Genomic DNA, 121,896 nt, shown 5'->3' with positions numbered 1-121,896 from the left:
AGCCAGCGGCCTATGCTGCAGCCATAGCAACACCAGATCCCAGCGGCATCTGCAACCTACACCACAGTTCATGGCAATGCTGGGTCCTTAACCCACCGAGTGAGGCCAGGGATGGAACTGCATCTTCATGGATGCTAGTCAGATTCATTACCACTGAGCCACGACAGGAACTCCAAGAAATTGAATTTTAAATTTCACTTTATTTAAACTTAAATATTAGTAGCCAGTGGCTATGTTTTTGACCAGCACAGTTCTAGAACGTCAGCTTTTGGTCCCCTTTCTCTGTGACAAGCAGCACCAAGCAGTGGTGAAGCATATAGGCTCTATAGTTTCTGGAGTCAGATTCTCTGATTGTAAAATCAGCTCTGCCACTTACTAGCTGTGTGACCTTGGGAGAGCGAATGAACCGCTCTGTTCCTTAATGCCCCACCGATGAAAACACTGAAACAGATGAAAAACGTGAAAACACCACCTGCTTCCTAGGTAGTGGTGAGGGCAATTGGCCTTTCGGCTGGGCATTTTATGGTTATGTGATTGTCTACTTACCTTCGGATAAGCCCTGGGTTAGGAGATGGAAACTGTGAGAGATGGGGGCTAGACTGTCCTCAAAGGGCTGAGTGGGAGGGTCCCTCAGTGTCCCCTTTCCACACTCTGGGCCAGTTGTGGCTCCTGAGCACCCCCAGAAAGGTGGGCGTAGGGGTTCTCGGAGGAGAGCTGGGAGAACCAGATCTAGAGACGAGTTAATCAAAAAGGCAGAGAGTCCTCAGGGTTGAGGTGCGTCTCGGATGGGGCATGGGACGGGGCTTGGGACCCCTCCCATCCCCGAGGGCCTGGGGATGGGTGGGCGTGGCTAAACCCGGCGTGCTGGGGGCCAGAGGGGCCGGGGTAGGCGGGGGAGAGACGGGTCGGGTCGCGGGAGAGGTACAGAGTAGGATGACGTCATGTTGTCCTGGGGTGGGGTCAGAGCAGAGGGAGCTGAAGCTTGGCCGCCACACCGCACACCCGGGGTGGGAAGTGGGCGCCATTCCTGTCGTATACTGTGGGAATGGCGCCCCCTGGAGTTTATGCCGCGCAGCGTCCTGTCTGTGCATGCCTGTGATTATCCCACTCCACATTTCCTGGCCCTCCCCGCTCCCCCTCTTCCAGTTTACAGGGATCAAAAAGAAGTGATCACTAAAGGGAAAGAATTTGCTGGGGAACTTACATTGAAAAGGATCTGGAAGAATCACGGGCCCTGTCCTCCGGCCTGGCCCCGGGGAGGGGGGGGCTCTCCACTCGCATAGCCTCAGCTTCACTCCCCTCCTCCCCTCCCTCTTTCTCCTCACATCCCTGCCTGTCTTTTCAAGCTTGAGAACATTTGATCCCGCTTCCGAAGAGCTGTCCTGGAGAAGGTGAGAGAGACCAGCTCAGCGAAACTTGATGCCTTTCCCTGGCGTCCTGGTGGCAGATGCCAGAGGACAGAGCCACCCTCAGCCTGGTGAGCCCCCAAGCTCACCTGACTCACACCTCCCATCCTCGAAAGCATCCCAGATTGCGGCAGCAGCGGAGGGTCACGTCCCCTGCCATTTGTGGACAGGATGACGTTCCCAGGATGTTTTGCCCCTCGCTTGCCTACTTCCCCTAGAATTTCCTTCCGGGTGGCCTGGGTACGACTCAAACATTCTTCCTGTACATTCACTATTTCTGCCTGTCCCCAGTCTGCACAATGTCTGGGTAATTTGGGCCTCCCTTATCCTGATAATTCGGCCCTTGCCCAGAGTCAGCCAGGGGAACCAACTCGGTTCATTTTAAGGAGCTGACAGGGCGCAGCTACCACATACTCAGTCCTGCACTGGGGGCTGGGAGTGAGCCGAAAACTGCCCTTGAGCTCACAGCATAGGTGGAAACAGCACACCTCATAGATGCCACTCACAGGCTGGGGTAGGAGGCGACATTCACGAGACTTGAGGAACAGGTGGTGCCTCCAGAGAGGAACTGACCTCCAGCTACTCTGCCGCCCCCTTAGCCAGGTGTGTCACCCCAGGGAGGCCAATGGAGTGAGGCTGGGATGGGGCTTCTGACCGGTGGGGCCTGGCCCCAGAGAGAGTGTGTTCTCCTCCTAGTGCGTATTGACCGCAGGCCAGCTTCACAGACTCACATTCAAACTGGGCCCAGGCCCAGAGAGAGAGCTGCACTGGGAGAAATAGCCAAATGCTGCCCTTGGGCTTGGCTAAAACTTGGAAGGGTGCAAGACAACCAGGCTGAGGGGATGAAACAAACTTGCTGGAAGAGCCAAGAAGTCAGAGTGACCACCCCCTGATGTCCTTGTTCCTGGTCCCATTGGCATTTACCCTGGCCATGGATACTTTATTGCAGTTAAAAGTGTCTGTTCCTGTGTCTATATCCTGGCTCCTTTTTCTTCTTTTCAGAGCTGCAGCTGCCAGCCCACACCACAGCCACAGCAACAGGGGATCCAAGCCTCTTCTGCAGCCTACACCACAGTTCACTCTAACACTGGCTCCATAAGCCACTGAGGGAAGCCAGGGATGGATCCCACATCCTCATGTATACTGGTCAGAGTCCTTACCACTGAGCCACAACCGGAACTCTCTGGCTCCTTTTGCACACCATGATCTATGAACTTGTAGTAGCAGTCTCCCAACTCCAGGTGGGGAGCCTGAGGGCAGGACTGTGTCTCCCCTCAGATGGGGGCGGGGGGTGGGGGGGTGGCTCCCCGAGGGTGAGGGCTGCACTGTGTCTCCTCACAGGTGGGGGCTCCCTGAGGGCAGGGCTGTGTCTCTCCTCAGCCTGGGGCTCTCTGAGGAGAGGTCTCTGTCTCCCCTTTAGACCAGGGGCTCCCTGAGCATCTTTACTTGTTGGGTGTCTCCAGCAGGATGCTCAGTATTTTGTAAGCACAATGCCTGGCTTAATAAATATTAAAAAAAATTTTTTTTAATTAAAAAAAAATTTTTAGGAGTTTCCGTCGTGGCTCAGTGGTTAACGAACCTGACCAGGAACCATGAGGTTGGGGGTTCGATCCCTGGCCTCGCTCATTGGGTTAAGGATCCGGCATTGCCGTGAGCTGTGGTGTAGGTCACAGACGCAGCTCAGATCCTGCATTGCTGTGGCTGTGGCATAGGCCGGCAGCTACAGCTCTGATTCGACCCCTAGCCTTGGAACTTCCATGTGCCACAGGTGCAGCCCTAAAAAGACAAGAAAAAAAAAATTTTTTTTTTAGGGTCGTGCCCTGGCTAGGGGTTGAATCAGAGCCATAACTTCCAGCCTATGCCACAGCCACAGCAGTGCCAGATCTGAGCTATACCTGTGACTTAAAACACCGCAGCTTGTGGCAACTCCGGATCCTTGACCCAGTGAGCAAGGCCAGTGATGGAACACACATCCTTATGGATACTAGTTGGGTTCTTAACCCGCTGAGCCACTACTGGAACTCCAATAAATATCCATAAAATTAGCAAATAAATAGTCAAGAGACCCTGTCTTCTCCAGGCCATTTACACCCTCCCCAGACCCCTCAGTGGGGAAGCAGAGCTGGGTAAATCAGTGCTCCTTACACCTCTTCAGAATGGAAAGACCATATGTTTTCAAGCAGGTGTTAAAACCAAATTACTTTTGATTCACTGAACTGTCAGCTCAAAAAAGGTAAACAAAACCTCCCCTGTTCTAACATTGGTGTGGACAAAGGCTGCTCAGGACAGCCCAGGTGACCCTCACTTGGGAAACGGTAGCATCCAGGTCTCTGACACAGCTCACAAGGCTTTGGGGTCTGGGCACATCTGCTCATTGTGGAAACTAGAATCTCGACCGCAGAGAGGGAAGACCTCACAGCAAGGCAGGGCCGGTGGTGACACAGTGGCCAGAAAGGGGGGAGGGACTCCTGTCTCTTTTGTGTCCCTCAATCCTTTTGTTCTAGGACTGGTGTGTTCTGTAATTGTTAAGCCAGTCAGTGGCTGTCTCTTTGCCTCCCTTTTCACATCCGTAAAACAGGACAGGGCCACGTGTCGTAACTTATCTCACTTTTTTTTTTTTTTTTTTGTCTTTTGTCTTTTTTGTTGATGTTGTTGTTGTTGCTATTTCTTGGGCCGCTCCCGCGGCATATGGAGGTTCCCAGGCTAGGGGTTGAATCGGAGCTGTAGCCACTGGCCTACGCCAGAGCCACAGCAACTTGGGATCCGAGCCACGTCTGCAACCTACACCACAGCTCATGGCAACGCCGATCGTTAACCCACTGAGCAAGGGCAGGGACCGAACCCGCAACCTCATGGTTCCTAGTCGGATTCGTTAACCACTGCGCCACGACGGGAACTCCCTTATCTCACATTTTAAGGACGGAACAGGATAGTGGATGTGGAATTCCTTGGAAAATTCAAGTGTGAGTGCACCCTTGGAGAGGGTTGCAAAATAATTGATAAGAGAATCCAAATAAATTGGCTTTTCAAAAGTGATTGTGGTTTCTGGTCTCACAATCTAGCCCCATAATTTTCATTGGTCAGCTTATATGACAACCATTTTTATGACCCACTAAGTGCCAGGCCCTATGCCATGCGCAGGGGATGCTGTGGCACCCCCTTCAATCAACTCCTTACATAGGGCCAAAGTAGGCTCACTAAAAGAAAGTCAGATCCTGTCCCTCCTTTGTTCATAACCCTGCCAGAGCTCCCTGGCTAAAACTCAACATCCTGCAATGAACGCATAACCCAAATGACCTGCTCCCTTAACCCCTCTGATCTCAGCTCCTACTACGCCCTCCTCACCTACTCAGCCGCAGCCACAGGGCCTTTGTGCTTGCTCCCCCGTCTCCCTTCATGCTCTTCCCCCAGATATTGGGTTTGATCCCTCTCCTCTTTAAGGTTATGACTCAAATGGCAATGAGATCTTCTCTGGACACCCTCTCTAACATTTCCGCCCTCAGATTTCCTACTCCTCCTCTGAGTTTTAATATTTTCCTTACTATCCAAATACTATGTGTAGACTGTATTGGCTGTCTCTTCACTAGAATGTTACCTCCACAAGAGCAAGGGTTCCCGTCTGTTTCGTTCACGTTGAATCTGCAGTGCCTAGGGTAGTGCCTGGCACATGGCAGGAGCTCATTAAATATTTCTTAATGAATAAATGGTGAACATATGGACAGAGTCCCTGCTCTGAATTCTGCATTCTACGAGCAGAGAGCCTGCCAGGGGTATGGGATGAGGGGGGGAGTGGAAGGGGGCTACAGGCCCTGGTAAGCGACAGAAGTCTCTACAGCCCCTCCTTTCCAAGGGTGTCATTGTGGGATGGCAATATTACTAGTCTCCAGCAGCACGATTTATAACGGGAGTTAACTGCTTACTAATTAGCAGCTGGAACCATTAATTGGCTATTTGTTAGAGCCGGAATTAATAAACTGGTCTTTTAGTGGGGTCATAAGTCTCCCTGTTCCTCACCCCTCCCAGCCAGCCTTCCCTACCTGACCAGGAGGTGTCCTGCTCCTAGACTGAATCGATTCCTCCTGCTGCATGATTTCACACACAATTCCCCTTGCCGGGCGCGGACGCCATCCTCGCGAAGACTCTTCCTCTCTCTCCCTCTTTCCTCTTCCAGGCTCCGACTTGCTGGAGGCCAGTGAATGGAGGAAGAGGCAGAAGGTGATGGGGGAGATTTCTGGTAACACATGCTCACAACCAAAGCCCGAAGCTGCGCTGCTTGGCCAGGGTCTGGGGCTCCTGGTTCTCTGGCCTCTTATACACCCCTAGTTAGTAGCTAGCTACTTAGTCCTCCTGGAGCCCACAGGCTGGGCTTTCTCTAGGGAAAAATAATGAGGTCTTTCTTAGAATATCATGGGTGGAACCCAAGAGGTGGCAGTTAGGGGCTGACCACTGAGTCTCTAGGCAGTCCAGCCTCAGTCTGACCCTGTGCCCAGTGGCCCATTTCATGGAAGCCTCAGGTCCTGTGGCCTAGTTCTCGTGCCCTGCCCCCCAAGAGCCCAGTTTGGGGACCAGAGAATTGTTCTCTATGCCAGAAGAGACTAGGAACACCTCTTATGAAAACATTTACTAAATGCCTAGGCCCTTACAGCTCTTCTGTATGCAACAGTGGGAAAGAGCAAGTCCTTAGAGCCCACTTCGGCCACTTGGAAGCTGCATGAAACACTAAATCTTTCTGTTATTCTATGAGAATAACAGTCCATCACCCATAGTTGTTATGAGAATGAAATAGTTAATACATGTGAAGGGCTTAGAACAGCCTGGCATGTGGTGTCAGCTATTACTATTATTACTCGCTTCTCTCGATCAGCCTGTGAAATAGGGATTATATTCACTTTACAGCTGGAGACACTGAAGCCTAGAGAGGTTAGGACTGGAGCTCAGGGCTCAGGGCTCCCAAGCCTAGCGCTCTTTTCCTTCTCCTTTGTCAGACCCAGAGCTCTCTCAGAGACAGCAGGCAGGGCACACCTAGGGGAGGGAGGAGATGACAATTTACAGGCGCAGGCAAACAGGCTGTCAAGGTATTTACACTGCATACAATTAGCTGCAGAGTATTCACAAGTGGATTAGCTGCAGCAAATGTTCAACCCCATCTTGGCTAGAATTTGGTCCTCTGCTCCTCCCTCCCCTCTATTACTCCCTCATCAGGAGTCTTCTCTCTCCTCCAGGCTAGAGTAGGTGTTCAGAGACTGCAGCTGAGTCAGTTGGGTTCCTTGTCTACTAGTGATGCACCCCCAAAGCAAAAGAGGAGCAATTAACTTCTATTTGGTGTTGGACAAGCTAACTGAAAAACAGACATGGATACGTGCTCATTCAACTCAACATGAGCAAAGCCGAGGAGAGTGGAAATTGCTGTGATCACTCCCCGAGAGCTTCCTGGAGGAGGTGATGGTTTTCAAATAATGGGCAGAAGATAACAATAAAAGAAGCTGCTCATCATCACACCCTCGATTGCTGTCATTTCCTTCTCAGACTAGGAAGGGGAGGCTCTGTATCTCTGCAGGGCAGAAGGTGGATTTGTCTCTTTGGGGGGCGGGTAGTGGGGCGTAGACAGTGTTGCAGGCTTATGTACAGAGAAACGAGACACCAAGGCTTTTTACCAGGAAGCACATTGAAGGTATCCTAGGTCCGTGGTATGATGGGGATCATTCGATCATTTTAACAAATCTTTGGCTGGCATCTGCTGGGTGCCCAGCACTAAATTGTGTTTGGTTCCCTTTGGACCCACAGGAAAGGAAGGAGAGAATAAAAAGGAGGGAATGGAGGAGGTACAATCAAGAAGAAGTTGGCTGGAGAACAAGATTCTTCAAATGATCTCGGACTTCCTGAGACAGAAAGGAAGGTGAGGAGGTGTCACCTGGAGACACGTCCCCCCCACGCCCCCACCCCTGCCTGGAATTCCTCCTGACACCTCACACTCCTGCTGCCCCACCCGAGAAGTTGGGGGCACGTGCTCCTGTGAGGGGCAGCCCCTGGAAGGACAGGAGAAGAGGGACCCAGCAGGAAATGGGCCTAGGAAAGGGATGGCATATTTTTATTATTTGAATTTTTGTTTTGATTTACAAACTGAAACGTTGTCTTTTCGGTGTCCATTCTTTTGAGTTTGGACAGATGCGTAGAGTCGTGGACCACCATCACACCCAGGAGATTAAACAGTTCCGGGGGTGGGGGGAGGGTTGGTAATCTCCCGGCTTGTTAGCTGCTGCGGTTTTCCGCGCTCCCAGGGGCCGCCCTAATACAATCCTGGCGCACACGCCGAGATAAATAACGGCGACAGGTGGAGCAGGTGAGATTAGCCAGACCGGGGTAGGGGGAAGCGATCGGAGGTGCGGGGGAGGCCGCCCGCTCTGCTTCCTAGCCTTTGCCTCTCCCCGCCGGCGTTCGGGAACAGCGCTCTTCCCACCCCTGCTCCCAGAGGGCCGGGTGGAGGTAGCGGAGTCCGGGAGCGCGAGACCTCGCGGCTGGAGCCGGCCCCTGGCTTGGCTGCTGAAAGAGAGGGCGCCTCTGGGGCGCTTGGGCGCGCTTGAGGTCCTGAGGGGAGGCAGGATGGGGAGAGGGACGAGCTGGGGAGAATGGGGTGGTGGCCTGGGGAGCTCTGGCTACGGGGTCCTGCCGACAAACCTGTTGGCAACCTGTGGGCAGAGGCACGGGCAGGAGGAGCTCTGATCTCGCCCTCTCAGCCCCCGGCTACTCCAGCTGCTCCGGCGAGGGCCCCCACGCCTGACGCGGGGAGAGGCCTCGGCTGTCTGGAAAGGGGCGGGGCTCGGCCGGGGGCGGAGGGACTCCCGGGCGGAGCAGACAGCCCTGCAGACCCACAGCAGGCGACCAGCTCGCGCGCCTGCAGGACCCCGAGCACTGCTGGCGCCCCGGCCTTTCCCTTCGACCCTCGCTTCAGTTCCCCTCCCCCACCCCCCGCGGCAAAGTGCGAAACATTTACAAAGTGTGCAGTGCCCCGCAGGCTAGGCTAGAGTCCCCGGAGCGAACGTCCGCGTCTGCCTAGCTAGCGTACTGGGATCAGTGCACCCGGTCCGGGTGAGCAAGGGCGGGCGAAGAGCGAGTGTGTGAGCGCGCTGCAGAGCCCGCGCCAAAACCCTTGTCCCTTCGCCACTGTCCTCTGGATGGATGGATCCATTTCTGCTTTCTGACATTTTCCTGCTGGGGGTGGGGTGGGGGCGGAGAGAGAGAAGGGGGGAGGAGAGGGAGAGAATGAGAGAGAGAGAGAGAGAGGAGAGAGAGAGAGAGAGAGAGAGAGAGAGAAAGAAAGAGAAAGGCAGTCTGCTTCCCCCAGCCCTGTTTTGTTTTCTCTAATTGGTCCTGGGGGAGGCGAGGAAATTGGACAGAGGCTGGGCCGGGCGAGCTGGGCTGCCTTTAATTGGCTCCTTTTTTTAACTGGAGGGGAATCAAACAGGAGAGCGAGCGACAAAGGGTGGGAGAGCGAGAGACCGAACGAGGAGACGCGAGGAGGAGGGAGGAGAGAGGGAGGCGTGTGGGGCGGGGTGGGGGGAGAGCGCGGAATGAAAAGCTCGGAGGAGGGGGAAAGCAGCACAGCGGAGCCCAAGTTGCCGAGCGAGCGGAGTGCTCCCGCGGCCCGGAGCCTAGCGGCCGCCGCGCCCGGGAGCCCGGCCCGGCCCCGCCTGCTCTGGGCCCCCGCTGGCGGAGGCCGCCGGGCGGGGGCGGGGACGATCAACTTGGGGCGCGGCGCAGCCCGGTTTTCCCGAGAGCGCGAGCCCGGGAGAGCCTCGGGCCGCGTCCAGACGGCGGGAGCGGAGCGCGACGAGCGGAGGAGGCGAGCGGCTCCCGCGCCGCAGCCCCGGCCTCGGCGAGAGCGCGAATATTTTTCAAACGACTCAAACTTTCCTTCTTTCCCCGCGTTCTGGGGTCTCTCTTGAATGGAATTGCTCTCCTGAGTCCCGCGGGGCGCCAGGGCGCGATCGCTCCCCGAGGTTCCTCGGTGGCTGGGCTAACTTCGCGGACTCGGGACCCGTGGCTCTAGCCCCTCGGCGGAGCCCAGCCCTTCTCCCGTGCTCAGGAGGGCCAAAGCCGGGGCTTTTTGCCTCCGAGAGGACGCCCAACCCAGCCCCCTTGGGTCAGGCCGTTGAGCCCCCAGCACCAGCCGCAGGACTGGAGACAGCGGATTAACCCGAGAGGAGCCCGGGCCTCCCCGCCCCCGTTCCGCTGAGGGTCGTCCCCTGGGCGGGGAAACGACAAGTTTGTCAGTCGTCGGTGGCCTGTTGGATCCAAGAGCCTCCGCCTCTGCAGAGGGGTCCCTGGCGCCCAGAACACCGAGCAGACACTCCTGGAACCCGGGGAGGCTCGGCAGCCGGGCTCCGTGGGCTGGGGCGCTGGCTGCTGCGCCGGGCGCGCGGAGGCACCCGGGGCCGGCCAGCGCCCCCTGCGTCCCCACGCGGGCAGCGGCCCCGCCAGAGGAGAAACCCGGCTCGCCGCCACCGCCGCCTCCTTAGTCTCCCGGTCTCCATCGCTGGGGCCGCCTACTCCGTCGCCTCTCCGGGAACGGGAGACGCAAGGGGCATCGCGGGGCCCCGGCGGATGCGCCCCCCGGCGCCTCTCGGGCTGCGCCGCCTCGCGGGGATGAAGCACCGGCCGTGAAGATGGAGGTGACCTGCCTTCTACTTCTGGCGCTAATCCCCTTTCACTGCCGGGCACAAGGAGTCTACGGTAAGAGCCCGCGTGCCGCTCCAGGCCGGCTTAGCACCGCGCGGAAACTTTGCAAGAGGCGCAAAGCGCGCGCCGCCGGGGTTTGGTGGGTACCCCGGCTCAGACTCTGGAGTGGATGCCGGGGTCTCCGCCCTTTTCCAGAGCTCGAGGAGATGGAGCTAGCTGCTCCAGAGCACCGAGACGGGTCGTATGGTCTGGCGTGAAGCCGGGGATGCCAGGGGAGGTGGTACCCACTTTCCAAACGCTGCCAATGGCAGGAATGACTCGGAACCCTTGAGTGCACCCAGCTGGCTCGGGAGACCCTGACGGATCGCACACCGGCGGCTGGGGAAGGGACTTGCACTAAAACCTCATCCTCCCCTGGCTCGGCCTCTGGTGTGGAAGCCGAGCGAGGCACGATCCAGAGTTGCGCGCGGCTTGCAGGCGAGCTGGCTGCCAGCACCGCGGCCGAGCGGCGGGCTCGCCTTCCCCGCTTCCTCTGGGCTTCGCTTCTTTCACTCGGTTCCAGACAGCCCGAGCGGATGCAGGCATTCCCTAGATTGGGCTCCTAAGACCCCAGAATCCCTTTTCGGACCACTCCTGAGCCAGTTAGTTAGGTCTTTCTGTTGCCGGTTAGTGGCCACAAAACCCCAGCCCCACCTTCATTCTTGCTGCGCGCACGCAGGCATTCAGCCACGGTCCCCAGGAAAAGCAAACACTGCACGCACCCATCCAGCTACGTGTCCGAACTCTGCCTCCTACCACGCAGCTTTGCTCCCGCGTCCCCACACCTCGCTCTCAGGCGCCAAGAGGACTCCGGTTACCCCTTCTCCCTTCTCTCTCGTGGCTTTTGCCGAGGAAAGATCCTGCAAGTCGGCATCATCCCCTCAGGATCATGTGGCCTCAACCCTCTCAGGGACCCTCCCTCTGAATTCTGGCAGCCAGCAATGCCCTGACCCACAGCGCAAAGTCTTGGGGCTTAGTGGCCCTTACTTTACTTTCTCCTCACTGCAGCATGGTCTGTGTAGGTCACTTTTTTGGTGATGAGTGGCTCAAGTGGGGGAAGAATCTCTTTCCCTCTTTCTCTAGGTCGAGGGCCTAATCACTTGCCTTTAGATCAGGAGAGGGTTTGACCTATTGTGTTGGGGGGCAAAGGCACAGGCACTGCCTGCTCAGCTGCCAGCCTCAAGTGCAGATGCTAAATGCTTCTTTCTCGGGGTGCTTGTTCTGTTTCTTTGAGCTTGGAAAGAGGGAGGGGGTACCATGGAGGGTGTCTGGGAAGTGACCTCCTCCTGGTCCTACTCAGCTTGCTGGCTGGGGCTTAATTCCCTGGGGAGGCTGGCCCAGGCTTCTGGCCAAACTCTGCTTCTTAATTAGTTTGTGTGTTTCTTCCTGCCTGGTCCTTTACATAGACCAGAAAGGGCTGAAAGGAGGAAGAAAGCAGCAGGGACTGAGAGAGGCCAGGTTGTGGCATGGAGGCCAATGAGCCGGTCCCAGAGGCCTCGGCCTCCCCAGGGTGGGGGAAGATGTCTGAGCGCCCTGGGAGGGTTCTCTTTCTCCTTTCTCCTCAAGGTTTCCCAGCAGCTTCACTGCCTCCTTAAGAGGTGGCCTAAGGAGGGACCCTTTGCCTTCTTACCACACCCTGGGGCTCTGGAGAGTGATGGGAGCCTTCTCTGTTTGCTGCCGTCTTCCAGCCCGCTCCTCCCTCCGAGTGCCCTTGGGCAGATCTGGCAGGCCCATCTCCTGTCCAGCTCTCTCCTCCAGCGTCTTCAACCTTCTCCAGGGCAGCTTGGGACCCATCTTGAAGAAGCTCCTCTGAGCCTGGCCTGGAAACCCCAGCAAAGAGGGCAGGAGGTGGGACAGTGGTCTCTGTGGACCCTGAATTAGAGTGCTTTGGGGCCAGGATTGAGCCCCTGGCTTCTGTGTCCCTCTTTCTCTGTGTTTTCTCCACGGCCTCATGTGCCTGGGACCCAGCTGCTCTCACTCAGGACAAATCAAGGTGGGCTGGGTGCTCCCAGGCCAACCTGGGCTGCTTAGGTGACATTCTTCCCACTTGCCCTTTGAGAGCATGGAGCCTCAGGAGAATTGCTTGGTGAAAAGTCTTAATCGAGGTGGATGGAGAGAGTGGAACATTAAGGACGAGGAGGAGGATGGCCAGAGGCTGCTGAGTTCTTTGTGATCCTAGAAGCTTTGGCCAGGAATTGCAGAGAGGAGAACCCCTGTATCCTTGGGTCTGGGTTAAGAAATAGTATGGAGAGCCAGATCTTTTGCTCCCTACCCCCCAAAGCAGATGAAGCAGCTTGGGAGAGTAGAGTGTAGGGGTGAGGGGTGGTCACTCATGTCTGTCACTGTGTGTCAGCAGCCAGCATGGTGCCTGGCACACAGCGGAAGCTGGGCAAATATTTGTTGCGTGAATACAGGGCCACTGCTGGGGGGAAGTTGAAGTGCTTCTTGAAATTCTTTCTCCCCTAGAAGTCTGTCTAGGATGGTTTTCAGCAGGGTAGCCAGGTCTCTTTGAGAGCCTCTGCTTAGGGAGAGTCATGGTGCCCTAGGCTGGCAGCTGTAGGGGACCTCAGCTGCCCTGGTGGTGAGGAAGGAGGCAGAATGTTATAATCAAGGCACAGAAGAGAAAAAGTGTGTCCGGGGAAGGGGACCCCAGCATCTTCCCATCCTGTGTGGCTGAGGGAGGGGCAGATGAACATGAAAGCTGAATTGAGGAGAGGGAGGAAGATCAGGCCTGGGCTGTGGGTCTCTGCTGAGGTTGGTAGGAGGCAGGTGCCTGGAGCCTTATGCCCGGCTTCCCTGCGTGTCCTCTTGTCGTCTCTGAGGTCCGTTGTTGACAATAGAGCTAGGGAGGTACTCTCAGTCTGGTCAGGTGGCTTTGCTCTTCTTTGGGACACAGATGCTACAGCAGCTGAGTACTGGACCAGATGGTCCATTTGGAACCGGTCCCCTCTTCGCTCCTGCCTCCCAATCTCCTTACCCGGTTTGTTGTGCTCCGGGGTGGATCCTGTAATCTGCTTTCTGGCAAATCAGGGGTTAGGGAGTGGGTGGGCTGGCCCCAGAAGCCTAGTTCTTTGACAAAGGCAGTAGCCAGGTGATGGAGGAGGAGTATCCTGTGTGTGAATTGCATCAGAGAGCACCCGCTACTCCATCCTGGCTTCCTCGCCTCCTCCCATAGCTGCTGGACTTCCAGCCAGGGGTAGATCAGCGGGACTCCTCTCCCTTACAAAAACACAATAAACCCCTGGATTATTTAATATGCAGGAGTGGGAATTGACATTATCCTTAAGACAGGTTGTTTGCAACTTACTGGTGGAAGTCAAAATATTTCACCAAAGGTGTCATCAGAAACTACTATCCTATGCTAATTTTTGTGGGAACATGAAGACAGATGTTGAATAATTTGACAAGAGCAACATAGCTTACAGAATTATCACCAAGTCAGGTTTTTTTTTTTTTCTTCCCCTCCTCTGAGGGGTGCGGAGAGGGAATTTCAGGAAGTGTGTCTCCCAATGCCATTTTCTGGGTGCTGATCTGGTATGGGCCCTCAGGGTTTTTCACTACAGTTTCCATCCCATGCCTTGAAACTGGCTGTCCCCTGGAAAAGGAAGTCATGCCATCAGAAAGCTCTGGTCCCCCAGGGCAAACAGAGGCTTGGGGTTTTCTAAATGCCCTCAAGAAGGTCCATGCCTCTCTCTCTTCGCTGCCCGAGGGAGAGAGAGGGCCTCATGTCCACAAATCCAGGCTGTTTTGTTTCCTTTTTCTCTGCACTCCCACCCCTCCAAGTTGAAGTTGACCCCTGAGCCAGTCTGAGGTCTCCCCAGGCTGGATGTCAAGATCCATATGATGGTCAGGATCCTATCCTGCAGGCTGGAAATCTGTGCTTCCTGCTTACGAGGGGACTCTGCGGGGTGTGGGTGGGGTGCTCGGGAGAATTTTACTAGCCAGGAAAGCACCTTTGAGGGGCAGGCTGGGGACATGCCAAGGGGCCTAATTGTAATTGGCCAGGCCTGGTTGTGAGCTGCTGGGGCCAGGGTGGCAAAGCCTCATCTAGAGCCTGGTGTTAGCTCTGCTTTGCTGGAACATGGAGGGATGGGCGGGGGGGCTCCATAGGGAGAATGGAGGGAGCTAATCACAGCCGCCAAGGCCCGGCAAATGAATGATGCAGGAAATCAATACCTGGGGGCGGGAGTGGAAATCCGGGCAGTGGTAGCAGCCACGGCTTCTCCGGCTGCCCAGGAGGCCCAGGCGGGCCTGGGAGGAGTGAGACAGAGGCGGGAGTGTGAGGACCTCCTCTCCCCCACCGCCCCCCTCCCCTTCATCTGCCTTGCTCTCGCTGGCTCTTACCTTTCATCGCCTTGTGGGTGGGCTCAGGCAGGTTGGGCCAGGAGATGCCCCACCTGGCAAAAACAGCAGACCTGGGAAGTAGAGCCTTGGGATTCTCAGTCCTGGAAGAGCCCTCCCCATCTGACCTGCCTCTGGACACCTGAGCCTGACCAGGCCCCAGGTGCTGGGCTGTGCCTGGGGCCCCTGCCCTGTGCAGCTGGCACTGCCACTCCAGATGTGGCCAGCAGGGGGAGGGCTTGGCCACCACATTGCTTCTTGCCTTTCCTGGGCTCCCTTGGCCTCAAGCCTCTCAGTAGGATGAGAGTTATTCTAACTTCTTAGCCTTAGGGCCTTCTGAAGCTCCAGGTCTCCCTTCAGCTCCTGTGTCCCCACCCCAAGGGTCCCCAGTGGTTTTGACCTGTGGCCAAAGCCCCTCTTCCTGCACCCCAGGCTGGAGGAGAGCTCTTTGGTGGGGCCCAGGAGGGTTGGCCCCTGGCCCGGTGGCACTGAGTGCAGAGCAGGGGCTGGTGCCTTGGCAGAGCTGTGAACCTGGTGTGGCTCCTCATCTGCATCTTCCTCCCCACAGTCAGAAGGCCTTGTTTTGCAGGCACCCATCTGCGGGTGGCTGGCACTAGGTATTATGGGGCCCCTATTGCATGTAAATGCTGGTATGGAAGGCAAGAGTGATGCTTAATTCAAAGGAATGAATCTTTTTTCCATAAGCAATGAAATCTCCCTTTTCCACAAGTCTATGAGCAACACGTGTTCTTTGCAAAAACAATCAGAGAAAACATATATGTATAAGGAAGAAGGTAAAACTCACTTGACATCTCACTGTGCGTTCAGTGTTGAGTCTTCAGGCATCTTTTTGTGCAAAGAGGAACGAACTTTTTAGGGAGGCTCGTGGGTTAAGTCAACAGCATCTTACAGGTGTGTAAATGCCATGTGCCTTGCCAGGCATTTTCATGCCTCTACCTCTTGCGATTCTGTCACATTCTGAGAGGTCAGAACGTCAGGTCCTATTGTCCCTATTTAACAGATAATGAAACCAAGTTTCTCAGAGTTAAGCGACTTGCTCAGGGTTACACAGCTGGTGAGAAGTGGCTGGGAGCCTCGATCCCAGTGGATCTTTGGATGGGGGGGTAGGAAAACAATATGGTGTCCCTCTCCCGATTCATTGAGTGTTTACTGAGTAGCTCCACTGAGCAAGGCCCTGTTCTGAGCATTGACAGGGCTCCTGAGATAAATAAGACGGAGGCTGTGCCCTCAAGGAGAAGGAGAGGGAGGGAATCGGATACAAGATGGTGGTTCCGAAGATCTTGATAAATGCCATGTGACAAGGGCAGATAAAGGACTGTGGGAATTCAGAGGTGGGGAAGTGACTCCCAAGGCCTTGGGAGGGGGGATTGAATCAGCCTTGACAAGTGCAAGTAAGGACTGAGAAGAGCATCCCAGGTGGGGGGCTCGTTCTGGTAAAGGCACGGAGGATATAGAACTCAGGTATGTAGGGGGAGTGATGAGTCATTCATTGGGGCTTGAGCGTGAGTTCAAAGGGAATGGGGGCCGTTAGAGTTGGAACAGTAAAGAAATAATAATAAACATTGCTGATCTTTACGGCCAGACTGATATCATGTCTTTTTAATCCTTCCCACAATCCCTTAAGAGCGAGTCACTGGGCAGCCCATTTTATGGGTGAGTAAACTGAGGGCTCAGAAGGACACAGTTACTTGAACAAGTGGCAGAGCTGGGCTTGAACCCAGATTTGCTGACTATAAAGCCCATGCTTGGAGGTGGGTAGGCTGGAATCTTGGGTTGGAGATGATGTTGAGAGGGTCCCAAGCACGGAGATGGGATGATGTGAGCCCAGGTAGTTCATATTAGGCCCAGGGCAGCCATGCAGCTTTGTATTTGAGGAGGTTGTGGTCAGGAGGAGGGAGACTGGTAGGGAGATTCCACTGGAGAAGCTGTAGTGAGAGCTTGAGTGGAGGCGGTTGGGGAGGGGGGCGGCTGTGGGAACAGAGAGGAGGGAGTGGGTACCAGCACTGCAGCCAATCGACAAACATATGAATGAAGGCTCTGTATGGGGCACTTGAGATATTTGGTGAGAATGACATGCTCTTTTGCAAACTGAGGAGAGGCAGGCAGCAAACAAGTCAGTGAATAAGTATATAATGCATTCTATGGTGATGAGTTCTATTTAAAAAAAAAAAGGGCAAATCGGCTAAGGGGACAAAGTGTGGGAGACTGTGATTCAAATTCATGTATATATAGTTGGGGGTAGGGGTGGTCCTTGAGTTGGTGCCCCCAGAGCAGAGACCTGAAGATTCCCAAGGGAGGAAGGAGGAAGCCCTGTGGATATTGGCAGAAAGTGTGCTCCTGGCAGGAGAATAGCCAGTGCAAAGGCCCTGGGGTAGGAACAAGCCGGACTCTTTCGTAACAATGAGGACTCCAGTGTGGCTGGAGCAGAGTGAGCCATGGGAACCAGAGTAGGAGGCTGGATTTGAGAGTTAATGGGGGCAGATTGTTTTCTGCCTTGAAGGCTATGTAAGGACTCTGGATTTTATTCTGAGAGGTGGGGGCCCTGGAAGGGTTTTGAACAGGGGAGGGACATGAACTGACACCTTTTTAATAGAATCCCTCTGGCTGCCATGTAGAGAATAGACTGTGGGAGGTTGGATCTGGGGGCGGGAGTGGGGAGGATCCAGGCAGACACTGTTACAAAAGGCAAGAAGTGAGACTGTGCAATCACTAGGTCCCTGTTTCAGAGCTCAGGGGAGGGATAGAAACTGACAATGGCTCTGAAGTTTGGTGTTGGGAGGCTTGGCACACAAAGGCCATGAGGGGAAGCAAAGGTCTTGGGAAGTCCGGCAGGTCTGGGCAGGGGAGTGAAGTAGTTAAATGCCTAGCCTTCCCGGTAAGAAACCGGGTCTGAACTCTAGCTCTGCCCTGCACCTGCTGTGAGAGCCTGAGGCGTTAACTACTTGCCTGGGAGGCCCTGAGCCCTGTGCCTGGCCCTCAGCAAAGCCTCGAAGCATAGTTTTATTCAAATGATAATGTGGCGTTCCAGTTGTGGTTCAGAGGTACCGAAGCCAACTAGTATCCATGAGGATGCAGGTTCGATCCCTGGCCTCCATCAGTGGGTTAGGTATCCGGCCTTGCCATGAGCTGTGGTGTAGGTCACAGACTCAGTGTGGGACGCCGGCGGTTGCCGTGGCTGTGGTGTAGACCAGCAGCTGCAGCTCCAATTTGACTCCTAGCCTGGAAACATCCATATGCTGAGGGTGCGGCCCTACAAAGAAGAAAAATAAAGGCAATGCCCGTGCGGTTTTGAATTTGGTGTGGTGGGATGTTCGGGAGAGATGCTGACGGAGCATATGTACATGAAGGGTGCTCGGGAGAGAGACTGGTCTTAGAGATAGATTTGCACATCGGGATTTATGTGCCCAGAACGATGTGGGTTGAGGCCACGAGGTGGAATAGAATGTCCAGGGAAGAGAAAGGAGAGCGAGAGAGGAGACCGGGCTGAGACCAGTGCCCTGGGGGTAGCAGGAGAAAGAGGAGACAGGGCAGGTGTCTGCATGGGGTAGTGGGACACCCTAGAGAGGACAGGGACCAGAGAACCAGGGGAGGGACGGAGTCCATGGGACAAAGGGCCATCTGAGGTGGGGGAGGAGGTGGAGGAAGGGCCATGTGGGGCCTGGGGGCCTGTGGGGAGGCAGCTGCGGCACAGAGCGGGGCTCCTCCAGACCCAGTGGGGTCCTCGCGGGATTTTGGGAAAACACTGATTCAGCGGGTCTGGGGCTGAGCAGAGCTTCAGCGTTTCTAACAGACTCCTGGGCGATGCCGATGCTGCTGGCCCGTGGATGGCGCTTCGAACAGCAAGGGCAGACAGGAAAGAGGCTAGGCCTCGAATGGGAAGCCTAGGGCTTCGGGGCCTGCGGGCCACTGGCTGCCTCTGAGGGACGCTGACCCAGGAGCCTCACCTCTCTGAGCCTCAGTTTCCTTGCTGGGAAGGCTGCTTCAGGCACACCCACCTCTCAGGTGACAGAGGAGCCAGGGCGATAGCTCTTTGTCCCTCTAAGGCAGACTATGGGGACTCTGTTTCACTGAGGGGTGGCAGGCAAATGGCTGGGAACCCGGCTAGCTGTGGGAAGCTGGGGCCGCAGGGGCGGGTGACCTCTGGGGTGGGGGTGATGTGGGGGGCAGGAGGGTGCTGTTTAGCCAGCTTTGGAGAGTCTGCCCCGGGCTCTCGGTTCTTTTCACATGAGATATGATTATCTGGAGGGTTGGAAGCCATGCAGAGAAGTGGTTCTCACCGCGGGCTGCATGTCAGAACCACCTGGAGAGATTTCTCGACAGCAGCTGCCTGGCTCCGCCCCCCAACCTCCTGAACCAGATGCTCTGCAGGTGGCACCGAGGCAACTGTGGTCGGAAGAGCTCTCCAGTTGATTCTCAGGCACAACTGATGTAGATACTGCATCTGAACGCATTAAGCCCAGACAGAAGCCTTTCCCCAGGGTCTTTCTGAGGCCACTTCTGGGTTTTCCAGGTCACTGCCCAAGCTTTGTTTCAACCGTGCTCATCTGGACCCTGGGGTCTTGAAAAACACTGCTTATTATTTTTTTTTCAGTTATGAGTAAGGGGACTTCTTAGTGTAGTAGTTCTAACTGGGAAGGGTTACAAGTTTGAGAGAGTGGCCTCTCTCACTCTGCTTCTAGCCAGAGAATTTCTAGTCCTGAACTTAGAGAGGCCAAAAGAAACTGCTCCAGAAATGTTGTTTTCATTGATTTTCAATACATAAATTCTGTTACCTTTTTGAAATGTGGTCCTTTTGTTTACTCTCTTCTCTTTTTTTGGTTTGGAGAAAAATGAAAATTTCAAAGCTGGACCACATGGTAGCAATTTAGTGTTAACCAAGCCAATACGTAGTGAGTAGCTGCTGATGGTCTGGAAGGGTGGTGGGTGATGTGGCTGCAGAGGTGAAGGACACCTGCCCCCCAGGGGCTCGCAGTGGAGTGGCGGAATGTCGTTTTTTTCCAGCATCCTCATTTTCTAGATGAAGAAGCTGAGGCTCAGCTTGAATGACTTGGTCAAGGTCCTGCCATGAGCAGGTGGTGGAGTTCGGACTTGAACTCAAGCCCACCCAATGCCATATCTGGTGTCTACCTACTGCCCAGGTTGGGAGTTCCCGAGGGCAGTGTCTGTTTTGTTGTTGTTGTTGTTGTTGTTGTTCTCCAGACTGTGCTGTGAAGGATGGGTTGCTGATGGAAGCAGCATGAGGCCCCTCAGTCCTATATCAGTTAGGAATCACATTCTGTTGCCAGAACCCAAGACCTGACTATAGCATCTCAAACAAATTCAAGTGACTTTTTAAAGTCTAGATGTAGGTAATCCACGGCTGCTATGGTGACTTCTTGGTCATTAGAGATCCAGACCTCTCTCATCTTGTTCTGATCTCCTTACATTGGTGCTTCTCAAATCTTTCGGCATGTTAGAATTACCTGGGAGTGTTTAAAAATCTCAATGCTGAGACTCTACTTCAAACCACTGCATGCCATGGCCAAAAAAATCTCAGTGCCTAGGTCATACGTCATACCAACTCAATCAGAATGTCTGGGAGTGAGAACCAGACATCAACATTAAAAAAAAAAAAAAAAATCCCAGAGTACCCATCATGGCACAGTGGTTAACGAATCTGACTAGGAACCACGAGGTTGTAGGTTCGATCCATGGCCTTACTCAGTGGGTTAAGGATCTGGCATTGCCATGAGCTATGGTGCAGGTCGCAGACGCAGCTCAGAACCTGCGTTGCTATGGCTCTGGCATAGGCCAGCGGCAACAGCTCCAATTAGACCCCTAGCCTGGGAACCTTCATATGCTGCAGGAGCGGCCCTAGAAAAGACAAAAAAAAAAAAAAAAAAAGAAAAGAAAAAGAAAAAAATCCCCAGGTGATTAAGAAATCCCCAGGTGCAGCAAAACTCAGGAACCCTTCCTTAAGGCATTTTGCCTCAAATCACCAAAGGGCTGCAGGGGCTCAGCCATCATGGCACATTCCAGGCAGAAAGAAGGGAGGAACATTGAAAGGCTGAGTCATTTACCAGTTGAGTCAGCTTTTCCAGAAGCTCCTTCCCAGTGTGTCTGTGTACATCATATTGGCCATCCTTAGATGTAGATTGGCTGAGAAACAATAGCCTTTTCTATGGACACATTCTCACTCAAGAGAATATCAGGGTTCATTTAGAAAGAAGGGGAGGATGGATGTTGGGTCGGTAGCGAGCGGTCTTTCCCGCAAATCCCCACCTCAGGATCAGCTGGTGTTTCTTGAAATGAGAGGATTTAGAGGGATGTCAGCAGTTGCTCTTCTCCCAAGCTCTCCCTACCCTGCCAGCCTCGCTCAGGTGAGGGGAGGCTGTGGCTGCTCTGAGGATGCCAGGGGAGAACCTCAGAGAAGACTGAGGCCCAGAGCAGGGGAGAGGGGTCCAGCTTCCCACCTGCTGGGTCCCCTGTTGCCTCTTCCCCACCCCAACACGCTGTCCATTCCCACTGCCATGAGCTTGTTCATTTCCACTGGTTGGTACCTCTCTCCACTAACAGGTAGCTCCTCTCAGTTCCAGCCTCAGGAGAGCTCTGTGGATGCTCCTGATTTGGGGGAACAGAAACTGAGCTACTCTGCTAGGAGCCACGGGCCAGAGAGTGATTGACCTCATCTTTCTGCCTCGCAGCAGGCCCACAACCATGTAAGCCCAGGCAACCCCACCGCTGTTTGCTCAGTGTCTGGTCCTTCATTGGGAAGTTCTTCTCATTGTCTGACCTTATTTCAAGTTGCTATAACATTACCTCTTACCAGGAAGATTTAGGAGCTGAGGTCTCTGAGTTGAACTTGAATACCTCCTTGACCCTGAGACTTCCCTTAGGTGATTCTTAGGAAACTCTTCATGAAGGCACTTTCCCCGTCTCTGTGAGGGACACTGGGAGGCTACAAGTGGGGAGGGAGCTGGAGTCTGGTGGCCTCATCTCTCTGGGTTTAGTTTCGGTGTTCCAGCAAAATCAGGGGACCCTTGAGGAGGCAGTTTATCTCCAGCAAAATACACAAGCCCACAAGGCAAGCTGAAGGTCTGTGCTGTCAGACTTGGCTTTACTCTCCTCTCTGGAATAAAGCCACATGCTAGACACAGAGAAGGCCAGGAGAATAGAGGTTGAGGCTGTGGCAAGAAGTAAGCTTAGTTGCTGACCATTGGCCTTAAGTGGCCCAGAGGCAGATCTTTGAGATTCCGGGCAGGAAGAGACTGAGACCAGAGAAAGTAAGTGGCTTGTCAAGGTCACACAGCAATTAAGTGCCAAGGCTGAAGTTAAGAGTCATGTTAAGGGACATTCCAGATGGAGCCTTCTCATTCTCCTCTATGACCCGGTAGGCTCAGGAGAAGCCAGGCCTGTCTGCATGGCATTTATAAGCTCATTTCATGCCCACATCTCTATAATGCTCCCCTCCTCCCCGTGAACTCTATTTCTTATTCCCATTGCGTTGGGACTGCAGGATCTGAGGTTCACTCTGGATCCAGGACTCGTGGTTAGATGTCAGAATCCTTCCGTGCAATGTCAGGGAGGCCCTGGGAGGCCTCCCTGTGGGTGAGGAGGCAGCCAGCTTGGCAGTACGAAGGAGAGCTTGCGACCAGTCTCCTCCAAGTCCTACATCTCTGTCACATGGATTAAGTTCCAGCTTAAAGTTATTATTCAGGTGAGCTGACAGAAACATGGGCACGGTTTCCAGAAGTTGGCTCTGGGACTATCTACCATCCCTCAAGGCATTTTCCTGGGGTTGGTTGATCAGATGAATTGGATCTTGAGGTGCTGGGATTCAGGCAAGGAGGTTGCCAAGGAAGTGAAGGGTGGAGGTAAGGGATCATGGTAAGATATTCGAGCGTGTGTGTGTGTGTGTGTGTGTGTGTAAGGTTGTTAGACAATATGAGGGCCCTGGGCTGTGGCCAAGTAAGATTTTTAATGATGGACACCTTGATGATCAAAATTGGCTTGGACTCACAATCTTGGCTTGAGTTTCCCAGAAGCAGATCCTGAGATAAGGAGCCAAGGGTGGGCAGTTTATTTGGAACGTGAATCCAGGAAGCTCTGGGAGGGGAATAGGGTGAAGAGACAGGGAAGCGAAAGAACCAATAGAAGGTTCCTTTTTAAGCCAGTCACCACCATGTTCCCTGGGGACCTCTGGGACATTGTAAAGCACACTTCAGAGTTACCCCACCATGGGGATGTGGGGGTTGGGGCATGTATACACTATGTCTCATCTGTCACTGGTTGAGGGCTGCCCCAGGGGGTGTTAATTTCCTGGTACTCAGCCCTCCACACACACAGGCAGCACACACAGGAGCACACACAGGCAGCGCGAGCTCTAGGGGCCAGAGCCAGCTTCAGGCAGAGAGAGGAAGGTGCTGGCAGGTATGCCCTGAAGTGGTTGGGGGGTAGGGAGGGAGTAGGGGGCACCGCCAGCCTGTACTACCTCCTGCCTGAGCCATCGGTCTTGCTTTTTCAGATCCAGCCTGCTCTGCTGGACTCTTTGTTCTTAGGTCTTGTCTTCTGAAATGCGTGTATGAATCAGCCCTGATTCCAGGCTGAAAACTCTCCCCTGCAGCCACCAGCCCTGTGAGCTGCTCATTTGCCTCCTTGGATTCTGGGATTGGAGCCCCAGCACATCCATTTCCCCAAGATCCTCTCCTGAGAGGATCCAGGGAGGCCTCACAGCTGGGAAGGGCAGGGTTGGGGGTCACTGAGGACAACTCCGAGTCTCCAGGTCCTTTGGACATTGCATGAGAGGCACGAACGTTAGCTCCCTACCTGCTGAATTCAAAACTAAGAAAGAGATGGGGACAAGCTCTGAGAGCAGAAGATCGCCCCTTCTCTCTGCAGGCAGGATTCTCTGCAGGTAACGAGGTCTGTTGCATTCTGTCCCTTCCTTCTCCTGTGGGCCATGATCAGGCCAGCCTGCCTCCCTGAAGATCCCTGTGCCTTCTGGGTCAGGATCAGAACAGCACCTCCCTCCTGTTGTGAATTTCTGTCTTTTCACTACCAACTGGGACCTGAGATTAATTAATTAAGTAAATATTTACTGAGCACCTCCTATGCTCCTGACACTGTTCTAGTTCCTAAGGAGTCAGCCTAGAGCAAGACAAAGAGATGGTCTAGAATCACAGGCTTGTGGAATCAGAGCCTGGAGGGATCTTAGGGCAAAACAAATCATTTGACAGAAGAGAAATCTGAGGTAGAAAGAGGCCACACAGCAAAGAAGGAGCCCAGCTTGGAATCCTGGAAGGTCAGAGGTAACAGGCCTGGGGGTCCCCTGGCCCCTGGCTGCTCAGTTTAAGAGGCAGAAACCAGTGGTCAGATGGGAGTTCCCTTGAGGCACAGTGGGTTGAAGATCCAGCATCGTCACTGCAGTGGCTTAGGTCGCTGCTGTGACATGGGTTTGGTCCCTGGCCTGGGAACTTCCATATGCTGTGGGCACAACCAAGGACCACACCAACCTCTACCTGCCAGTGAACACACCTTCTCTCTCACATCTATCTTCCAAGTCAGATCTGGGCTTTAGGTTACTGAAGGGAGTGTGTGTGTGTGTGTGGTGTTTATGCACACGTGCATACATGTGGCTTCACGTGCCAAGGCCAGCAGGCAGGAGACATGAGAGGCTTTCTCTAGATCAAACCACCCCACCTTCTGGGGCATTCAAGAGGCTGCAGCGAGTTCTCCCCGTCCCTCCTGCTTCTCCCCGGCTCCCCTGCAGCCATGGCCCCAGGCATTGCCCACTGGTACAGCGGGAGGGCTCCACACCAAGGGATGCCCTTATGTGCCTGAAGCAGCTTGACACCGACACCGGCCTGGCTCACTCCCTCGCTTTCACAGGAGCTGAGGGAGCAGGGGGCTCTGAGGCTGCCCAGGCTGAGTGTGGGCTGCTTCCCCCCCTGGCCAGTCTCCTCCCCTCATTTCCTTGGAGCTGAGGCCAGTGAAGGCTGTAGCTCCTCCAGGCCCCCCTGCAGGATTATAGAACCAGGCTGAGGGGTGAAAGGAGTGATTGGTGGGGAGCCCTGGCTGCTGGTGGAGATCATTGTGTGTGTGTGTGTGTGTGTGTGTGTGTGTGTGCGCGTGTGCACGCACAGAACCAGTGACATGAGATAAACTGCTCTCACCAGGCTCCTCAACAGGAGCTGAATACATTGCCCAAGCCCTCCCTGCCCTGGGCACAGACGCTTCATCAGTACTTTTCGTGCACTCATAGATACACGTGGGCGTGTGTGTGCTGAAGGTGTGGGTGCGTGTGACAATGCACACAGACCGTGTGTTTACGTGCAGGGAGTCATGTGTGTATGTGGCGGGGGACTGCAGACCTCCTTGGGGACTTCTCGGGTCCACCTTTATCCCACTGCTCCTCCGGGAAGCCCCTGGTCGTCCTTGCCTTGTTTCCCAGCTGGGGGCAGGAACGGGCATCCAGCACTTAGGACCATCACCCGAGCGCTTCTGTCCAGCCTGGGTTATAGCTGCCCCCGCCCCCTCTAGGAGACCTGAAGTGGGGGCAGGGACAGGCCGAGGCTGGCCTGAAGCTCCTGGCTAATTTTCCCGGCCTCCATCGATCCAGCAGCTTCTCCTGAGTCTATTAGCAGTCGGCGAGTGAAAATATCCCCCATCGCAAGCCCTGACCTGAGACAGGGAGGAATCCATAGCAATTTGTTCAAACAGAGGAAAGCGTTTCCCTCTGATTTGTATTCCAATTTATTCCAGGCAGGAAAGGGGTCAGGGTGGGGGGATGAGCCCTGGCACGGCCAGAGCTGGGCCCAGGCCACCCCCTCTGCCCCCCATGCCAGTCCGGGTGGCAGCTGGTGCTCCCCATGGTTCCTGGGGTGGGGGTGAGGAAGGGAGGGTGGGCCCCAGCCGGGGGACGGGAAGAGAGACCCGCCAGCCTTCCCAGCAGGCCCCGCTTGGCTGGAGAGCTCAGTTGTGGGTTTGGTTTTTACAAAATACAAAGCCGCCCGCTTGGAGCCTCTCTTCCCAGGCACTGGGGTCTGTGCCAGGCGTGCGCTCACCCGCTGTGCCCGTGCCAGGGTGGGGGCTGGGCTGGGCGCACGGACACAGTGGCCCCAGCTGGGCTGAGTGGCTGGGATGCTTCTTCTCCCGAAGTCCTGCCCAGCCAGCCTCGGAGGAACAGAGCTGCTCAGGCTCGGAGGGGCACTGGCACCTTGGAAAGGCCCCTTGCAGGGCAGAGGGGCCCTCAGAGGGATCCCTGAGCACATCTGCGGTGTTCATGCCTCACTCCAGGTCTGAGCAAATTGGAGTTCACGCTTGTCCTAACCAGGAAGTCTCTCGAGCACCTATGATAACAAGGGCCCTGGCTGACATGTATTAAGTACCAGCCACTTGCTGGGCACTGTGCTAACGCCGCCAAGCCCCCAGCTTTTGCAGGGCCCAGGCTTCTTCCTGCACCTCACTTTCCCGCATCTTCTGCATGCTTCCGTCACCTCCTGCACCCACCTCTGCTCAGTGTTTCTCAGTTTCTCCTGGGAGTCCCTTCTCTCTTCCCACTTGAGGGTGGCCCTAGTGATCGAGGGGCTCAGGATGGGTGCCTCTGCAGCCCCCCTTTTCCAGAGGGACTTCACAAACAGGCTAGCTGCCTTTCTTCTGGGTCACTCCTCTCTGCCCCACCTCGCCTTCCCCGCCCCGCCAAGGGCCCCAGCCTCTGCAGAAGTGGCTCCATGGCAACCAGAGAGGAGGATTCTGGGAAGGGTCAGCCAAGTGGTCCTGCAGCTCCCCCACCCCAGGCCCCTGCCCTCCACCATTTCCATTCCCTCCTGCCTCAGCGCCCCCAGGGAGCAGAGTAACTGGAGAAGTTCTTCACACTGAGGTGTCAATGACTAGCAGCTCTGAGGTCAGCTGTCGCACATGACTGCCAGGCTCCATGACACCGCCAAGGTCTAATTTCAGAAGCAAGCAACTAAATATATCAGAGTCCATGAATAGTCATCTTTCTCACTCAGGCGGGAGTGTAGGGAGGCAGCGTGGCCTGAAGGCTCGGATCAGAGGCTTCTGAAATAGATCAGGGTTCGAGTCCTGCCTCAGCTGCTCTTTGGTTGTGTAATCTGGGCAGGTTGTACTCTGTGCCTGAGTTTCCCCAGGCACAAGATGGTGATAATAATAGCACCTTCCTTGGAGTTCCCATGGTGGCTCAGCGGTAACGAACCTGACTAGTATCCATGAGGATGCTGATTCCATCAACACCAGATCCTTAGTGAGGCGCAGGAAGAAGCCTGGGCCCTGCAAAAGCGGGGGGCTTGGTGGCGTTAGCACACTGCCTAGCGAGTAGCTGGTACTTAATACATGTCAGCCAGGGCCCTTGTTATCATAGGTGCTCAAGAGAGACTTCCTGCTTAGGACAAGCGTGAGCTCCAACTTGCTCAGGAGGTTAAGGATCTAGCGTTGCTGTGAGCTGTGATATAGGTCGCAGATGAGGCTCAGATCCCGCATTGCTGTGGCTGTGGTGTAGGCCGGCAGCTGCAGCTCCAATTTGACCCCTAGCCTGGTAACTTCCATATGCTACAGGTATGGCCCTAAAAAGAAAAAAAAAAAACCAGCGCCTTCCTCAGGGGGCTGTGGCAAGGCACCACTCAGTGGGTTAAGGATCTGATGTTGCCCTGAGCGTCAGTGTACATTGCAAACGGCTTGGTTCTGGTATTGCTGTAGCTGTGGTGTAGGCTGGCAGCTGAAGTTATGGTTTGACTCCTGGCCTGGGAACTTTCATATGCCTAGGGTGCAGCCCTAAAAAAAAAGTTCCCTTTGAGCTATTTTACCAGTTGGGAGATAGGTGTGTTTTGCACCCAGCCCTTTACTGCTCCTCCCGTCGCTGCCCGTTCCAGAACTCACCTTCCTCCTAAGAGGCAACTCCCCCTCCTCTGTCCTCAGCCCCTAGGAGCCTCCTAATGGCAATGATTTTTCTGTCCCTTGCTGTGATTGAACTCTGGGCCAATTGGCCTCCCCCATCTACAGGTCCTTCACTTTTTCTCCCCTAGCCTACTGGGTTTCAAGTCATTTACAGGTTGTGCAGAGGCTCAGCATTATAATCAGATCCTACGGTGCATGCCACTTATGTGGTTTCTAAAATTTTAGCCAAAAAAGGTGAGAAATCCTTCAATGATGGAGAAAAAAAAATAATGAGAATACTTAAGGTGGGGGGGGCAGGTATTACATTTCCATTTCCTGGTTTATAAATATACCGGATGGTAAAGAAAATATGTTCTCCAACTTTATGCCTCCAGAATTGACTCTTGAAAAAAAAAAGGATTGTTCATCCCTTTCAGGAATTTAACGTGCTTTCCCTCCCAGGGGTGTTCTCCTTTCAGAAGGGACACAGAAGGAGAATGAACAGGAGTTCCTGTCGTGGTGCAGTGGTTAACCAATCTGACTAGGAACCATGAAGTTGCGGGTTCGATCCCTGGCCTTGCTTGGTGGGTTAAGGATCCGGCGGTGCCGTGAGCTGTGGTGTAGGTCACACATGCGGCTTGGATCCCGCATTGCTATGGCTCTGGCGTAGACCGGTGGCTACAGCTCCTATTAGACCCCTAGCCTGGGAACCTCCATATGCCGCGGGAGCGGCCCAAGAAATAGCAACAACAAAAAGACAAAAAAAAAAAAAAAAGAGCTGAAGGAAGCAACAACGGTGTGAGCTCTGGACGTCTGGGGAAGAGCAGTCCAGCAGAGGGAGCTGCAAGTGCAAAGGTCCTGAGGTGGAAGTAGGCTTGGCCTGCTTGAAGGGCCACAGGAAAGCAGCACGGCTACAGCCCAACCGGAGGTGGGGATGGCAGCAGATGCAAGGCATGGCAGGCGGTTGAGAAAAGCTATGCCTTTGACTTGAAGTGGGATGGGAGCCACAGTAGGATTTTGAGCGGAGGAGGATTGAGAGCTGACTTATTGTTGTAGGGATCCCTCTGGCTGCTTGTGGAGAACAGACTGTACCAAACAAGGGAGGAAGCAGGGTAGACCTCCGGATGGAGGCTGCGGTAAAGATCCAGGCCGGAGACGGTGGTGGTGGCTAGGACCAGGTTGGTGTTGCAGGAGTCAGATTAGGAATCAGTTCCGAAGGTCGAGCTGGTAGATTGGGCATGGGGTGTGGAGGAGAGAGGTCGGAGGTGAATCCCCGGTTTCTGGCTAATGGTGTGTTTTCACTGATGGCGGGTGAGGAATGGCTCTCAGGCACTGGGGACGTTGAGGGGCAGTACGTGCCACCCTCCCGAGGTCAGGGGTCGTCGAGAGAGGCAGAACGCTAATGCCCCTTGCATCTCTGCTCCCAGGTTTGTTTGGGTTTTCTTTTGGCTTTACCTGAGGCATGTGGAAGTTCCCAGGCCAGGGATCAAACCTGCACCATAACAGTAACCCGGCTGTAGCAGGGACAACACCTGATCCTTAACCCTCTTGGCTGCCAGGGAACTTTGCTCCCTGGTTTTTAACCCTTCAGAGTTCATTCTCCTCCCACCTTCTGAGCTGGGGTGAAGGTCCAGCCTGGAAGAACTGGACGAGGGCTGCTTTAAGAGCTTTCAAGCAGGAGTTCCCGTTGTGGCACAGTGGTTAATGAATCTGACTAGGAACCATGAGGTTCTGGGTTCAATCCCTGGCCTTGCTCAGTGGGTTAAGGATCTGGTGTTACCGTGAGCTGTGGTGTATGTTTCAGACGTGGCTCGGATCCCACGTTGCTGTGGCTCTGGCATGGGCTGGCCGCTACAGCTCTGATTAGACCCCTAGGCTGGGAACCTCCATATGCCACGGGAGCGGCCCTAGAAAAGGCAAAAAAGACCAAAAAAAAAAAAAAAAAAAAAGAGGTTTCAAGCAGTCAAAGAGTTCCCGCTATGGTGCATCAGAATCAGCAGCATCTCCAGAGCACTCAGACACAGGTTCAGTCCCCGGCCTAGCACTGTGGGTTAAGGATCCAGCATTGCTGCAGCTGGTGGGCATAGGCTACAACTGCAGCTCAGATCTCATCCCTAGCCTGCGAACTCCATATGCTGTGGCGCCACCAAAAAAGGGGAAAAAAAGAGAGAGATTTCAAGCAGTCAGATTATGACACCTATAATTCCACCTCATGGCTGGGCGGAAGGATGCCCAGGATCCCAGAGTGGCCTGGGCTGAGGGACCAGATGTTGCCTCACCAGACTGGTGACAGTTGGCTCTGCAGGAACACCATCCTCCCTCCCCTGCCCTTCTGTCCTGGGGTCTGAGGCCCCACCTGCTCTCAAGCCACAAGATTGATTTTGCTTTCAGGGTTGTTATTGTTATTATTATCCACTTAAACAACCTCATAGGAAAAAAAAAGGAACCCAGTGACCATCAAACATTCACCATTCATTCGAAATTCCCAGCCCATACTTGTCAATATATTTTTACATAGTGGTAAACAGTGGTCCGTTCTGCTTTCTCGGCCGACTTTATCTCCTACACACGTCTCCAGGTATTGACTGAGCCCTCAGACCTGTCAGTTTAATGGCGTAGGGCACCCCCTGCATCGACACACTGGAGTTTGGTCACCATTTCTTCAGTGCTGGGCTTTTGGGCCGATGCCAATTTCTTTTTCTTCTAAATAGCTCTGCCGTGAATATCCTTATGTGAATTACTTTTTCCTTTTAAATTATTTCCTTGGGGCCTATTCCCCAAAGTGAGATTGCCTCATAGGTCATAGGATAGGAACAGTTTTATGGTTCTCATTTTGCACTGCCAGGCTGTGCTACAAAAAGTTTGAGCTCGACTTGTGCCCAGCCCAGCACAATGGATTTTATCATTTTAATTTATTTTCACTGGTTTAATAGGTGCATTATGGCCTGCTTCCAGTTTTCACTTCCTGAAGCCATGTTGGGGTCTTTCCACACCTAATAACTAGACCTCATCTATCCAGACCTTTGCAGTTTACATGGCGCTTTCTGATATGTCATCTCACTTAATAAGATGAGCCTAATATTATTGGCCTCTGTTTTAAATGGTGAAATGGGGGTTTAGTTAAGAGCCGGAGCAGAGCCTCTGGTCAGTTCTTGCAGGTTGGGTTGGAAAGAACTCCCACCCAGCTGCCACCATCCTACTCTTCTCTGAGTGCCTGGGGTCCCCAGAGGGACACGTCAGCCCTGACCCAGTGCCTCAGCCCCCCTTGTCCCTTTTGGCTCCTGCAGCCAGGTCTGTACCAAGTCACAGACTGTGCCCTGTGCGTCAGGCTTGGGTCTCAGCTCCTGGGAGTGGGGGGAAGTCACTGGGCTTTTGGGTCAGGGGGGACTTGGGGGTTCTTTGCTTTAGCAAAGCCACTGCTCCCTCTATTTCCTGGCCCAGGGAAGGCCCAGGCTCTGCATTCTGGGTCAGGGGCCCAGCCCTGGCACTGTGTCTCAGGTCCCACCCAGGATGCACCCCACTGTTGGTGTTGGTCACGGGCACACTGGAGCCCTGGTGACTAAGCCTCAAGCTCCAATGAACAGGGTCACTCAGGAGCCAGTCAGGCTCCACACTGGAAGCTGCAACTCTCAGACTAGGGGGACCTTCTCACGGTGGACACACCCTGAGATATGAGTTTGGTTTTATTCTCTTCCCTTCTAACTATCCTTCTAGAGCTTCTACTGGGCAGCATGTGCTGTGCTTGGTGGATTCCATTCTTTTTTTATTTAATATGCCCAGTAGGGAACATTCTTATGCCCATCTTACTGGTGGGAAACTGAGGCTGTAGATTGAGGTAAATGATTTGCCCCACATTTTCGCAACACCGAATGAGAACCCCTACTCCTCCCGTGGGCTCACACACACTTAATAGGTGTGCTTTGTCAGGCGGAAGATTGGTCATGTCTGGAATTTGGCCCACTGCCAGGCCCAGGGCCAAGTGAGGTCTTCAGGACTGACAGAGCTTGGTGGGTGGGTAGCAGGACCCAGACAGAATATTTTTACATGAGAAACCCCACGTCCATGGGCCCCACATCCCTGGGCCAGGCAGGCTCAGATCCCAGGTTCCAGAAACTGTTCTCTGCCCCGATAGATCGTAGCCTCTGTCTCCTGCCATGGTCCAGGATGTTCTCCTAGGGAGACCTTTCCTGCTAGTCACAGCCTCTTTCAGTCCACATGGAGGTTTGCTCTCTCAGGTTTACGGTTCTTGGCATCCCCCCAAAGTAGACCTCTTCATTCAGGTGTATGCTTTCTTCTTGCAGGTTGAAACAGGTTCCCAAAGGAAACCAGGTTCCCAGGTTCCTGGTCTATATGGTCCAATGAAAAGGGGACTGAGACGTCTTGAGCACTTATTAGATACTAGTCATCAGGCCACGTACCCGATGCGCATTATCTCATTGAATCCCCACAACCCAGAAGTTATTTCCACAAGAGCTGAGATGTCCCCATTTTGCAGATGAGAGACTGAGGCTTCGAGAAGTTAAGTAATTTGTCCAAGGTCACACAGTCATTGAAGGAGAGACAGAGCCCTCTCTCCTGCCCCTCATAGCACTCCCCTGGGCAACCCCTCAGACTGGCGTTTACAGCCTTGGCTCAGGAGTGCCCAGCTTGGGGCATGGGCTTTTCTGCTCTTTCTTCCCTGAGGGTCCCACCTGCACTGGTTAGAGCTGCCCCAGGTCACGTCATGTGTTGAGAGTTTTGATCCCTGTGTTCTGGGGCCCACCGAGGAGAAAGTCCCTTTATAGTTTCCCTGGGGACCTCAGAGTCCCCATTTAGAGGGCTCTCCCAGTAGCCTGTCTTGACCTCCCAGAGTTCATCAATCATGTTCAGATTAGACTTCCACTGATACGCAGTGACAGTACTATGAGCATAACTGGGCACTCTCAACACCTGTGTGCCTTCTGGTGGGGCCCGGATGTAGATGCAGTGATGCCAACCCAAATATTCCCAGAGACAGGGGCACAGATGGACTGGCCACCACTTTCATCAGAGGAGTGCCAGGTTCTGCCAGCAGCATCAGGCTCAGCAAACAGTATCAGCTCCTGAACATGGACCCAGGCTTTACCCACAGTAACAGACTTCGAGCAGTCCCAGGCCTGCCCCTGACTACGGGAGCAGAGCTTGTTTTCATGCTCATTGTGGTGATGGGCTGGCAGCCTGTGCCCTGGCCTTTCAACTGCGGCTGCTCTCCGCAGTCAGTAACAGGACTCTTGGACCCGGAGGTCAGAGATACATATACTCGGGTTGGGGAAAGATTTTTGCAGCCAAAGGGGTGGTTGGCTGAATGTGGACTTGGTTTTGATGAGCAAAAAAGGCTAATGCTGAGAGCAGACTTTCACACAGTGTGCAGCGGGCGCAGAGGAGGGTTCTTTAGGGCTGCGCCTGATCTGGCTCTGCGTCCCAGAGCAGAGGGCCGGACGGTTCACACAATAGGTGCGCAGGAAGCGTCACAGAAGGGATCCCTGGATCACTGGCACGTTAACCGGTGATGGTGTGTGTGCTCTTTGAAGGGCGGGGAGGCCAGGGAGCAAGAGGGAAGATGCAGGGGGAACCATCCTGGACTGAGGTCAAGGTCTAATGCCCCTGAGAAGGTGACCGAGGCAGACACGGCAGGATGTGCTGGTCCTTCCCCCAGAACCCCCCGCCCTCCCCACCCCACACCCCCGCCCCCGCCCCGCCAGGTGACTGGCATTACAGTGGGGCCAGGGGAGATGGCACAGGGTTGGGGACGCTGTTTCAAACCGGTTCCCCAGCATGGAGTTGGAGTCTCCCCGCCCCATTCCAGCGCTCCTGAGAAGCCACCTACTCCCCTGCCCCCTCCCTCCTGCCCTGGCCAGCGACCTGAACAGAGAACTGGCTTCAGCCAGCTCTGCTCTCTATGGGAGAGCAGTGGTGGGGGCGGGGGGGCAGAGTGAACCTCCACCGTGGAGAGCACAGAGCACAGGGTTAATTTTCCCCAGAGGCCCATGTTCTATGGCCGATGGTCTGTAAGAGAGGCGGTATCACCACCCCTGGCAGACGGAGGCTCAGGCGGAGCCAGCCACGCACCTGCCCCCAGAGCCTCCTTCAGACCCCGGCCGCCATTCTCTGAGCAGCTAATTAAAAGAGAAAAGGCTGTTAATATTTCAGCACTGTTAACTCTGCTAAATTATTAAGTGTCCATTTGCATTACATACAAAAAAGGATCGATAAACATGTGGGTACCAAGAGCTGTAGAATGGGGGAGGGATGATTTCTAAGGATGTTGCACGGGACAGACCCAACCAGCCACTCAGAGACTGTATCCTGCACCCTGAGCCCCCATGTCCTCAGCTCTGTGCCAGGTACTTGGAAACCAGGAATGCATGGGGACTTTGCACAAAAGTCAGGGGGTCAGGACTCCAAACCAACAAGGCGTCATTGGGCAAGTTACTTAAACTTGCTGAGTCTCAGCTTCCTCATCTGATGAATGGGAACAGAAATAGGTTTGTTATGAGTAATAAATAATAGATAAAACAATACTCAATACAATGCTGGCACAGAGTAAATTTTTATTATTATATTGTGTTAAAATTATGTTATCGTTATATTATGGTGATAAGGGGGAGACCCGAGATACAACTCCAGCTAACAGTAATCCCTCATTGCCTCCTTTCTCCTCTCAGAAGGTCTTTATAGGCATCATTCCTTTTTTTTTTTTTTTTTTTTCTTTTTGGCCACCCCATGGCTTGGGGTTCCTGGGCCAGGGATCAGATCCAAGCTGCTGTTGCGACCTACACAGAAGCTGTGGCAATGCTGGATCCTTAATCCACTGTGCTGGACCAGGGATTGATCCTGTGTCCCAGTGCTGCAGAGACCCCACCAGTCCCATTTCACAACAGCGAAACTCCTACAGGCATTATTCTTATCCCTGCTCTTCTAAAACTACACCCTTCCCTAGTGTGGAGCCTGGGGACCATAGCTCTTTATACCCCCAGCACCAAGCTCAGCACCTCACACTCACAAGGATTTGTTGAATGGCTATCTGATGGAAGCCAGGACCAGAACACAGATTCTGTTTTCATACTGCCCAGCCCAGAGCACTTAGCGATGCTTTCAGGAAGTGGTTGGGGTTGTGGCACTTGCCCTGCTGTCTGGTAACTGGGAAGATAGAACTGACTTTAGGAGAGAAACTCAGAGTTCCTGTTGTGGCGCAGTGGAAACGATTCTGACTAGGAACCATGAGGTGGCAGGTTCGATCCCTGACAGCTCAGTGGGTTAAGGATCTGGCATTGCTGTGAGCTGTAGTGCAGGTTGCAGACGCGCTCAGATCCTGCATTGCTGTGGCTGTGGTGTAGGCTGGCTGCTGTAGCTCTGCTTCGATCCCTAGCCTGGGAACCTCCATATGCTGTGGGTACGGCCCTGAAAAGCAAAAAAAAAAAAAAAAAGAGAGAGAGAGAAACTCTGCCGCTCCTCCTTCTTTTCTCTCCTTGCCCACCCCTCATCCTGCTCTGTTTGGAAATTTCCTCAGCCTGCAGACACACTTCCTCAGAAAGAGTCAGGAGCCAGAAGCAGGATACCAGCTCCCGCTTGGCCGTGATTAACCTTTTAAAATGGGAGGGGAGGAAAGTTGCTGGGGCTTTTAATCCAGGCTTTCCATTCCCTTGCCCTCTGCCTGCCTTTTTCGGCCCCAGGTCCTACTGCCGCATCCTTGTACCCTTAGCCAGCCCCTCCCCCAGCCACCCCCCACTGGCAGGTGGGGAGAAAATCCTCAGACGGGGATGGGGATCCTTGAGGAAATTCCCCTTTGAGGTTCCTGTGAGAATTCGCTTCAGAAACCGGGGTGGGGGGGAGGCAAGTTGGAATTTGCCTGAACATGAGTCCTTGAGAGTTTGTGGCTTCCTCACTGGGCCTCCTGGGTGCTGGCTGTCCCCACCCCCACCTACAATTTTAGGGATACACACTTTTCAAGGAAAAAAGGAGTGAGCTGATAGGCTAGAAGCACTCTGCCAGGAACTGGCCACCTCCGCCGAGCCGTCCTCCTTAGCATGCTGCCCCGAGGGCGACATCACTCATGCCACTTGGCTCTTGTCAGCCAAGGGGTTGGATGGGTCCTGGTTACTCTACTCCACAGCCCTCGTACTCTATGAAGAAAGGGCTTTATGTCAAATGTATTTGGAAAGCACTAGAATAAACCAAGTTACATGGGTGTGTTTATGGCAGAACTTTTCAGGACTTTATTTTTTAATTTTTTTTTTTTTTTTTTTTTTCATTTTAGGGCCGCATTTGCGGCATATGGAAGTTCCCAGGCTAGGGGTCGAGTCAGAGCTACAGCTGCCAGCCTATACCACAGCCACTACCAGGCCAGATCCTAGCCATCTGTGACCTACACCACAGCTCATGGCATCACCGGATCCTTAACCCACTGAGCGAGGCCAGGGATCAAACCCACATCCTCATGGATACTAGTCAGGTTCTTAACCTGCTGAGCCACAATGGGAACTCCATCAGAGCCTTTAATTGTACAGTCTTGTGTGCTGAGACTCTGAGAAGGAGAGAAGATTTAGCATCCTTTTAGTGGTAGACTGTCTGTGAGCACTTTGTGGCACAGGTTGGGAGACGTGTTTTCCTTTTCCATCTGTTGATAGAGCTCTGGAGAGTGAAATTGCAAAGGTCTCAGGGACCAGAAGCGGGGAAACATGCTGGGTTCCCAAATCCTGTCCCATTTTCTATCCATCATGTGGGGTCAAGCAGAGATGGACAAATCCAGCCGTGCCTCTGAAATTCCCGGGGAGCTTTTGTTACAAAGACGACCTGAGGAGTCAGGGCTGGGAGGTGCTGCATGGGCCTGGGAATCTGCATTTAAACAGGCTCCTCTGGAGACACAAGTCCTTGGAGGACAGTGAGCTGAGTTCCAGGCCAGTGGGCAGAGGCTTGGGTTTCAGCCCCTGCTCTGCTGCTGTCCTATGTCCATAAGTGACTTAGACAGGGTATGTCCTTCTCCAGGCCCTGGTTTCCTTCTCTGCCAAAGGAGGCTAACTCGGACATCCCCTTTCTGCCTCCCAGAACTGAGGCAAGGGGTTGGGAAGTATACAGTGGACCCCAGGATGGTCAGGCCTCACCATCTCTGGCTGATAAGGCAGCATCCTTTCATGTGAAGGCCTTGCGGCCCCTGGGAAGGTGGGTTTTGGGAGATGCGCGGGACCACATATAGAATAATAACACTGGCTTAGGTGGCCTGCCGTGTACCAGACAGCCTTCAACACTTTACTTGAGTTTACTTATTTATTCCTCTTTACAACCCCATCCTACAAATGAGCTTAAATAACTTGCTGAAAGTCACAAAGGAACTTTCTGAAAGTCAAGTGTGAGATACTTGAGCTCAGAAGGGGCTCCATCCTTCCCCTCTGGTTTTCCTATTCCCCTGAAGCCCTGCACAGCCCTCAGTGTGAATTTTGTACAAGTTCATGAAACATCCCTAACGGTTTCCCATCTGCTTTGAGTGTCTCCCCCCGGGGTGTCACGAGGGCCACAGAGGGTGATCTCCTGTCCCCATCTCTTCCTCCTATTTAATCATTTCAGGAACTTGTCATTTACTGTCACACCACATACTGTTTGGCTGGCTGTTTGACATGTATGGCACTCAACCCTCACACCGCATTGGCCCTGGCAGAAGGCATTATTGTTCCTATTTTACCAATGAAGACACTGAGGCTCAGAGAGGTTAAGTCACTTGCCCAGTGTCACTCAGCTAGCGGGGAGCAGAGCCAGAAATTAGGCCCAGATTATCTGTTCTTTCCATCTGTCTCCAGCAGAGCCCTCCTCTGCCCACTGTTCCTTTTGTCACATCCCCCTGCTTTAGGGTCGTCTTAGCACTTACCATGCTCTGCAACCATCCTCTCCCCAACAGTGCTCTTTCAGAGCTGGTCCTTGTTTGCTTTAGTGACAGCCTCCCTAGCATCCAGCACAGCGGCTGGCCTGAAGCATTTGTTTGATAGACTGAATGAAGGGATTATGGGTGCCTCTTGACTCAGGCCCTGGTCTGGTTGCCTTTGGAATCAGAAGATGCTGTCGCTGGAGTGCCTTCCTGGAGTGTGTGGAGCAAGAAGCTGAGGTTCCATGGGACAGAAGCCCCTCGGGGGCCTGTGACTCCATGGGCTCTCTGTGGGCTTAGGGTCAGAGAAACGCAGTTGTAGCCATTCCAGGGATGAGCAGAGTGAGGGACGCTGATGCACGTTAATGCACCTCGGTGGGTGACAGGCAAATTGGAGTGCCGAGGCCGTGGGGGCCTGGGTGCTTTGCATCTAGCCTGTACTTGCTCCGGAAGGCAAATCTCCACTGGGAAGAAGTCAGCCATTCTTCGGAAGCAGCTTCGGAAGGACTCAGCGTGAAGGGAGCGGGTCATTGTTATGTTCAGTGTCAATAGGGGAACCTGGATAACCTCCACGAACAATGGCCTCAAAGCGTCGTGGATGCTCTTTTTTTATCTAATTGAAGTATAACAATTTTAAGTAAAATTGTTAAGCAAATAACTGATGCATTTTGACACATTCCACCGGCTCTATAACCACCGCTCAGATTAAGACGTGGGAACATTTCCATCCCGCTAGATGGGATCCCACCTCCTCTCTGGAAACTTGTGCTCTTTCCAGTAAGTAATCCTTCACTTCCACCCACGGATAACCACTCTTTTGAGCTTTGTTACTATCAGATGGGTTTTTCAATCAGTTCTGAATTTCAGATATATGAAATTATACACTATTTCCTCTTGTATGTCTGAGTCCATTCAGTCAAATTGTGCTTCGAGATTCAACAGTGTGGAAGTTCCCATTGTGGCTCAGGGGGTTAAGAACCTGACATAGTGTCCATGAGGATGCAGGTTCAATCCCTGGCCTCACTCAGTGGGTTGAGGATCTGGCATTGCCTTGAGTTGCGATGGAGCTCACAGATATGGCTCGGATCTGGTGTTCCCGTGGCTGTGGTGTAGACCTGCAGCTGCAGCTCCGTCCAACCCCTAGCCCAGGGACTTCCGTATGCCCAGGTACGGCTGTAAAAAGAAGAAAAAAAAAGATTCAACAGTGTGGTTTTGTCTATCAGTAGTTCCTTTTCCCCTTGTTGTGTGATATTCCATTGTATGATTATATCAGAATTTAATTACCCTTGCTGCTCTTGATGGACATGTGGGTTTTTTCTTGGTTTTAGATGTGATGAGTAAAAGCTACTACAGATACTCTTGGGCCCATTGTTTGGTTATCATAAGCACTAACTCTAGTGCTTGGGCACCTACCTAGGAGTGGAATTCCTGCATCATACATACAATTGTTTAACCTAAGTAGGTGCTGTCAAAAATCTCTTTCAGGGAGTTTCTGTCATGGCGCAGTGGTTAACAAATCTGACTAGGAACCATGAGGTGCGGGTTTGATCCCTGGCCTCCCTCAGTGGTTAAGGATCCGGCGTTGCCGTGAGCTGTGGTGTAGGTTTCAGACGTGACTCGGATCCCGTGCGTCTCTTTAGGTGGCTACCTTTGAGTTTTTTTTTTTTTTTTTTTTTTTTTTTTTTTTTTTTTTTTTTTTTTTTTTTTTTTTTTTTTTTTTTTGGCTGCTCAGCTATGATTCCCAGCTGGGAATCATATGCCATGGAGCAGCCAAGAAATGGCAAAAAGACAAAATCTCTTTCAGAGTTGTTCTACCATTTTAGAGTTGGATTGTCTTAATAGTTAATGTTATTAAAGGGAGTTGGATAATCTTAATGATGTCATCATCCATGATGTCAGTTCAGCGTCTCTAATGAGGAGGCACACCTGTCAGGTGGCCAGAGGCCTGGCATATGCTGGCCGGGCCCTGTCTTTTCTGGTTTGTGCTGGCCAGGCCCTGAGAAAGTCCAGCTCTCCAGCTCTCTTTCAGTATTCCTTATCAGTCACCAGAACGCCTGTCATTACAACACTGTCTGGCTACTGGCAAGCCACAGTGTCCAAGATTACAGCTTATCTTCCAGTAGAACCTGTTAAATCAATGTCTTCCTTGTTGAGAGGCACCCCAGGCCTCTTGCAGACATGCATGCAACCTCCCGCTCTTATCAGCAGCTGGCATGCGCATCATGCATTGGCAGGTTGTTTCCTGATGAGATTTCCCGGGGACCTTGGCCATGGATGGCTATCTCTTCCAATACATTTTCATTGCAGGGATTGACAGGTTCAGACCCATTCCCCAGATTCTAGGGTGCATCTGATACAAGGACTATCAGTAGTTCATTTTTCCCTTGTTGTAAGATTATAAGATTCATAGGAAGTCTGAGTTGAAAAAGCCCTTAGCAGTTATCCAATCTACTCCCCTTATACAGGTAGGGACACTGAGGCCCATGAGGTCTGACTTGCCCAAGGTCACACGATTGTCTCCTGATAACTAGCCTAGGTTCATTTGCAGCCAGACTGGACACTAGACTTTGGGTTGGCGGCACCTGCCACCCTTCGTGGAACTTGCTGCTGTTTGCAGAGTCTCATGGTTAAACATGGCCTACATCACTCCCAGAGGCTGCCTCACAAGCTGCTTGACCTGCAGCCAGGCTGCCTCTGTGGACCCACCCCTGTAATTAGTCCATGACTGTCCCATCGGCGCTGGTTGGAGAGACTCTCCTGAGGTGCTACTTCTGGCAACAGTGGAACACAACAGAATTCTACTAAGCACGTCTCATTTGTCCTGTGTTATCATCGCATCCACCCTTATGTGTACTCAGGCTTGGTAGCATTCTCTCCATCTTAGAGATGAGAAAATGAAGAGCCAAAGATATAGTGGTTTACCCTGGGCCATATAGAATATAAGACTGCCCTGTCACCCTGCAGGAAGCCCCCTATTCATTGAGGCATAGTTCTTCCAGGTTCTTCCCCTGTTCACTGAGGCTGTATCTTCCAACGAGCCTTCTGTGATTCTTCCTCCAAAAGATAGTTACGAGTCTCTCCTCTGACCTCTATATCTTTCTTAAGATGCTTAGCAATTTCACTATGGGATATTCCTATCAATTCATTCATCCATTGAACATTCACTGGGTACTCGCTATATTCAGGGTCTTATGTTGGGGATACCAAGGTGAAGTTCATGGTCAGGTAGGTAGAAGGACAAGACTAGACTCCTGAATTTGGTAGACACACATGCTGATGATTCATTGTGGTTCTGGGGTGGGGATGATGGATATAGGAAGAGAAGATGTAGTCAGTCATGGAGTGCTTCCTGGAGGAAGTCACACATTTTATGCACAGGTTTTATCTCACTGCTGGATTAGCTCTTCCCCTTCTACTCCCTTCATCCTCAACTGTGAGCAGACAGATTTGAACTTGGGGGCCTTGCCCTCCTTCCCAGAGCCCACATACTTGTGGGCTGGAGGCTGGTTCGCCTTTAGGACAATGAGGCTAGACACTGAAGGAGGGCTCTGAATTGTTTTGGTTCAATCGTTTTCCCTTTGGGTCCCCTGCCCACCTCCTCACTCTGGTCCCCCAGCCCTGGGCACTGTGAAAGAGGCCCGGGAGGAGCCAAAGTTTGGCAAGAGCTTCCAGGCCCTCGCTGAGAACTTCCGGCCTTTGGAGAGGAGGTTGGCATAGGTCCAGGGAGCAACGAGGGGAACGTAACCTGCCTTTGGGTGAGGGGAGTGTGCGTTCTTTGGGGCTGCGGGATATCGCAGGTTCTCTAAAAGCACAGCCTGGGATGATTTATGAGGGTGAGCTCAGGCAAGTGATTTGCTGAGACAGTGCTCTCAGGACAGACTGTAAGTGGACAAGGAAATAGCCAGGTGAAAATGCCTTAGATCCTGTCCCTTCCCCAGGGTGGCGGTGGGGAGCTCTGGAGCACAAACAGCATCACGGTCACTCCTCCTTGAGGCAAGGGGATTGGGCTTTTGCACTGTGTCCATCAGTCACTGGGGATGGGGGAGTGGTACCAGGGAAGGGGTAACCTCCTAGGTATGGAGCTGGCCCAGCCATCCCTGAGGTAGGTGAGCTCTGTGCACCTAGCAGCTGCCAGAGCAGCTGGGAACAGAGACTGCCGGCACGGGAGCAGGCTGGAGCACCAGAAGCCTCTGCGACGGGGGCTGCGACTGGTGCTCACTGAGGGATAAGCAGGCTGTACAGAGTACAAAGCCCCTCACCATCCTCGGCTCTTCCAAGAGCACTGGTCTCTTGCCAGGCTGGTCGGGTGGGGAGGAATTGATCCTTTCCCGAGTCCCTGGCCCTTCTGGGTCTGGCCTGGGGCCCTGGGCTCAATGGGATCAGACCTCTGATGGGCCTGGGAGCTCTGGGCTGACCCCTCCCCCTGACCCACTCAGGAGGGAGCCCTAGACCCCTCTGGCCTTGGTGCCTCTTCTCTAAACCTCCCCCTCTCCCGCCAGCTCCAGCCCAGGCTCAAATCGTACACGCAGGCCAGGCGTGTGTGGTGAAAGAGGACAACATCAGCGAGCGCGTCTACACCATCCGGGAGGGGGACACCCTGGTGCTGCAGTGCCTGGTCACCGGGCACCCTCGGCCCCAGGTAAGCCCCCACCCTGGCCTGATGGCCCCCTCCCACCCTCACCTCGTCATTCCCCACCATCCCCTCTTCTGGGATCGGAAGAGGCAGCGAGAGCCAGGGTGTGGAGGTGAACGGGGTCAAGTCAGCAGAAGACAGGAGCCTGGGGCTGGGGGGGGGCTGGAAAATAACTCTGCAGGGCTTGAGGCTGTGGGCGTATCCACCTGAAAGCACTGACAGATGAGGGGAAAGACTAAATGTCGCTTGTTCACCTCCACTCTGTCCCTGTATCAGCCGAGCAGACGTCCCCTCAGATATGCCTTCAGCCGTGTGCCCAGCACTGTGCTAGGTCCTTTCTCCAGTGTTTTCTCTTGCTGTGAGGGAGGCATTAGGGCCCCCATTTGAAGTGGAGGAAATCGAGGCTCAGTGAGGTTAGCAAAACTCTTGTGAGGGCAGTAGCAGAATTTTGAATCCAGAACCCGTGTTCTCAGTAGCTTTGCAGTGTATCCATCTTTGGGTTGGGGACCCCAGGAGTTACTAACCACAGTCTCTGCCTCAGGAGGCTTCTAGTAGGCAAGCCTCATACTTTTAGGGGCTCAAAACTATTAGAAAGTAACAGAAGAGGGGTATCTGGAAAAGCCAGGTGCATTTTGTCCCAGACTAAGTGGGAGGTTCAGGCAAGTGGCTGGTTATCACTGAGAGCTGACGGGAAGAGGCAGGAGGATGGGCTGGAAGGATGGGGGGAACTTGCTTGAGCTGCTGTGACCTTTAAAAGCAGCAGAAAGGGTTTTGATTGGATCCTAGGAAGCACAGTGATAGAAAAATCCTTTGGGGAAGATATCTTTGGCAACAGGGACAGTTTTAGTAGGTTTGGCCTTGAGACAAGCAGATGGACAAGGAAACCCCTAAAGACTTTCAATCTGAAACTATCATCATCACCCGCTCCTTCTTAAAGTTGTGTTTAGAAGGGAAAACAATGCCTCCAGTCTTCAGGCTGGTGTTTGTATAGGTGTAAATTTAGGGATGGTCCTCCTATAGCCAGGGAGGCAGCCGAGTCCCCTCTCCCTAAGGCTGCCCTGGCCCCTTGTGTGTCCGCCAGTGCATTGCATATAAGAGTCCTTTGTGGCTGTGGCTGTGTGGATATGCACCCATTTTCTATTTCTATTTGTAGTTTCATTGTTCTTCCTGCTGCCTAGGCTCAAACCCTTGGGCTCTTAATTGACTTGGCACCACATATTCCCCACATCTAGCCAGCCTCTGAGGCCTTTCTTTTTATGTCTCTTACCTGCATCTCCTTCTATCCTTCAGTCCTGTCCTTGGACCACTGCAGCAGCCTCTAACTGGCCTCCCATTCTCCTATGTCGCCCCCTCCAATTCATTCCTGCACCCTGCTCCCAGAATCCTCCTCCTCAGACCTGCTACATCATGTCACTCCCCTGCTCAGAAACCTATGAAGGCTCCACATTACCTGAGAGACCCAAGTGAAGCCTCCTGGGGGTGGAACTGAAGACCTCCCTCTGTCCAGCCTTTCCAATCTGATCTCCCACTGCCATTCTCCTCACATCCTATCTTCAGTTGAACCTCTCCAAATACACCCTAGTCCTTCTTGCTTTAGCCACTGCTGTTTACCTTCCTGAAATGCCTTCTAGTGCCTTCTTTGCTCATTTCATTACAATAAGTATCTATTGAGCACCTGCTATGTGCCAAGCGCTGTGATGAGTCCTGAGGATATAGCTGCAGTTCCTGCTGTAATGGAGTCTAGGGTGGAGCAAGTATCATGTCATAGCCCACTTTGTGGGCAGATGAGGGAATGAGTGGGCATGGAATTCCCTACTTCAAATTAATGGCAAGAAAGAAGAAATCTCTGAGGCCAAGATGAAGGAGGAATCTATAGTAATGGCAGTGAGCAGAAGCTGAAGACATGGCCTGTGGAGGGACTTAACTGCATACTCACCTCTGGGTAGTAATACCACTCACCTAGTAGTATTAATACATACTGGGGGAGGGGGTATGATGCCCATCTATGGCTGGAACTGGAACTGGATTTTCTACCTAAATCTGGAAGAGTGACACCTATGAACAGGGACCAGAAGATCTCTGTCCCACAACCCCGAGTCATAGCAGGAAGCAGACTTTCTGCTTCAGGGTGTGGGTGCAAACAGAGTCACCTATGAGAGAATAACCCTAGTCCAGTCTGTGTCTTGCACTGTCCAAGTGGTGAGGAAGCTTGAAGCTCAGAAACTAATATAAAAACTGGTTGGAACCTGTGATTCCATATATCTTGGGCATAGGCAACCATAAAGCTACACCACAGACAGGCCTGTCATGGCCCAAGTGAGGCTTTTGTGGAAGATGATTCCTACTGAGTACAAGCCCGTGGAGTGAAACTTTATTTATTCATTTCTTTCTTTATCTTTTTTTTTGTATGACCCAGCAGCACATGGAATTCCCTGACCAGGGATCAGATCTGAGCCTTAGTTGCAACCTAAGCTACAACTGCAGCAATGTTGGATCCTTAACCCACTATGTGGGGCTGGGGATCAAACCTGCGTCCCAGTAGTCCCAAGATTCCACTGATCCCATTGCACCACAGTGGGAACTCCTGGAGTGGAATTTTAAAACATATCTAAAAATACAGTGTCAGGAGAACCAGTCCATAGACCCAAACAGTTAAACACTTGACATCTGAGGTAACAGGTAATAGATCAATCTGAAAAGATCTTTAAAATAAATATATTTAAAATGTTTAAAGAGAGAATAGGAGTAGAATCCACAGGATAGGAGATTATAAAATCTAATCAGTTAATATATGAAAAAAGCAAATAGAAATCCTAGAAATAAAAATAATATAGACTTTAGAAAAGTTTGACCTCAATACTGTAGAAATAGCTAAAGAGAAAATTGGTGAATTGGATAATAGATCTGAGGAAATCAGCTACAGTGTACTCTGGAGAAGACAAAAGGATGGAAAATGTGAAAAGGAAATTGGGAAACATGTAGGATAGAAAGAGAAGCTACGACATAAAATAAGGCATTCTAGAAGGCATAGAGAAAACTGAGAGGAGGCAAGATTTAAAGAGATAAAGGCTGAGAATTTTGTAGCACTAAAGAATGATACAAACCCTCAGATGGATAAAATGACCAAGTCCTAAGCAGTTTGTAAACAAATCCTATCATAGTGAAACTGTAAAATGTCAAATATGAAAAGAAAAAATGTTTTCATGGTCTTGTTCTTTCTCCAAAGCACCCCCAACTTACATCTGAATTGCCTGAAACTGCATGTAGATTTTCCCACATTTTATAACCCCTGGGCCCATGAGGCTTGAGTTGGGGGTGGTGAGGGGATAAGGGTAATACTAAGGCCTGCAGTGGCCTCTCCCTGCAGGAGAAGATTGCCCTTTCACCCAGTTCTCTCAGCTTTGCAGTTTTTATGACCTGTGGCCTGACATATTCACCAGGATCAGCGGCCTTGCCCTATCTCGGTAATGGGCAGTCCTCCCCAATTTTCAAAATGGAAGCTTCCCTACTTTATTCCTCAGTTCTTAAGAGTTAATAATCTGGAACTAATCAGTTTTTCTGAAACCTCTAGTACTTTGAGTAGTAGCTCAAGTTTCTTATTTGATCCTTGATATCTTCCCATATTTGAAGGTATTGTTAATAATAACAGAAATGTGTTGAGTGACTAATATGTATCGGGTACCACACTTGGGTGTTTTGCATACCTTCTTCCTAAGCTTCACAATGACTCTGAAAAGTGGGTTTTATGCTATATTATTGTTTTATTTATTTATTTATTTATTTATTTATTTTTAGAGCTGCATGTGTGGCATATGGAAGTTCTCAGGCTAAGGGTCAAACTGGAGCTGCAGCTGTTGGCCTACAACACAGCCACAGCAACACAGGATCCAAGATGCCTCTGCAACCTACACTACAGCTCATGGCAATGCCAGAGACTTAACCCACTGAGTGAGGCCAGGGATTGAACCTGTATCCTCATGGATACTAGTCAGGTTCATTATCGCTGAGCCATGACGGAACTCCTATGTAATTGTAGTTATCTATGGCTGCATAACAATTGCTCCAAAATTTAGGGGCTTAAAACACCAAACACTTATTGTCTCACAGTTCCTGTAGGACAGGAATCCTGGAGCAGCTTAAGGGCTGCTCTGGCTCGGGGTCTCTCAGGAGGCTGCAGAAATTGGAGGACTCTCTGGAGCCCAAGGGTCCACTTCTGAGCTAACTTCCATGGCTGTTGGCTTGAGGCTTCTTTTCTGCCCTGGCGGGTCTCTCCACAGGGCTGTTCATGACATGACAGCTGGCTTTCTCCAGAGCAAGTGATCCAGGAGAGTGAGCTAGATGGAAATCAAAGTCTTTTAGAACCTGATCTTGGAAGTGACACATTATCACTCTTTCCAAATTCTATTGGTCACCCACACCATCCCTGCTACAAAATGAGAGGGAGCTACAGAAAGGTGTGAATACCAGGAGGCAGGGACCATGGGGGGGCAGTGGTGGAGGAGGCTGGCTGCTACACAGACCTCTTTCACAGATGAGAAATCTGAAGCTAGATGCGTAACCTACCCAAGGCCATTAAGCTAATAAGTGGAATAACACCAACAACAAAATTAATCAAGTTCTTAGTCTCCCAGACACTAATTATATGGTCTCTTAATTTCCCAGTAAGCCTAGGAAATGAGTAATATTCCCATTTCACAGATGAGGAAAGGCAGGCAGGAGAGGTTGGGTCACTTGCCCACAAACCCACGCTAACAGCTGCACATACTATCTTTTTAAAAAGCCTCCTCCATCTGATCCCAGTTTCCCCAGGCTTCTCTCTGAGAGGTCCCACCTCCAGTGTGCATTCCCAGGAGGCTGTTTGCCTTCGTTCCCGAGGCCTGTGTATGCCCCACATGTGCTCGTGGCAAAGGATGGGGTGGGCGCAGAGCCCCCTCCCTCACTGCCTGGTCTGACTCTGCCCGGCCCGGGCTGGCCCAGGTGCGTTGGACCAAGACTGCGGGCAGTGCATCAGACAAGTTCCAGGAGACGTCGGTGTTCAACGAGACGCTGCGCATTGAGCGCATCGCGCGCACGCAGGGCGGCCGCTACTACTGCAAGGCTGAGAATGGCGTGGGTGTGCCCGCCATCAAGTCCATCCGGGTGGACGTGCAGTGTGAGTCGCGGGACCCCTTCTTCACCCCCGGGCTAGGGGCCTGCTCCTAGGGGCTCAGGCTGGGAAGGAGGCATGGGGAGGAGGGTGGAGAAGTGGCACCTCAGTGGAAAACAACTGTAGAGACTTTTTCTCTTCCGGGTCAGAGAAAGGCCTCTCTGTGGTTCAACCCCATACCACTCACACAGTCCCATCTGTAATCCCGTATGGACCTTGCAGCATCCCTGTAAAGTGGTCAGGGGAGGCAGGACAGGGTGGCGTGTACCCATTCCACAGATGCAGAAACTGAGACTAAAGGCTTCTGATGTGCTCACTGCATAGATCTCTTGACTATGGTCCAGTGCTCTTTCTTTAGCTCCTCATGTCTCTGCTTTTGTCCCAGGGCAGCTCTGAGACTTCCCTCCCCCAATATCTGCAGGACCAGGTACTCCTCAGTCCTTGCTTCTGGGTGAATGGGAAGCCCCCCAGCCCCTGCCTGCCCTCGTGGATATCCCCTTGACCTCTGAGAGGCTACATCTCTGTTTGCCACCCACCTCTGTGCCCATCCAGGCTGACCTAAGTACCCAGAAGCTGTAGGGCCAGGCCCAACAGCCTCCATCTGAGTCCAGTTTCCCCAGGCTCCTCACTGAGAGGTCCCACCTCCAGTGCCCATGCCCAAGAGGCTGTTTGCCTTAGTTCCCGAGGCCACCACTGCCACTTAATATCAACAGTGAACTTACCCATTAAATTCCCCTCCCCTGCCTGCTAATTGGGACCCGATAAAGTGGTGAGCGGTTGAACCACAGGACCTCTCTTCTGTCCCCCATCAGCCACCAAGGGCCTGCCCAACCTGGGGCTGAGGGTCGTTTCTCAAGTTATTGTGGCTGGAAGGGGCTGGCAGGCATGACCGGGCCTCACCACCGCCCTGCCTCTACCCATGGCCTTGGCTGTGGCTACTGTCCTTGTGAGCTGCAGGAGGACAGACTGATCGGAAGTTAGAATGTGGAATGTTGGTACCTTTGATTTACAACCCTGGCTGCACATTAGAATCTCTAGGGGATCTTTTAAAAACATATATTAATGTCTGAATCTTACTTCCAGAGATTCTGATTTAATCGATTGGAAGTAGAGCCCTGACATCAGAATTTTTTTCTTAAACTTTTTTTTAAATTGAGAATTAAACTACACCCAATAGAGTACACTACTTCCATGTACATTTCAATGAATACTTACATATATATGTACATGTGTAAACACCATCCAGGTGATGAGGGTTCCTCAGAAAGGGCCCTAGAAATTTCCTTCATGCGCCCTCTCAATCAATAATCTCCTTAGAGGCGGTCACTCTTCTGACTTCTGCTCGATCAGTGAGCTCTGCCAGGCATCCGATTAAAAGAAAATCTCTGTGAATCTGTGGTGTAAACAGGAGTGAGAACCACCAATCTAGTCCAGTCAACCGGTGAGGAAGTGGGTCCAGAGAGAGAAGGGACTTGGGCAGGTCACTCTACAAATTTAACAGCTAACCTGGGATTTGAACCAGGGTTTCCTGATTTCCAGTCTGCAACTGCTTCCTCCATCCCAAGATAGGAGGGTGACACTAGACACTCCCTCTCATGCAGGTCCCTGGGGAGGGATAGCTGAGAAGCCAACAGGTCCAATCCCCTGCTTCTGACAGGACGCTCAAAGTTGCAGGACTGGGAGAGCAGCAGGCTCTCTAGAAGCATCCCATGAGGGTGGCTTAACTTTCCCTGAGGGCTGTCAGGGGCCCAAGCCCCCCACCTTGGGGGGGGGGTCCCCCAGCTCTGACTCCACTGGGGCGGTGCCCTCGCAGACCTGGATGAGCCCGTGCTGACGGTGCACCAGACCGTGAGCGATGTTCGAGGCAACTTCTACCAGGAGAAGACGGTGTTCCTGCGCTGCACTGTCAACTCCAACCCACCTGCCCGCTTCATCTGGAAGCGGGGCTCCGACACCCTGTCTCACAGCCAGGACAACGGGGTGGACATCTACGAGCCCCTCTACACCCAGGTCAGGACGGGCGGCAGTCTCCTCGCGGCTCACCCGGGGAGGAGGGGGCGGGGGCTGCCTGACGCTGACGACTTCTTCTGACGGCAGAAGCGTGCGTTCTGATTGGCAGACCCAGTGGGGCCCGGAGGTCACGGAGCGACTCGGAGGGCAGGAGAGTCCTCAAAGCTACACGTCCTCTGACAACATTGCTGATTAGGAAAGGCACCCCCTAGGGGCAGGCAGGCCTGGTCTTGGGAACCCACGGGCAGGCCCAACAAGAATTGGAGTAGAGAGATGACCCACTTCCTTCGGGTCTCCTACAGCCCCAGGAGATGGCAATGGAGCCATCTTACCAGGAGGGCCTTCAGAGGCGGCTTTCCTCGGTGACTGTCAGAACTCCGCCTGTGGCCGTGGCCGGTGGGGCCAGCCCTCTGTTTTTGTGGATTGGAAGACAGAGCAGGATTCCCTCAATCTTCCATTTCCCAGAATGGGGAAACTGAGGCCTGGTCCTGGCCCTGGCCTGGGGGTGGGTGGTAAAAGGGCACCCTCGGACTCATGGCAGCCCAGGTGTGGGGAGTGTGGCACCCACCCCAGGCTGTCTCCCTGGGGATCAATGGCGTGGAGGTTGGGAAAGATAGGAAGTAGAGTGGGAATTTGCTTTAGCCTCGGGTGCTTGTTGAATGTGTGTGAGACCCCTGGAGACCGAAGCCGACCCCTCACCCCACTGGTCCAATGCTGCCCAGGGGGAGACCAAGGTCCTGAAGCTGAAGAACCTGCGGCCCCAGGACTATGCCAGCTACACCTGCCAGGTGTCTGTACGCAACGTGTGCGGCATCCCGGACAAGGCTGTCACCTTCCGGCTCACCAACACCACGGGTACAGGCACTCCCCTCACCCCCATCCTCTTGCCCACCTAGGCTGAGCCCCCAACCAGGAGATGGTGCCCAGCCCACACAGGACTCTGGGGACATCACCATGAGTGCCTGCCTTCCTTCCTCCTGCCTCCTCTCTTCTTCCTCGAAGGCCTTTCCTGGCCCCACAGTTTCCCTCCCACTTCTCCTCCAAATCCTGCCTCACGGTCCCCTAAGACCCCTTCTTGTCCTCCTAGCACCACCAGCCCTGAAGCTGTCTGTGAATGAAACTCTGGTGGTGAACCCCGGGGAGAATGTGACCGTACAGTGTCTGCTGACAGGCGGTGACCCCCTGCCCCAGCTGCAGTGGTCTCATGGACCAGGCCCGCTGCCTCTGGGTGCCCTGGCCCAGGGTGGCACCCTCAGCATCCCTTCAGTGCAGGCCCGCGACTCTGGCTACTACAATTGCACAGCCACCAACAATGTGGGCAACCCAGCCAAGAAGACTGTCAACCTCCTGGTGCGATGTACGTGGCTCCGGAAGGGCGGGAGGGGACTCGGGAAGCAGACAGGGTTCCTGTCCCTCAGAAACTGACATGGGAAAGGGGCCTGTCTGCTTTTCCTCCGTAGGGAAGATAGGGCAGAGGAGGATGATTCCAGGCACTTTGATTTCCCTGCAATTCAGGTATCTGCCAGCAGATGGAAGGACTAAAATTTGTATCAAGTTTTATTTACAGTTTAGCAATTTACATTTTCAAATATAACCTCACCAAGCCAAGAAGTAGGAAGGGTTGGTGTTGATTATCTACATTTTTTTTTTTAAGATTGGGAAACTGAGGCTACAAAAAGCTAATTGCAAACATTCCATTCTCTAAGAGAAATTTTCAGTCTTTCCCCCTGTACTGTGGTTTCTATGTGATTAATAGAATTAAAGTGAAAATGACACACATTTCCACATGCCTTGTATGTAAATATTTATTAGCAAAGCATTTTAGTGAGAATGAAGATAATTACTAAATGTAAAAATGATTAAAACTTGGAGCACAATCTAAAGAAGCTCAAATGCTTTCCTTACTACACTTCAGCCTCAGTAATTATCATTAGCTGCTTGATAAGATCTTGATTTTGCTACTCTGCTTTAAGGAGAAAACTCTAAATTAGTCTGCTTGTGCAGCTTTAGGTTGTTGTTTTTAAATTTTTTTTTTAAGTGTTTGTGAAGATCCAGGCTTGTTTCCAGCACTTTAGCACTTGAAAGTAAAGTATAGCTTCTGTTAAATTCAACTGAGAATCTTCTGATGAAATAAATACTCTTCTTTGTTCATTTCTCACTGACCAGCCTTCTCCCTAACTCTCCTCACAAAAAGAAGCTAGCTCTCTATGACTTTTTACTTAATTCTGATTAAATAGCGAGAAAGATAATAGTCAAACTGTGGTTATCTAATGACTGCTTTTTCCTTTGATGGTACTTTTTCCATGAGAAGATTGTTTTTCTCCTCCCGATTTCATTTGGCCTTTAAAACTTGGATTGGTAAGATTGTGATTTGCATCAAATACTTGTGGTCACCCTTCAGGGTGATACACAGCCTGCTTTGCTCAGACCAGGTCTGATTTATGGCTGTTGTACCAGAGTCTTGTCTAATGAGCACCTAATGTTCTAATGCTTGGCATACATCAAACAATATTCAGATTTTTTAAAGAGGCCAAATCATTTTCTTTCTCAACTTTGTATTTTTATGTAATTGCATGTAAAATGATTGTTTGTCTTTTTTATTTTTTAAATAACACAGACTTGTTGCCAAGAGCTAAACAGCAAGAAAGGGAAGTTAAAAATGTCCCCTCAGTCCCACTCTCTAGACAGAACCACTGTCACATTCTGGTGCTTCCTTCCAAAATTTGTGTTTTTTATATTCTGGGCTTAACACAACAATAAAAAAATAAAGCAGCATCATAGTTAAGAGTACAGGCTCTGAGTGTGAATTCAAAGTTGGCTATTTACTTCTTTGGGCAAGTGAATTAAACTCTCTGAGTCTCGGTCCCCGCTGTAAAACAGCAACACTAAAGTGCCTCCATCAAAGATTGTGGGATGAGCTAAATGAGGAAACCCACATAAAGGGCTTAGAACAGGGCCTCTCAGAGTGTGTGTTCTGTCGACAGTGGCTATATCGATTACTCAACCCACTCTCCTACAGAGAGCTTTTTTTGAACTTTTTGAAACACATTGAGCAAGCACAACAATTTCTAGGCAGAGAAAAGTGTAGCTTTCTCCTGGGAATTGAGGGGTGGGATATAGTCCTTGCCACTTGGAGGAGAGAAGCTGTGTCTGAATGGGGGGTGGGATATAGAAGCTTGGCTTTGAGTTAGCCTCAGCCACCCTTCCGTCCCCATCCACCCACAGCCATGAAGAACGCCACGTTCCAGATCACTCCAGATGTGATCAAAGAGAGCGAGAACATACAGCTGGGCCAGGACCTGAAGCTGTCATGCCATGTGGATGCAGTGCCCCAGGAGAAGGTGACCTACCAATGGTTCAAGAATGGCAAGCCAGCACGCATGTCCAAGAGGCTGCTGGTGACCCGCAATGACCCCGAGTTGCCCGCCGTCACCAGCAGCCTGGAGCTCATTGACCTACACTTCAGCGACTATGGCACCTACCTTTGTGTGGCTTCCTTCCCGGGGGCACCTGTGCCTGACCTGAGCGTCGAGGTCAACATCTCCTCTGAGACAGGTGAGCAACTGGAGGGTGGCAACAGGGAGGTGTGAGGGGCCTGGAGAGGCCCACCAGGGAGGTGGGGGCAGCAGCTTGGGAAAGGGAGGCCACAGTGAGGAGGATACTGGTTGTTCATTGCATTTACCAAACACCTGTTATATGCCAGGCACTGTGCTCGGCTCTGGAGTAAAGTGGTGGGCAAAATAAGCTCTGCTCTCCTTGAACTTGGTGGCAAATATTTTTCAGATCATCCCACAAATAACTGCAAACTGTGATGCATGAGAGTCAGGAAAGAGTTTCCTAAGATAGCAGGTTTGAGCTGAGATCTGAGGGAGGGGCAGGATTTTAATAGGCAAAGAAGGGCAAGGGAGGGTGGAAGAGAAAGGCAGGCCAAGGAATTAGCATGTGCAAAGACACTGGGGCAGGAAAGTACACAGACCATTTTGAGCACTGAAAGGAGAGTGTGGCTGGGAGAATGCAGTGAGCTGAGAATGGAGAGGTTGGCGGGGGCCAGATTTTGCAGAGGATTGAGGTCTTTCTTCCATTAATAATAATAATGATGCAGTAATGACCAATGTTTACTGAGTGTTTACTATGTGTTCTGATGATTTTATATTTATCTCATTCACCTTCATGACTTACCTTATGGGATAGATGGTTCATCTTCAGTTTTTAGAGATGAGGAAACTTAGGCTCAGAAGTTGAAGACTCTTACCTAAGGTAACACTTCAATAAGTGGTGGAGCTGGGATTGGAAGCCAGGCAGTCTGACTTTAGAGCCTGCTCTCAGCTTCCCCTGAAGGGTTTACCCTTTGAAAAAGATAAGCATTGGGAAGGAATGATTTTGGAAAGGGTTTCTAGAATTTCATCTCCAGCCCCTAGGACCTTGTACTGGGTTGCTGGCTGACTTTTGGCTAAACCTCTTCACCTGTCTGGGCCTCAGTCTCTCCTCTGTGAGGCCTTGAACCAGGTAGCCTTGGAGGCCCTTCCTATCCTGACATCTAAAAGGAGGAGGTCGGGTGAAGCTGGAAGCATCAGGAAAGGCTTCCAGTAGGAGACGCCCTGAGCTGGCTTTGGGAGTGGACTAGGCCTCCACAGATTCCTCAAATCCATTTTGCAAATCTCTGTGTCATGTCCTGGATGAGGAGCTGGGGACCCAGCCATGAACACCACAGCCCCATCCTCGGAGCTCACTGTCTGGCCAGGGAGATAGACCTGCTCTTAAGTGTCAGGTAAGGTGCAGGAAAAGGAAGGACAAATCTCAGATATGACTCAAAAGCTAAAGGTGGGGTCTGCAGAGCATCGTGGAGACACGAGAGGTGTACCAGACCACCTGGGGGCGTCAGGAGGGACTTCTCGGAGGAGCCACATTCCATGTGAGCATCTGCCAGCTGGGGGGACAAGCCCAGGAGAAGAAGGGCAAGGTGTATGAGACTTGCTGTGTCCAGGAAGTATGTTCATTACAAGTGGATCCCACGGCTTGAACACAGGATGGGGGAGGGAAGATGAGACTGGGAGTTGGCAGAGGCCAGAGCATGAGGGCCGTGGAGTTTGAGCTTTCACCTGAGGGCAGTCGGCCTCAGAATGGGGGACAGACCTTTAGCCTGTGGAGGCACAGAAGGGCTGGGAGCCAGGATGTTTTAGAAACAGGGAAATCGATGGGGTACAGGGCCATTTCTTTCTTCTGCTCATAAGCCTAATGCCTGGGGTGTGAAAGCTTTTAAAGTACCTGTGGAAATGGTTCAGACTTGGAAAAATAAATTAATTGGCTCCCAAATACAAAGAGAAAGCTGAAGAATTAAAGCCAATAAATGTATAAATGTTTACAGAGTATAAATTACCCTAACCAGGAGTTCCTATTGTGGCACAGTGGAAACAAATCCAACTAGTATCCATGAGGATGCGGGTTCGATTTCTGGCCTCGCTCAGTGGGTCGGGGATCCTGTGTTGCTGTGGCTGTGGAGGCTGGCAGCTGTAGCTCTGATTCAACCCCTAGCCTGGGAACCTCCTGGTGCCATGGGTGTGGCCCTAAAAAGAAAAAAAAAATTATGCTAACTAGATAACTGGACCTCAGCTTGCCTTGTAGACTTACTTACAATCTGATTTAATATAGACATTTTAATTTGTTTGGTGTATATGGGATGAGACCCATAGAAGTCTTTAAAAGACCCCCATTTGGACGATGTGTTGGGTTGGACTACGTTTGGCTGTGGATAACAGAAAAACCCTAAATAATAGTGGCTTTGAATGAGATAGATGTGTATTTATTCTTCATGTAAAAGTCCAGGCTGGAATAGTGACTCTGCTCCACCAAGTCCTTAGAGCTCCAGGCTCCCAATTCTGTTATCCTTAGCATGTGCCACCTGGTCCACCATGGCACTGCCAGCTGCAGCCATCAATCTGCATTCCAGCCTGCAGGAAGGTGGAAAAGAAGAGAGGTACCGCCTCTCCCTTTAAAGACCCATACCCCTTTGGCCAGAATATAGTCACATGGCCACAGCTAGCCATAAAGCAGTCTGGAAATACAGTCTTTATTCTGGCTGTGTGCCCTGCTAAAGCCCAGATATTCTATCACCTGGGAAGAAAGGTCAAGGATGTTGAGGGAAAGGCTATCAAGGTGTGATAATACTCCAGAAAGAGGAGTTCCCGTCGTGGCTCAGTGGTTAACAAATCCAACTAGGAACCACGAGGTTGCAGGTTTGATCCCTGGCATTGCTCAGTGGGTTGAGGATCCTGCGTTGCTATGAGCTGTGGTGTGGGTCGCAGACGTGGCTCGGATCCCAAGTTGCTGTGGCTCTGGTGTAGGCCATTGGCTATAGCTCCGATTTGACCCCTAGCCTGGGAACCTCCACATGACCCGGGAGTGGCCCTAGAAAATGGAAAAAGACAAAAACAAAAAAACAAAACAAAAAAAACACTCCAGAAAGAGAAGATGTAGGCTTTAACTAGAGTAGGGCCAGTGGGCAGGAGAGGGAGGACTAGGGGAGAAGATATTTAGAACTATTTAAAAAGTGGAACCCCCCACAAATAAAGATGGGAGTCCCCCAAACTTAGTAATGTTGGGATAAGGGGATAGAAAATTTGCCCTGGAGGACTTCACTCTTTCTGAGTTGGGAGACCTCGAGGTGTAGACTCAGGAAGGGTTGAGGATTTGGGGAGGGGAGTTTTGCTTTGGAGACACTTGGGGATCTGTGGACCCTCTGAGAAGAGGAAGGGAGGCTCCTGGGGGGAGGAGGGAGGGATCAGAAGCCCCAGAGCAGAGGCGGGTCGTGGCGAGGGGTGGGTAGCTCTAACCTGGCTCTTACCTCTTCCCTGCCCCGTAGTGCCACCCACCATCAGCGTGCCCAAGGGCAGAGCGGTGGTGACCGTGCGCGAGGGCTCGCCGGCCGAGCTGCAGTGCGAGGTTCGAGGCAAGCCGCGGCCGCCGGTGCTGTGGTCCCGCGTGGACAAGGAGGCTGCATTGTTGCCCTCCGGGCTGCCCCTGGAGGAGACCTCGGACGGGAAGCTGCGGCTGGAGCGCGTGAGCCGAGACATGAGTGGGACCTACCGCTGCCAGACAGCTCGCTATAATGGTTTCAACGTGCGCCCCCGCGAGGCCCAGGTGCAGCTGAACGTGCAGTGTGAGTCCCAGCCGACCACCCCCCGAGCTGTCCCTCCGGGTTCCAGTCTGGCCTGCCGCCTCTTCCGCCCTTCACCCACCCTGTCCAACCAAACCCCTCTGCTTACTGCTGATACCCCTAAACCCTCCTTGACCCCCGCGCTCTAAGACGTGGAGGTCCATGACCCTTGCTGCCCCGTCTTCGTTCCCAAGGACCAGTGAGCAAAGAAATAACTGATTTTGACAAATGGAAATGGGAGTTGGAAGGTGGAAGGACCCTCAAGGGAACGATCTGATAGCATAATGACGGGAGTTAATTCACCACGCGCCAAGCACTAGTCTAAGAGCGTGTTAACGCAGCAACTCATCTAGCCCTCCACAGCCCTGTGGGTAGATTCTGTTACTACTCGGTTTTTTGCAAATAGGGAGACCGAGTCACACAGATGTTAAGTAACTTGCTTAAGATCACAGCTAGTTGGAGGTAGAGCTGGGATTTGAACCTAAGCCATGTAGCTTTGGGGTTTCTTGCTCTAAATCCCGACATTATGCTGCTTTTCATTATCTGGATGCTGAGGCGACCATTTTGAGGCCAGGGCAGGAGGTTATGGCAGGGAAGGAGTAGGTATCTGCAGATCGGAGAGGTATGAGCATGGCTATTGTGTGAGTATGTTGGCAATGTGTATCCGCCCAGAGACCCTTCCGGGCTGGGGGGAGGAAGGGCGGCGTGGGAGTAAGGGCCAGTGCATCGGTTTCCCATGGGGCCGCTCCTCAAACACCACTCGATGGGGAGAGGCCCCGCTGACCGCCACCCCCGCCCCCTAGTCCCGCCAGAGGTGGAGCCCGGTTCCCAGGATGTGCGCCAGGCGCTGGGCCGGCCAGTGCTCCTGCGCTGCTCGCTGCTTCGAGGCAGCCCTCAGCGCATCGCCTCGGCTGTATGGCGCTTCAAAGGGCAGCTGTTGCCTCCGCCGCCTGCCATTCCCATCGCCGCCGAGGCCCCCGACCACTCCGAGCTGCGCCTCGACGCGGTCACCCGCGACAGCAGTGGCAGCTACGAGTGCAGCGTCTCCAACGACGTGGGCTCTGCTGTCTGCCTGTTCCAGGTCTCGGGTGAGCGTCGCGTCGGTCCTGACCCATCTAGCCCCGCCCACCCGGGGCCAGGCTCCGCCCCAACTCCTGCCCTGACCCTTTCCGGCCCACCTGCGCCAAGGTTAGGCCCCTGCCTTTCCAGAACCCGCCCATGCCAGTTCTGAACCCCGCCCATGCCTCTGGGATCTAACCAGGACCTCCTCTTACAGCCCTGCCCCACCCCCCGCCCACTCTAGGTCTAGGTTTTCGCTTTTCAAGGCCCACCTAGATCTGGCCTAAGCTTCGCCTGTTTTAGCTCAGCCTAATTCCCGGCCCTGACAGCCCCGCCCGGTCAAGCCTTCCCAAGGCCTAGGCTTTACCCGCTCTAGCCCTAGGAGCGCCACACTTACGCCCCGCCTACAGGGGGCATAGGCTCCACCCCTGCCAGCCGTATCCAATCCCAGCTCTCTGTTTCCACCTGCTCCAGACTCGGACTTTCCCTGCAGCTGGGTCCACATCAGGTTCGACCCGCCACCTCCAGCTCTAGCTCAGCCGTCACATTCAAGCATCTCCTCTTTCATCCTTGGCCTTTGAGGCTGCAGATAGGGAATCTTCTCTTTTCCCTGCAGGCCAGTTTGAGGGGCCTGAGCTGTAGTTTAGAGGAGGGAAGGCCCCCTCAACAGCTTCTTTGGATCAGCGTGGGTGACATCGGTCAAGCCAGCACACATTTCCTGAGTTGTTGCACTAGAGGTTCAGGCCTCTCCGTGCCCAGAAATCCCTTTCAACCCCATCTCTTCAAGTCATTTCAATGGGCTCTTTAGGGCTGGAGACGGGTGTGGGTGGGTCAGAAGGGAGTGGAGGTCGTGGTGAGGGCGAAGGGGGACGGAAGGGGGCTGATGGGTTACCAACGTACCCCCCTCTCTTCCTCCCTTGGGGAGAGCCGGTTCCCTGTCAGCTAGTGGCAGCACTCTAGAGGGGAGCTCCAGGTGTGCCTGTCCCCCATTTCACCACACCCCAGCGGCCCCAGCTGATTGGGTGCCTCTTTAGCTCTTGTTTGGATCTCCTCACTCAACAGTGCGGGGCTGGGACCACAGGCCCCTGGCCACTTCCCCAACCCCTCTGCACCCCACCCAGCCCTGCCAGCCAGAGGCCCCTGTGACATTTCCCACCTCCTTCCCCTCTCCCCTGTTCTCCCACACTTTCCCTGTCTCCCCACTTCTGGCCCCCCTCTCTCTCCTCTTCTTTCTGCCTCAATATCCTTGACTCTTCTTGGTCTCCTCGCCCCAATGCTCCTTCCCTGCGTCTTTTCTAATATCCCTTCTCCGTGTCCTCCCAAATTTCTCTTTTCTGTCTTTTCCTTGGCCTTTCTGCTCATTCTCACCAAACCACCTCTGGAATTCCCAATCTCCCTTTCCTGCACCTCCCACCTTCCCTCCTGTCCCACCCTCATTCCCCCAATCTCCTCCTCTCCCACCATCTCCTCTCCTCACGATATTCCTTCTTTTTGTCTCCCCCACCCTCCCACTGTTCCACCCATCCCCTTCTGTCTCCCTGTCCCTTGCCTCCTCTCTCTGTGTCTCTCCCCATCCCCCACGCTTCACGGCCCCATGCCCCCCTCCCCGCCCTCTCAGCCAAAGCCTACAGCCCGGAGTTTTACTTCGACACCCCCAACCCCACCCGCAGCCACAAGCTGTCTAAGAATTACTCGTACGTGCTGCAGTGGACCCAGAGGGAGCCCGATGCTGTTGATCCTGTGCTCAACTACAGACTCAGTGTCCGCCAGGTGGGCCAAGGGGGACAGGGGCCCAGGTGCAGGCTGGCCCTGGGAATGCTCATCAAGCCAGGGGAAGGGGTTGGAGATGCATTGACCCTCCTGTGGATTCCTCTTCAGAGCCAGAGAGAAAGTGTTCTGGACAGAGCAGCAGGAGCTGGGAGGCTCTAGGGACCTGTCCCTTCTGGACCCATGCTCCAGGCACGGCCCTGAGAACTGGGCAAGGGTCTGCTGGGTTCATGTAGGGGAAGCGGGGCAGAGCCAATTTTCCTCACGAAACACAGGATCTGTTCTTATATCAGCAGCTTAAAGCATGAGCTTAAGTCTCATGCACAGGGTCTCTCGAGTGCAAGGCCAGAGCCACTGTGCTGGTCTCATGTCCAGTCTAATTCCATGTGGTTCTGCCCAGCCCAAGGGGTTGTTGGGTGGAGGGTAAGAATGTGACTCTGGGGCAGACTGCCTGAGCTGAAATTCAGTTCTGTATCATCTTGGGCAAACTACATCTCTTTGGCCTCAGTTTCCTCATCTGTAAAATGGAGGTAATTACAATATTCCCCCTGTTAGGATCCTTATTTTAAAGATTAAATGAATCAGTAAATGCAAAGCAGTTATGACAGTGCCTGGCACACATTCGTGTTTCAGGATGTGTTGCTGTCACTTATTAAGACAGTCCTGGGCGGTAGGCATGGAGCAGGGAGATTGCACTTTCTTATAGGTGAGGAAACTGAGGGCCTGGTGCCTTGTCCTTTGCTGTTTCTGCTCTCCATTGCTGCCCCCCAGCGTCACACGAGGGCCCAGCTGGTGCTTGGGTGGAGGGCGTGGCCTGCTGGGCATCTGGGAACTCCCTGTTTCTGCAGTTGAATCAGCACAACGCCATGGTGAAGGCCATCCCGGTGCGGCGTGTGGAGAAGGGGCAGCTGCTGGAGTACATCCTGACCGACCTCCGTGTGCCCCACAGCTACGAGGTCCGCCTCACGCCCTACACCACTTTTGGGGCCGGAGATATGGCCTCCCGTATCATCCACTACACGGAGCGTAGGTGGTGGTGGCGGTGGTGTTGGGGAGGGTGGGCCCATCTCATACCCAGGGGACCCCTCCCCACTCCCCGCATAGTTCCTGAGCTTGGGGTTCCCCAACGTGCAGTGTCCTGCTCTATCACTGCACGCCAGACACCTCTGGCCCCCAGTCCACCTGTCCCCTGGTCCTAAGCCCAGGCACCCTCGGTACCTTGATTCTGACTTGGTTTTCCTGCTTTTGCCTTTTCAGCCATCAACTCTCCCAACCTGTCAGGTGAGACACCCCTGCCCACTTCCCTTTCCTTTTAAGGACACACTGGTCCCCCTGGTGGGAGGAACAGACCCAGAGATACTGAGAGAGAAAAGAGTGTGGAGGCTGGCAATTTGCAGGAGAAGCAGAAATGAGCAGGGCTGGTCTTGGAGACTTTTGCATCTGGGATTTCTTCTGGGGCCCATAGGCTTGAAGAGAAGGTAGAGGTGGGGGACACTTCTCACCCAGGGCCTTTTGTCCGCACTTGGCACCATTCACTGTCCCTAGAAGAAGAATGGAAAGACCAGGCTAATCCACATTCTCTGTTCCCTGGAACAGGGGTCCATAATCTGGGATCCGTGGACCACCCCCAAAGGATCGAGGGTGGGGAGTCCATGAAACTGGAACCTGGAAGGGCACACAATTACTTCTTTATCCCCCTAACTTCTAGCAGAAATTTACCATTTCTTTCAATGATGAACGTAGGCAACAAACCGCATGTCCTTCAAAGATGAGTGTAGGCCCGAGGCGTAATCACTACTTGTGACTTTGTCATCAGTGGAAATCCGATGTTGTCCCATCACCTAAAGTTGTGCTGCTGTCTCTAAATATCATTTCCATTCATTAGTACTTCAAAACTACAATAGTTAGACTTAACCCTGGATCTTATGATTTAATTAGATAATAAAGGAGCCCATTATATCACAAATTTGTTTTTTAAATATTTTGACATCTGTGCTGTTTCACTATAATTGATTTCCTTTGTAATCCTCTTTTCATCTTATGCATGTAAATAATTTTTCTGAAATGGGGTCCTTAATTTCACTAGACACCAGAAGGGTTTGTGGCACAAAAAAGGTTAAGCAGTTCTATTCCGGGAACAAGTTTCCCAGGGGTCCCATTGCCTAGTTTCGAAGCCCTGGAATCCTGGGCCCACTGCCTGTATGCTTGGGAGCTGGTTGAGGGGTGGCCAGGAGGCAATGTTGGACTAGGGGTCCCGAGGAGGCTGACCCTCTTTGTCTCCCTCCCTTTCCACCCTGCCCTGAATGCAGACAACACCTGCCACTTTGAGGATGAGAAGATCTGTGGCTACACCCAGGACCTGACAGACAACTTTGACTGGACCCGGCAGAACGCCCTCACCCAGAACCCCAAACGCTCCCCCAACACAGGTCCCCCCACTGACATAAGTGGCACCCCTGAGGGTGAGGACATAGCTCGCCTCTAGGAATAAAGAACAGCTTCAGGGAGGGGTCTAGTTGTGGGGAGCCCCAGTTTGTGGGGGAGACACAGCCCCACCCTGAGGGAACCCCAATCTGAGGAGGAGACACAGCCCTGTCCTAAGAGAGCTCCATCTGAGGGGAGAGCGACTGCTCTGTCCTGATAGAGGACTAGGAAAAAGAAAAACTGTAGCAGAGCTAAGAATCCATGAATGCTGGCCCCGGCTCCTGTGCTCTGCTGTGAGCAGGGATGACAGGGTGGGATACTATGAGCCATGTGGGATTCAGACAGCTGATACTGAGGCAGAAAAGGAAGTAGGTGGAAAGAGCCTGGGAGGGGTGAGGAGGAGGTTGTTGGCACCTCTTCACCTTCGTTGCAGGCTACTACATGTTCATTGAGACATCAAGGCCTCGGGAGTTGGGGGACCGTGCGAGGTTGGTGAGTCCCCTGTACAACGCCAGTGCCAAGTTCTACTGCGTCTCCTTCTTTTACCACATGTACGGGAAACACATTGGTGAGTTGAGGGACCAGGTAATCTGCCCAAGCGTGTGCTGGGTCTGGGCGGGGAGGGGCCCATAGGACACGGGCACTGGCCCCCATAAGGCCTGGGCTTCCCAGCTTGGCTGAATCGCAGATCCTTGAAGGGAGCGTGAGCAGAATCTGGTCAAGGGGGCAGTCCAGAGCCAGCTTGACTGAGGTTCTGAGATGATGAAGTCTTCCTGAGCCTGCAAAGAAAATGGCTCCAACAGGATGAGGTGGAAGTCGTTGTGGGGTTGGAGAAATAAGCTAAGAGGTTGCATGTATGGTGCCTGCCAGGTGACGTCCTAGGAGCTCTGCATCTGGGGTCTCATCAGCCCTTGCAATCACCACGTGAGGGAGGCATTACCTTATAGACCAGAGAGGTTAAGCATTTGCTCAAGACCTCACAGCAACCCAAGTCTGTCTGATTCTCTCAAGCCCTAAACACAGGGTTGGAAGGGCGCTGCTTTGTGAGAGTGAGAGGAAGTACAACTTCCTAAGCATGACCTTGAACCTGAGGAGTACCTTCTGGGGAGAGAGGGCACTGGCAGGAGTGTCACATTAGTCTGTGAACTCATCAGTTCAGCCATTGCTTCCAGAACTCCTGCTCTGTGCCCGGCATCAGGTGTGGCAGTGAACAGGATGGACAAATGCCTCATCCTCCTGGCACCGACCATCAAGTAGGAGAGACAGACATTAAATAACGAATTGCACCAGGAAGGGTTTAGTGGCCCCTGTGATGTGTGTCTGCAGCAGAAGGACAGGGCCCAAGACAGCTGGCGACAGGGAGACTTGACCAACTTTGCGGACCAGGTTATGAAAGACTCTACTGAGGAAGTGACATTTTTAATTTTATTATTTCTTTGTTTGTTAGTTTGTTTACATATTTATGGGAAAGGCAATGTATTTTGCCTTTTTTTTTTTTTCTTTTCTTTTCTAGGGCCGCACCCTTGGCATATGGAGATTCCCAGGCTAGGGGTCTAATTGAAGCTGTGGCCACCGGCCTATGCCAGAGCCACAGCAACGCGGGATCTGAGCCTCATCTGCAACCTACACCACAGTTCATGGCAACGCCAGATCCTTAACCCACTGAGCAAGGCCAGGGATTGAACCCGCAACCTCATGGTTCCTAGTCGGATTCGTTAACCACTGAGCCACGACGGGAACACCATGCAACGTATTTTGCATTTACCTTGAGATAACCTCTAACCCCAACACTCTGGGAAAGCCCTTGTTCAGTCCTGATGACCGTCACAGAAGGTTCTTCATCGGGCACTCGAAAGTTGAGAATAGATAGGAATTGATGGAGACTTTCCCTCAGGAGTCAAATAGAAGAGAAGATGTGAATTCCAGTAACGGCCACATAGCAGAACAGGGAGTGGTCTGGGAGCGGGGAACTGTAGCTTAAGGACTCAGAGTTCACAGGAAGCATGGAGGGGCCCCAACTCAAGCCTGGGAAGACTTCCTGGAGGAGGTGACTTTTCAGAGAGGCCTTGAAGCATGAGAAGCATTTGACCGAGGGAACATAGTCGGGGAGAGCATCTCAAGCAATCAAAGTGGCCCAGGGCCCCCAGAATCTGGGAAGCTGGAGTACATCTAGGCTGCAGCATGTAGCTCGGTGTGTCTTCGGAGGTGACAAGGAAGATAGGGGAGAAGGTCATGAGCAGGCACCCTTAAGGCCCTGGCTGGCCCTGCAACAGGCTGTCAGGAAGCAGGGAGACCTTAGAGATGGAGGGGTGATCAGGGAAGGGGCAGAAATATAATTTTTGTTCGAGCAGTGGAAAGTTGGGGGTATCCCCATTAGGGTCCATGGAGCAGGGCGGTGGAGGCGAAGGTAAAGGTTCGGGGATTGATGCCAAAAGTGGGGGGATAGGAACAGGGGTAAGAGCTCCAGGAAGGGGAAGAGAGGGAGGGCTCCTCGGGGCTGGGGGCAAGCTCAAAAGGCAATGGAGCTTGGGCCCTGCCTAAGCCAGTGTGGCGACTCCCTGCCCACTGGGTGCCAGTTGCAGTCTGCTCCGGGCCCCATCTGCTGGGAAGGGTCCCCCACATGCCTTGAGTCTTTGGTGTGCTCCTCCCCTGGGCCTGGGTCTGCTGCTGGGGGCGCTGGGTGTTTCTTGCTGCCCTGGTCCCTTCTCTCCCCCCCCCCCTCCCTGGCAGCTCTGGGCACCAGCTGTCCCCAGACCTTGTGATTCACTGGCTCTCCCTGGTCCAGGCCAACTCCTTTTATCTCAGGCAGGTAACATTTGGTTGCTCTCCCCAAGCAGGGATCTGTCTATCTGGTGTCACAGATGGTGTGGCTTTGTCTGGGGCAGCTCCATGGAAATACCAGCCACCAGGTGCCATCTAAGATTGATTCCCCTTCCCTCCGAGCCAGGTCTTTCCTGTCACAGGGGGCTCGAGGTGGGCTGGAAGAACAGGCGAGGAGGCATGAGATTGCCTGGGTGCCCTTAGTTGCGGCTTGTTCCCCTCCTTCTCTTCCATTGCCCCTCAGGACCTCTGCAATTCTAGGCCCCTGGGTCTGTGGGCAAAGGGTCTCAGCATCTCTAGGCTAATACCTTCAAAATTTCACATTTTACCACAGCTATATAGTATATACACTAATACCTTTTTTTTCTTTTTAGGGCCACAGGTGCAGCATATGGAGGTTCCCAGCCCAGGGGTCAAATCGGACCTGCAGCTGCCAGCCTACACCACAGCTCAGGGCAATCCTTAACCCACCGAGCAGGGCCAGGGATTGAACCTGCATCCTCATGTATACTAGTCAAGTTCATTTCCACTGAGGCACAATGGGAAGGTCCCATATACTAATATCTTTCTTTCTTTTTTTTTCTTTTTTCTTTCTTTTTTTTTTTTTTTTTCTTTTCAGGGCCACACCCCTGGCATATGGAGATTCCCAGACTAGGAGTCAAATTGGAGCTATAGCCACTTGCCTACACCACAGCCACAGCAATGTGGGATCTGAGCCTCGTCTGCAACCGACACCACAGCTCACAGCAACGCCAGATGCCTAACCCACTGAGAGAGGCCAGGGATCAAACCCACAACCTCATGGATGCTCGTTGGGTTCCCTAACCACTGAGCCACGAGAGGAACTCCCTAGTATCTTTTTTTTTTTTTTTGTCTTTTGTCCTTTTCTAGGGCCACACCCATGGCATATGGAGGTTCCGAAGCTAGGGGTCTAATCGGATCCATAGCTGCCGGCCTATGCCAGAACCACAGCAATGCCAGATCCTGAGCTGTGTCTGTAACCTACAGTTCACGGATTCTTAACCCACTGAGCGAGGCCAGGGATCAAACCTGAATCTTGTGGTGCCTAGTTGGATTTGATTCTGCTGCATCACACACAATGGGAACTCCCCTAGTATCTTTTAAAAAATCAACTTTCTCTTTTTTTCTTAGCTTTGTCTTAAGCATCAGTATTATAGAAATCATGGGTGTGCATACCTTTATTCTTAAAACGTAAGTATTGGAGTTCCTGTTGTGGCTCAGTGAGTTAAGAACCTTACTAGTATCCATGAAGATACAGGTTTGATCCCTGGCTTCGGTCAGTGGGTTAAGGATCCTGCATTGCTGTGGCTGTGGTGTAGGCCAGCAGCTGCAGCTCTGATTTGACCCCTGGCCCAGAAGCTTCCATATGCTGCAGGTGTAGCCCTAAAAAAAAATAAATAACCTGACATAGTGTCTGTGAGGAATCAGGTTTGATCCCTGGCCTCACTCTGTAGGTCAAGGATCCAGTGTTGCTGCATGCTGCATCATAGTTGCAGATGCATCTTGGGAATTTCCAAATGCAGCAGGTGTGGTTGTTAAAAAAATAAAGTATTAACTTTTTACTGAGATATAATTTACATTATATTAGTTTCATATGTTCAACATAATGATTCGACCTTTGTATATGTGGCAAAATGATCACCATAATAAATCTAGCTGGAGTTCCGGTCATGGTGCAGCAGAAATGAACCAACTAGGAACCATGCCGGTATAGGCCAACAGCTGCAGCTCCAGTTGGACCACTAGCCTGGGAATCTCCATATGCTGTGGGTGTGGCCCTAAAAAGCAAAACAAAACAAAACAAAACAGCAAAAAACTAGCTAGCATCCATCACCAGAATGGATGTTTATGAGAATTTTTTGGTTTATTCTCTTAGCAGCTTTCAACTATGCAGCGTGGTATTACTAACTATGGTCACCGTGCTGCACATGACATCCATCCTCAGGACTTATTTATTTTATAACTGGATGTTTGTACCTTTTGCCTCCCATCACTCATTTTGCCCATCTGCCACCCTCCAAATACTAAAATTGTAACGTCCCTTCCTGTGCCTCCAAAAGCCATCCCTCATCACCAAGTGTGTGCATTGCATGCTTTGGGAGTCCCATTATGTGTCCAGACATGGGCCCCACTGCTGTGTGTGTGTGTGTGTGTGTGTGTGTGTGTGTGTGTGTGTGTGTGTGTTGGGGTAGGGAGATTAGCTGATTAAGAAGGAAGGGAAGAGATAAAAGAAAATTTGCAAATTGTTCTGATGAATAGAAGTCCCTCTCTTTCCCATGCTGTGGTCCTCTCAGGCATAACAGGACACTGAACCCGTCTGCGATGGGGAGAAGGCCCCGTCCACTGGGGACAGTGCTGCGGGCAGCAGTAGGGAGTCAGGCCTGGTGAAGGGGGAACGGTGAGGGCGCCCTCTCACTGCCCCCTCTCCTTGCACCCACCACAGGTTCCCTCAACCTCCTGGTGCGGTCCCGGAACAAAGGGGCCCTGGACACGCATGCTTGGTCCCTCAGTGGCAATAAGGGCAACGTGTGGCAGCAGGCGCACGTGCCCATTAACCCCAGCGGGCCCTTCCAGGTGAGTCTACCAAGTCCAGTGCCCCTCCCAGCTCTGCCAGCGCTGGGCCTGATGCTTGCTCCTGGGAGCTGAGGAGGAGAGCGTGCAGGGGTGGAGGGCCCTCCGGGCAGACAGGGGCTGGGAGATAGGGGCCTCCAGTGCAGAACCTCCCTCATCCCTGCTCCTTCCTCTCTGACCCCACCCCAGATTATTTTTGAGGGGGTTCGAGGCTCGGGCTACCTGGGGGACATCGCCATTGATGACGTCACACTGAAGAAGGGAGAGTGTCCCAGGAAGCAGATGGATCCCAATAAAGGTGCAGGATGGGAAGAGAGTTGGGGGCACTGAGTCGGGGAGGAGCTGGGTGGGTGGGCACCTGTGTCAGGGGAGGTGCTGGTGTCCGAATGGGATTTCAGAGTGGCTGGGTGCCGGTGGGGTCCTATGTCGGTGACTGTGGGGACAGACGCCGGTGTGCTTGGTACCCACACCCTGGCTCAGGTCTGGGCCACATGGAGCACAGTGAGGGGGACAATAAGTTGTTCACAGTGGCAGCGTCTGTGTCTGGATAGGTCTGTGTGTGTGTGGTGGGTGGGGGTCAAGGTATGAACGTGAACCCTTCCCCTCCCCCACTGGGGGCCGGATGATTCTCATAGGAGCAGCTTGCGGTGCCCGCGTGCTCACGTACCAGGCCAGGTTCAAGCCACTGTGTGTGCACCGTCCCCTTTGTTCCTCGTGACAGCCCTCTGGGGTGGCCTTTACTATTAGACTCATCTTACAAATGAGGAAGCTGAGGCACTGAAGTCGAGCCAATTGTTCTGTGTCTGAGTGACCCGTGGGGCCGGGATTGGGGCCGAGCAGGTGGAATAAACCGGTGTGTCTGTGGCCACCAAGGGTGGTGGCCATCTCCAGGCCCCCCAGGGAGAGGGGGCAGGGGAATGACCCTCCCACGTCTGCCTGCCTGCACCTCCCTGGCCCCGCCCAGCTGACAGGAGCTCCTGCCCGACTCCCTTCTCTCTCCCGACACAGTGGTGGTGATGCCGGGCAGTGGAGCCCCCTGCCAGCCCCGCCCGCAACTCTGGGGGTCCATGGCCATCTTCCTCTTGGTGTGGCAAAGATGATGAGAGCTTCCTGGCTCCCCGCCCCGCCCCCGGCACACCAAAGTGTCCGCATCGTACCAAAGACTGACCCCCCGCCAGCCGGGGTGCCAAGGGGCAGGGTTGCCTGCCAGGGAGGGGGCCTGAATTGGCTGCGAGGACGTGCAGATCACAAGGACAGAGGCCCCGCACCGAGGCCCCGGAGACGGTCGTTCGACACATGCGCACACACACACACCCACACTCACACACAGAGATATATTAAAGCACAAGTTTCTATCCGACCTGCCAGCACCTTCTTTACTGCAGAGACAGGGGACTCGCCTGAATGGCATCTGCCACCCCAGGGACCTCGGCGCCATGTAGGCCTTGTCCTGGCTGCACCGGTGGTGTGTTTCTGACCCTCCTCTGTCCCTGACTCAAGCCTGAGCTCAGCCCAGCGGCTTTACCAGGAAGAGCCAGAAGGGGAGCAGACACGGGAGCCCTGCCCTTGGCTGGACTCTGGGACTCCCTGGGATGGGGGAGGCCAGGGTCAGAGGGCGCCTGACTCTGTGAACTCTGTGGCTGTCCCCTGCAGGGGACAAGGGAGATGAGGCACCAGCTGCACACAACTCTGTGCCCAGAGTGAAGCCAGAAGCTGGAGGGCCCAGCTTCACTCAGATCCCCTGAACCATCCCTGGGATGTCATATTCCCCCTCACTGTGCCCCCTTCAAAGGGACCCGGTGCAGGGTCTTGCGCCTGGGCAGTGTGAAGACTGACCTCGTCCCCCCCTGCCCATCCCACTGCGCCCCATCCTACAAGCTGCTGGATTCCTGAGAGCACAGTCCCCACCCTGGCTGGCCCAACCTCAGTCCCCAGCTGCATCTCTGAGGAGCCAAGGGGCCAAGGGGGCAGCCAGGCCATTTTCTGGGGTGAGGCTTGACTTGGAGAGGAGCAGAGAAGTCCTGCTTTTGTGATTTCCTGCCCCCCTGTTGGTCTTTGACTTTAGGAGTAGAGCAGAGCCTCGCCGTGACAGGGCGCTCTGCGTGGGGCTTCGGGGGCTGCCCTGTCCTCCACCGCAAAGTGCTAACTAGTTGGCTCTTCCCGCCCCCGCCCAGGCTCATGGAACGAGGATGGGTGTGTAGAGCTGAGGGTGGCGTGGGGGGCAGTGGCTGGTCACCATGCTCCCTGGGAGCTGAGCCATGTGGCCCAAGCAGGGAGAGAAAGGGCTCTGTGCCCTTAGGTCCTGGATTGGGAGCCCATGACAGGACCTAGACCTCCTCCTCGCCATCACCCCTGAGCTCCTTCCCCGCCGTCCACAGGGGAGAGGGGGCCCAGCCCCTTCCAGGATGAGTCGTCACATGTGTGTGCAGGTGGCCATGTGTCTGTGCGTGTGTGTATGTGTGAGCATATGTGTGGCCCAACTATTGCCTGTGTACATCTCTGGCAGGAGTGTGTGCCAATATGCCTCTGCGTGTGCAGTTATACATACGTGGGGCACTCTGTGAGTGCCTGTGGTCAGCGTGTGTGCCCGTCCTCCCAAGTGACATGAATGACTGTGCAGTGCCAGCAAGTTTACCACTTCAGCCAGGTTCTCTAGTCTCAAGCCACCCTCCACCACCTGAATTTCACCCTTATGGGTGAGCTTACAGAGGACCCTGTGGAAAGGCCAGCACCTTTGGTGGGAGTGTCACAAGGCTCCTCCTGGAGCATCTGATGGGGACAGCTGCAGAGAAGAGCCAGCACTGCAATGCCGGGAGGCCGGCAGGAAACCAAAGCAAACGCTGCCCATCTCGGCTCTGCCAGGCCTGTGTTATCATCATCACCAACAGCTGGTGGGTGACCAGGCCAGGGCTGGAGGGGGCCGCTTGATACCCGACCAGTGCCGCTGCTGTCCCGGCCCAGCCAAGGCCTCTGTCTGAAATGAGCGGCTCCAGGTTCCCAGTATGTGCTTCCATCTGCAGGTCCTGTTCCTTAACTGCCCCATCTGTGCAGCGTCTGTTTGCCCCAACTAGACTGTGAGCTCCTCCTCTGAGCCTTCCAGCCCTCTCCCTCACCCCTTCCCAACCTCGCACCCGGCGCCAGTGGGCCTGTTAGGGAAATCACTCAGCGGGCCTCACCCAGCAGAATGGATGATGTGGGTCCGTGGTTCCCAGCCAGGCTGCAGAGTAGAACTACTAGAGAGTCTTTTCAAGAGCACCAAGGCTTGGGGCCCTCCCTAGGAGTTCCAGTTTAATTGCGCTGGAGCGCAGCCTGGCGTCAGAGGTGTTTAAAGCTCTGGAGAGCAGGAACCACCAGCCTATCACCTGCCAGGTTTGTCCTCCGTGCCCTCGCTGGGGCGGGCGCTGGGGACCGGGGGCTCCGAGTGCCCCGTGCCTACTGCCCTGAGATGGCCTCGGAGTACATCTGTACCCTGCTTTGGCTGCTCCGTGATGGGGACCCTGTCTCCCTTGTTCACCTCCACATCTGCAGAGCTGGGCACAGAAAAGGGACTTGGATGTCAGCTGAACCGAGCCGAGCATTCTCGGCCCCTGAGCTCCTGGTCTGTTTGGAGAGAGGTGATATGGTCACAGAGAGTGCCGGGCAGGGAAACAACAGGGAACATTGCCAGAGAGACGTTGAGGTGAACCGACTTGAGGGTGGCTTGACCTGGGCTGACGAGGTGTCTGAGTGAGCCACTGAGGTCCTTGTCCTCACTTGTGTCTGTGCGTGCCGGCAGGCCTGCAGGGGTGTGGGTGTCATTGTGTGCTGACAGCAGTGTGTGGTGTGAGCGTCGAGGGGTGTGCTATCCTCTGTGAGTGGGTGTGTGTGTGTGTGGAGGGGGGTGGAGGCCTGCAAGGAATGAGTTTTTGGGTGCCCGTGGGTGATTTGTGAGACAGTGTCTGTGTGTCTGTGTGTGCCTGGGAGTCAGTGTCACCTGTGCCGTGTGTGTCTTTGTGTCGGTAGGTGGCCCATGAGGACCCCCAGCCCAAGGGAGACCATACTGGCTGGATCCAGTGCTTCTCCCCAAGGGCAGTCTCGCCCTCTGGGTTAGGGTGGCTGAGGCATTTTGTGGCCTTAAAACAGGGAGCCCAGGGTTAGCCCTCAGGTCCTCCACTCCTGTCGCCTCCAGGTTGGTGTCTGGGGGACAAAGAGATGCCTAGGGCCAGGTTCTGTGTAGGTAGATGAGGAGGCTCAGCTTGGCTGTCCTGCCCCCGGGACCACAGGCAGCCCCTTCCACCTCTGCCCTCTGGACTGGGGGGTGCTGACTGCTCGTTCTCATTCACTCCCCTTTCCCATGCTCCGCGAAAGCCCTGACTCAGGCTGCCGGTGCTTGGATTGGCCTCAGAGGTCAGAACGTCTCATGGTGCCAATGAGAGTGAAGCAGAGGGGCGAGGGGGATGGGGGCGACTGGCCAGGTCAGTCATGTAGCCAGTGAAGGTAGGGCCAGCCCTGGCAGCCAGCTACCACAGCCCTGGCCCCTGGCCCTGGGGTCTCCTGCCAGGAAGCAAGGAGGAGCTTGGTCAAACCGCACCGTCCTCGGTCCTGGTATGGATGTTACAGATGTTGCTGCACCTGTCCCCCCCCCCCAAAGGTACTGTCTCCCTGCCTCCACTTCTGGCCTGACATCCCAGGCACAGCCCCTCCTGCCCCAGGTCACAGAGCTGAAGGCTGCCACCCTTCACCCACACTGGCTGTAGCTGCTGCCCCTCCCCCAGGTGCCCCAGGAAAGGGGCTCTGGGTCCCCTCCTCTCTGTCCTCACTGGCACCTGGCCTGGGAATGAGGTCGGGGTGTCGTGGTATCCTCATCCTGTTGACCTCCCGCTAAGGGCCAGGGGAGCAGGGGCTAATCCTTGTGTTTTCCTCTCTCTGGACAGTGCAAGGGGGTTGCGGGGGGGGAAGGGGGCAGGAATGAGGTGGGTGAGTGTGCCCTGGAGGGGCACTGGTTCTTCCCGGTTCCAAAGGGAGTATAGCAGTCCCCCCCCCCCGTTGAGTCTGTGCATTTGAGAGGCTGTCGTGTGTGTACATATGAGAGTGTGTGTGTGAAAGAGAGGGTGTATGTGTGTGTGAGAGGGAGAGTTGTGTGAGGGTGTGTGTATGTGTGAGGGTGTGTGTTGGGGCAGAAGGACCACTCTTTCCTGGGGACCCCTTAACCCTTAGAGCTGGCAGGGACCTCGGAGACCATCTAATCCAGCGCCCCCACTGCACAGGTGAGAAAGCTGAGGTCCTGAGAGCTAGCACTTGCCCACCACTGCCCCCTCTCCTCATGTCACCTGCATACATCTCCCAGGGCCCCACTGGGAATGCCCTCCCTCCTGGTGCCCCTCCCCACCAGCCACTTACATAATCAGCATCTCAGCCCAACTCTGCTGGCCCCTCTGCCCCGTGTCCCCAAGCATCCTTCCTGCCCCAGGGTAGCCAGTTCACCAAGGCCTTTATCCCCATCCCAGGACAAGGGGCAGGGGAAGGAGGGGACCGGTCCAGCCCTGAGGCCTCAAAGACTTGGGAGAAAGCCAACCCCTCCGTGCCCAGACCCACCCCACCACCAAGGTAAAAGCACAACAGGAGACCCTCACTAATGGGTGAAACGGATTGGGGTTGTTTTGGTCACACGACCCCATCCTCACCCCTTTGCCTTGCTCTCTGTCTCCACTCTGTTCCCCTTTCATCCCCACACCCCCTAGATGTAACCTCTAGTTGCGGACGCAGTTGTTTCAATCAATAAAGCTGCAGTGTTCTAGAGCTCCGGGTCAGGCTGCGTGTGTCGGCGGTGGGTGGGCAGGTGGGCAGGCAGGCCAGGCCTGGAGTGGGTGTGGGTGAGAATCTGGGGGGTACCCGAGGCCCCTGGAGGGAGCCCCTTTTTCCCTTTGGACTTGATATCATGGATCCTGCTCTGTGGCCTGGACAGGGAGGACCTGCAGCCTGGGCTCCGACCCAGCGCACCCAGGTGCCCTTGTTCATTTGTTTCTCGACAAATACCAGCTGAATACCGTCTCCGTGGAAACTCCTATTCAGTGGGGGAGACGGACTCTAAGGTCACGATTACCCTGGAAAATGTATTCTTATGAACACAGTTAGCGCTGGGAAGGAAACTGGCTGTAGAAAAGGTAAGACGAGGAGTTCCCGTCGTGGCGAAGCGGAAACGAATCCGACTAGGAACCATGAGGTTGTGGGTTCGATCCCTGGCCTCACTCAGTGGGTTAAGTATCCGGCGTTGCCATGAGCTGTAGTGTAGGTCACAGTTGCTGTAACTATGGTGTGGGCTGGCAGCTGCACCTCTGATTAGACCCCCTAGCCTGAAACCTTCATATGCTGCGGGTGCAGCTCTAAAAAAAAAAAAAAAGTATGATTGGGATTAGCATTTGGGGGCTGAGGGAGCCTTCCAAGCAGAGAAAAGAGTATGCCCGGCCGGAGTTCCCGTCGTGGCGCAGTGGTTAACGAATCCGACTAGGAACCATGAGGTTGCGGGTTCGATCCCTGCCCTTGCTCAGTGGGTTAACGACCGGCGTTGCCGTGAGCTGCAGTGTAGGTTGCAGATGCGGCTCGGATCCCACGTTGCTGTGGCCCTGGCATAGGCCAGTGGCTACAGCTCTGATTCAACCCCTAGCCTGGGAACCTCCATATGCCGCGGGAGCGGCCCAAGAAATAGCAACAACAACAAAAAGACAAAAGACAAAAAAAAAAAAAAAAAAAAAAAAGAGTATGCACGGCCTAAGAAGGGTGAAAAAACTTAGGTTTGAGAGGTCCCTGGTGGCTCAGCGGGTCAAGGATCTGGCATTTTCATTGCTGTAGCTGGGTTGCCACTGTGGTGCAGATTCAGTCCCTGGCCTGGGAACTTCCTCATGCCATGGTCATGGCCCAAAACAACAGCAGTAAAAAACAAAACAAACAAAAACTTAGAAGTCTCAAGAAGAAGAAGGAAGACAAAGGAGGAATAAAGTTGATTTGATGCCTGTGCCAGCTCTGCCGTTTCCCCCTGGCACCCAGCCTCACCATCCCTCCTATTCACTCCTACTCCACTCCCCTAATCTCCGTGTTCCTGTCCTGGCCTGTAAACCCCACTCTGAGCCCTGCTTGGGGCTGCCCCTCTTATTCACCACCAGTTAGCTGCCCAGTCGCCCCCAAATCATTTTGTGCCAACCTTTCCCCTTTTCCAGACCTCTCAGAATCCTAGAATTTCAAAGCTGGGATGTCCCGAAAGTCACTTATTGCAATCATCTACTCCTGTGCTTCCTTGGGAGAAGTAGGCTTGCCAAGATCATGGGGACAGGCAGTGATGGGGAAAATTCACTCTCCCATCAAGGCTTATGAAGTGACCCCAAATCAAGGGCACGTGTGTCATGATATGAACTACAGGAGGGCAGGCAAATGACGGGAGGAGGGTTCTTTGTGTTACTCGGGAGTAATAGGTAGGTAGAGCATAGAGTTTCCTTTCAATGCTTCAGACAGGGGAACTGAGGCTCCGAAAGGTGATGAGACTGGAGGCTCCACACCCCACTTTTATCAGTTCACACCTTGGGTAACTTCTTGCTGCCACACTTCGATTTCTCTTCTAGTGCTTGGAACCCACCGCTGCTTTAGGTTGGCCCATTGGGTACAAGGAAGAGAGACTCACTCAAGCTCACACAAGCTCACAAGCACTATTTGAGACTCTACGTAGGGAAGGGGGAAGAGACCAGAAAGCCAAATGGGGATGGATTTCTTGAACCAGATGGTCTTCTGGATTCATGGTAGTTTTAGGGGTTTATGGCTCTGCGCCTCCTCATCTGGCAGAGTAAAGACGGTGGCCAAGCCTTTGTTATCCTACCAATAGAGAGAGGGACTCTAATTCCCTACCCGTGGAATCTGGATTGGTCCTAGTGACTTGTCTGGCCAACAGAATGTGACCTTCTGAGTTGAAGACACCTTGCAGCTTTAGCTCAGTTCTCTTGGAATGTTCTCTCTAGGAACCCTGAACCTCCATGTAGGATGTTCAACTCCCCTGAGACTGACATGCTGGAGAGGCCATGTGAGGGGCTCCCTTTGCCCATCCCACTGAGCCCAGACTTCCAGGCATCCCCCATAAAGCACCAGACATAAGAGTGAAGCTGCCTTGGACTCTCTAGACCAGCCCATCCATAAGCTGAACACCTCTGCAGATCCCGCAGGACACAGAAATTTTGCTCAGCCCAGCTTGTCCAAATTCCTAACCCATGAAGTCATGGGGTATAATAAAATAATTGTTGTTTTAAGTCCCTGAGGTTAGGGGTAGTTTATTACAACAGCAATCGATAACCACTCTGGCATGATTCAGCCACTTCCCGGCATTTGCTTCGTGCCCACACAGTTCTGTCCTGACTCATAGTGTCTGCTCCTTCATGACTTCCACTTCCCAGGCTAGTTTTAAGTCTCCCTCACCACCTTCCAGAGACAACTCCCAGCATTCACTGACTTAGCTTCTTTAAAGGAAGAGCCCATTGGACGGGCCCACTATTTTGTGCCCTGTCATACGTACATCCCTGGGAAACTTGTGGATTGGTTGCCCCTTGGGTTAAGGGCCACCCCTGATCCAGTCAGCTGGGTTGGAAGAAGAGGTCATGAATAGAAAACATGGCAGCCTGGAGGCCAACCCTTCTAGAGAGACTAGGGGTGGACCCACCTCAGAGGGGCAGGGGGCTGACAGGCTCTGTACAGCTACTTCCTTAGTTCTTCCTTCTTTCACTCCTTTAATGATGATCTATTCCCAGGGGCACCGTCGTGCAGTGTGTGCACTGTGAAGGTGACCCCAACTAAGGGCAGGTCTCAATGCAAATTACACAGGTAGGTCAGGTAACTTCCAGGAACAGAGTCTTGTGTTAGGCGCGTATCGTGACTTAGAGATTTTCGTGTTGACAGATGAGGAACGGTGCCGTGGGTACCCAAGCTCATACAAGGGGAAGAACTTGCAGATGAAACTAGATTTTTGACTTTGGGGAGGGTGTGCTCCTGTCAGTCAGGTCCTCTCCTCCTCCTCCCCGCTTTGGGATTCTTCTGCTTTCCTCACCAGCCCATCCCCGGAGCTGGGAGAAGCAGGACCCTTCCCGTGGGGCCCTCTACATCAGATGGAAACTGTTCCTGGTCCTGATTTCCTATTTCTAGCTGCCTGACCTTTTTGCATATGTCCTTTGTGGAAAGCGACTAGAACACCTTTCTGGAAAGAGGTTGGGTATAAATAAAGCCAAGAAAAAAGTCGAAACTCTTCTCCTTGAATTCAGCCCGACTCCAGGTGGAGGCCTCCCCCAATACTGCTGCTGCTTTTTTTTTTTTTTTTTTTTTTTTTTTGCTTTTTAGGGCTGCACCTGCAGCTCCACACTGCTTCTTGCACTCCCTGCTCCCCAATTCATCTTTCCTGGGCATGCAGCCCCCTCAGCAGCCAGCCTGTCTCCCTGCTCCCAGGTCAACATGGCAGGCACCCCTCACCTCCCCCTGCAACAATGCAAATCCTACCCTCACTCCATCACCCTGTCTCTCTAGGAGTTTTCGTCTTTAAAAATGTTTTGTTTTGTTTGCTTTTTAGGGCCGCACCTGTGGCATATGGAAGTTCCCAGGCTAGGGGTTGAATTAGAGCTACTGCTGCCGGCCTACACCACAGCCACAGCAATGCCAGCTTGGAGCTGCCTCTGCAATCTACACCGAAGCTCACAGCAACACAGGGTCCTTGACCCCCTGAGTGGGAGCAGGGATCGAACCTTTGTCCTCATACTAGTCAGGTTCATTTCCACTGAACCGCAACAGAAACTCCTTTACAAATGTTTCGAGTTCCCCATTTCTCTCAGGCCTCTTGAGGCCAGTCAAAGCTCAGCCAAATGGACCCAGCACTCTGCAAGGCCTCATTCCATCAACACGTGCTGCCCTAAGAAGAGCCTCGCTGGGAGTCCCCACTGCATCGCAAGGGGATCGGCAGCATCTCTGGAGCACCTGGCCACAGGTTTGATCCCCAGCCTGGCACAGTGGGTTAAAAGATCTGGCGTTGCCTCAGCTGCAGTGTTGGTCACAGCTGTGGCTTAGATCTGATCCCTGGCCCGGGAACTCCAAAGGGAAAATAAATTTTAAAAAGTTGTGTTTAAAAAAAAAGAAGACAAAAAGACAAAAAAATAAAAAAATAAAAAAAAAAAAAAAAAAAGAAGAAGCAGGAGAACCCGTCATGGCTCAGTGGTTAACAAATCTGACTAGGAACCATGAGGTTGCGGGTTCGGTCCCTGCCCTTGCTCAGTGGGTTAACAATCCGGCGTTGCCATGAACTGTGGTGTAGGTCGCAGACGCGGCTCGGATCTGGCGTGGCTGTGGCTCTGATGTAGGCCAGTGGCTACAGCTCCTATTTGACCCCGAGCCTGGGAACCTCCATATGCCGCGAGAGCGGCCCTAGAAATGGCCAAAAAAAAAAAAAAGCCAAAAAAAAGAAGAAGAAGAAGAGCCCCACTCTCAGTGCCCCCCTCCCCGCAGGACACCCAACTTTGAGGGGGTGAGAAGTAGAGTAAAACATGAGTCAGAGCGGCTGAGAGTGCCAAACATCCACACAGTGGGAGTCGCTGCTGCCATTTAGAGGTGTCTATAATATATTGCTGAGAGAGAAAGACAGATTAGAAAAGAGCATGCCTATTACTCTGGCATTTTTTAATATAAAAATATCTGTGCGTATTTGTGCATGTGTGTGCATTTCTTTTTAAGTCCAGAAGAATATTCACTGGGTTATCTGTCCTTATCTCAGTGGTGGAATTTCAGATGCTTCTGACTCCCATCTTTAGACTTTCTTTCTGTATTGTCTGAATACTTTTACATGAACACGTATTATTTTTAATAACCAGGGGAGGAAAATCTATTTTCTCGAGAAAAGAAAAGCCAGAAGTCATCAAGGACTATAGATTAGAAATAAAGGTCACTTTCTGTTCTTAGCATTATTTTTATAGCTATATATCACAGAGATTGGGAAAGGACTTTGAACTTAGGCCTTGAAATCTTTTCCTGCTGATTTATTCAAATAAAAACACTCAGACGAGCGGGAAGAAAGGGAGAAGAATTGGATTGCGTTAATGGGGGATGAGGAGGTGGGGGTGTTAAGCCACGTCTTGACTAAGAAAAATCCCACGGAGAAAGAAGATGCTACTTCCAGAAACAAACAAGCCCCGTGCCTGTGAGTGTGTGTGTGGGTGCTGGCCCGGGGTGAGCGCACGTGCGTGCCCTCTTTTGGACGTTGGCATTGGCAGCCCTGTGCAGTGCTGGCCTCTCCCTTCCCCTCAGGAAGGAAGGGCCATTTACTGAGGCCTCCCTCCAGCTAAGGTGAGCCCGAGGGCAAAGACGCCCATGGGGAGAGGAGTGGGAGCGTTGGTCTGTGTGGCCTGGGCAGGGCCCGGAGGGGACAGACAAGAACTTCCCAGACCCCTTCCCCACCCAGAAGGCAGAAGACCCCTCAGAAAGTCTCAGACCCTTGACTGGAAGCATCCGGGCCTCTGCTGATCTCTGCCTCCAGACTAGGCTCAGCCAAGGGGCCCTGGCTCCACGGGAGAGACGGAGAGAGAGGGGCTGAGGAAAGGCAGAGTGAGAGCTGGGATGGAAAGAGCACTGTGATGAGGGACAGGCCTCCAGGTGGACCCCAATTCTGACTTACCACCTCAAATAAGCCAGCCCCATATGGGCCTCTGTTTCCCTGTAGTTTGGAGGAGGGGTGGGGAGGTTTGAACTTGAAGGGTCTTCCAGCGCTGGGATGGAATGAGATGAGGGGTTGGGTGCTCTTGAACCACGCAGAGAAAGAGGGCTCCCCCAAATTAAGGCAACTCCAGCGACATAGCCCTGTTCTCTCTGTGGCACTAGCATCTGTCTCTGTCACCCTCCCCAACACCGGGGAGCCCCATTTCCCAGGCCCACCCCCAATCCCTGAATCAAGCCCCACTCCTGCCAAGATGCAGGCAGGAGTCCTGTGGGGTGCTCATGGGTGTGGGCGGAGCGGATGCAACGGCTGCACAGGGCGAGGTGGGTGGCAGGGCTCCAGGCTCAGTGCCCAGGTGTGGGCAGCCTGCGGAGCAGCGGTGGCAAGAGATGAGCAAGCCCTGCAGGGATCTGTCCTGAAGCAGAGGGGTCTTATCAGGTGGGAGTGGGGGTGAGCAGGGGGCTCGCTACAGGGCTGAGCCAAGGACAGAGGAGGGAAGAGGGACGGTCCTCAGGGAGGTGGCTACCGGGTGGCAGGTGGCTGCAGGTGGACCTGAGGGGTTGGGGATGACAGTTACTAGGATGAGGGGAGGAAGTCCTCCCTCCATGGCTCCCTAGAGGCATCAGACAAGACTTCTTCAGCCAGGCCTTTCTACCCCGGAGGTGGGAGCAGCCGAGTAAATCCAGGGATTTCCAAGGAGGTCAGTGGCCAGCCCTGGACATCCTCTGCTGGAGCGAGGTGGATGTGGCTGGGTTGTAGGGCTGGCCCTGGGTCTCAGAGACGTGCATTCACATCTTTACCCGGTTCCAGAAATGGGGACACAATGGGGTGTAAGGAAGGTGGAAATCCCCCACTTCCCCTTCCCCTAAGATGGGAATTTGAGGTCCTTTTCTTTGGCTGAAATGTGAGAAGCCAAAAAGATTCTGGATGGGTCAGTCCCCATTCGCCCCAACTCTGCAGGATGTTCTGCTGTGGGGACCTTGGCAGGAGGCATTCTGTAACTTCTGACCTGTGGCGCAGAGAGGCTGGGGTAGGGGGACGGGAGTCCTGGTCTCCGTCCCTCCATCCAGATCCCCTGTCTCTGAGGGAAGGGAGTGGGCCTGGCTCTGAGGAAATGGACCCCCGCCTCCTCCATGGACCTTAACGGTCCCCTGCCCCTGACACGTCTGTGATGTCAGGGCCTGCCTGGCACAGGGCCACACCTTTAGAGGCCTCCACGCATCTCTCCTCTTGCCTTTCCCTCGCCTCCCTGTCACCATGGGAACAGCCTCCAGGGCTGGCAGGGCTGCCTCCAGACTCGAGCAGGACCCTCTTGGCTGCTGAGAATTGAGTTGGTTTGGAGATGTGGCCGAGGGTTTCAGCACTGAAGAGAACCTCTGGTCACTCCCTCCAGTGGCTGGCCAGTCTTCCCTGCAATGTTGCCTCCACCCTTGCTCCAGATGTGCCAGTGACCAGGAGCTCAGCTCTTTACAGGCAGGTCACTCTCCCTTGGCCAGCGGTTGTCCCCTAACCCCCTCTGCATCCTGTGTGAGGTGGAGGGAAGGCTGTGGCAGAATGGGGGTGAAGGCTCTGCCTCCACTCAGCATTCCAGAATGGCCTGGGGAAGCCTGAGCACTCTCCCTTGAGTCACTCCACAGAGGTCATGGCTCTGCCCTGAGAAATGGTGTGATGCCCAATGCGAGGGGTAGACACTGAGGTCCCAGCATCTAGGTTTTGGTCCTGGACTTTCTTTTGTTCCTGTTTCTGGGCCTCAATCTTCTTCCCTATAAAATGAACGCATTTAGGAGTTCCCTTCATGGCTCAGCGGTTAATGAACCCTACTAGGATCCAGGAGGATGCGGGTTCAATCCCTGGCCTCACTCGTGGGTTAAGGATTAGGCGTTGCCGGGAGCTGAGGTGTAGGTCGCAGACATGGCTCGGATCCTGCATTGCTGTGGCTGTGATGTAGGCTGGCAGCTGTAGCTCTGATTAGACCCCCTTGCCTGGGAACTTCCATATGCCTCGGGTGTGGCCTAAAAAGCAAAAAAAATAAAAAATAAAAAAGTAAAAATAAATAAAATGAAGGTGTTTGGATTGAATGGTTTCCTTAGGGTCCTAAAGCTCTGACGTCACTCTTTGTGTTTTCTTTGCTATTAGGTAAAGGACTGGGCATGAGGACCCATTGCTAATAACCAAAATCGTTGTTTGTATCCCCCGCTAGCAGAAGATGGGTGCCTGCAGCACACATTTAATCTGAGGACCACTCTCTGAATCTGGGACCCATAGGCTTTGTCCAGGTTCTTAGGCTTGACTGAGCCCTGTTCCCTTTTCCAGGAATTACATCATCTTCAGGCCAGGGTGGATTTGTATCTCTCCTCTGTTGTCATGTGGGTCACCCCCACCCAGCTTCCAGGTTTCCTGTCCACCCTGGATCCATCTAGTTGGTTCTAAGCCTCCCTTCCTCACCGCTCGCTCTAACTCCAGAATCTCTGACCTCCTTCTTGCCTCTAAACCCAGGAGAATCTCTATCCCTTTTCCTCCACTGTCTGCTTTTCCTTCTTGGATTCTGACCTTGGGAGAACAGCGTTGCATTTTCTATGATATAGTGTTCATTTATTTATTCACTCTTTTATGCATTCATTCACCCATGTAGTCACTGTAGCAGACATTCTTAGTTATCGATGCCACAGACTCTGCTTTCTTGCCCACCTCCAATCATAGAGCTTGCAAAACCGAGGCACTCATTTCTCAGCCTCCCTTGCAACGAGAGCTGGCCTGTGTGACCCAGTTATGACCAATAAGATATAAGACAAAGTCTCCTGGGAGTTTTGAGCAAGGTTTTCCTCCTTGTTGAAAGAAGGAAACTCAGGAGAATAATCCTATCTCATCGCTCTGGCACTCTCCCTGCTTCCTGCCCAAGGGCATGATTGTGTGAGAGGCTGTGATGCCTGGAACTGTTGTAGCCATCTTGTGATCATGAGGTACCAAGCACAAGACTAAAAACCAACACTCTGAAAATGGTGGAGTAGAAAAGTGGAATGAACCTGGGTCCTTAGTGATTGTTGTGTTGTTGAAACCTCCCCAAAATTACCCCCTCCACACTGCTTGCTAGATAAACAAATGTCATAATCATTAAAGCTTAAGAAATAAGATATTATCATTTTTTATTTTTGTTCTTTTTGCTGTCACTGTAATAGCAACTATTTAGACATTCATTCCATCGGCCATTTATTTTCTCATGAATTCGCTCAGTATTCATCTTCTTACTGAATTGGTTAGGATAGCGGTTCAGATACTCTAACAGAGACTCCACATGACAGTGGCTAAGTTAAGTAGGAATTTATTTCTCTCTCACATAAAAGCCTGAGTGTAAGCAGTCAATGGCTGGGATGACAGTTCTGGGATGTCAGGGACCCAGGATCTTTCTAGCTTGTTGCTTCACCACCCCCTGGGTGTTCTCTTGTTCACATGCTCTAAGATGTCCCCACCACATCATGTCTCAGCTCAAAGGAAGGGAGAGAGCGTAGAAGGCCTGGTTCTCTCTTTTGAAGATGTGATCTGAAAGTTAACATACCCCATACTTCGTTCACATCTCATTGGCCAGAACTAGTACAAAGTTCTGGCCACTCCTAGGAGTTCCCTTGTGGTGCAGCAGGATAGGGATCCAGCATTGTCATTGCATCGGCTTGGGTCTCTGCTGCGGTACAGATTCCATCCCTGGCCTGGGAATTTCCATGTGCCATGGGTGTAGCCAAAAAAAAAGTTCTGGCCACTCCTAGCTACAAAGGAATCTGGGAAACACACACTTTATTCTAGGTTGCTTTATGTCCAGCAATAAGTTACAATTTCTGTTTTACTGTAAATGCAAATGAGAACAGATATGCAGGGGGAGGGGTGGCAATTTGGCAGTCTTATGGATTTTCTCACTCATTCAATCATTCACTCATTCATTCATCAAACAAATGTAAATACATCCTTTGTCAAAGCACTGTGCTATGTGCCAAAGTCCCAGATTTCAGGAGCTCATGATCTAGGGGATAAATAAGGCAGGTCTAGCCATTCACATCCAGCAAACTTTTGTGAGCAACTGCTCTGCCCAGACACGCATCCAAACTGAAAAGCAGGAGTTCCTGCTGTGGCTCTCTGGGTTAAGAACCCAACTAGTATCCACGAGGATGAGGGTTCAATCCCTGGCCTCGCTCAGTGGGTTAAGGATCTGGCATTATTGTGGCTGTGGTGTAGGCCGGCAGCTGCAGTCCGATTGGACCCCTAGCCTGGGAACCTCCATATGCCGCAGGTGTGGCCCTTAAAAAAGAAGAACAAAAATCTGAAAAGCAAAGAGCACCGATGACATTACATTTGGGGGCCATGTGCTAATCCATCTGCCCTCATCTGTACCGAGCCCAGGGATACGGAATGAAGGAAGGGCCCAAAAGTGACAATGGCAAGTCAGAGCATGTCTCTCAACAAATCTTCACTCAGAAAAATCCTTCTTGGGTTCTAATGAGAATCCTGCCTGCTGAAATGTACACTCTCCCTTTGTTCTTGGGTGTAACGAGCATCAGCACTGGCATCTCCCCTGGGCCCTTCTGAGGCCTCTGAAGACAGGCTGTCAGTCTCCCGTCCTCCGAGAGCGAGGTGACTCACTTCCTCTGGGAAGCAGAGCATCTGTGTTCACGGTCCTCTCTCCGGGCTTGGCACTCCTGGGTGTCACAGGAGTTTGGGAAGTGGATGAAGACTCAGGAGTGTGTGCTAGATTGTATTTTCCAAAACTGACCTCAACAGTGTTTCCTTTAGGACCTGACCAGTCCTCATCAAAAGGGGATCTAATGGGAGTTCCTCTCCGGCTCAGCGGTAACAAACCCAACTAGTATCCATGAGGATGCTGGTTCGATCCCTGGCCTTGATCAGTGGGTTAAGGATCCAGCGTTGCCATGAGCTGCGTGTAGGTTGCAGATGTGACTCATATCTGGTGTGGCTGTGGCTGTGGCATAGGCCGGCAGCTACAGCTCCGATTAGACCCCTAGCCGGGAACTTCCATATGCCGCGGGTGTGGCCTAAAAAGACACACACATACACACACAGAGTGGATCTATTTTCTCTCCTCTTGAAATTGGCCAATAGAGTGCGATACAGCTCTGACTGGGTCAGTCTGCTTCTCAATACTCTCCCCAGAATCCCATCTCCATGCTGGGAGAATGCACAGGCCGCAGGGAAAGCCCACCTGTCGTGTTCGGGATGGCAGCCCAGATGAGGTCTCCGATGAGACCCAACATCAGCGCCCGGTCACCTGAGTGACTTTCAGGCATTTCACCCGCTCCTTCAAGCCACCTCAGCTTGAGGTGCTGGGTAGAGTAGGGATGATCTGGTCCCACGAACCCTGTTCAAATGAAGATTCGTGAGCAAAAGAAATACTGTCATTGCTTTAAGGAATTAAGTTGTGGACTGGTTTGTTATGCAGCAATGGGTAACCAGATTTTAAAGGGCCACAAATTCTTTGCAGCTCCTTCCATCAAGAGGTGGACATTACTTCTCTAGCCCTTGGATCTGGACTGGCTTTGCCCACGGAATACAGAGGTCACGTGCAGTGACGAAGCCTAGGCCTCAAGGGCCTTGAAACTTCTTTGCTCACTTTCTTGCTGCCCGAATCTGCCACAAAGGAGCTGAGCTATCCTGTTAGATGCTAGAGACACGAGGCCCAGCCGACAGCCAGCATCAACCTCCAGACAGGTGCGAGCGAATTCATCTGGAAAAAGCCTACCCCAGTCAAGCCACTGACAGTAGCCAATGAGGGGTCCCTGGCAAGAACGCAGCCCAAATAGCCAACCCCAGAATGAGAGTAAATAAGACTGTTCTTTTTCCTTTTTTCCTATTTAGGGCTGCACCTGTGGCATATGGAGGTTCCCAGTCTGCGGGTCCAATCAGAGCTGCAGCTGCCGACCTACACCACAGGCACAGCAACACCAGATCTGGGCTGCATGTTTGACCTACACTGCAGCTTGTGGCAACACTGGATCCTTAACCACTTAGCGAGGCCAGAGACAGAACCCATATCCCCATGGATACCAGTCAGGTTCTTAGCCCACTGAGCCACAATGGGAACTCCCAGATGTTTCTTGTTTCTTTTCTTTTTTTTTTTTTTTTTTGCTTTTTAGGTCCGCACCTGTGGCATATGGAGGTTCCCAGGCTAGGGGTCGAATTGAAGCTACAGCTGCCGGCCTACACCACAGCCACAGCAACACCAGATCTGAGAGGCATCTGTAACTTACACCACAGCTCACGGCAATGCCAGATCCTTAACCCACTGAGCGGGGCCAGGGATCGAACCCACAACCTCATGGTTCCTAGTTGGATTCGTTTCTGCTGTGCCACAACAGGAAGTCCCACCCAGATATTTCTTGATTTAAGTCATTGAGTTTGTTACATAGCAGTAGGTAACTGATAATATTGGCTTCCTAGTTCTGAATCAACATATGAGCTGAGAGTATTTTGGATGTCCAGTCCTGTACCAGGTGTGGGCACAGGTCTAGAGGATGAGAGGAGGTCCAGGAGCTGATTGCCTAGTTGAATGGTGGGAAAATGAAGTCTCACCCCGGAGGAGATGGCTAGCCGACAACTCAAACCCTTCTCCTTCCATCATGGTGCAGGGATGGTAACCCAGCAGCAAGAGGCTACCCAGCTGTGCCTTGTTCTCACCCTCCCTTGCATCCACGTACCATGAGGCTAAGTGTCCTCCATGATGCGGGAGGAAGCGGTAGAAGGCAGCAGACTGAGCCTATAGGACGTTTGCGCTGCCTTTCCCCCTGGGGGGTAGGAGCCAGGATCTCGGCATTCCCTTTGGAGAAGAACTTCTTACCACCCTGGCACTCAAACTATGTCAATGGAGTTATAATTCTCTCATTTGTGTTTTGAATTCTGTATTCTAGGAGTTTAGTTTTACCCTATTTATTACATTTCATATAAGCAGCCTCACCGGCAAGGCAGCTTACAGTGGCTAAAGCCTGAAAAATTGGGGCTGAAACTGGAAGTTGGGGAAACGTGGGAACTTAATAGACAGTGAGCTCCATGAGGGCAGGGCCTTCATTCCTTTACTTCAGACTTACGTCTCCAGGCCAGGGCTGGAAACGGAGCATGGCACCGAGTAACAGATAAACTCATGACACGCTAAGTATTTGTTAACGGATAAGCCCAATAAGGATTTGTTGAATGGGAAAGTGACCCAAGGAAAAGCAGTATTTTCCCATCCAAGGACAGTGCTAATGTCTCCTCTTCAGATAAGGACTCCCTGAGGGCATGACTTTGACTCCTCTTCAGAAGGGCTCCATTTGCAGGGCCGAGTCTCCCCTCAGACGGGGGCTCCCAGAGGTGGGCTGTGTCTCCCCTCCATAGGCGATAGGCGTAGAGTAGGCACAGGTGGTTGTAGACGTCCCATAAGGGATCATAGATAAAGCAGGAAACCTGGGGGATGTTGGGAGGCCACTGTAAGTTCAAGAAAACCCGCAGGACCAGGCAGGCTGGCTTGACTGGTGGAGGTGCGAGAACTGCTTCACGTCATTGGGTGGGAGGTGGGGGGTGGGGTGAGGCCTGCGTTCAGATTCAGACCCAGGGCAGGAATTTGAAGACCGCCCTTCAGCTGATTGGAATACAGGCCTTACTGGATACTAAGAAGGAGCTACTGTCCCAGAAAGGAAGAGGCAGGCCTTTCCAACCCCCAAGCCCCTTGGATGATAAAACTGTAGCCCACCGGCTCCTTGGCTCCTCAGGGCGGAGCTTCCGCGCCTGCCCGCTTGCACCTCTCACAAGCGTCCTCTCCTAATGAATCTGTTTCTTGCCTATCACGTTGTCTCTCGCTGAATTCCTTCTGTGCGGAGGCATGAAGAACCCGAACCTCAGTGAGTCCAGACACCAGGTAAGTAACTCAAATTTAAAACTGTGGGTTTAAGTTCCAATCTGGGTTTTGGCTGGGTTCGAATCCCAGCACGTGGAATCAAGTCGCAGTTTGTGTTCGGCTGGATTCAGGCCCTACGTGCCGTCAGTTTCACCCTGAGACTGGGGCTCCCCGAGGCAGGGCCGTGTCTCCCCTCAGACTGGGGCTCCCTGAGGCAGGGCTCTGTCTCCCCTCAGACTGGGGCTCCTGAGGCAGGGCTCTGTCTCCCCCCTCAGACGGGGGCTCCCAGAGGGACTATGTCTCCCCCTCTACCTGGGCTTCCTTGAAGAAGGACTGAGTCTTCTCCTCAGCCTGTGCCTTCATTAAGGCTGGGCTGTGTCTCGTTCTCCCACCCAACCTTCATAAATTGTGAGGGCAAGTCTCCTGTTTCCTTCATTTCCTCAGGACCAGCGGTGTGCCTGGGTTCTGATACCAGAGCATGGCAGAATATTGGCTCTTCCCCTGCCCTGCTCCCAACCCCCTCTAATTTGGGCAGTGACTGTGTCAGGGGCTGCAGATGGCATCCAGTGATGGCAGAGGGTGGTTAAGCTCCCTTGGAATGAGGCTTAGCCTCATTACAGCTTGTTTGAGAGAAGAGCCAATTAGAGAGGCAATTTTCCTTGAACAGTCTGGAGAACGGAGTAAAATGATACCCAGACAGGAACTAGCAGCCTCCTCACCTAGGCTGGGCCCATGGCCGCCCCTGCCCACCCCCTCACCTCCTAGGGGTCCCCTCAGCCACTCAAATGTGGCCAGTGGCTAGAGTGGGACAATAAGATCCCACGTGAGGTCTGGTTCCGAGACATTTCCATCTCTGGCCCCCTGTCACGCTGCCCCCACTTATTTAACGTATGATGGATAAAAAACACTCCCAGCTTCTGAGAGCTTCTTGCTCGTGGCACTAGAAGTTTTTCTCAATCACTGATCAGCTTTCTTCGGGGCTGCATTATATCTTGTAAGGAAGAAGAATGGGAAACACTCTTCCGAGAGGCTCAGAGGCCCTCTCCCACTTCTTCATTCATGAATTCCTGGCCCTTTTGTTCTCCTGCAGATTCAGGAAAGATGGTTTCCTCAGAGTCTGTGTGGCCAGAGCTGGATGGCGAGCAAATGACAGAAACCCAGCTTAAAGGACTGAACTAAGGGGGAAAAGGGGGAGGGGGCTGGGATGAAGGGAAGGATTGAGAATATCTTTCATAATCAAAGGAAGGGAGGGACGCACAGGCAGGAGAGCCTTGGAGACCACTGAAGCCCAGGACTCAAACTCTGCCCCAACTTTCTCTCGTTGGCCTCAGGGTCTCTACCTCTCTGCCTGTGGACTGAAGTCTCTCAGACCCTCTTCCTCCACATGGCAGGCACTGCGGGAGGCTCTCCCCCTCATATCTCATAGCATTTCCATCAGGAAGGAACTGAACTTCTCCTAGCATCAAGTTGAAGACTCCTAGGGAAGAATTCTGATTGGCCCAGCTCTGGGAACAGGCTCACTCCTCACCCGGTTATCCCCGGCCAAGTGTGGGGAGTGGATCATGATAAATGCTTTCTACTAGGACCACAGAGCTGGACAGGTGGGGTCTGTCCCCCAGAAGCAGGGACATGCCAATTCCAGGAGAACGGCAGGGGCTAGGAAGACCACATCAGAGTTATCAATTACAGAGGCACAGCTGCCTCATTCTCGCCTCTGTGCCTGGCAACGTGTCTAATAGTTCATCTATCTCATCTCCTTTATTTCTTAAAACAAGCATAAAATACGTGTCTATTGTTATCATCCATGACATACAAATGAGGAAACGGAAGCTCAGTGACCTTAAACATTTTGCCCCAGGTCACGTAGCTGTTAAGTGAGAGAGCCACAACTTGAACCCAGAACTTTGGGTGGCACGAGTGTGAGAGGGAGGAAGGTTCCATCCATATGATGAGCTAAATTGGGGTAGGTGAGATAGAACTCCTAACACCAGGTGTTTGTGCCAAGTGTCCAAGCAGAGTTGACACAGAGCTGAAGGACGCCAGATTCCAGGGGGCAGAGGGGACCAGGCTCCAGCAGTCAGGGTAGGCTTCCCAGAGGAGGTGTCCATTGTGAATATAGCAAGATGGTTTGGGCTGCTCCGGAGAGAGTGCGCAGGCAAAGAGGTATGGGTGCTGGCAATTGGAAGTTGTGCTGGTGCTCATCCTGTGGCCTTAGACTTGGAAGTGAGCCCAGCAGCACTAGCACAATGCTGGGCACACAGTAGGTGCTCAATAAAGAGAGATAACTTTTACCCAGACTAGCAGTGGCGACATTGCCAGGACTCCTCTGTCAGCCTGATGATCACTGGGGGCCATGAGAGAGAATACTCTCGACTATTGAGCACCTACTCTGTGCTAAGCACTTTACCACATTCGGCAAAAGGCAGGGCCTTAGAGCAGGGATCGTGTCTGTGTGTTTTATATGGATTCTGCATGTGCCCTGCACATAGTAGGGGCTCGTTACACATCTGGTGAGTCTGCAAGGTCAGCCTCACAACCCTCGTATTGTAAATGGAGAAACGGAGCCTCAGAGAATTAAAGGCTCTTGTCTAAGTTCACGTGGCTGGAATGTGACAGAATCAGGCTCTGCCGAGTTCCCAAAGCCATCTCTTCAATGAGCAAGTCCAGCTGCCTCCCCAGAGACAGGCAGGCGCCAGGCAGAGGCTGGGAGCTGGGCTCCTGCCTCCCCCACCAGACTCACCCATGACAGGTGTGTTTTGCTGTCCCTCCACATTGTTGGACCCCGCTCGGGTTCAGGCTCCTCAGACCTGGATGAAGGCCAGAGGAGAGAGGGGTCCTGCAGAGGCCCCAGTGGCCTGGCCCAGGCCGGGCACTAGCCGCTTCCCGGGGTGTCTGGGGGAGGCGGCCTTAGCAGCAGAGGCAGCCTGCTAATTAGGACACAGTCTTTATGACTCGCTACTCCGAGATGTCATTTTCTAGACGTGGGGTTGGGGGTGGGAGTGGAGAAGGCACACACGGAGTTGTTTTTAATTACATTTGGTTTGCTAATTTCTGATAGAAAATAAATATTTACCGGGAGCCATATTTCTTCATTTCACGCCGGCTGACTCCTGAGTTTATCGGGAGCTCAAACAGGCACCTCCAGCTCACCTCCCAGCCCCCACCTCCCCTCTGAGTCACACCCCCGAGCCCAGAAGAGGGCTGGGAAGGGGGAGAGATGGAGGACTTGGAGAGGCAGGGGGAGCAGGCCCTGCTTCTGTGGGCGGCAGGTCCCCATTTAGATGTGGACAGAGGGGAAGGGGGCCTGAGGATGTGGGGTGCCTCCCTCCTAATTCCCTGGGTAGCCCGGTGTGCACCTGAGGCTGGAGTCCAGCCACGAGGCTGCCCTCCCTTTCCTGGACCTGCTTCCCCCTACGATGATCTCCAAGAACCCTTCTGGCTTCCACATCCTAACATGCGGTGATGGGGCTCTCCAAGGACTGGCCTTGGACGGCTTTTTGAGCAATGGGGATGGCGGGGAGCTTTGAAAGGACACCCTGTCCACTCTTGGCCTCCAGATGGGCCTGTGGAAGGGAGTGGGGAGAGGGGGAAAGTGATGGGAAAAGAGGAAGGGGTCAGGGTGACTTCCCTAGGGAGAGATGAGCAGTCCCCTAATATAAGGACATCTGCTTTTCTGTCTGCTGAGGGTGAAGGTCTTAGAATTTGTGGGGGGCACGTAAAAGAGGGGGCACCTCCTTGGTGCTGGAGAGGGGCGGGAAAACCTAAGGCCCCTTGGTTGAGGGCTGGGCAGAGGCAGGGTGGAGAGCTGGAGCAGGCGGGCTTTCTCAACCGCAGCACTGTTCACTTTTGGGGTGGGATCATTCTTGGCTGGTGGCTGGGGGGGTGGTGGTCCTGTGCCCGGTGTCCCTGATCTCTACCTACTAGGTGCCAGCAGCACTGCCCCCAACCCACTGTGACAACCCAAACTGTCTCCAGACCTTGGCAAATGTCCCTCAGCGTGCATATGTGTGCAAAGTTGCCCCTGATGGAACAGCACTGTCTAGGATACTGGGGCGGGGGGTGCAGAGGAGCTGGGTGAAGCTAGGGCGGGGCTTGGGGACTTTTGGCCTGAGAAGTGATGGGATCCATCGAGGGATGGGGAAGAGATTAGAGGATTTGGAGGCTAGAGAGTGGAGAGGCTCCTGCCCCCAGCCTGGTTTCTAAATCCATGTTAAGCCATGATTGGTTTTTTTTTTTTTCCAATTACATTTCAATTTAGCTCAATTACTTTTCCATTATTGTTCAAGCGACTCAGTTTTAATTGAAGCTGCTGGTTCTTATCTCTCTCATTCCCCCACATGGAAGAGGGAGGGAGGAGGATGGCTGGGGTTAGAGGAAGCCCAGGTTGGTGGGGTTCTGTGAGTCCTGGGCATCTTCGACCACAGGACCAGGGCCTTGAGGGGTGGGGCTCCCCAGAGCGGCCAAACAAATTCGCAAGGGGGAACAGGAGAGCTCCAAGGAAGGGAAGCTACAACAGTAACACGTACCAACTGGACGTCGCTGTGGCTAAAACCAAGAAGTCATTTATTATTGTCATATTCACTTTATAGATGGGAAATGAAGGCGCAGAGACATTAAAAAAGACTTGCCAGGAGGAGTTCCTATGGTGGCTCAGTGGATTAAGAAGCCAACTAGTATTCATGAGGATGCAGGTTTGATCCCTGGCCTCACTCAGTGAGTTAAGGATGCAGGTTTGATCCCTGGCCTCACTCGGTGAGTTAAGGATGCAGCATTGCCATGACCTGTGGTGTAGGTCGCAGTCACAGCTCAGATCCTGAGCTGCTGGGACTGTGGTATAGGCCAGCAGCTGCAGCTCACGTTCAATCCCTAGCCTGGGAAGTTCCATATGTTACAGGAGTGGCCCTAAAAAAAAAAAAAAAAAAAAAAAAAAAAAAACTTGCCCAGAGTTTTTCACCTGAGAAGTAGCAGAGCTGGAAGGCAATCCTGCTGCACACACACCCCCGCCCCGCCTTGGAGTTTAGGTTCTGAGCTTCAGGCTATACTTCCTCTCCCACAGTTAAACCCACTGAGCCCTCCCAGCCCCACCTCCCTGACACTCCCTCCCACCCAAGCTCTGAGGCTCTGACTCCATTCCCTCAAGGGTGTTGTTTGACTTTCCACCTGTCTCTTGTTTCTCCCCAGCCTTTAAAGCCTGCTCTTTCCTATCTCTTCCAGGAAGTCTTCCCCATTGCCCCTGCCCTCCTATACTGCCCCCAGCCCTGAGCCACCCATCATATATGTGTGTGGGGGTGGGGTGGGAAAGGCAATGATCTGGACAGATGTGAATCAAGTGAATTAAGTCACTTAAGAGCTGTGTGATTTGGGCAAGTCACTTAAGCTCAGTGAACCTGATTCCTTGTCTGTAAACAGAATATTAATAACACCCACCTCCCCAGGATGTGGATGGATTAAAGTAAAGGAGACAAAAGTACCAGTAAGGATTAAGAGGCAGGATGAGGTATTTTCTCAGCCAATCCTAATGTCAATCCTGAGACACAGGTATAGATAGCAGGGATCAATCTCCCCACTTGACAGAGCAAATAGATGAGCCACAGAGATGTATTCAAATCCTGCCGGAAGGTGGAGCAGTGACTGGGACTAAGATCCCCCTCTTAACCTTGAATTCATCAACCCTGTGGCAGAGGAGATGAGAGTCCAGTAGAACAGCTGTGAACCTTCTGAGCCTATGAGGGTGAAGGGTTTGGATTTTCACTCTTCCCCCACCTTCCTTGTTCTTCCCGAGAGCCCAGTGAATTCACAGAGGGCTGCCCCTGAGACTTTGAGGGTGGGTGAGTGATGGAGGGGAGAGCAAGCAAGCCCCCAGCCATGCAATTGTGGTGTATAATTGGTTTTCTCAGTTAAGAAAGATGCCTTCCACTAGAAGAAATAGAATATTAGACACAAAATGGCTTCAAACAGTTTTTCTCAAAGAGCAAAATGTCTGGAAATAGGTGGGCAAGGACCCAACTCTTCACAGATTCCTCTGCTCTCACCTTCAGCACTTTCTTAGTATCCACCTCATGGTCACAAGATGGTTGCTAGAGCACTCTGCCACAGTTTCCCAGACAGCATCCAGAGCTGCAGGAAGGAAGGAGAGAGAAGGGGGCTCCCCTCACGCCCTCTCTCCTGTCATTGAGGAGAAAAGTCATTCCCAGAAGTTGTCCCACAGATTTCCCCTATGTCTCATCAGCTAGAACTGAGTCGTACATACAGTTGCCCCAAGGGAATATGAAAAACCAGTCTCTGGCTTACCTCAAGGGCACATCCTTCGGGGCAGGGCCCCAGCTTGATGTGGGGAGTGTCTGCCGGAAGAAAACCCTGACCTAGGCCTTTGCGGACCTTGACTTCTGTGCCCCTCATCTGGAGCATCCTCTAAACTAAAGCCTAAGTGAGCAGTGTCTGCAAAGAAGCTCAGGATAAGCAGTGTTGGTACTTACATCTCTGCTATACAATTTTATCCCCAAACTATCTTGATAGTTGTCTTTTTATCTTTTTTTGAAGACTTTAAGTTTGCTTCTTAAAATATATTTTTCCCCAGTGGTTTGTTTGTTTGTTTGTTTTCAGAAGGAGGGTTGATCTCAAAGACCTAGTGAGTCATTACTTGGACCTGGGAACGGCAGTGTCTGACTAAAGAGGAGTGGGCTGTCACACTTGGCTTAAACCAGTGACTCATCCCCCGAGGCTGGGCCCACTGCTGAGCCTCGACAAAACTGGGGTTCTCTTAGAGAAGGAAAAGGGAGAGTTGCTGCAATTTGAGCTTCCACAGCAGTGATAATTATTGCTGAAATCCCAGGGGCAGGGCTCAGGGGAAAACTGAGGAGGCATGACTGTGAAATGTGCTTTTGGCCCATACTTTGAGATTTATTGATATTTCCTCCAAACGTATTTTGTTTTTTATTTTGAGACAGTGACAGAATCACAAAAGAGTTAGAAGTATGGCACAAAGAACTATTTATTTTCGGAACCATTTGAGAATAAGTTGCAGACCTGATGTGCAATCACTTCCAAATACTTTAGTATTTCCTACCCACCAGGGCATCCTCCTGCATCGTTGCAACACAACCATCAAAACCAAGAAATTAAAATTGATACATTTACTACCAGCTGAGCCTCAGACTCCACACAAGTTTTGACAACTCTCCCTATAATATCTCATTATTATTATTTTGTCTTTCTGCCTTTTCTAGGGCTGCACCCACAGCATATGGAGGTTCCCAGGCTAGGGGTCGAATCAGAGCTGTAGCCACTGGCCTACACCAGAGCCACAGCAACGCGGATCTGAGCCGCATCTGCAACCTACACCACAGCTCACGGCAACACTGGATCCTTAACCCACTGAGCAAGGCCAGGGATCGAACCCACAACCTCATGGTTCCTAGTCGGATTCGTTAACCACTGCGCCACGATGGGAACTCCTCCCTATAATATCTTTTATAGCAAAAAGATGCAGTCCAGAATCACGCATTGCATTTCATTGACGTCTCTCTCATGCGAGGCTTCCTTCATTTTGAAACAATTCTTTGATTTTTTTTTCTTGACTTTTATAACTTCAACATGTTTAAAGTTTATAGGCCAGTTATTTTGTACAATGTCCCTCAATTTCAGTTCATTTCCTCATAATAATTTTCTTTCTTTCTTTTCTTTCTCTTTTTTAAGGCTATACCCGTGGTATAGGAAAATTCCCGGGCTAGGGGTCAAATCGGAGCTGCAGCTGCCAGCTTACACCATACCCACAGCAACGCCAGATCTGAGCCACATCTGCAGTCTACACTATAGCTTGTGGCAGCACCAGATCCTTAACCCATGAGTGAGGCCAGTGATGAAACCCTGATCCTCAAAGACACTACGTCCGTTTCTTAACCTGCTGAGCCACAACAGGAAGTCCTCCTCATAATAGTTTTCAAGTTATGCATCTTTGGCAAAAAAAAAATCAAAGAAATGATTCTAGGTTCTTCTTGCATCCTATCAGATTTCAACATTTACCATTTCTGATGATGTTCACGTCTAAGAAATATCTTTGGAACGTAGGTATATAAATCATGGTCTTTGACATCTCAGTGTCCCATAGCTGCGGTCCAGACTTTCACACATAAAATAAATAGAGGCCAAGGCTTACCCCTGTGCCAAATGTTTCAGGCAATTCCATGGTTTACTCATTCAGGGGAGAGAGCAATCAGGGAGAGCTTCCAGGAAGAGATGAAGTATGGCCTGCAGGAATGGGGAGGATTTGGCAGGAACTAGAGCGAAGCATTCCAAGTTAGGAGGAAGACAGTCTGCAAAGGATCAGAGCTAAGAAGAGAAGAGCATGTGTGACAGAGACAACGCTAGGTACTGCGTGGCACACGCATGTCACGGTCCCTCAAAGCACTGCAAACGCTTTGAGAGCTAAACGGGAATCCTGGCTCATAGAAAGCAGGGCAGAACTTGCAGCCTAAACCTAACTGGGTTGATTATCTGCCAACAACAATAACAACAACAAAACCCAACCCACTTCTCAGGATTTAAACAAGACCCAAAATATCTAGGATAAAATTGAAAATGGCTTGGCATGTGAAGCATGAGGCACATCTCAGCTCACAAGGGAAAAGAAAAGCAACAAATGCCAACCCCAAGACAACACAGGTGTTGGATTATCAGAAAGAGACTTTAATTTCCTGAGGCCGATGCTCACATATAAGTCATTGGCTTGTGTGTTGCTGCTGAAGTTGAAAAGAATGAAGAGGGAGAGAACACAACGCCCATGTAAAGATCCCTATTTTTTGAAACTTTTACTTAGGTACCTACTCTGTGCTCAGACATTCCTTGAACATTCTTGTGGGGAGCCTTTGCCACAACCCTATAAGGTGGTTGTCCCCCGGGGATGGGACCTCCAGGGCCAAGGCACAAGACAATCACCCCCTCAGCTCTGGGTGTACTTTGGTCTGTGCAAGCAAAGGGCCCCCATCTTCGCTTTCTTCTCCTTTGTCCCCGACCCCAACTCTCCATCCCTCCCTGAAACCAGCATGCATTCTGATGCTCTTGGTATGTGTCCTTGAATATGGATGGATCTATCCTTGTTACATACATAGTGGTGCTTTGCCTGAGAACTTGTTTCCAATTTCCATGAATGATATTGTGCTATGGACTTTAAATTCTGTGTCTTTTTCCCCTACTCAACATTCGATGTTTACCATCTATCCCTGTGCCTGTCTATACATCCAGCATATTGTTTTTCATCCCATCTTAGAATCCCATGGGGTCCACACCTCCCAGGGGAGGTCATCGAGGCTCAGAGAGCCTAGGCAGCCTTGCCTATGGTCACACATGGCCTCGGTTCGCAGATTCAGAGAGCGATGCTCATTGGCTCCTCTCACAGGGTCCACTGACCTCTCTGTTCCCTGCAAGGAGAAAGTCCTTGGCCAGACCTCCACTAGCCTCCAAAATTCCCCACTTACCCTAGTGCCTGGGTTCTGGAAGGCCCATCCCTTCTAAACCTTTTCAGGGACTTTCTTTTACAGTATTTAATTGAACTTACTTAGGTAATAAAACTTAATTTATTTAAATCGGTGATAAAAGCACATGTTTCAATATTCAAAAGATATAAAATGGTACAGGATGAAGTTTTGCTCTCTGCTGACCCCAGTCTCCGAGTTCCACAAGCTGGAAACACCCACTCTTAGCAGGATTTATTCGTCTTAGCAGAGGTATTTTAGTTTGATGCAGAAAGAGGTTTACATGGTGTTCCCACACCTCTATTTCATGCACATGCTAGCATGCTCTTTGCACTGTTCTACATTACTTTTGTCACTTCAGCCTTTATCTTGGGGGTGGTTCCACATCAGTATTCTAATAGCTGCTGCTTTCTTTCTGGCTGCATAGTATTCCATTGTGGGGATGTACCATCATCTTTCCAGCTAAGTCCCTATTGAGGGACATTGTTTAATCTTTGGCTAAATTGATGGCTGCAATAAACATCCCCAAGCAGGTGTCACTTCTTACGCAGGCAGGTGGCGTGGATATCACAATACACTGCTCAGACTCCTTTAGGATCAGGACTAGGCCCTCATTCCCCCAACCCTGGGAGCGTGGGTTGCTAATAGCTCACAGCTGCAAACCTCCTCAGGCACTGCCCTCTTCTGACCCTCACCCAGAGCGATGCCCCTGCCTGCGACATGAACATCCACTCACTGGCTCATAAGGGCCCCTTTGCCTCAATCTTATCCCTGTAGGGCCACCGCAGCCAGGAGCTCCCATGGGATCTGCATGGCAGTTCAGCTCCACCCTCTGCCCATCCGGCCTCCCTCCCCTCACCCTCCTACTGGTGTTGTCTCCAAGAATGTTCCCCCAGAAAACCTCCTGCGTGAAAATCTCTGCCTCAGAAACTGTTTCCAGGGAACCCAACTAAAGACAGAAAATCTGTTGGTAGGGTAAATTCCTAGTTAAGAAATGAGAAGACCAATGTGCTGGTAATTTGGGTAGATTTCAACATCATTTCAAAGGACCAAACAAACAACTGTGCATGCAACTGGAATCCGTAACTGTCCTGAATGGAGCCCTTCCACCTGACCCAGGTTAGCAGGTGCTCCTGTGCAGACAGTCACGGAGGGTTTTCCAGCATCCCTCTGTGGCACACAGGACAGGCAATCTGACACTTTGCAGCTGGGAGGCTGGGGAGAAGGGGCTGCTTGTCCAAGATGGGGCAGCTGGCATGGCAGAGGCAGGTCATCCTGGTGACAGCTCCTCCTTCGCAGGCCCCAGAGGCGCCCACCCTGGTGACACTGATTTCAGACATTCAGCCTCCAGAAGGGAGAGAGGATAAATTTCTGCTGTTTAAGCCACCTCGTCGGGCAGCCCCAGGTCACGGATGCCCTCACTGAGCCCCTCGAGAGCATGAGTGAGTGCATTCCTGGGGTGGTGGCAGCCTCACTGACACTTTGGGAAACTGAGGCTTAAAGCTGGGGAAGTGGCAGAGTCAAGATGTGGACTCGGATCCTGTTTTTTTTTTTTTTTTTTTTTTTTTCTTTTTTACAGCATGCCTGCAGCATGTGGAAGTTCCCAGGCTTGAGCTCACATCAGACCTGCAGCTGCCACAGCTTGTGGTAACACCAGATCCTTAACCCACTGAGCGAGGCCAAGGACCAAACCCGCCATCCTCATGGACACTATGTCAGGTCCTTAACCCGCTGAGCCACAACAGGAGCTCCAGAGCCTGGATCTTTAACCACTAGCCTGCACGTCTTGTCGTTGTCATTATTAGTAGTAATTTCGAAGGGAGAGGGACGGTATTACTCCTGGCTCTGGACTCAGGGCTGATGTCTCCCACAGCACATGATGAGGGGGAAGAGATCTGCCAGTGGCTTCAGGGGCTCGCCAGACCCCTTGTCGGTGAGAGGGCCCAGGATTTGATGTAGGGCCTTCTGTCTCCTGGAGACGCACCACAGCTCCAGGCCCACGTGCACATCAGCCTACTGGCCCGGTTGTGGGCACCTGGCAGGGTGCTGAGCACACAGCAGGTGCTCCATAAATGCGGTGGGAAGAGTGACCTACATGTGTCTCCAACTCGGCAGCCTCTTTGGGTCTCATAACATTTCATACGCTGCTCCAGGTATTGACAGAATTCTCATCTCAGCCTGCTAAATGCCTGCCTAATTTTCCACTCTATTGACAGGCTCCATTTTACTTAACTGGCCCCTATTGTGTAGCAATTGGATGGTTTCTCATCCTCTCCTAAACTAGGGGGAGGCGTCAGGGATGCCCGCGCTGGGCTGGCGGTGGCTTCTGAAGGAGCTGGCCGAGGAAGAACGTTTCTGTGCCCCTGGCAGCAGCAGCAGCCAGCTGGAGAGGCTTGGGGACAGGTCGAGTTCTGTCCTCCGTCCCAGCTCACTTTTGCTGACCCCTTCCAGAGAACGAAGGACAGAACTCCCACGTGACCTACTCTGACCCCCACTTTCTTGTCTTCTCTGTGTCTTATATCTTTCAATCCTTCTCTGAAACAGAATCCTGGAATTCTTTCAGTAACTTTTCTTCTTAAGGCCACACCCACAGCATATGGAGGTTCCCGGGCTAGAGGTTGAATTGGAGCTGCAGCTGCCAGCCTACACCACAGCCACAGCAATGCCAGGTCTGAGCTACATCTGAGACCTACACCACAGCTTGTGGTAATGCCAGATCCTTAGCCCATTGAGTGAGGCCAGGGATCCAACCCGCATCCTCATGGAGACTAGTCAGGTTCTTAACCTGCAGAGCCACACGGGAACTCCCTTTCAGTAATTTTCACTGAGCACCTACTTGGTGCCCAGTGCTGATCCAGGTGCCAGGAATGTCGCTGGGAACAAAAGAGACGACATCCCTACTCACAAAGCTGACATTCCAGAGTAGAGAGATGGACACCAACCAGAGGGAGAAATGACAGTCAGGTGGTGGTAGCAAGGGGAGAGAGGCTGAGTATTTTAATGGAAGGCCTCTCTGAGAGGAGCAAGACTTGAACAAAGAGAAGGAGTGATCATGTGGACACTTGAAGGAAGAGCAGTCGAGAGAACAGCATGGTGGGAGAGGCTGGCATATTCCAGAAACAGCAAAATGGGGCTGGTATGGCTGGAGTAGGTGAGCAAGAGCAGCCACCTGGGGTAGGGCTTCCAGCCCTCCCTCACAGCTTCGGCTCTTACGCTGGGCGAGATGAAAGGGTTTGCGCAGACCCAGACTTGAACTGGCTCGTTCCAAAAGATCCCCTCCTTCTAGGTGCTGTGTGGAGAGTAGATTATAGAGGGGATGCGGTGGAAGCAGATGCAATGATCCAGACAAGAGGAGCGGAAGCCTGGACCAGGGTGATAGCAAAGGAGCATGTGCACACACACACACACACACACACACAGAGTCATTCTAGATCTGTTTTGAAAGTCGGGCTGAAAGCATCATCAGATCTAGAAGGAACTTCAGAGATCATTTCTTAGCCCCCATTTTATAGACTGTAGAGCTGAGGCCCAGAGAGGGAAGTGATTCACCTGTGACACGCACGCGCACACACACACACACACACACACACACACACACTGTTGGGAAAAACAGCCCTGCTCTCATGCTCTTGCCCCAACATCTCTCTCCACCTCTTGAGTGTGTGTGTCTCCTTCCTTCCTGGTCTCTCTCGGTTTCCAGCCTCTGTCTCCCTATCTCTGCAGATGCCTCCACGTTTATTTCTCCTCCTGTCAGGCCCAATTTGGAACATTAATTAGTGATGAATTAGCAACGTAAATCCCAGCAGTTGCTGTCGCCTGGTGCCCACGGGCTCTTGGAAGGGACCTTGCAAATCTGATCTTAATACCTCTCGCCTCCTCTCCCAGGGCAATTACTTCTCACATCATTTGTCTGTGGAGACTGTGCGCCCCCCCCCCAACTTCCCAGCCCGGCTGAGGACAACAAGTTCATCTTTGTCAATTAATTATTGAACGGTTTATTTCGCACTGGGAGGTGATAAGAGAAGGGAGAGCCACATGTTGTGAACTCATCACCGTAATTATACAGACACCGCTGCAGCGCCCAGCATCACCACGCCGCAGGTGCCAGTGGGGGCAGGGAGAGAATAAAGGGCAGAGGCCCATGGGTCGGCAGGAGGCCTGGCTGGGTGGCCTTGGGACAGACACTGGGCCTCTCAGGATGGTGCTCAACAGACATAGCCATGTTGAGTTTTCGGAGTCCCATTCCAAATGGGGCAGAGGATACAGGAAATGAAGCAGAGTTGTAACCAAAGATGCAGGTCCAAGCTTCTTCATCTGGGATGACCCTTATGGCCCTTCCCATCTCTGCCGAGGAGCCTCAGAGCATGCACAAAATACGGTTGCGTGGTAGAGGGGTTTTGATAGTCTAGCAAAAAGCCCTTACAATGGATTGCAAGGCCCCAGAGCATCTGTCTCACCCATCCCACCCCATTACCTCTCACCTTATTTCTGACTCCTCCCTCCTTTGATCACTCCACTCCAGCCACAATGGTCTCCTTGCAAATGCCAGGCACACCCCCACCCCGGGGACCATGCCTTCTGGTCAGTCAGAGTCCTCTTTACTCGGAAATCTGTACGGCTCACTCACCTTCTGCAGATGTTAGCAAGCATCACTCTTCAGTAAGACTCCCCCGAGCTCCTTATTTGAAAATGCAACCCACCCACCCACCAACCAGCCACCCTGACACATTCTCTGTCTCTCTCTCTGCTTTATTTTTTTTCCCAGAATGTTTCATCACATTTGACTCATGATGTGTTTTACTTATTTATTTGTTTATTCTCTGTCTCTCCCAAGTATAAGCACCACAAGGGCTGGGATTTTTGCCTGCCTCCTCCCGGTCCCCACCCCACCCGCCAATATCCTGCCTGGGTATGCAGCACTGGAACACTGCCTGGCACAAAAATAAGCCAGGTTAGTCACTGTTGAATGAATGAATGAATGAGTATTTGTGTGGGATGGAGTCTGGATGTGGGAAGAATGGGGGTCACTTCCTTTTCTGTGAATAGGCTATCAAGGTCCACTGCCATACCAGGAATTTAGGGAGGTTCTTGGCAGAGAGGGGGGACCCTGCTGGAAAAGTCATTTTAAAAGCAAGTGTTCCAGTTGATTTCATGTCTGCGCACGCCTCAGGGCTGGCATGTTTGATGCTGCCCCTCCATCAGTCACACACAGATTGGTCCCCAATTCCCCCTCCCAATTCTCCCCAGGGAGGGGACAGGAACATGAGAAGCTTCGGACACTTTGATTAACTCCCCAGCAAGAGTCCCCAAGGCTGTCATGGGGGGCAGTGCGCTGAGGCTGGGAGTTGGGGGGGGGGCGCATCTAACAGTGTGTGAGAAGGAGGAGCTGGGGCCCTCATGGAAGGGGAGCCCTGAGGAGCAAAGTGGGGCGGGGGATAGGGCTCTGCCCCACTGGGAAGAGATGCGGGGGGAGTGGGTGGAGAGATAATTTGAGGCTGTGTAAGGAGGCAGCCCAGTAGCTAAGAAAGGAGGCAGGCCTCCCTTTGGGGCAGAAGGAGATGCAAAAAGCAAGCCAGCACCTGCCACCCGGCTTGGGAAACCCACGGGAGCAGCGGCGGACCCGAGGGGGCACCAGCTCTTCTTCCAGGACCCTGTTGTCCTGAAGCTCCTCTCCTTTCCGCGGAGCTATGCTGCCCTCCCCGCCTGAAACGAAAATGGTGATTTTTTTTTAAAGCCAGTTTTCCCCCAAATCTCTGGAGATGCCGGAGCTGCTGTTTCCATGGAAACCTTTCCCCGCCAACCTAGAGAAGGTGGAGCTGGGCAGCCGCCCCTGCCGCCACCGCCCCCACACCTCCCCTGCTCCAGCCCGCAGGGGGGCCCCAAGCTGAAAATAATCCCCCTCCCCCAGATTCTCCCAGCAGGGGCTCCGCTTCTTGGCTAAGGGGAAGGCAGGTGGTTTTGTCTCTAGGCTGGGGACTAGGTGGGGGATACTAAGACCTAAGCAAGAGAGGAATGGGGGGTACGAGCTTCTAAGGCAAGTTCAACCTCCCAGCCTCCCCACTCCCTGAAACGACGGCCGGGAACAGGATCTCTCCTCCCAGAAAATCCCCAAAGGTCCCCTTCTCTCTGGCCCCTACATCTCCTGGGAGTTTCCCACCCCAGACCCATCATACTAAACCCATCAGGGATCACACTGCAAACTGTAAAAAAATGAACGAACAAACAAAGCCCCCAGCCAACCAACCAAAAACTGCCCACCTCAAGTAAGGAAGGAATTTATTGGGAAGATACATCATAGCTCCTCGAATTGATGAGAAGGCTGGAGAGGCTGTGAAGGAGAGGCAGCCAGAGTCCCTGCCAGAGGCAGCCCAGCTCAGGCAGGGGACGTGGCCTCCTGTGGACCCCAGCTCCTCTGGACAACCGCATGATGTGAATCATTTGTAATGGTCCCCACTTCTCCTGACTGGAGTACGTGACTCTATACCTGTGTTAAAATTCCTAGAATCATACCCCAAAAGAGTTAAATCAACTTTCCTGCATGTTAATGTCAAAAAGAAAATCCTGGGCAGAGAAGCCCTCTGGCCAAGATGGCTTGTGTGCCCACCACCCAGCTTTCTGGGACAGGGAGGAGGCCAGGCTGCACCCCTCTGGCTTCCAAAATGGGTGGGGGCTCTGTCTCCCAGCCGAACTTGCACACTGGGAGGTTCCATGAAGTGGGAGGGAGTTTGGGTTCCGGGCAGTCAGCAGATGGGAGCCCTCCACTTCCCTGGAGAAGCAATGGGCACCTGGGGGCTTCCTCAAAGCCCCACTGCAGTCAGACCAGCAGCTCCTGAAGGAATGGAGAGCAGGTTTCTGACTCAGTGGACACAAGACAACCCAGTCACCCATTCGAACAAGGAATCCGCCCACCCTGAGTGCAAATGCCAGAGAAAGTTCACACATTCAGGCTCCAAGACATGCTTTAAAGCCCCTATTACTAGCTTGATCATCAGAAGGCTCGGGCCCTAACTTACTGCATCATCTTGGATAAGTCACTCTCCCCTGTGGGCTAAGCCAACTCTTCTGTGGAACGGGGGCTTCTGCAAGCTGCCAGCCAGCTCTGACATGTTCAGCCAGGAGGCCAGAGGACGAATGGAGCTGCATCAAGGAAGCCCGGGCTTCTGGGGTGTCTGTTCTGCTATTGTCCTGGACTACAGGGGGATGGGGAGAATGACCTCATGTCACAGAGAGACCCCCTGAGAAGGAGCACTCTGGGGTCAAAGGAGGAGGCTCTGGTGAGAGGGAGGACCCTTCTGCTGCAGCTAATAGGAATCCTGTCCCAGGATCCGGTACACTGCAGCCTCTCTAGGCACCTGGGTGGGAGGGGCAGGCGCAGTGCTTTCCCCAGGCTGGGCCCAAGGGAGGCTGTGTCCCCTGAGACCCAGTCCTCAAGGGTAGCGGAGCTTAGAACAGGAGTTCCACTGTGCACAACGGGATCAATGGCGTCTCTGCGCGCTGGGAGGCAGATCTGATCCCTGGCCCGGCACAGTGGGTTAAGGATCCAGTGTTGCAGCAGCTGTGACGTAGGTCACAACTGTGGCTCGAATCTGATCCCTGGCCCTGAGCTCCATTTGCCCAGGGATGGCCAAAAAAAACCCCCAAAAAAAACAAAAAAAAAGAGGGTACTCAGGACAGCCCAACAGTGGGTCTCACACACTCCAACTCTCAGTATCTCAGAGACTCAGGGAGGGAAGCCTCCCCACTCCAATCCCTCCCCCAGTAGTGCTCCCAGTAACCTCCACCAGTTCTACCTGTGTCTGGGGCGGGAGCATATTCTGGTTTCTAATCCAGAGCTTCCTGAGGGCTTGTGGACTGTGCCATCCCTGGAAAAATGTCATTCCTGACTCTTTGAAGTTCACACATGTAGCAGCACAGAGAGGGGGGGTCCCCCATCTGCTCAGCCCTCAGCTGTCCATGGGACTTGCTCCCCCTCCTAACATCACATGGAGCCCTCTCCCCACTTCCCCCAACAACCAAGGGCTGTAGGTGGGAGTGTCTGGAGAGGTTGAAATCCAGGGCAACAGCTACAAGTAGAGAGTCTGAGACACTGGACCAGATGGCCCAGAATCCTGATGGAGCAGGTTTGGGTGGGGGTGGGGATGGGATGAGGGGATGGAGAGGTGGGAGGCACATAGTCCGTGTAGTGCCCTCCTTCCACCCTTCATAGGATCCGGGGTCCTGCTCTCTCCCTGCCCCTGTGCCCCCACCTGGAGTCCTGCTACCTGAGCCAGGACCCCAGAGAGGAGGGCGGGCAGTGAAAGCAGTAGGGCTCTCCAAGGCACCCCGTCCTCTAGGGCAGGAGGGGTGGAGGTGAGGGGAGGTGCCACGGGGCAGCGCAGAGCTTCCCAGGAGCATGTGCGCATGTGCACAAACACTGTCTTTCCCACAATTTTATTTTATTTTCCTTTGTAGTGATTTGTATTTTTTCCTTTATAGCTGGTTTACAGCATTCTGTCAATTTTCTACTATTTAGCAAGGTGACCAGTTACACATACATGTATACATTCTTTTTTCTCACATTATCATGCTCCATCATAAGTGGGACTAGATATAGTTCCCAGTGCTACACAGCAGGATCTCACTGCTTGTCCATTCCAAAGGCAATGATTTGCGTCTATTAACCCCAAATTCCCAGCCCATCCCACTCCCTCCCCCACCTTGACAATCACAAGTCTGTTCTCCATGTCCATGATTTTCTTTTCTGTGGAAAGTTTCCTTTGTGCCGTATATTAGATTCCAGAGAGAAGTGATATCGTACGGTATTTGTCTTTCTCTTTCTGACTTACTTCACTTAGTATGAGAGTCTCTAGTTCCATCCATGTTGCTGCAAATGACCTTATTTTGTTCTTTTTTATGGCTGAGTAGTATTCCATCATGTATATGTACCACATCTTCTTAATCCATTCATCTGTTGATGGACATTTGGGTTGTTTCCATGTCCTGGCTATTGTGAATAGTGCTACAGTGAACATACAGGTGTGTGTGTCTTTTTCAAGGAAAGTTTTGTCTGGATATATGCCCAAGAGTGGGATTGCTGGATCATATGGTAGTTCTATGTATAGTTTTCTAAGGCACCTCCATACTGTTTTCCATAGTGGTTGTACCAATTTACATTCCCACAAACAGTGCAGGAGGGTTCCCTTTTCTCCACACCCTCTCCAGCATCTGTTATTTGCTTTCCCACTATTTTAAAGGCCACCTGTTAACTTGTGCTGTTAAGACTGCCTGGAAAGCCCCGTGACAGACAGTAAGACCAAGAGACACAAAGCTGTCAAAGGCGGCACCTTTTTCTGGCCTGCTCCCCAGCTGCCACAGGTCACAGCCTCCTAGCTCCACCAGCTTGGGGAGGTGGTGGGTGTCCTGTGACAGGGCAGTGAAGATGAGGAGTTTGAATCTGTGGATGCCAGGGGAATGGAGAGGGGACAAGGGTTAAAACGCCACTGGGAATCAGCATTTACTGAGCTCCTTGCGGCCTCTCAGTGATGGAGATAAAAGGTATACCCCAGTTCCTTGGGATGTTCCTGGCTTGTGGGAAGGCACCCAAAGAAGCAATTCAAATCCAGTAAGTGCCGTTCGGAGGGTGAGCTCGGGATATGGGAGCATCCAGGAGGGGAGCATCCAGGAGGGCAGGAGCCAAACTAGGGAAGTCAGGGAGGCAGGCCCCTGGGAGGCTGGGCACAGCAAGTCCTCAGAATTAGGCTTGTGCCAGCCTTGCACGTGCATATCTGCAGTGCTTCCACCTGCTTTGCATTAGCTGCACCTTGACACAAAGAATGATAGAACGTCCTAGATCTGCCCCTCTTGGTCTGGTAGCCACTAACCACATGTGGCTCTGGAGCCGTGGTGATGTGACTGGTGTGGCTGAAGAGCTGCATGTTGAATTCCATTCCTTTCCATTCCATTCCATTCTTTTCTTTCTTTCTTTCTTTCTTTCTTTCTTTCTTTCTTTCTCTCTTTCTCTCTCTCTTTCCTTCCTTCCTTCTTCCTTCCTTCCATCCTTCCATCCTTCCTTCCTTCCATCCTTCCCTTTTTTCTTTCTTTCTGTCAGTGGTTTTATTGAGGAAGATGAATTACTCGAATATTAAGGGTCTGCAGGCAAAGAGAAGAAACCTGTCAGAAGTCAGGTGTGTGGGTAAAGGGGAGGGACGGCTAACAGTTCCACCCAATGAACGTTCCGGATCCAGGGTTTCTGGGCTTCTCATAGGCCACTTTCTGGTCAAAGGATTCTGGAGACCCAGTGAGACAGGATTCCTTCAGCTGCCAACCGAGTCCTTACAAATTCTCTCAGTCAAGGCATCCAGTGGAAATACAATCTACTTTTCAGATTCCTCTGGAGGATTGGGAATTGCTGTGCTCCCTGCTCTTGTTCCTCTCCTCCATATACTCATTCTTCAATCATTTTTTCATCTCCTGATCACAATCATTGCAATGACCAAAAACTTCTGAATGCCGTGGTTTTTGTGCCATTCCTTAAGTTAATCAAGATGCTGCAGTTTTTTAGTATTCAAGTGTTCAAATGAGTCTGGATGCATCTTTAGGAGAAGGAGATGGAGCAGACCAGAGCAACCCGACTTACAGCCACACCCGGAGAATGTAAGCCGTATTTACTGTGAAGTCCCCTCACCTGAAGGCTTTTGGCCTAGGTACACCAGAGCTGGGTCAGCTCCTAGAGTCAAAGGCTCCACTTCCTCCTGCGCTGATCTTGATCCTCCATTTCATTTTCTTTTTTTTTTTTCTTTGCTTTTTAGGGCTGTGCCTGTGGCATATGGAGGTACCCAGGCTGGGGGTCCAATCGGAGCTACAGCTGCCAGCCTACACCACAGCCACAGCAACACCAAGTCCGAGCCACATCTGCCACCTACTCCACAGCTTAGGGCAACGCCAGATCCTTAACCCACTGAGCGAGGCCAGGGCTTGAACCCGCAACCTCATGGTTCCTAGTCAGATTTGTTTCCACTGCGCCACAATGGGAACTCCCTCCATTTCATTTTAATGTAATTTAAATGTAAATGTGAATAGGCACCTGGCTGTCCTGGCTGCTAGACTGGACAGTGCACTATGGAGACACTGGGAAACATCTGTGACTTTGTGTTCCAGTTGGAGAGACCAGCGTTAAAAGAATACCTGTGCGGTCTAGGTTCTGATTGACATTCTAGAGAAAAATCAAGTTGCAGGGTGATGGAGTGGGCCACTGTTCTAGAAATGTGGTCTGAGAAGGCCCCTCTAAGGAGGTGACCTGTGCAGAGACCTGAGTGAAAGGGGCTGCGGGGGGCAGGGGGTGGACCGCCATGCGTTCCAGGGGAAGGGTCTGATAGCAGAGGGCTGGAAGGCAATGCACTGGGGCCTTCTCTCCGAGACCAGAGTGGCTGGAGCACCGTGGGGGGTGATGATGTGGGGACAGAAAACAAAGCTAGGGTCCCAAGCAAGTCAGGCTTTGCAGGTCACATAAAGAAGCATGGGTTTGGAGTTCCTGTCGTGGCTCAGTGGTTAACGAATCCAACTATGAACCATGAGGTCGAGTGTTCGATCCCTGGCCTTGCTCAGTGGGTTAAGGATCTGGCGTTGCCGTGAGCTGTGGTGCAAGTCACAGATGAGGCTCAGATCCTGTGTTGCTGTGGCTCTGGCGTAGGCTGGCAGCTGTAGCTCTGATTAGACCCCTAGCCTGGGAACCTCCATATGCCGCAGGAGCAGCCCTAGAAAAGGCAAAAAAAAAAAAAAAAAAAAAAAAAAAAGTATGGGTTTTACGCTGTGATGTGGCACACTTGTCACAGCAGAGTGTCCAGGAATTAGGAAACCAGCTGTGCACTTCCTCTCTGCCTGCAGAAGCCGCTGTGTCTGTTCTGATGAAGGAAATAGCCGAGCTCGCTGTGTGCCCCCAGCCTCTCCAGCCCCTCCTCCTGATCCTGACTCTCCCAGACTCTGCCCTCACCCTGTTTCCATCTCCCCGGTCCTTGCCTCTGCCCACCTCTTGGGCCGGTCTCCTATAGGTCTCCCTGCAACTCTGTCCCCCAGCTTGCACACCCTCTGCGTCCCCTGGTGGCTCACAAGAGACAATGAGGTGCCTTTGGGTGCCTTCATTCCACCAACCAGAGGGGCTCCACAGAGGCTGTTCTGCTGCAGCCTCTGGACTATGAGGTCCCTGAGGAGGGAAGCCTATGTTTTGTCGCTTCTGTTTCTGCCCTCCAGTTTGTGCAGGATCACAGGGCCTGGGCTCTGGAGCCACCTGGATTCATTCCTGGCTCTGCCTCTTCCTAGCAGTGATCTGGGGCAAGACAACTTAACCTCTCTGTGCTCAGTGTCTCCATCTGTAAAATGGGAATAGTAGCGGTACCAACCTCAAAAGGTTCTTGTTTGTGTGTGCGTGTGTTAGCATTCAATGTCTTAATCCATATAAAGTGCAGAGAAGCTTGCCTGGTGTATCAGTAAGTGCTAGGATCAGAGCATACAGAGCAGGCACACGGCGAGCATGTCAGCTGCCATCCTCATGCATGTAATTCCTATCGTCGTGCCTCCGATGGGCTCCGGCCCGGGATAGGCAGGAGGGAGCTAATGAAGAAGGAAAACTGCTTGTTCTCAAAGAATTTATGATCAAATCAGGAACACAAAAGCTTACAGGAACATAGAACTTTTTTTTTTTCTGGAAGAACAGCTTCCAGAAATTATTTCACAAATGTTTCTGTTGTTAAAGTTTCTTCATGATGCATCTGTGATAGTCCTTAGTGCAGTTTGCCAAGTTTTTCCAGTTCTCTGCCTTCTGGATATGTGGTTGAATTGCACTTGGAGGCTTCGTTGTGGGCGAGGTTCTGGGACTGGTTCTGGCCAATGTGCTGGGGATAGAAGCATTACTTCCGGGAGTTTACCTGTGGTGCAGTGGGTTAAGGGTCTAATGTTGTCACTGCAGCAGCTCAGGCTGTTGCTATGGCATGGATTCAATCCCTGGCCCGGGAACTTCCACATGCCATGGGCAGAGCCAAAAAAATAAAAAATAAAAAGGAAAAAGTGTCATTTCTAGGCTTGAGCATGCAATTACTGGTGTAAGACCCTCCAGAGTCAGCCTAACTCCCCCAGTGACTGCAATGAACAGTCTCCTGATGAACACGAAGAGCAAGTGAAAATTCAACTTGGTTGTTTTAAGCCCTTGTAATTTAAGAGGTACTGTCAGCTCAATGTAACCCAGCCTCTCCTGACCGATTCAGTAACTAAACTGGTGTACAGAAAAAAAAAATCCAGTCAGCACCACCGCACTATCGTTGATGCTCCCTGACTCAGTCATGATCTCTGTGCTAACACACAGGCTACACAGTTGGGATCCACCAAGAGCATCCACCCTTTTTCTTTTTCTCCCCCCCCCCAACAGCGTATGGATTTCCCCGGCCAGAGATCAGATCCAAGCCGACGTTGCAACCTATGCCGCAGCCACAGCAACACCAGATCCTTAACCTACTGTGCCAGGCTGGGGATGGAACCTGCACTGCCGTGCTCCAGAGACTCCGCTGACCGCATTGCACCACAGCAGGAACTCCAGAGCATTCACTCTTACGTCCTACGTTTCCACTTCATATTCATGGGAATATTCATATTCCCTGCATATACGCACTGGTGGGCATTCAGTTTGGCTACTAATAACAGAAAATCCAAATTAAGAATGACTTAAATACCCAAGGTTACTTCAATCTCTCTACTCTAGTCAAAACCCTAGAGGTAGGCAGACCAGAGCTGTTATAGCATCCCCATGATAAGGAGAAATCCAGGCTCTTTTCTTGATACTCTACCATTCTCATCAGATGAGAATGGCTCCCAAATGGCTTAAAACGGCTGCTGAGACTCAAACTGTCTCCCAAATGGCTTAAAACGGCTGCTGAGACTCAAACTGTCTCCCAAATGCCTTAAAGCGGCTGCTGAGACTCAAACTGTCACATCTGCATCCCAGCTAGAGGGAGGGAGGAAGGCATGGGGTCAAGGGAGGGGAGATGCTCCCTCTTTGTAATGATAGCACATATGATTGTTCTGATGATATCCCGTTGGCTAGAACTTGGTCATAAGGTCCTACCTGGTTGCAAGGGAGGTTGGGAAATGAAATGCTTATTCTAAGTACCCACGTACCTTGCTAAATTTTTTTTTCTAAAGTAGAAAGAGAGATGGTTCAGGGAGGCAGCTAGCTGTCACTGCCACAGTAAAGGATGGTATTCCGTCACAAATAAATTCCATGGTTTAAAGACCACTTTGGACCTTTTCTAATTTTTTCACATTCCAGATAACCATATTAGTGCAAATTGCTTTTCTCCGTTTGTGTTATTTCCTTGAGACTTATTTCCAAATGTGCGATAACCTGCCAGGCTGGAGGGTGAAACTTGTTCTCTGCGGCAGCAGCTGCCGTTACATTTTGCTGGACTGGGCTCCCGAACAACAGCCCAGACAATAGAGCCGCGGGGGAATTTATGAGCCAACGTTCCTGTTTCCTCCCAGCGCAATAGTCAGCTTCTGCACGTTTATTTTTATTGATTTAATAGGTGTGTTGTTTAAGGACGTCTTCCTTTTCATGTCATTCATTAGCAAGCCAGCTGAGGTTTGGGCCTGGGCTGATTTACCATCCATATTTTCTTAAATAGCAAGTGGGTTTTTTGGTTTGTTTACCAACTGCAAGGGAAACTTAAAAGCCCACTTTACTTTTTTCTGGTGTTGTTTTGTTTTGTTTTTGTTTTGGGCTGCAACCACAGCGTATGGAAGTTCCTGGGCCAGGGATGGAAACTGCATCACAGTTGCAACCTGCACCAAAGCCAGATCCTTAACCTGCTGCACCACAGGGGAATCTCCTAAAAGCCCATTTTAGAGCTGAGAACTCTGAGGCCCTGGGGCTGAAGCTGCACGCCAGTTATGACAGAGCCGGGACAGGACCCTAGTTCTGATTCCCAGACCAGTGCTCCTATAAACTGGACCCATTTCTTTCTTTCTTTTTTTTTTTATGTACCATACCTCTCTCACATGGAAGTTTCCAGGCTAGGGGTCAAATCAGAGCTGCCACTGTGGGCCTACACCACAGCCACAGCAACACCTGATCCAAGCTGTGTCTGGGACCTATGCTGTGCCACAGCTTGTGGCAACACCAGATCCTTACCCCACTGAGCAAGGCCAGGGATTGACCTGCATTCTCATGGACACTCTATCCAGTCTTACCCTGCTGAGCCACAATAAGGATTTGTACCCATTTAAATAATAAAGCAGGAATGCAACAGATGCTGAATGAAACCACCACAGGGGGAATTGTGGGCCTCCCTACACGCGGTTTGGCCTGACTGACCCCCATGACTTTGTGCAAGCGGCTTGCTCTATGGGGCCCAGTTTCCCCACAGGCAGAGTGGAAGAGACCCCCTCGAAGGCTCCTCCCAGCTCTGATGGAAAATGCAATAAGAAATACATGGGCAGTTTAGGAAGGTGGGATGGGGTGGGGGAGGGAGGAGCGCTGACTCCTGGGGGCGCGGGGAAGGTGGGGGTCCTTTAGAGAGGGGCAGGCTGGAGGGGGTCTGGTCTCTGCTCTGTGAGCACTGAGCTGTCACTGCGTTTTCTTGTATCTCGAATATTAGCTGAGGGTGAACATGCACAAGTCGATTTTGGACTCGCAGGTGTGGATGCAGCACTGCGGCTCTTTCCCTCGTTCAGGGAGGTGGGCAGGGGAGGGGGTGGAATCTGAGCTAGGAAGGGAGGCACAGACAGGCCTGTCCCTGGAGGCTGGGGGCTGGGTGGGTGAGCTGAAGGCCGGGCTCCGGGCCTCTTGTCCAGTCAGGTTGGTAACCCGCTGAACCACAATGGGAACTCTGGACTTGAGGTCTTCAGCTGAGGGTCAGGGATGGGTGCCATTTAAGGGGGGAGTGAGAGGAAGGGAAGGGGCTTCAGCAGAGCTAATCCCCACCCAAAGGGTCTCAGATACCAGGTGGGATTTAAAGGGCAGCCGTTCTGGGGTTCCCACTGTGGCGCTCCAGGATCTTTGATGTCTTTGAAGCACCAGGACACAGGTTCGATCCCTGGCCTGGCAGAGTGGGTTAAAGGATCCGGCAGCAGCATAGGTCGCACTGGGTCTTGGATCTGATCCCTAGCCTGGGAACTCCATATGCCTTGGGGTGGCCAAAAAAGGGAAAAATTTTTAAAAAAAGATTAAGATGTGGTTCATATATACAGTGAAATACTACTCAATCACAAAAACAAAATAATGCCAATTGCAGCAACATGGAGATTATCACATTAAGTGAAGTAAGTCTGAAAGAGAAAGACAAATACCATATGATACCATTATATATGTGGAATCTAAAATGTAGCACAAACCTATCCTCAGAACAGAAACAGACTCACAGACATGGAGAGCAGACCTGTGGTTGCCAAGGGGGACAGGGAGGAAGTGGGATGGACTGGGAGTTTGGGGTTAGTAGGTGCAGGTGATTACATGTATTTACTTGTTTATTCATGCTTTTTGGGGCCTGCAGGAGTTCCCAGCCTAGGGTTCCAAGTGGAGCTGTAGCTGCTGGCCTACACCACAGCCACAGCAATGCGGGATCTGAGCCACATCTGCAACCTACACCACAGCTCACAGTGATGCTGGATCCCTGACCTACTGAGCGAGGCCAGGGATCAAACCTGCATCTTCATGGATACTAGTTGGATTTGTTTCAACTGAGCCACAATGGGAACTCCTCAATCTATTTCATTTCAAATGGATAAGCAATGAGGTCCTACTGTACAACACGGGGAACTATATCCAGTCTCTTGGGAGAGACTGTGATGGAAGATAATATGAAAAAAAGAATATATATATATATATATATATATATATATATATATATATGACTGCATCACTATGCTTGCTGTATAGTAGAAATTGACAGAACATTGTAAATCAACTATACGTTAATTAAAATTTTAAAATAACTTTAATTTAATAAAAATGAAGGGAGACAGTTCTGACCTGACTCCTGGACATCCGACCAGAGAGGGGGTGAAGCCCATAGCCAATTAGGAACCCAGGGTCAGAACGGCAAGGGGCCAGCGGGTCTCAATCCCATCCCTTGGCTTCTCCTCCCACCTCCCTGAGTGCCCCTTCTGAGCCTCCTTTGGCACATGGCCCCACCTCCTGGCCCTCAGAACATTCCAGGGCTGAGGTCAGTCCTTCCCTGCTCTGCCTGCACCCACTCCCTAGGTGGCCCCAGCCATCTCCTGCAACAAATGTTTGCCACCGGCTCTTAAACTTATTTTAGTAGTGGTCTGAGGCCACTACTCAGACCTCTACTCATATGTGTGTCTGTCTCCTCAACATCTCCAAAGGATGCCTAGCAGGCATCTCAAACTCAGTGTGTCAGAAACTGAGCCCCCTGTCTTTCCTCCTCGAACCTCTTGCACCCAGAGCCTTTCCCTACCCAGTAACTGGCAATATGTCCTTCCATCACTCATTGCAAAGACTGTGGAATCATCCTTGACTCTGTCTCTTACACTGGCTTCAATCCATCAGCTAATCCTACAGGCGCTCCCCTCAACACCGATCCACAGTCCACCCACTTCTCATGCCTCCCTTGCTGCCCCTGCTCCTGGCCCAGCCCCTCCACCTCTGCCCTAAAGGACTCCAGAAGCCTTCTCCCTGGTCCCCCAGCCTGTGCCCTTGACCACCTAAGGTCTACTCTCCACACAGCAGCCAGAGATATTCCTTCAAAACACATATCAGGTCATGTCCTCCCTCTACTCAGCAGGGCTGCTCATTTCACTGAGTAAAAGTAAGACAGCATGAGAAAAAGAATATGTATATATATGACTGGGTCACTATGCTGCACAGCAGCAATTGATACAATACTGTTAATCAACTATACTCATAATAATAATATAAAAAGTACAAGCCCTCACAATGGACTACAAACTATATACAATCTGGGCGCTCACCACTTCTCTGATTTTATGTTCTAATACTTCTCCCCTTGTTCATGCCACTCCAGCTTCCCCAGCCCCCCTGATGGCTCCTCAAACACACGGGCACCCTTCTACCACAGGGCCTTTGCACTGACTATTCCCTTGTGCCTAGAAAGCTTTCCCCCCATATATCTACAGACTTTGCTCCCTTACCTCCTTCCCATCTTTGCTCCATGGTACCCACTATGACCCTATTTAAAACTGTAACTCTTTTGGATGCAAACTTACATTGGAATGGATGGGCCACCAGGCCTAATGTACAGCACAGGGAACTGTGTGTGATTGGGTCATTTCTCTGTACAACAGAAACTGAAGAAACAATGTAAATTAGCTACAATTAAAAAAATAATAGGGTGTGGCAAAAAAAAAAAATTAAAATAATTTTTTAAATTTAAAAAATAAAATAAATAATAAATCCTGGAGTTTTAGGTATCCCAAGGAAAATAAATAAATAAATTAAGTTAAATTAAATTGTAACTCCACCCAATTCCAGAATTTCTTATGCCTCTGGCCCTGCTTTATTTCTATAGCACTCACACCCATTAATGTATGCTGTCACAGTTATTCCTTTTGTCCCTCTCAACTTTTCTTCACTAAAGTGTGAGCTCCATGATGGCAGAGATAGTTGTCCATTCTGTTCACTGATTTTTTTCAATTAATTGTTTATTTAAAAAAATTTTTTTAGGAGTTCCCATCTTGGCGCAGTGGTTAACGAATCCAACTAGGAACCATGAGGTTGCGGGTTCGATCCCTGGCCTTGCTCAGTGGGTTAAGGATCCGGCGTTGCCGTTAGCTGTGGTATAGGTTGCAGACGTGGCTCGGATCCCGCATTGCTGTGGCTCTGGTGTAGGCCGGTGGCTACGGCTCCGATTAGACCCCTAGCCTGGGAATCTCCATATGCCTTGGGAGCGCCCTAGAAAAGGCAAAAAAAGAAAAAAAAATTTTTTTTTAACCTTTAAAATGAACTACTTACTAAATCAGGCTATTATTCTTAACAGTGATGTAAGTTACATGGTTTATGTCAGAGTGTTTCACGTGGAAATTTGTTTAAACTCTTATAAGCAAGCAAAATTGTATCACACTATATGAGTAGAAAGGAGATACTGGTAAACATTCAAATAAGGCAATTATTTAAAAACAGTAAAATAGTAATCCCACCTGCCAGGATGAAACCTGGCACACAGCAGGGGCACAGGATATAGTAGGTGAATGAATGAATCTAGTCCAGCTCTCGTTTCACAAATGAGGAGACAAAGGCCTGGAGAGGCAGGCAGTGTCCCTGAGTCACACGAAGGAAATCAATGGCAGGACCCAGGAGCCACAGTCCAGGACTCCTTCAGCCCCTCCAGGCCGGGAACAGCTGAATGTGACAGACACTCAAGTGGGGGCCCCTGTCATGATCTCCTGGGATGCCTTTAACTGGTCTGTGTTCACCTTCCAGTTTGGTGTGCAGCTAATGCCTGGCACCATGACCCACCCAAGAAGTCTCACCACCCCCCTGACTGTTGGCACCACCTCATCTGCAAGGAGAGCCGGAAGTGTAGGGGGCTTGCCTTCCTTCCCCTCCCCACACAGCCAGCTGCAGACAGTGACTGGTGAGCGAATAAAAATATCAGGAACCTGGAGCTCCCGTCGTGGCGCAGTGGTTAACGAATCCGACTAGGAACCATGAGGTTGCGGGTTCGGTCCCTGCCCTTGCACAGTGGGTTGACGATCCGGCGTTGCCGTGAGCTGTGGTGTAGGTTGCAGACGCGGCTCGGATCCCGCGTTGCTGTGGCTCTGGTGTAGGCCAGTGGCTACAGCTCCGATTCAACCCCTAGCCTGGGAACCTCCATATGCCGCGGGAGCGGCCCAAGAAATAGCAACAACAACAACAACAACAACAAAAGACAAAAAGACCAAAAAAAAAAAAATCAGGAACCTCACCTTGAAGCAGGACCCACCCTGGGTGGGGTTTACAGTCCAGAGTTACCCACCGGAGCAGCCTGCGGTTAGAACCTTTCTAAAAATCACCCTGTGCTTGTCTTCTTCCTTTCCTACCTTGCTTTTTCCCTTCTCTTGCCAAATCATTTTTGTTTGTTTGTTTGTTTTTTATGGCTGTACCTGCGGCATATGGAAGTTCCTGGGCTAGGGGTTGAATCAGATCCACAGCCATAGCAACACCAGATCGCAGTCACATCTGTGACCTACACCACAGCTTGGGATCTTTAACACACTGAACAAGGCCAGGGATTGAACCCACAACCTCACGGATACTAGTCAGGTTCTAAACCTGCTGAGCAACAATAGGAACTCCTCTTCCCAGATTTTTCATTGAGCATTCCCCTAATATATCACCTGGGCGGGAATCTTCTCTGCAGGGTCAGCTTTCGGAAGAGCCCAACCTAAGATAAGGGCTTCTGTGCTAATCTGGGATAGACTTGAGAACCAGTCAGATGTAGGAGAAAGACCACAAGATTTAGAGACCCTACTGCAAATCCAAGTTCAGCCCCTGACCAAATGCAAGACCTTGGGGAAATTCCTGAGCTCTCCTTCCTCCACTGGATAAATGATGTGAATTATATCTATTCATGGAGCTGCTGTGAGGATTAAATGAGTGAATAAGAGAAGGACCCTGTGCCATGGAGCTAGAGCTGAGTGCCTGATGCCATTCCATTTTATTTTATTTATTTTATTTTTGGCCACACCTGCCGCATGCCAAAGTTCCCAGGCCAGGAATTGACCTGCACCACAGCAGTGGCAATGCCGGCTCCTTAACTCGCTGAGCCACCAGGGAGGTCCCCATTCTATCTGATTTTGTCACCACAAGGATAGATGAGGGCAATGCGAGAGACACACTCATCCTGCCAGTGGCAAGGACTCTAACACCGCCTGTCATGAGGTCCCATCTACTGCGATGAGTGGGAGTGTGGACCACTCTCCATCTGCTTACAGTTTTTGCCTGGGCTGGAGGAAAACAGGAAGAAAGAGTTGGTTTTTTTTTTTTTTTTTTTTTTTGTCTTTTTTTTTTGTTGTTGTTGTTGTTGTTGCCACTTCTTGGGCCGCTCCCGCGGCATATGGAGGTTCCCAGGCTAGGGGTCTAATCGGAGCTGTAGCCACAGGCCTACGCCAGAGCCACAGCAACGCGGGATCCGAGCCAGGTCTGCAACCTACACCACAGCTCACGGCAACGCCAGATCGTTAACCCACTGAGCAAGGGCAGGGACCGAACCCGCAATCTCATGGTTCCTAGTCGGATTCGTTAACCACTGTGCCACGACGGGAACTCCGAGTTGGTTTTTTTTTTTTTTTTTTTTTTTTTTTTTGTCTTAATGTTTGTTCTTCTCTGATGCTTTGAGAGACACAGAGAAGTCACTGGGCGAGGACTCGCTATCTCGGGCGAGGAAGTCGCCCTGCACGCCTCTCGCGTTGAGCGCTCACTCGGCCTGGTGGCGTGTCACGTTCCCGCAGTAAGAGACCTTTACAAAGTGTCTGCCATGCATTGGACACTGCACACACACCAAAATATTAAAACTCCATTTTCAGTGGAGTCACCAACATACATTAAAGGTGAAATGCCAAAGTCAGATCTTATATACATAATTTACCAAGGAAATGTTTAAGAATTGGTTCCATAATTTGTAGTACCCTCGGCCAAGTTAAGGACATGTAAAGAGGACAGAGAGTAGGAAAGAGAGGATTTGGTGAAGGGATTACTTTGAAGTGAGCTCTTGCCATGCTATAGATACCTTTTTTTTTTTTAGGGCTGCACTCACAGCCTATGGAGGTTCCCAGGCTAGGAGTCAAATCAGGACTACAGCTGCCGGCCTACGCCACAGCCACAGCAACACAAGATCCAAGACTCCTCTGCGACCTATGCCACAGTTTACCGTAATGCCGGCTCCTTAACCCACTGAGTGAGGTCAGGGATCGAACCTGCATCCTTGTGGATGCTAGTCATATTCACTTCCACTGAGCAATGATGGGAACTCCATGATGACTTTAATTTAAACAAACAAACAAAAAAAGAAGTAATAACAAGTGTTGGTGAGGATGTAGAGAAATTGAACCCTCATACACTGCTAATGCCTATATAAAATGGTTTAAATGCCTTGTAAAACAGTCTGGAATCTCCTCAGAAAGGTAGTTACCATTTGACCCAACAATTCTATTCCTAGGTATTCCCAAGAGAAATGAAAACATGTACATGCAAATATTTGTACATGAATGTTCATAGCGTTTTTGTTTATAATAGCCAAAAAAGTGGAAACAGCCCAGATGTCCATCACTGATGAATGGACAAAGAATGTCGTATATTCTTACAATGGAATATTATAGCCAGTAAAAGGAATGAAATATTGATCATGCCACACCATGGATGAACCTTGAAATATTAGGTTAAGTGAAAGAAGACAGCCACGAAAGTCAACCTACTGTACGATTCCATTTATATGGCATGTCCAGAGTAGGCAAATCCATAAAGATAGAAAGTAGATTAATGAAAGGCAGAAAGTCGCCTAGGGCAGGAGATGGGGTGGGACAAGGGGGATGGGAAGTGACTGCTAATGGGCACAGGGTTTCTTTTCGGGGTGATGAAAGTGTTCTAAAATTGATTGTGGCGATGGTTGCACAATCCTTTGAATATACGAAAAACCGTTGAATTGCACACTCTAAAAGGATGAATTTTATGATGTGTGAATTATATTTCAATAAAGCTGTCAAAAAAAGTGACTGCAGAACCATCACTTATCTAAGAGAGTAGAAAAAAAATCAAGGGCCTACTGGTGTTTTCATTTGTGTCAAGGAAAGATAGCCCCTACTGAATAAATTTGAAAGAGATTCTGGGGAGTTCCTGCTGTGGCACAGTGGATTAAGAATCCGACTGCAGGAATTCCCATCATGGCTCAGCGGTAACAAACTCAAATAGTATCCATGAGGATGAGGGTTCTATTCCTGGCCTTGCTCAGTGGGTTAAGGATCTGGCATTGCCGTGAGCTATGGTGTAGCTCACAGACACTGCTTGGATTCATCATTGCTGTGTCTGTGATGTAGGCTGGCAGCTGCAGCTCCAATTTGACCCCCTAGCCTGGGAACTTCCATATGCTGTAAAAAAATAATAATAATAATAATAATAATAAAAAGAAGAAGAAGAAGAATCTGACTGCAGTGGCTTAAGTCACTGCAGAGGTGTGGGTTCGATCCCCGGCCTGGCAAAATGGGTTAAAGGATCTGGTGTTGCTGTAGCTTTACTGTGGCTCAGATTCAATTCCTGGCCCAGGAACTTCCACATGCTACGGATGCAGCCATTAAGAAAGAAAGAAAGGAAGGAAGGAAGGAAGAGAGAGAGAGAGAAAGAAAGAAAGGAGGGAGGGAAGGAAGGAAGGAATGAAGGAAGGAAGGAAGAGAGAGAAAGAAAGAGACGCTGGGATACATTTTTTAAAAGTTGCAGTATTTGTTCATTACATACTTAAATACATGCTCTCTTGTTTAAGGTGCTTGTCCAACCTGCTCAGGACTGAGAGCTGCCAGATTCCAGTTTTGAAAAGACCCTGACAGGCTGAAATGTAAAAGATGAAAAAGACTGGGGGGAAAGTGATCTGGTGTTTAATATCTGCATAAATTCAAAAGAGGGTTAGGGTGTTAATAGAAGTTAGTGCGTGGAGTTCCCATCGTGGCTCAGTAGTTAACGAATCCTACTAGGAACCATGAGGTTGCAGGTTTGATACGTGGCCTTGCTCGGTGGGTTAACGATCTGGCGTTGCCGTGAGCTGTGGTGTAGGTCTCAGATGCAGCTCGGATCCCGAATTGCTGTGGCTGTGGCGTAGGTGGGTGGCTACAGCTCCGATTCGACCCCTAGCCTTGGAACCTCCGTATGCCTCGGGAACGGCCCTAGAAAAGGCAAAAAGACCAAAAAACAAACAAACAAAAAATCCATGAAGTTTGTGTGCAAAAGACCTGGTTTTAGTTGACTGTAAATTTAACAGCTGCTAGCCATTTAATAAAAGCTTGCTCTATCTTGGAATATATTAAAAGAAATAAAACCACTGGGTCAAAGGAGGTGATAGTCCCAACGTGGTGAGAACCCAGCTCACCTGCTGTGTTCAGCTCTGGGCAAACCAGTTAACCAGTTCCGAAGAAAGTGGCCAGAAATGTAAGCACCTGAAAACCATGTCAGGTGAGAACACCAAAAATATCTGAAAGTATTTAACCAGAACACACAGAAGGTATAGCTGGGAGCCATGTAACTGTCACATGGAAGGTTGAGTGGACTTGCACTCTGCTATACTTTTTTTTTTTTTTTTTTCTTGTTAAGGCTGCACCTGCAGCATGGGGAAGTTCCCGGGCTACGGGTTGAATTGGAGCTGCAGCTGCCAGCCTAGGCCACAGCCAGAGCAACCCTGAATCTGAACCGCATCTGAGACCTATGCTGTATCTTGTGGCAATGCCAGATCCTTAACCCACTGAGCGAGGCCAGGGATCAAATCCACATCCTCAACAACATGATGCTGGGTTCTTAACCTGCCGAGCCACAATGGGAACTCCTGCACTCTGCCATTCTTTAGTGATGAGGAAGGATCATGCATGTACTTATAGAAAGGTAGGTTTGGGTTTAACATAAGGAACCAAACTAGGTATCAAAATAGGCTGGCTCAAAAAGAAATTCTGCTAGCTATGCTTTATTGAAAAATAAATGAAGGCATTTATTTTTATGCTTATTTTGAACAAATAATATTCACATGGCTCAAAAGGCAAACCCAGCCAGAAAGGTATAGCAAAAAGGTTTATTCTTATCTCAAGTTATCCTCTCCAACTCCTATCATGCATATAGATTTTTATTCTTCCAAGGCTACCTATGCAAATAAAAACATGTTCTTATCGCAACACCATCAAAGGATGAATGGATAAAGGAAATGTGTGTGTGTGTGTGTGTGTGTGTGTGTGTGTGTGTGTGTAGGTCTCTTGGCATATGCCTACTAATTTTTACTGAATGCCAGACGTTATGATGTTAAAACTTCACAGTATATCCTGAAGATCTTTCTATTGATGCATATATAGACATAGACAGTTTTTTTTTCTTTTCTTTTTAAGGCCACACCTGTGGCATATGGAAGTTCCCAGGCTAGGCATAGAATCGGAGCTACAGCTGCTGGCCTACACCACAGCCACAGCAACTCGGGATCTGAGCCATGCTTACGATCTACACCACAGCTTGTGGCAACACCAGATCCCCAACCCACCAAGAAAGGCCAGGGATCAAACCTGCATCCATGTGGATCCTAGTTGGGTTCATTAACCACTGAGCCACGAAGGGAACTCACCATATATAGATATAGATAGGTATTGATATATATATAGAGAGAGATATAGATATTTTGAAAAATTCCTCTTTTTCTAGATAGGATTTTCATAAACAGTGTCTCCAAACCATACAGCAATTCTGCAAGGTCTGTGTTTTGTAACTATCATACCAATGATGAATATGGGGTCCAGAGAGAATACATGACTTGCCAAGAGTCCCTCAACTCAAACTCAGAAAAGGATGGGATTCATGTCCAAGTCTGTCTAGCTCCAAAGTGGTGCTCTCCCTATAGCACCTGTGTCAGTTAAGAATGCTTGCGGCTATAAGAACTGCATGTTGGTGAAGATCTCAATAGGAGTGGGTAACTCACTCAGGTGAGGATAACTCCAGGAGGGCTTATTTACAAAGGGATTAATTACAAAGGTATGGGTGGGATTTAGGGAGAACAATTTTTTAGGAAAGTCAAGAAACCCAGGGTTAGCAGCCATGGAGTTGTCACCACCCCAAAACTCAAAGGGATGAGGGTTACTGGAACTCAGAGAAGAGAAAGTCACAGAGAACAGGCCATCTTCAGAGGATCTTAGCCAGCCCAAGTTGACCTTACAGGTAAAGAGCCAAGGGGATAAACAACCCCAGGGTCACTATACTCTTCTCCCTCTTTCTGGTCTTTTGCCAGGCTCACTGTTGGCCAAACACAACCAGTGTCATCAAGTGGTTCAGTGAGTTCATTGAGGACAAGGCTCTTTACATCTCTTCACCTCACATCCTCAGG

At 51.8% G+C, this 121,896-nt stretch overlaps 1 protein-coding gene and 1 long non-coding RNA gene across 2 annotated transcripts; one reads left to right on the top strand and one right to left on the bottom strand.

The window, feature by feature from the left end:
• On the top strand, positions 9,129-72,606 carry MDGA1 (MAM domain containing glycosylphosphatidylinositol anchor 1). Its single transcript, XM_001924567.4, has 17 exons — positions 9,129-10,136; positions 41,724-41,863; positions 46,835-47,009; positions 48,817-49,013; positions 49,736-49,868; positions 50,101-50,370; positions 52,239-52,568; positions 55,873-56,169; positions 56,970-57,254; positions 58,844-58,995; positions 59,841-60,018; positions 60,250-60,273; positions 61,302-61,454; positions 61,850-61,984; positions 66,701-66,831; positions 67,018-67,126; positions 67,837-72,606. Exons 1-17 carry the CDS (start codon positions 10,070-10,072, stop codon positions 67,926-67,928), a joined length of 2,868 nt encoding a protein of 955 aa, XP_001924602.1. The 5' UTR covers positions 9,129-10,069; the 3' UTR covers positions 67,929-72,606.
• On the bottom strand, positions 45,812-48,906 carry LOC110261513. The gene is made up of 3 exons (XR_002345700.1): positions 48,819-48,906; positions 48,219-48,396; positions 45,812-46,191 (listed from the first exon to the last, which is right to left on the bottom strand). It is a non-coding gene; the product is annotated as an uncharacterized LOC110261513 (long non-coding RNA).

This window comes from Sus scrofa, chromosome 7, assembly GCF_000003025.6.
Source record: "Sus scrofa isolate TJ Tabasco breed Duroc chromosome 7, Sscrofa11.1, whole genome shotgun sequence".
Taxonomy (NCBI): domain Eukaryota; kingdom Metazoa; phylum Chordata; class Mammalia; order Artiodactyla; family Suidae; genus Sus; species Sus scrofa.
This window is presented reverse-complemented; position numbering and strand designations above follow the sequence as displayed.

Excerpts from the sequence above, each read along its gene's own strand:
- MDGA1 (XM_001924567.4), top strand. The coding sequence starts at position 10,070 with ATGGAGGTGACCTGCCTTCTACTTCTGGCGCTAATCCCCTTTCACTGC. Across the intron at positions 61,985-66,700 it reads CATGTACGGGAAACACATTG|GTTCCCTCAACCTCCTGGTG; the intron begins GTGAGTTGAGGG and ends CACCCACCACAG. Across the intron at positions 66,832-67,017 it reads ACCCCAGCGGGCCCTTCCAG|ATTATTTTTGAGGGGGTTCG; the intron begins GTGAGTCTACCA and ends ACCCCACCCCAG.